Here is a 125,801-nt window from a genome sequence, read left to right on the forward strand (position 1 = left end):
TCTTTTTTTATGAATTCACTAGTTTAGCCATGTTAGCAGCAATTTATAAGCTATGGACTCTTTATTCTAGACAAATGAAGAACCACGACCAATATCTAAACCATGTACCTAAAGTTCAACACTTGATACCAAGGCTAAATATCTGTTCAGGGCCTTTTACCATTTCACATTAAAGACTACACTGTTAGAAAAACAGAAGATTTTACAGAAGAATTTTTTTTTAAGATTTAACAGAAAGAAAACACCAAATCATTCTGTAAGTTGTTATAACAGAAAATATTTTGTATATTTTTTCTACAATTTTACCGAACAGGACTGTTTTAAAAAAGGGGAAAAGAGTTTTATTACAAGAAATTTGAAAGGTTACATACATCAGATACCAATTTTCTGTAATTTTACACAAATGCATGTAAGATTAGACAGTGCAGTTAAATGACAGGTGTTCTCGGGACTCTGCTGCAGGAATTTTTGTTTTTTTTTAAGTAGCGATTGATCAAAACGGCTTATTTTCTTGATCGGTTGTACATTGCGGTAAACGTAAACAATCGTAAAAAAGTCGTTCTACGATCAACTGCTAATCTCTGCGTTACTGGCTCCAGAGATTCTTTTGGATTTAAACAAGAGCTTCTGTTTAATGAATTTTACATTGAAAGACATTAAAAAATTGTAAACATAGTCCATTAAAAAATTCATTTTCATGTAGACTTATGTTTAGGTATTATGTCATGATTATTCATTCTGTCATGAATGATTGATTCATTTTCAGTATAATAATACACTTACAAAATTATGACAATAATGTCCTTGATAAGAAATATACCTACGTGTCACAAAATATCAAAATAATGTTATAAAATAAATATTTATAGAAAATGATGAGCTTATAAATGATAAATAATAATAAGTGCTAATCTCTGTATTTTGCAATGGAATTGCCTGGTATGTTTTACTTACTTTTTTGAAGTTTTGAAGGAAAAAAATGTTTATTATTGTAGTTGTATCCATAATGGAAAACAAATGTCAGGCGGATTTATGACAACATTTAAACATTAATCTCGGTGACACATTTGGCATGAGATCTGACAAATACGTCAGCAGATTGGGAAGAGAAAATAGCGTGAATTAAATGGTATTTCATGGGATCAAATGGCTTGTTCACGAATAGAGTATCTCTCAATAGGCGATGACTTGGCAGTTAAGATGAACACACGGTTTAAATTAAATTATTACAAAAGTAGAATACCGTGTCCTACTTCAGAATAATGCTAGGAAAGGGCATGACTTTTCAATCAAAATGGACTCTCACATGTCTCAGGGTATGAAATATTCAATAGTTTGATTTTGATTTGGCATTCTGGCTTAAAATAGAAAAGAAATATCAAGCTTTAAAATTCGAGAGGAGGCGTATCATTGTTTTTGGAATAGAAGGACTGAAATCAATATGATATAGGAAAGATAACAATATTAAAATTTGTCAGTAGATTTGTCTCTGTTATTGTGATCCTAATTCTTCGAATATTATTTTAAAAAATCCCATCGGTAAGCAAAGACATTTCGAACAGGATTCAACTTAAGAGAAATAAAATCATATAACTTGATCATTCATGAAAATGCCTATATAATTATATTAATCAAAGGAAATTTTACTGAAGGTTAAACCGTCGATAGAAAATTGAAAAGCAGGGTCCTATTTTATTACACTTGGTATAAGAAATTAAATGCAAAGTTTCTATAACAATTTTCTATCAGCCAATTACAGTGAGTTATTTTAATAGCTTAAAACTGTTATTGCTAATATGTTATTATTAAATAGCAAGTTTTATGGAAACTGATCCCAAATGTTGTGAAATTGTATTTAATATTTCTCCCTTTGAAACCTATATCCGCTTTGCCTTTTTCCCGGGCCTTTCTCCCATTGGATCTTACTCTCATTTTTTCTCCCCCTCTCTCATGTCTCTCTGTCTATCTCTCTCTCTTTCTCTCTTACTTTTCTTTATCGGACATTATTGACCCACTGAGACTAGCCTGGGCGTCGAACACTAATATCTTAATCTAATCCAATACTAGAACTCGGAATTATCTTACCCTCGACCGGATATTACAAAACAATTATGTCATTGTTCCATTTTATTCAATTTTGCTTTTGAATAACCCCTCCAAAATAGCTTCTAATGGATTGAATTTCCCTCAATTTGTCTATAAACACATCAGCTGTTGAAATTGTTTTTGTCTTGGCCACTGCAAAGCTAAGAAACAAAATTCACAATTCAATGGTGATGATCCTTCTAAATGAGTCAATAGTCAGTTGAATTCACCATCGCTATTCAAAGTAATAATCCTCTTTGAACAATTGGAAGAACGGTGTTATGTTTTAAATGCCACTAAAGTGGATTATACTCCATTGCAAATATTGATTTTGATATTGATATTCTAAATCTCAAGATGCCATTCACTATAATTATTTTACAAAACCTTTTTTTTTGCTTTGATTTCATCAAGGAGGTAAAGATATGATACATGAATAACTAACTAACATCACTCTCGTCATATTCTAGTTTGTTTCACAATTTGGTGACGTCATGATGGCGTATCAAATCACAGTTAATCGTTCCGATCACGTGCCAATATTTTGAGCCGTTTGCTGAAGGAATGGTATTAAAAGAAAAAAAGCTTTTCGACTTTACAACAAGATTCATACACGACAAGCATGACAAGAAACATCACCATGAACTTAGAATCACGCAAAAATGAATCATATTCCTCGGGGGTTTTATCATGTATTCTGCATGCTCGATGACTTATTCTGTAATCGGAGGCAAAGTCTCCGTGCAGCGTTACACGATGGTGAAATGTTAACTTTGAAGAGAAAAACTGTTATTTTTTCGGTTGAGAATTAACAGATGGGCTTTGTTCCAATGTCAGATGGATTTAAAAGGTGTTAACTGTGTGACAAATTGTCGCCACTTGGTTATCGACAAAAATAAAGATATCGATGCATACTTTTTAACAGTTTTAAAGTTTGGAATATTTTTGGAAATTGTCGTAGGAGGTGATAAGAGTTACGAATGAAAATAAGTCAAGACTTTTTCCTCTCTAACATTTCCTTGTAGGCGACTTGTGGCAACTATACTGTACGTATAAAAAAGTTTACACTTGGAAATGATCCTGTGAAATTAAACATTAGTAATATCTGAAGCTTTTTCCACTTTTAAACATTTTTACAGATCTCTTTAAGCAAATGGCGATTTAACTGTCGAAAAGTCTTTCCGCTTGAGTGAGCACCATTTACTTTTGAAAAGTTCGTAAAACTTATTTGTGCAGAACTGGAAATAGTTATATGTATAAAAGTAGACGTAGATCATGAACAACACATGGACTTTAGCTTGGAATATTGATTTGAAGATACCTTTCACCTTTTTAATTTGTTTCCTTGCCCAAAACACTTCATAGAGCGCAATTGCGCCCAAAATTCCTAGGACTTTTTCAAAGTGTAAACTTTTTATTGATACGCACTGTTTAGATGTCTTTTCCCTTCCAAAGCGTCAGAGGTCCGACAGGGCCGGGGGAAACTGAGTGCTGAAAAACTTTGGTGAAATATTTAATGCAGTAAATATGCGTCGTTTCCATAAAATATGGACTGCTATAGGGATACGGCATTCATGAAGAAATTATGACATTAAAAATGATATTTCTTATCGCTCGTTTTTTTTTTGACACACAAAGAAATTAAGGTTCAAATTTGAACCCTAGAGGTTAAAACAATAGCAGCACTCAAATGGTTGATAGTGAGATAATGAGTGGAATTATGATTTTGTGCACCTTTAAGGGTGAAGTTAGCGACATTAAATACCCTTATAGATAAACCATGTATTAAAGGTGCAAATTTTAGCCTTTCCAAAAGCGAAGTATTATGCACCTTAAAGGTATTTAACTTTGTGAGCAGCCGATTTAAAAAATTCTCAAACCAAGATGAAACATGTGTACAAGTGCATGTATTAGAACTAATAAACCCTGAAAACAACCATTACTGAGAATGAAAAGCTAAAACTACAAGGCAAACCCCGATTTTGTAAATAGGCGTCTTATAGACACCTAAATAGTACACATAAGTGTATGGGATGAAATTAAAATGGTGTTTCCGGTCACTTTAGATTTCAATTTTTGAAGCACTAAATAATTATTTTCGAACGCAATTTTTTCTGGGCTTCATTTTTGTAACATATCACAGACACAGGTGACAAGTGTGACCTTCTAGCTCAGATATATTAAAAGTCAAGCCAATGTTAACCAATCACTTTAAAAGTTGAAAGATTGCACCGTTGTAACACTTTGCAAAATCTACTTGGAGACATCCTTTTGGACGATACTGCTCTAAATAGGGTCTCTTCTACTAAATTTTTAGGTCTCATGATAGACGATAAATTGAAATGGAACATTCATATTCAAAATATATCCAAAACTATATCAAGGAACATTGGTATAATGAATAAAATAAGACACTTTTTTCCAAAATCAACACTTTTTACACTATATTCCTCCCTAATACTTCCCTATCTGAATTATGGAATAATGACATGGGGTAACGCCAACAAATATCTTACAGACAAAATTCTCATCTTACAAAAGAACATTATAAGAATTATACATAATGCTCCTCCTCGTTCTCATACTAACAATTTATTTTACAAGTCCAATATTTTAAAACTTCCAGATCTATTTCTTTTTCAAACAGGGCAATTTATGTACAAATTGAATTCAAACGAACTCCCAAACATATTAATTAACATGTTTACAAAAAATAACGCCATTCACAATTACCCAACATGACAATCACTCCGTTTTCACCTTCCCCGTACCCGCACTCAACTCGCACAAAAAACAATTTCCTTTTACGGTCCTAAATACTGGAATACACTCAGTCACGACATCATTAACTCCGTTAGTCTGAACTGTTTTAAAATCAAGCTAAAAAAGCACATTCTCGAATCTTATAGAGTAAGTCCAAATTGAGCGCTCAGGACCCAACTTCTCTCTTTCTCTCTCTCTTCTTTCCTCTATGTCCTTCCCTTTCATCTGCCATCACCCTTATTCCCCCCCCCCCCTTCATTCTCTTTCATCCACACAGGTGCACCAGTCTTTCTTCTCGGTTATCTATCTTTTCACTTTCATCCATCATTTCCGTACTCCATCCATCACAATAGCTTTCTTACGATTTTTTTTATCGTTCTTGCATTTATACTTATACCTACAAACGTGTCTTTTAACTTATTCTTTGAGGAATCCACACTCAACAAGCCCTGCTTTTTAGTGGATCCCTCCATTTCCTCAACATTTATTTAAATAGTAAAGATGAATAAAATAAATCATATGCAAAACTCTTTAACATGAATAGTCTGCAGCTATCTGCAGATTATCTAGTTCATCGTAAATATCATAATTATTATGATTATATTGTTTCGTGTCTATTGTATATATTTACTTATATATGCCACATTGTCATACTGTATATACTTGCATATTCATTTATATCTTTGTAATGATTTCTTTTGCTGTTAAAATTGATTTGAGTTGAAATGAAATAAACCAAACTGAACTAGGGTACAAACAAGCATTCGTGCGAATAACAATCATGACAATAGGAAGGTGATTCTTTGCACTTTTTTCACGAAGAGTATAAGATTACAATGTTTATCATACTCCCAGTGAAATTTATTTTGATTTTCATTTTGTTACTAATAGGGGATTTCAGCTCATGTTACTGAGATTCCATGACTTTGTTCATAAGAGATGCCGACTTATTGTTACGTCCACTAATGAAGTCAACTCTGTACAGTGCATTTATTTTTATGACACCGTTTTGCTTTGTAAGAGCTAGCCAACCATTAAATAAATATAAAATTAACATTTTCTATCAGATAACAAATTTGTCTCTTTTCTTGTCTCTTCTGATATTATTATTTTTTATTATTCCGGAGCAGTCATGTTTAAGAGTTGACCACATCCTGCCCGATGAGGGCGGCATGAGTCATAATGGCAGGTCTCTGTTCGTCTGTGAATTGTATCCCACTCCTGCCACCATAAAACATGAACATAAGGTACAGGACCTGGGACCTTCTCGATCCATTGATATTTCAATACCTTCTCCGCAAGAATGAAATATGTGGCAACTACGGAGGAATAACTTTTCTCCCAGTTGGAACAGTCTGTTATCAAAATAAGGTATGACATCTTATTTTTTATAGATTCATCAATCTTTAACATAGCGTTGTAACACTCTCTCCGTAGATTATGAATTTATTAACAGACAAGAATCTTTTCTATATTTACATTTCTCTGCTATCTCTAGTTTTATGTCACACACACACACTCACACACCCACCCACACACCCTCACACACACGCCCCACACACAAACTTTCTTTCCATGTCTCACACTCTCTTCTCTACCCCACTCTTTTTGCCTCTCTCCTTTCTCTTACCTCTCTTCTTTCCCTCTTCTCTTTATCTGTCTCTCTCTCACACACACCCTCACACACACTCACACATACCCTCTGCATGAGAAATCGTCTTCCCATCTTTCTCAAAATATGACTGTCATTCCTGTGGGTGATTGAGCTACCTTAGAGATCACTACTGGTTAGCTATAGCTGACAGATCTAATGCGTCAGTCACACCAGGTAAACTGAATCCAAACCGACCGATGATATTCCATTCGAAATAACGTAATAGCTTTTATCGGTCTGGATTTGTTTTCACTGGTGTGACTGCAGCACTGGTGACAATCAGGGTTGACTGGTCTGGTTAACCCGAGGTTCTTCTAGGTCGAGTTGAACGCAAGGACAGATTGCGTTGATAGGCTTCAAAAAAAGGGGGATGTAATATTGCCTCTCAATGTCCACAAAAAATAGTAGAAGCCGATCACTCCACGGCATGTAGCAAAAATTCAAAGTTAATGCCATAACCTGTAAATAGGCCATCATAGGGACGAAATCTGAATTTCACATCTGAAATCACCCTGAGAAGATTTAGATAGTTTGTCATTGATATGAAGCTTGAACCCAGTGAGAATAAAAAAAAAGATTAGATGAGTAAGGAGTCTTCATGTTTTGTCAGCAAAGATATTTTTACTCAAATTCGAAATAGCAGCCCCTGCGAATTTAATTCCATTACTGTAAACTTTATGATGATGATATTAATTTCAGCCATATTTTGCGACTAGGAGTGAGGGTTATCGAAAAACAATCAAGAGGATAAAAATCATATTTAAAAGGAAAATAAATCGTTCATGACATAAAATCAATAATTTTTGCGCATGATTAAATATTTGTCGGAGTTATGCATTTATTCATCTTCCTCAAATAAGAAAGATTCTGTCCTGATCTCAAAACATGACCAACATTCATTTTTGTTTCAATTTTTTATTGCATTCCATTCAAACATAATACAAATTAATATTTATAAATCAGACATAAAGTAAAGGAGTGACATTCTCAATAAAAGCAGTATTATCTAAAAAAATATGCAATTGGAAATATTGTAGAAAGCAGAATGTAAATAAATTGAACAAAAATGAATAATAACGTACGGAGGGGACAATTCTTTCGATATCATTCTCAGGGTCGGTTGTCTGGAATATACGTCCCGATCCAAATGTTCCGAAAAGCCATGTATTAATCATATCAGATGGTTAGAAAGATATAAGACTATAGACATGCAAGAAAACAAAGTATTTTCCTCCACCACCCCCACCCACCTCCGGCCCTACTGCATAAAAGTCCATTGATATATGAATAATGTTAAACCTTACCCTTAAATCATGAGAGGGTGCCTCGTATTATCTGTATTGAATTCTAAATACGCATCACGAGGCTTTATCACCTAGGCGAGGAAAATAAAGCAAGGCTGAAATAGAAATATGTGCCCTTGAAAAACGGGTTAGGGAAAATAATACAGTTCTTTGTCTTTTGGAATCCCCCCCCCCCCCATTTCACCCAACATCTCAAGCACCGCCTTCAAATCGATAAGCCCCTCCCACTAAACTTCACGGGGCGTGTCGCAGAAATATACGCAACTCCCACCAAGGATATATTTTTTTTAACATGATGTGTAAGAAAGCGGGATTCAAGAAAAAGCCCCTCGGGGTTTAATTGACCTTTTACAGGAAAAACAGGCTAAAATTGTAATACTGTGCCTCCTTCCTATTAATAAAAAAACGCTCCTATAAATTCCTCTCATATCTGGCATTGCACTGCGCAAACGGGTTATCCATCTATTTACGTCCTGTTATTGTATTCATCATTCTTGGATTTGATATTTCCCCCTTCACAAGTTCCATAAATTGAATGGTCGGTTTGGGTTTTTTCTTTACATCGAGAAAATAAAGCACACTTAAGATTACGTAATAAAAACGACAAAAGTATATTTGAAATATTGCCTGAACCGAAATGGAAACAATATAGAAATGGTATCATACAATTTAAAGTGTGACGATAAATGTATACAGTTGGATGAGGGACTAGCAATATAAGATCGTCAACCTACTAATATGAATAACTTTCAGTATAATAAATATGAACACAGTTTGTCACTAAAATAGTTACCCAGGTTATTTATAGAAGAAGGACAGGAACAGTTATGATAGGAGGAAGAATGTGAAAACGATACTTTCTTTAATTTCAACTTAGATGTAGACATGGAATAGACTTTCAGGAAATATTTAGCCGAATAAATATAGAAATAACACCAAACAAAAATATATTCACAAAAATAATGATATGGTAACTTCATCTACTATAGATATGTACTCATAATAGAGATGTATCATATTGTCGATACATAGATCTCTACGTAAAATTTATCAGCACTGTTTGTGGGATACCTTTCTTTCTAATTAACTACATTATATCGTGTCGATTCCTAAAAAAACAATATTCTTATCCAAACCTGGCAGCTATCTTTTCAAATCATTTCCACAGTCTGTTGGTTGGATTCTGGTTATGAACCCCTCAAAAAAGTTTGGAAATCTGATGTTGATCGATAATCCCTCCTCGGTTTTAATGAATATCAATGTGTAATTAATGACAATGAATAGAACATTTAATTTTCTTTAAAATGATACCCTACATGATATGATTATGAATCACATGGAGGTGTAGTGCCTTGAAATGTGGGGCAAGGTCAACATTCAAAAGTTGCAAAATGACACAATATTGAAAGTCACTATTCTTTTTCCGTGGTGATTAGTGAGTTTCACAGTGGTTTCTTTTGTTTTCATGCACTTTGACATCAACATTGAACATGGAATCAAACACACCTCTGCACAAGCAAACACATAACAAATAAACAAACATGCATGGGAATGTCAATCCATGTTATCTCACAGAACCATCACCCGGGACATCACTACATAAACCACAACAAAACATATCAAAATTAAGAAGCAGGGGCTTAATTTGAAAGGATTTTCATCTCTATTGACACAGACAAAAGAATCATGTTCTGTATTGACCCTTTATGACTATTTCTGCTCATTTTGCAGCTCTTCGATTCATACCTCATCCAACACTTTTGAATCCTGCTCTTTTCGTGACGGCAATATCATAACAAGCATGGTATCATTTAATGATAATTAAATGCTCTTTTGAATGATATCAAATATGCATTATGTAAAATTGGGAGTTGAGAGAAATTAATGGCCAAACTCAGATTTCCAAACTTTTTTGAGGAGTTTATACATTAAAAAAATCAAGGTTTTATGTATTTCTTTTTTTAAATTCATATTGTCATTTTGTTTTTCCGCATTTCGGGGTTTTACTTTTTTTACAATAATGATTGGCAGCAATATTATTCTTATCATAATCAAGAAAAAAGTTGATGGATTTTAGTCAGGAAAAATCTAAAAATGAAATATTTATGAAATTTGGCTCCAGACACATTTGGTATTGACTTTGTACATAAAATCGCGTTATTTTTTTTCATTGTTGGTCTGACGTGCTTTAATAAAGTGTTGCTTCAATTCTATACAGCGAAAATATTGAGGAAGGCTGAATCGACACCCCCCCCCCCACACACACACCATATTAGGGTTAAAAATAATAGGGTTATACATGAGTATCAGCTTGCTCATGCTCTCTCATATAGCTATGGGCACTAGTCCAAAAGTGCAAGCCCAAAATACTCAACCCTTTGGAAAAGTCAATTATTTCATTTCTCTCTTCCCTTTCCGCGGGCTAAACCAAAGACAGATTGAAGAGGGATGGGAGGGAGGGAGGGAGAGAGACAGATTAGAAGAGGGAGGGAGAGAGAGAGAGAGAGAGAAGAGAGGGAGGGAGATGGGGGAGAGGAAAAGAGAGTATGTGTGGGTGTGTGTGAGATAGAGAGAGAAATAAAGAGAAAGAGGGGAAAGTACAAGAGATTGTATGTATTGATGTGTAAAATGTGCGCAAGGTGTGTGTGTGTGTGTGTGTGTGTGTGAGAGAGAGAGAGAGAGTGTGTGTGTGGGTTGTGTAAGGTAGGTACGTTTAGTGTGTGTATGAAAGAGAGATATCAAATAGAGAGGGAAGAGTGAGAGAAATGGTTGTGTAGGGTGAGGGAGTGGGTGTGTGTTGTGTGTGCGTGTGTGGGTGTGTGTGCGTTCGTGCGTACTTGAAAGAGTGAGGAAGAGAGGGGTCGATATTCTCGTCAAAAATTAATGGCTGATACAGGGAAACGTGGTAGAGAACGAGAGAAAGATAGAAAGAGGGAGAGAGAGGGCAGAGAGGGGGAAGAGAAAAAAGGCGGTATTCTTGTTCAAAATGACCTGCTTTCGAACATCTGAGTTACACAAAGTGAAATGATGTCATTACAATCATAATAAAAACATCCAGGTCACAGGGCTTATTCATAATCACGTTGCTATTTTGAAAATGGAAAATAGCGGCCACGCCTTACCCAATATTTCTCTTTGATGAAGAGGTTTACTAATGCTGATTTGATTTTGTTACAGAGGAAGAAATCAAATCCTCCCCCTTCTTTTCAGTAACCCAACCACCCCCCCCCCTTCCTTCTTATGAGAGTGATAGCCAAACAGAGCCAAAATGAACTCCCTTCCCTCGCGCACCCCCTCGCCCCCATCCTGTCTCCCTTCCCACTCTATCACTCCCTTCTCCCCTCCCCTTTCTCCCCCCCCCCCCCCTCCTGCTTTTTTTCAGTGGATGGCGGAGATCACTTCAAACGAACTGCAATGAATGGATTTATTGTTTTATTACACTATTTTTTCAGTAAAATTTTTTTTAAAGAAATGTAATATTCAGTATAAACCAGTGATTTATCGGATCATATCTGAGGTTCAATGTGAGGGCCATGGCCACGAAAGGGGCGATAAAAACTCTGATAAAAAAACTCCCCATGATGTACTGTTAAGAAATGATTCCATCTCTCTCATCAAACTGCTGGTTAGTAATTATCACCGCGGCAAACTTTCACCGCGTATCGCGTCATCATATCCGGGGCCCGTCAAACAAATCTCAGCAATCATCGTAGCATATTCTTTCTGCGATTGATCGCTTTGACTACAGTGTACAATCAATCATAAAAATCAAGCGTACGATTGATCGCTGACCTTTGTGTTACGGGACCCCGTTTGGTTTATTTCAACCTCAAAACGGAATATTCGCAGCTCTGAACATCCGAAGGATAGAAGGACCAGATTTAGGCTATCGAGTAATCTGATGTTTAGTAGTATATCCCAGAATAGGTATATACATTTTGCTTGAAATATCGTCAAAGTTGCTCTATTTTTAGTATCATGTATACATCTTCCAAATATTCTTGCTTTCTTACTTCAATAATCATTCGAGTGTTTTGTATTTGCATTTTTTCATTTTAGATGATTGCTAATTATATGACAATGTAACACATTTGGTACAAAAACATTACTTTGTCATAACAATCATCATAACAACCCTACCGTGAACTTCGTATTAATTGATCTATACTTGATTTGTAATTATATTTCAATTGAATTTTTAATAGATTTGTAGTTGGGATGGGAATTAAATAAACTTCTTGAATCTTGAATGGGCACTACCATGGAAGTATTGCTTTGCTAACAAGTAACATAGTATAGTCTTTCCCATTATCAAGCTAACGGATTTGAAATTGGATCTGTTGGCCCATAAAGTGAACAAAAATACGAGCATACGTGTATTTCTATTGGCATGGATCGCCCACGATCCCCACTTCCATCCTTAGATCTCAATGGATGCGAGAGGGCAGTATAGCATCACTAACTTTCCACCGATCCCATATGTACCGAGATCCTTTTTGACGACTTGCAGCTTTTCTTTTCAGCCAGTTGCGCAAAGGATCAAATCTTAAGGGACCAGGCATGGTGGATGGAGCAGCGAGCTATAGTTTTGCTTTTTTAATACCCCCCCCCCCCCAGTTATACATTAAAAGTTACTTTTTTCATAAAAAGGTTGTCTGCTCACGTCATTAGGATAACCACATGACAAGTGTATTTTTATCATTAAAAGGTTGAAAACAAAGAATTTCCTGTACACTCTGAATATTTTTGTCAAAAGGCACTCATGTTTTGTAAAGGTAGAAGGAATTCCTCGAATAACTTTCTTCCTGATGGATGAATCAAAACATACTTCAATTTATTTACAAAATTGTTGCAACAAGTTGTGTTTTCTTTTAATAGCAGCTAGTATTGGCACACTGGCCGTTTATAAATCAGTAATCACGATAAATCCTCGTAATAATTACTTTACGTATATTTCTATATTCCTTGTATCTATTTTTGAGGGGTCCACATTCTACAAGCTTTGCTTTTCAGTGGACCCCTCCATTCTTCTTATGATATATAATTGCATTGATTTAATTATATTTAATGACGTTGATTATATTGATTTAAACTCGACATGTATGTTAATTTATATTTAAATCACTTTCAAATATGTATTTCATTTTTTTTTTCAATATAGAATTTTGTTCATGCTATTATTTATTTATCTAAAAAGAATCAATCTATCTTGTACTTATTTGTATTATTTTGAAGAATGAAAATAAATTGAATTGAATTGAATTGAATGAATCAGTATCTGCGAGACTGGAAAATTAATAAAACTTATAATTTCAGGGATAAATAATACTGGTACCAGGTATGTGCAGTTTGTAAGAATATTACAATACTTTCAAACAGATCATTTAAAGGTACCCTTTAATTTTCCAGGCCGTCAAATTTAATTAAATCACAAATGGATGTCACATCACACGAGGGTTGCCTTGCCCGAGGGGGAGCTGTCATATTCATATGAACGCTCAGAATAGTGACTTGCAAAACAAAGTGTCCCATAAAAGATAACTTGATACCCTTTCTTGTTCCCCAGTAATCATTACTCATCACAACCGCGATAAAAAAGAGAAGGTAAAAAGTTAGGCACTTTCGATCTACAAAAGAGGCCTGTTTTATTTTAGAAAACATTTTTACAGAAATTATGGAAGCCCCCCCCCCCTCCAACTATGACTACCTACCTTACCACCGTCAGCACTGAAAGACCGGGCTTAAAAACAATTGTCATCAATTTTACATGCTACTGTGTTAGTAGCTCCATGGTTTAGCCATTAGCTGGTGTTGTTTATCAAATAGAATTGAGTTTTAAGCCGAATATATACGTTTTTAAGAGCTAATTATTTTCTTCTTATAACATCCATCGCCTTATAATACAGGTCAAATGAGGCGATGGGGGTGGGTTACACTGTAGAAAAGCTGTTTAAACAAATTATAAACTTATAAGCAATTGTTTAAACTTGTTTGTTTAAAATTTTAAAACATTTTTTTAACTCATTCGACCTGTGTCATAAGACGGTGAATGTTGCAGAAGAAAATATAACGTAAATATGCTAGAAATATTATTTGAATAAAATTTTACAACTTGTTCAAATATTTTTTAAAGTGCTTAAACAGTGTAGTCCCATATGTAAACACACATATGACACTGTGCTTTTTCTATCAGGGTATATGCATGGTATCATGTTGCCAAAAATATATTGCCAATATAACAATCATTATAATCTCCCTTGTGCGAAAACTGTGTCCTATGAAGGTCTTTGGCTTTTACATCCAGATGTCTACTTTCAAACGTCAAGCCAGACGAGGCGAGTTGAAGTTAAACTTCAACAAATGCAAATATTGGGCGTTGACATATTTTTACCCCCTCCCCTCTATTCGCCGTTTCTCCTTCCGTATTCCCCATATAGACTATATACCCCTGCCATTAACTCAACCCTCCCCCCCCCCCCCTTGTATCCACACTTCTCTCTCGGAATTACGTACTTCCATCGAGGTTGGTTACCATGGAGGTTGCCATGGAAACACCGTTAACCCAATAGGTTAAAGATGCAGACCTGGGTCTTGTTATACATAATGCCGGTCTGAGAGCAGCGAAATAAGGTTCTTTCTTTATTCCTTTACCCCCTTCTTTTTTAAATCCAATAGTATTACAAACATAAATTAAAGGAGAATGAAACCTTTGCAACAAGCTGGCTTGTGTGTAAACAGAAAAATCAAACAGATCAACGAAAGTTTGAGAAATCGGACAAATAATGAGAAAGTTATAAAATTGCGATCACTAATGCTATAGAGATCCTCAAATTGGCAATGTGACAAAGATGTGTGATGTCACTTGTGAACAACTCTCCCCATTACTTTAGTATATAATTTCACTTAAATTGCCTCTTCCGTCGCATCTATCAGTAGACCATGTGTTCTTTCGATAGGAGGGCATGTAATACAGATTTTTAAAGAATACATCATGGATAAAGAGTTTGTGCACCAAAAGAAAGAGCAAAAAGAGACATCTTGAGGGTGTTTTTATAGTTACTCAAAGGGAAAGTTGTTCACATGGGATTTTGTTGCATTGCCAAATGTTTTTCATTTGTGCGTATCGTTTAATTTTTAGCACGGTGTTGCCTACCAATTTAAATACAGATTAAAAACAATGAAAATTCGACAGGATGTGCCCCCCCCCCCCACCAATTATTCATTTAATTAGGCCTATTGGAACGCCAGTACCTAATCTGAAGTTACAAGTTAAAAAACGACAAAGGGCAATATAATATTAACCCTGACATGACGTTAGATGGCGCTCTAAACGTCGACTGGGAGTCGGTCAAAATGGCAGAACGCATGGCGGTTAATTTGGGTAAGATTCGAACTCCTGTCTTTGTGAAAATTGTATTTGCCTTGGTTCCATAACCCTTTAAATAAACTGATTCATTGTGTTCGATGTTGATAGTATGCGTGCTAAGGTGAATCCAGATGATTATTTGCAGTAGATGTATTAGATTTATTTTCATTTCCAGGGGATTATTTGACTGAGCTCAGCGAGTTCGTTTCTTTTCACCGCCGACGCTCTGGCGATGTTGAGTGCCCAGTCTCGGTGGGTGCATTCTGATCTCAGGCGCGCGGCTTGCGGCTCCTGAATCGGGTATTCGGGTAAATTGCCAATTCGTCTACTGCCAACTAACAAAATAAATTTTAACTGGATTTAGATGCTAATTGTGAAATAGGAATTACCATAGCCATGGCTTAAGTAAGGGTAGGCCTTATGTTTTTGGTGTTTGCACTTTGTTTTCAAAAGACAGAAAAAAAAATGAAAACATTTTAAGGGGCCTCGGTCCTAACTTAAGTTAGTAATTTAGGGCGGCCAACGACAATTTCGGAATTCGTTCGGAAATTACGTCCTGCCGCGGCTCTCGCGTTGGACAAAAATTCAATCACGACCAAGTTTGAAATAAATAACTAAAAAAATGATTTAAAATATGAGACAGCAAAATTATGGTCAGTTCCCCCATGTCTGCGCGGTCTCCCAAGTCTGCGCACCCGCGTATCTGCGCGATTCTAGTAAAAGAATATACGCAACGAGCACAAACTTTGCACATTCAATGCATAGACAGCTATTCATAAAAAAATCCGACTCAAAATGGTGGAAAAATAATGAATTCAGGGCATTTCATGTGACGGTCTCAAAATGCAGACTTTTGTCATCAAAATCCTTGAATCGTGTGCAAAGTGAATGAGTGCGCAGACATGGGGTACCATTTTTTTTTCAATCTGAAAATGACTGCCCGAGGTTTTTTCCAAGAAAATCATATATTTCTTTCAAATTTTATGAGATATTTGGCACACTATCTCATTATGATGTAAGGAACATTATCAACTGAAAGATTTTGTGAAATAAGAAGAAATTCATGTTAAATCTTAACTCAAATTGTTAGGTGCGCAGACTTGGGGCCCACCATCATACATAATTAAAACAACAGTCATACTCACATATACTATACTGATCCTGACTATAATCCTTCGTTGTCTAAAAAGTCGCCGATGCCGAAGATTTAAGTGGATTTTATACCCCAATTCCTGCCGAGTTTTCTCTCTGACCCACGGCGAACCAAATGCGGAAGTGACCGTATTTTTTCACATTTTGATCATTAAATTGCTTGGGATTGGCAACTGGTAGGTCTAAGAAAAATGTGGGCTAACTTCAGCGAAAGAGCTTTTGATAGAGATTCTGATGTCAAATGTTCATAGGCCCCGCCCCCTCAATCCAGAAATAATGATGAAAAAACTAAAAAAAAATATGATCCCGTGCATTTTTTAAGCTGCACATTAGATGGTCGTTAGAAAATAGTATTCTAGTGTTATTCCCGTTGGTTTCATGCCAATACCTATCAGGATTTTGGATTCCCAAGCAAAAAACTAAAAATGACGTCATCCAGCGCTGTTGAATATTCACGTTTCCGACGATCTTTTCGATCACGTGGTTACGATTCCTCATGAATATTAATGAATCGGTAGCGTGGCGCGAGGCTTGACTCTTACGTCTAGTCTCAAAAACAGTCCCTTTTTTTAAAATATTTATAGAAATACAGTCGCTGCCATGTAAAGTGAGGAAAATTGATCGAATGAAAAAAATAAAAGACTGGATATTAGTCTAAATTATTCATGAATGGAATTTTCCACAACTTGAATGGGAAGAATGCATGTGAGAGATCAAATGGCACACATGGCATGCATGGCATGGCATGCAGCATTCTGAGAGACCCAGGGAAATTCCCCCGATTTGACACAGGAATTCAAAGCTTGATGGGCTTCCACTTTCTATTTGAAGAAATAAATTCAGAGAGGATGAGAGAGCGTGAGAGAGATAGTGGGGGGGGGAGATCTGGGATTAAATCGCTGATAATGTTAATGATTTAGAGGTAAATTAATGTTGATATAGAGGTAAATTATGATTGTTTTTACTGATAATTTTACCGATGTGTTCAAGTTACCCCCATTAATTAATGAACTTTCTAACTTACAATGAAAACAAGACCCAGCTTGTCCGTCATTTCTCATCATGGATCTCCGCAAGAAGGCTCCCCTCTCTTCAATTTTCAGGAATCATCCAATCAAAGGTGCCATAATTACCAGTTCATCCTATTATATCACCCTCATTAATTGTTATTGTAATCTTTATCATATTCCTCATTTCCACGATTCTTTTTCTTTTGTTCACTTTTGTTTTTTTTGATAATTTCGAAGTAATAATTAATGAAATACAGAGAGGGGGGCCGTGGCACATGTTCGAAAGTGTCATTGGAACTTGCGAAATCTTGAGATTTTAGGTGAGTACATGTACTAAAAATAGTTCCGTGGGAAGCAAGTTTCAGATGTTATTGCTGATGAACTAAAAATGAGGTATAATGAGGCTAATTAGTAATATAAATATTAAAGAAAAAATAAAATGTTTTAAATTTATTTATTTTTTATGGCTGAAACGTTTAAAAAAGGAAAAAAAATATTTATAATTACTACAAATAATATCTTAAAATTGGCAACGGCACGTCATGACTGTGATTGGGAAGCTAGCTATAAGGCCGGTACGTACCATACCGTATACGCAGTGCATGAGTACCGGGTCCGCTGGGCATGGCATGACCGTGGCTATGGAAATAACTTCCACCAAAACATGATCTAGAAGTCAAATATGTCTGGTGATCATCATTTATAGGTACGAAATACGAATCATCGTTTATTTTTAATCGTAAATCGTAAACTTGTATTTATGGCGAGACTTACTTTTTTAGAATGCATTTTTCGTAATAACGCCTTGTGCACAAGCTACCACAGACTACGAGCCGGGCTTGCGCGGCGAATTTAAAATTGAATATTAATTTGCGAGAGGTCGTTCGAAACAAGATGTTCAACGACCACATTTCGTGACAAAATGATCGGGGAAGTTACGGGAGACTGAATCGGGTAGTTTTTCCATGTCGCGGTCGAGTTTTTGAAATACGTTGGACACTTAATTTCTTCACTTTTTGGAAACCTTTGGAACTGGGAGTTGGTATGTTAGATTTTATTGTGTTTTTACTTTCATGTCATTGTAGATTTATATGTGGAGATGTTTAAATAAAAATTCAAAAATTTAAAAATGGGATGCCTATTAGTATGGCAGTGAGTCCAAACTTCGCGCGTGTCCAAACTTCGCGGACGGTCATTATCTCCAAAACTAGCCAATATCCTTAAAATCTGACATCATCAATGTGAAAAGCGACCTAAAATTACCCTTCGCTGAAAGTTTCTTTAGGATTAGTCCAGTATTCATGAAAATATTGGCAAAAGATCGGCAAATTTGTCACCGTTAGCGCCCGTTTTGAAGAAAGCATCACGATATCACCATTTTACAAGCAGAAATCATAAAAAATGTGAGTTAAATGTGGTACTAACCGATTCCATAGCATTTTGCCAGCAATCTGACATAAATATTTCACTTTTTGAGCTTGAGTTTTTGTTTGAATCTCCACAAAAGCTTTGGTGCGCGAAATTAGGTCACACTTTTTCTGAACGGTTTTCCAGCACAGCCCGCATTCGCCAATCGGAATAGAATTTTGAGATCGCGCTAACGGCGAAACCCCTTGACCTACTTTACATTTTCGTCCATGATTTTATAGTTTACGATCTTGCTGTCAGTGTTGTAACTATTTCTTGAATTGGTTTTGTATAAATTATGAATAATTTGTGGACAAAATTAAGCCTGATGAATATTTTTGAAAAGTGCGCGAAGTTTGGACACCCCATCATAAGTATAAAATATTATAGGCCTACTTAAAATTAAAAAAGTCTGAATAGAATAAGAGTTAAGTGCCCAAAGTTTGGTTAATCACTTAATCTTAAGCATAAAAAGTGGACCAAAACAAAAATACACAGTACTACAGTAGAGGCGCTGGTCCAAAAATTGGGATTGTCCCAGAAAACAAGGATATCCTCATAAACCAAGACAAATCATGTCTTGATAAATTTAGACTCCTTGTTTATGGGGACATTTTTTTTTCACTTTCCCCTACGGGACAAAGACAGCAATTACGGAAACTGAGAGTGCTAAACATGCTAAAACAGGGCTCCACACTAACCCATTTTTTCTACTGGTCCAACCTATTCATGTCGGACCAGTAGATACCCAGTTTTTGCAAATTTTTACTGGTCCGAACCTTAAATCTACTGGTCCCCCAAAATAAAGAAAACATTAAAAAAAGGCGCAAGTTTATTTGTCTAGCCTTTCGTTACCCCCCATGAAATGAAGGAATGAAGGACAAAAAGAAAGCAAGACAGAAACGAAGAAGGAAAGGAAGGAAGGAAGGAAGGAAGGAAAAGAAAAAGAATAAGAGAAAGGAAGGAAGGGAGGAAAAGAAAGAAAGAATAAAAAAGGAAGGAATGAAGTCCTGAAGGAAGTAAAAAAAGAAAAGGTAAAGAAAGGATAGATGTGAAGGAAGGAAAAAGTAAGACTGAGAGACAAAGAAAAGAAGAAATAAAAAAGGGTAAATAAATGATGGGTGGAAGGAAGAAAGTAACAAAGAATGAAGGAAAGAAAAGGGTAAAAGGAAGGAAAGAAAGGAAGAAAAGAGATGAATATAGGATGGATGGACTCAAGAATTTAAGAAAGAAAAATATCAAAAAGAAAGAAAGAAAGGAAGAAGGAAGGAAGGAAGAAAGAAAGAAAAGAAAAGAAATAGAGAAAAATATTTTTTAAAAGGATAGAAAGAATGAAAGAACGAATTAAAGAAAAAAAAGGGAAAATAAAAAAGAAAGACAGTAACAAAAAAAAATAGGGAAGAAACAAAGAAAGATTGAAAAGAAAGAAGGAAAGAAAGATAGGAAGAAAGCTAAAACTATCATCATAAATAATTTATCAATTTCTTTTTGGCTCAATTAAAATAGCTACGAAAGAAAGTCAGAAACCAAGTGTATCAACACACACATAAATGCATATGTGGGGCTAACTTGTATTCAGACGATATCACCCGAAACCCGATCTGTTTGAACCAAACAGAAGTGAAAATTTATCCTTTTACTGCTTACAAATGACAGAGTTACTCCAATTTTTAGGAAATATGGACATTATAAGAGCCTTTCATGAGTATGAACCGTGAATTTTGACAGTTCTGTGAGAGATTTCTGCCAGAGTTTAGCCAAGCTTCGTTCGCGCAGCCAGTAAAGAATTTACCACGTGAGTTGTGTGGCTGGCTAGCTACATATGTACACTGTATCTGCTCTAGTAGCAATTACGTGCGATTCATTCTGTGTGTATTCTGTGTGTGAATGACAGAATTTATCGGGGGAATGGTTTGCAGTGAATTTGACCATTTCTTGAAAAGTTATTGGCCCAACAATGGTTTTTATTACTGGTCATGTCGGACCCTTAAAATCTTGCTATTTTTGGAAAAATTACTGGCCCGACAATGATATTTTTTACTGGTCATGTCGGACCAGTAAATCTTCCTATTTCTGAAAATCTACCGGCCCGACGGCGAATTTCTACCGGTCTGGGACCGCCGCTAGTGTCGAGCCCTGGCTAAAAATAGATTCAGTGACCTCAATTCCCCCAGTTCACCGTCTATTTTTCATGACTTACCGTCTTCCAATAATCTAGTTATGAAACCTGATATGTTTACATTGACTAGCACACTTGATTGGTGTCGGCACTCAACAGGTGAATGAACTTTCCTAGATTTCTTGTGTGAAGAAATCCTTATAAACTGAGACAGTCCCTGTAAACCGGGACGATCCCAATTTTCTGACCAGCGCCTCTACTGATACAGTACGTAGTTGAATGAAATGAAAATCATATTTATTTCTGTAGAATAATTCAATAAATGCTGAATATTTATATTAGGCCTATGTCGTAAAAAATAGAATTGATAAAATTATGGACTAGATTCTATGGTAAACGGAAATCATTTACTTTATACCACTACCAGAGGCTTGTTTTTTTGCCCATTAAATCGGACACAGTTTCCAAATATCGCGTATCGGACGCGTAGAGTAATAGATTTTTTTCTAGAAATTGGTAAATAAAGATAATTCAAACATCGGATGGTTCCAAATATCGGACAAATATGACTACAACTCTCCATTTTTTTTTACACAATTTGTCAGATTTTCCCTATTGCCTTTTGAAATTGCATATTGCCTCATTCTGAGCACAACATATGTCATGGGAATATATAATTCACACCACATACACGTATGTCAAGGTCAGAAGATGATGTGAAATAAAGGGGAAAATCTGAAAGTTTGTGAACAAAACAAATTGAGGGTTGTCCACAAAATCAGCGATTTTGAAGCATGTTTGCCAATTTGAGGACCCCATAGAAAGTCCAAGAAGACATCCATAACTTGCCTATTTCATAACCGATTTGATGAAACTTGTTTTAAATTGTTCCTTTTGTTTTACTCTTTCCAATAAGATTGCTTTGTTTCTTGGGTTTTGGTTTCCTTTAAGGAAGGATTGAAGTAGGGTAGTCCTATCAGTGCAGAATTCTATTTTTTTTCATTGAGTATCTCTCTCTTTGTTTTACAGGCTCCAGGATATGGGGTCCATACAAGGAGCTCTACCATACTGTCTCCCTCATCGTCTCCAAGAGATGCCCGGATCCTTACCAGGAGCTTGATGCCATCATCAGAAAACACAAACCAGACTTTGTTGCCCTTCTGAAGAATCCAGTAAGTCATTTGTACATTAACTTCAAGTTCACCTAAACACACTGTGGATTTAAGTAAAGAGGAAAAAGAAATGAGCATTAAACAATAAAATCCTTTTGAAATCAGATACATGTAAAATAAGAAGTTATGCCATTTTACATTTTCGCTTTACTTTTACGAAACGGTTATGCATATATGCACAACACAGTTTTGTGAAATTAAGCAAAAATTTAACATGGCTTAACTTATACTACATGCAATATTATAGAAACTCTCTGTTTGCTAGTTTGACTCTTCTCTTTTCATTTGAATCAACTTTATATTGGAGAACCCTCTTGTAACTTTAGTCACCTAAATGTGATTGAGCGCACACTCGCTGCAGTTACCAATATCATTTTTCCATAATATTTCATTGAAAATCAGTCCCTCCGAAAATCGGTTATAGTACCTTATGAATAACAATACACCTATTAAAAGTTTACTATTGTCTGAAGAGTATGTTCTCTGATCATTTGAATCATTTTGAATACAATCATGTACTCACTCTGCTCTTGTAGTGTTTGTGAAATTTCAATATCCGAACTCTTGTATCGCTAGGCGACCTTCCACAAGTCTAAGTATCACCTATCACTGAAGCAACTAATCACGTAACTTATTTAAGAAATTTCTAGTCAACTGTGTCCAGTCAAACAGATTACTGTTGTTGTAATATATTTCTTTGCGAGTCTGCCCATGATCTTAAAAACGCTGCAAACTATGCAATTGTTTTTTTAAAGTTGTGTAATTCTTCCCAAATGGTTCCATGACATTTGCTCTGGTGACAATTGCTGAGATGGAAAATCTGAATGTGAAGCCAAACATAAAACTTAACCTCCAAAATAAATAAATCCTAATCCTAATATTTACTTTATTCTGAACTAAAAACTCTATTACAATCCCAACTCTAACCCTCTGAGATATTAACTAGAGCAAATTCCGTGTCACCTCCCAATTACCTGTGTGGTATATTGATTTTGTGCATGTCTCTGGTTGTCTTTGTCTCATCTGATTTAATCCTCAAGGCAAAGAATTCGCAACACAGAGAACAGATCAAGAAAGCCGACGTTGAAGGCGTCGTTATTTCAGGACAAGCAAGGAGTCGCGTGCTACCACGGCAACTCATTGAAGAGGCTCTTATCATCAGCGACCTTTTTGATCTGAACGAGTATGCAGCTGTGGAGCTACTTCTGGCAGGTAATTTAGGAACCCTTCCAATACTCTGTGTCATGTCTTCTGTATGTAGACAAGATTTATTATTTTATTTGTTTTCCATATTACGAATTGGAAATTTTACAAAACAATACGCAACTGGCAAAAAACAACATTTTGAGTATTTCCTGCTTATATTGATGACTTCCAAGCTCTAGGACTTATTTATTGCCATGTATTTGGTGTAGCTTTTCACCCATCTGCATTGCATATACATCGCAATGGATATTACACTAAATTGTACTAAATCCTTGTTGTTGTTGTTTGTCATTAGGAGACCAACAACAGCCTCATTTTCCTGGCCTACCGCGTGGCCTGGTCGCTGTCCTACTCTACTACGATGGCCGGTGCAGCCTCATCAACACCCTACAGCTTCTGATCCAGTCACGCCGTGGTCGTACATGGACCTTTGACCTCGACGATGAAGTCGTTGACCTCGTAACGTCATTCACCGATGACCTCGTCTCTGAGGGGCTGGTCAAGAAGGTGCTGGAGTTTCTGAAGAAGATGGATGTCGTCAAGGAGATGAATGACCTGGCTAAGGAGAGGGCCCTTGGAGGGCCAAAGCACCGACATGATGTGAGTTGATATTACAGTCCTTATCATGTAATTTAATCATTGGGAAAGATCGGTTATATAGATATGTAAGACCCCGTTTACAGTGGAGGGCCATGGCGGTACTCTGCCTCCCTATTTTGTGCATTTACAGTGGTGGGCTCGGCCCGGCCTAATGTTTAACCCTTCAATACTTTGTCGTATTTGGGAAAAGGCATTTAAATCACGTGGAGTTTTTGAACAACACAGGTGCCTGTTTTGTGTCTTCGTTCCAAAATGATTAATCTTTTTTCGAGCAAAGTTTTTAAAGCACAAGAACATGAATTGTGAAGCTCATAGCTAGAAGTCATTTCCTATGACGTAATGATCCTTTCACTTCCGGAGTCGTGTTTTGTACCCGCATTTGACCCCGTGTGAGTTTACAGTGAATAAAGGCCGGGCTTGCTCAGCCGAGATGGCCTCCAGAGCTGGACTACTTGCTAAACATCAGAAAAAAGAACTGGTAGGTAATTTGAACTAGTGCAAGTTGGGTGGCATGTTCGGACTTGGTTCGGCAGGGTTCAGCAATTTTTTCTGAACTTTGGTTTAGGGTTCGGCAATGTATGACTAAATAAATTATTTAAATATTTTTTAAAAGCAAAATTAGAATACAGTGGCAAAATACGATTTCACTTGTCACTGAGGTATTAGTAAAATGACTTCTGACATTATTTCATATCATTAAATCAAAATTTCATTTTATATATATTATTGAGAGAAAAGGGGCATGACAGCAAAAAAAAGTTATTTCTTTGACCAAAGGGGCATGTCGGCCAAAATGAAAAGGACAGGTAAATTTATGTCTGTGACAAAGTAACTTTTCTGGAGGGCATCATAGCCAAGGAAAGAGACATCCACGGCCATTGCCGTTGATTTATTGGAGGCCTGATAATACTTACTGAACATATACAACTCTTCTCCTTAAATTGCATTCCCAGGTCCAGGAGTTTATTCGTGGTGTCCGTTCCTCTCTCGCCGACTGCCTCTACTGCTTTGCCTGTCAGACACCCTTTGGGAGAAAGGATACCATTCTTCTTGCCAAGCATCTGATGAACGAGATAGAGTTGAATGCAAACGGTAGTATTGATGAATGCTCCATAGCCCTTCTCATGGCCTTCATGTACAGCATTGATACAGGTGTAATAGAACAGAGACCGGAGGACAGAGAAGGTGAGTAAATCCCGGCACATACTATGCAATTTGTTGCGATCCGATTTTCAAAGAAACTATAACAACATCTGATATGACAGTGTTCCCACAGTCATGGAAAATCCAGGAAAACCCTGGAAAAATTTGTGGTCATGGAAAGTCAGGGAATTTGGAAAATTTGTGTAAATTGCATTTACCTCCGGCCTGTGGCAGCTTTCCAGTCTGTCGTGTGTCGCAACTCTCATACTCTGTTATTATGATTGGTGTTCATGATTTCCATTTTTCCCAGCTTTGTGACATTTCCAATGAAAAAAAAACCCTGCTCTATGGGCCCATTTTATTAAGAATGTGTTTGATTCGATAAATGCCACTATTATTTTTTTATTAAAACAATTTCAAAATAAGTTTATGCAGAATCTAATGAAATGACCACCCAGGGGTCTGATTGCTTCTCAGAGATAAATGATTTAGAAAGATATTTGGTAATTGGTTAGAAACTAGCAAAGTATGCCTGAGCTTTGAGTCAAATATCGGGTACTTTTAATAATACATTGTCCCACATATTCTTATCTGTGTTGCCAATCTACTCGACATGTTATATTTTGTCCCTTACTCTCTTTATATTTCTATCAATTTTATTGCTGAATTTTTCATTTTGGGATACTATTTATTATTTGTAATTGTATATTTGTAGAAGTACTTGTGACTACATGTAGGCCAAAGAATGCATTGGGAATAACAATTTCAAGTCATATTAAAATGATTCTTGCAGAGATGGAGCAGCAGCTACCAATCTTGAAGGATAACCAGTATCTTCCTGCAATCCATGACCTTATGACCTCTGAAGACGAAGGTCAGTGGAAGGTCAAAGGGATCAAGGGGGTCATGCAGCTGGCCTGGGCGTTGACCCTGAGGAATTCTGCTCAGCTACCAGAACTTTCACGTAAGCTATCCTGAAATTTTGCTTTTAATTTCAAAGTGACAATTACATATGCAAGTAATGGAACTCTTCAAACTGTATGCCATAAACGTTTGATAAACAAATGTATGTTACTCAAAAAAATTCCAAGGAATTATAGAGAATGGGTGGCCATTTTATGGATATGAAGGTGTGAAATTTGACATTTTAACAACTTTTGGTGAAGTGCTTTTTTTATTAAAACCCCCACCGGTTAACACTAAACGCCTGTGTATTAATTGCGTATAAACGTTTTTCAAAATATACGTAAGGACTCAGGCATAGTCTATATTACAAGACTGCTCTGCTAATAATGTTACTTTATGAATCTGGCAGATATGAGTATTTAAGGACATGAAGGGGGAGGGGGTGGGGGTATTAAGGCTGCTGGGGGATGTGTTTCACAAAGAGTTAGTATAACTTAGAGTCACACTTAACTCCTTGAATGCTGAATTCTCTAATTTCCATAGACTTTGTACAGGTGCCTCTCGGTTGCCGTAGCCTACGGGTTAATTGCCGACGCGTGAATGATATTCAATGTACAATCTTATTGATTTATATGCAGTAGTGCGTGTCCTCTTGGTATGATCTGACCAGTTGGGTCATGTGTTTTATAACGCACGCAACTAGGCATTTAGTGCGACTTTTGAGTGATAATCAAATCTTTGTGAAATGCCCCCTAGTTTGTATGCGCTCCAAAATACAACCTTCGTAATGTTTACCAATGTTCTTTGTTGTTGGTGTCCACTCCTTTCAGGATTTCAAGATCAGATAGAAGAAGATGAAATCCTGGTTGATAGAGCTCTTCAAACTGATGTCTTCTCGTTCATCAATAAATCTCTCATCGCAAACAAAGTCTTCCATCAAAATGTAAGAGTTCTGCTCTATTAAGGTTTTTCACTAAAAGCAAAAATTAGGGTGCGTTTAGGCGCAGCTTTGTAACGTGAGAGCCATGCCGAATTACGAATGACTTTAGTCAAAATTAAAAGTGAATGTGTTTCAAATCACAAACTCGAAACGTGCAAAAATGGGTGTTTGGAAAGATATTTCTGCAGGATCACATTAGGAAAGGTCCATTGAATATAATAGTGATTTGAATCATGATTATATGGCCTAATTGTGTTGATCTCCCGCTGCCTTTGGTTTCGCTTCACACAGCCATACGCGTATCGAAAGTTAACGTGTATCTTTTGCAATTCCAACCTGCATTAAAATTGAGGTATTCATCCTTGGTCAAACTGCGCACTACGGTGTGCACTGGCTGAGGGAGAAACAGCATTGGAAAATGGGTAGAATAAATCCTGATTCTTGCAGTTACAGTAAGTTATGTTTGTGTTTCGAATCATGTTTGTGATTCTAGCTTATGAGGCTGCATAAACACAGCCTTGTTCTGGAAATGTGATAGTTTGACTATGATTTAATAGAACTTCATTGGGTGACTGTAATTCCTTAAATCATGATTCTATGACCTAATTGTGTTGATCTCCCACTGCAAGTGGTTTCGCTTCACACAGCCATGCGCGTATAGAAAATTAATGTGTATCTTTTGCAATTCCAACCTGCATAAAAGTTGACGTATTCATCCTTGGTCAAACTGCGCACTACGGTGTGCGCTGGCTGAGGGAGAAGCAGCATTGGAAAATGGGTAGAATAAACCCTGATTCTTGCAGTTACAGTGATTTATGTTTGTGTTTCGAATCATGTTTGTGATTCTAGCTTATGAGGCTGCATAAACACAGCCTTGTTCTGGAAATGTAATAGTTTGACTATGATTTAATAGCTACATTCGGTGACTGTAATGATAATGCTATGTATGATGCTCTATTGATGGTGAAAATACAGCTTTTGGATTTTGATGGTCACTTCGATATTGAAGTCATGTGGTTGCAGTTTATTTTTTTAGTACATTATAATCATTAAATATTTATTGTAAGTTTGATGAGCACAGTGATGTTAGTGATATTGATTTTGATTGTGCCGATTTGGACTGTAGAGAATATGCCTTGAAATTCTCTAAACAGAGAAGAATCACTTATTCGTACTCCCTTTTTTGAAAACAGGAATTCTACATCCGTCGAATCCATGGCCTCATAACAGACTTCATCTTTCAGATGCCTCTCAAGGTAATATTATTAGATTATTAATAGGGAAAAAATATAGATACACTACTGTTCCAGAGCTGACAAGTAGCATGGATCTTCTATTTTTCTAATCGAAGCATAAAATAAAAGTGCTTAGAATACATGAATAAGTTTTTCTGTGTTAAAATGTAGACAATGACAATCAGTCCCACAATAACAGAACAGCCTTTTGAAATGGAAATTTGTACTTTTCCAGTCAAAATTGTGAAAATTATGAAATTGTTAGAAATTTGGTTTGCAACCAATGAAAAAAGATAAATCCTTGCTGTAATTGGTCTCTTATACAATTATTTACATGTGGAAAATAGATGTAATCAGTGATCAAACTTTGCTATGGGGGGTGTCAAATTACTAATTTTGGAGAATAAGTATATGGAAAATGCAACATTCTCTTCATGGTTCTATCAGTTTATTAGAATATTATTTGACTCCTCTCATAATGATTATTATACATTTTGTCTGAATTCAAATAGCTGAAGGATAATTAGGGGAAATTTTCCTGCCGCATTCCTCGCAGACGTCTCAAAAAGTCAGTGCTAACCCTATCAACTGCCTAGCGATTACGAGTATACCTCCTCAAGATATTGTAGAATATATTTAATGCACCTGTTTATCGGTTGATGTTTTGCAGGTGAAAGAGATCCGTAACCGTGGCGATGAAGCTGGTCGTCTAATGATGTCATATGAAAGAGAAGGTTTAGAAGTCAACCCAAACTTGCCAAGACATTTTGAAGATTTCTTGCACCTGGTAAGTCTTTCTTTTATATGCTTCCAGTATTTTTATTGATTTATTTACTGATTTGCTTAGTTAGATCAAAATGATCAAAGATTTCAGTTCATGTTACACTCGGTCAACACCATGAAAGTCTTCATGTAGGACAACAATAATGCCAATAGTGTATTCCCACATGAAGACTTTAGTGGTGTTGCCTGAGTTTGACATCACAAAGTGATCTTTCAGAATAAAAAAAAAAGAAGTGAATATTTTTCATCATTTCAATACTTTCTAACAAAATCAAAACAATTTCTAGGAAAATAGATGGTCATTTCATTGATGTAAAGATGCAAAATGTGAAATTTCAGCAACTTTTGAAGGGTTTTTCTTTTTGAGGGGGGGGGGGGGTATTGCCCCTGTCAGATAACCCTAAATGCATGATTGTATTAAAGTTTAAATGATTCATTGCAAAAAAACATCCTGACTTGGGCCTACTTTTACTCTATTCCCATGAAAGCTGATGCCCAACTCACATTGACCTTTCATCTCTGTGATCTTTGTTTCAGTTTGGATATTTTTTTATGTCTTCAGGAAGGCAATATATCTCTATGATCTTTAATTCTTCGTGATCTTTGTTTCAGTTTGGATATTTGTATGAGAAGGATCCTCTTGATCTGGAGCTATCCCTTGATTACTGGAATCCACCCGAGAGGGGTAATAGCCCCGGAGGAGGGGGCGCAAGCTACATCAGTATCTACCATCATAAACAATCACAGCGACAGGTAAGTCCTGTTGTGAATGTTCTTGGCTTTTTCCTTTCTCTTAGGTCAGTCTGTTTACTGTCTCAGAGCTTCCTCTTCAAAGCTTTGTTTCGTTTAAATATAATCTCTCTCTTTTTTTTTATTCTTTTTATGCTCCATGATTTTGTTTTTTTAATGATGTAAATGATATAAATATTGTATTTGTTGATGTTTTTCAGCCCTCTCTACGATCAAACTTATAACCACATTACATTGCTAAGGTCAAGTCCACCCCATTTAAATGTTGATTTGAAAGTTCAAAATTCATTTGTTTTGTAATATATGCACACAAGTTGCAATGGAGCCTGCCTATAGTGACCACCAATGAAAAACATGAACTGTGATCTTTACAGGTAGGTGACTGCTTATAACATGCTCGTTTACACATGCTGTAATTCTAAGTGATTCAGATTTAGTGGTCACTATAAAATTATATATACAGGTGGCTGCTATATAAAAGATCGAGTATTGTTCACTATAATAGAGAGGTGACTGCTAACACAGGTTTGACTGTACCCCTTTCATTGTTAATAATTTGGCAAAATTTGGTAAATCAGCCCTGTGTAGCCAAAATAGTCAAATCACATAGAATTGTGTAAAACCTGCAGTAATAATCACAAGTAAACTAGCAGCATTTTTTTATAATTTGCTTACAAGCAATCATGAAAATTGTGATTCTTTTGATCAGTGTTCCCCTTTATATTATTTTATTGATACACCCTGTATATTTTTTATTGATACACCCTGTATAGGTGAGCCTGTTCAAGTTTGTCCGTATGGCAGGAGATCTCCTTCCCCCATCACTCTACATCCCATATCTACACATGCTACAGGGTGTGTCAAACAGCCACCAGAGTGCCCATCATTGCTTCAACCTACTCAAAGCAAATGGAATGGGAGGAGGTAAGATGATTCTATTAAGAATGCAGACCTCCTAATTATTTGAAATAGATGAAAGAATCTGAACATTTATAGGTTGATGAAAATGACATAGTTTTTAAATAAAGTGCAGCATTTATTGTACTTCTCAAGTTTGTTATTAAAATTTCACATTTTTGAGATTGAGGTTTGTTTTACATGTATCTTTTACACCATTTATATTACAGAACTTTAAGACTTAAAAGAGCAAACAAATAGCAATGTGAATAGATTCTCCATCTTAAGAATACAGTTATTTGATTATTTTGCGAAATTTGATAAAATTTTCATTGGTTTTGACTGAGTAATGGAGGTTTTAACTCATTGTAGTGATCTCATGAGGTCTAAAAAAATGCCTAATTATTTTGAATGCACAATTCTTAAGAACAAGCTCTATAGCAAACAAGCTTATGGACCCATGTTAATTTTCGCATGCTTGGAAAATTCAGGTGCTAAAGTATCTATGTGCAAAGTTTTGTGAAAATGACATGGATTTCATTTTAACTGTGGAACATCCTTGAATCCCAAATGTGCATACCCCTTTTCCAAAATTCTTTACTAGATTGTATGAACTGTGTGCCCTAGTATTTTACTCGGGCACACAGTTCATACAATCTAGTGTTCATTCATTAAGTTTTATTATGAATATTTGTTATCTTTTACTTTGTTTTCTAATTTCAAAGATTATAGCTATGAACTTTTGATAATCGAATGTCATTCAAATCAGTAATCAACATCTGGCGAGCATTAGATTAGTGTAAAAAGTAGTATTTAGTTCCGATTGTCGTTAATGCTTAGATTGTTCCAATTTTACTCCCACACCTAATATTTTGCATTATATTTGATTTCCCTTTTCCTCCTCCAGCTGGTGCAAGTGTGGGCAGTGTATCATGGGATCACTTCTTCTTCTCACTCAATCGCTACTACTCGTCCCTCCGACAAGAGATACGCTCAACCTCCCCTTTTCAGGAAGTGGGCCAGTCCGCCCAGTCATTCAGGCTTGGGGCCAAGGGGATCACTCCACAGGAGATGGAGGGGTTGATCAATGTCCTCAAGCTTGTCCAAGTTGTTGCTAGAGAGGTATGAAAATATGAAACATCTTCTTATTCAAGGCTCTTTTTAAAAATTATTGTAACACCACATGTAGTATTTATTAATTAGAATACATTATAGTCCTAGATATTTAGAAAATGAGCAAATACAAATGGTTATATTACAAACCTGAAGAATATAAAGTTGAAAAATAAGGAAATACATTAGAATTGTTTTTTTAGATATTAAAATATATAAGAATTTATATTGATATTTTGAATAAAAAATTTTGATCAAAATCCTACCGAGTATATTAACAAAATGAAGCAGTTTTAGAGTATTATTCAGGCAATTACATCTTTACCTCTGGTTGTATCTAAAATTTAGCATAATCTAGTTCAATTTTTTTTTTTAATTTGATCAGCTACATAGATTATCTTAGGGGTAACGTGTGTGAATTTTTCCTGTGGTCAGAGGCAGAGATCCAGTTAGCCCCTCAATGTATATCTTGTTAAAGATATACAAATAGCCCATTCTATGTTGGTTTATGGGTATTTCAATGTAAAATACTTAGTACCCAAAACCACTACTGATGATGATAATGACAATGATGATAGTAATGATAATTGTCATAAGAATGAATGTTTTTTTTTCTATTTGATTCTTCTTTTTTTATCAGAACGAGGATGCAAGAATAGCGATGGTAGAAAATCAGTCATGGCTGCCAACGGTTCTTCTGTTTGGTCTGTTAACATGTAGCATCCCTCCACCACTCAAAGCAGAATGCCTTAGAACATTAGCAGTATTTGCTCAATCTCCTGACATAGCAGTAACCCTCTGGCAATCGCTTGAAGTTTCTCAGGTAAGCAGTCACACTATTGGTCTATATCTATTGCACAGTTTCTCACACTAAGCATGGAAGTGATATGGTTTAGTTGTTGAGACCTATTAGTCCCTGTAGTGTTACTCCCTCTGGAAGATTTCAAGACACACACAGGTCAAGAGAGAATAAAATGTTACATGATAGCCCAGATAATACCTACTGTTCCTTGATCTGACATTACTCCCTCTGCATTACTCCAAGACATCTCCAAGACATACACAGATCAATAAAGAATAAAATATTTTGTGTTCATTTCCACCTGATACTGTTTCTCAAGCTGGCATTGCTCCCTCTGGAATACTCAAAGACACACACAGGTCAACAGAGAATAAAATGTTGACATGATCACCCAGATCATACCTACTGTTCCTTGATCTGGCATTACTCCCTCTGTAATACTCCAAGAAACACACAGGTTAATAGAGTGGAAAATGTTATGTGTTCTTTCCACCCAGATACTGTTCCTCAAGCTGAAATTACTACCTCAGGACTACTTCAAGACATACATGTACACAGGTCGATAACGAATCAACTGTTACATGTTTATTACCAACTAGATCATATCTACTGTACCTCAAACTGAAATTACTCTTTCTGGAATTCTCCAAGACATACACAGATCAATCAAATATTTCTCTCTCTTCCAGATCATACCTACTGTTCCTCAAGCTGGTGTTACTCCCTCTGGAATTCTCCTGGAGTTAGAGGAGATAGAGTCCAACAACGAAGAGTATCCTCTGACCCGCGGTTTCCTAGCCTTGGTGGATGCCCTGACTGAGGTCCCTATACCCGTCATGTTAGGAGTTGGTTACAGACCTCCAGGTTTTGATCCTTACCTCAAGTTCCTTAGGGATTCTGTGTTCCTCAAGTTCCGCACCCGGGCTTATCGCAACCCAGCAGAAAAGGTAGGCTATAACTACATTGTTGTGTTTGCTTTGTATCTTGATGAATTGAAAGTTACAGCTAAAGTCCTTTGTAATCATAAATTCCAGCTGTGGTGATAATCACGAGACTAGATATTTGTGCCAAATAATTGTAATTGCAGAGAAGTAAACATGAGCATGGCATTCCAGACAGGTGTACGGTCTTTTTCCGAGGAATAATGCTACATATTCCCACATGTGATGATTTGTGTTGGTGATCTTCCTTGTTCTACATAATTGGCCTTGTGGGGGAGGGGGGTCATCAGATATATTGCCCACAAAAGAATCATTACTGTCCCCTAGTCCTGGAAGAGGGCATATGGTTCTTTTTCAGGTAAGAGTATGTGCCTTTTTCAGCTCCTGAGCATGTGCTGTATTGGAATGACAATAAGGTGAAATATTTTCTCCCTGTACCCTAATGCAGTGGGAAGTGGCAGCCGCTGTGACCAAGATCCTCTGTAAGCTTCTAGCCAGCCATGAGCCTCACCCGGAAGAGTTCCAAGACCACGTCGTAGAGATTCAGGGAGGTGGAACAGCTATCACCAACAAGCCTCCTGGACATCATCTCCTAGTTCACATGCTGAACGATAGTTCCATGCTTCAATTGGTGAGTTATCTTTAGATCCAGTCCCACATGTTCTTTGTTTGTTTCTGTTATGGTAACTCCCGTAGGAACTCGGTAGGACAGCTTTTTTGCTGGTAGAACGCCAAGCTGGTATATAAACAAACACATAGGAAACATGTTTATCGATCACAGTGGCAGACCTTATAGACAACAGAAATTACTCTCGGGTTTTTTAATCAAAGTTGAGACAATGGCAGAGGGGGATTTGAGCTCGCGACCTCACAATCATTAGTCCGATGCTCTAACCACGAGACCCATGACCCACTAATTTTGTTTTGGTGAGACCAGTGTCATATTTTTATTGTGTACTGTGTATTGAATTCCTGCGTCGCATAAAGTTACTGATTTTTTTTTCCTTCTCTATTTTCCGAAACAGATTCTAGGCATCTTAGATGAGAGCATTCGCTTACTCTCGCAGTACCACACGTTCCCAGGCAAGGAAAGCATGACGGAGTGCGCCCTCAACTGCTTGACTATGCTTGACCTGGCCCTGGAGAAACAGGACAAGTTCATTGACCTTTTGAGAGGTCAAGCATCGAGTCTAATGGTCACTCCACTTGACCAGTTACTAATGGGTATCAACCCAAGGTCCGGCCGTGCTGACCATCTCTGTCATGTTGCGAAGTAAGTTTTATGTATTCAATAGGCAGTTTTCGCACAGCGACTCAAACAAATTCAATAATACAGTAAATGTGTTGAAAATGCCTATCGAATAAAAAAAGAACAGTTGGGAGGTCTTTGTCAAAAATTGGTCAACCGAAACAGCAGTTTCATCCTAAGTTTTGAAGCAGACAAAGAATTGCAATTGTGTTGTTTTTTATTCAACAAAACGTCCTGGTTGTTTGTTTCCAGGAAGGATATTTGACAAGAGATTTTCTATGTTTTTCAATCCATTGTGCGTTGTGAAAGCAAAAAGTCCCTAATGTCTTTTGGTAGAGGGCACAGGAGGGGTGGGGAGTGGATGGTATATTATTTTTTTTAGCACAGAAGCCCATGGATTCATATTTTTCTTGACTAATAAATAAGCTCAGTCTGTATTTGAGCCTATGCAGTTATATTATTAAGACCAATCAGTTCTATGATATAGACAATTCAGTCATACCCGAGGAATAGATATCAAAAGACAAAAATAGATTATGTTTACTCTGATGATTTCCTGGTGCCCTTTGGCATCCCACAAGGATCATGATTGGAAGTTAGGAAAGCACCACCCGTCAACAACTTTAACCCTAAAAAGACGGGGGGGGGCTTATATTTTTTGTGATAAATCCGCCGCGCGAATTTTTTTTGACCGCGTTGCTCACTGACTTTTTACGTTCAAGTCTTGCGCAACTTTTGAGACCAAATTTGCGAACCCCGGGTACGCGGTTCCGAAATTACGCAACATTTCGGAAGTGCATGCAGACCCGAAATTGCACAAAAACGTGAATTTGTGTACAAATCCAATGCAAATAGAGTTTTTAGCCAAAATTCATAAATGTATCATTATTTTTCATTTTACTGATTGAAATCAATTAATTTCATCATATTTATGGTCGAAATAAAATCCCTGACAATTTCCATTGGAAAAACAATAGAAAACAGAAAGTCGAAAAACATAGAAATACATAAGAAATTTAGAAAACAATAAAATACGTAAGAAAATAAATGTGATTTTGAAATTTTTTTAAAGTACATTTGATCAGATTCATGTAAAGTGTCTGTGTACCAAAAATAAGCATGTTAGGGGCATTACTTAGTTAATTAAAGCAAAATTTAGATTTTACGCATAAATTAATTAGCAATGACATTTCGCAGAATTTGATCTCGTAGTTTTGTAGATTATGCCATGGGTAACGCGCATGCCAAGTTTCGTCGCGATCGACGGCCGAGATCATAAGGGGGGCTGAATCAGGCCCCCCGTCTTCTTAGGCGTCGAAATAGCCCAGTCTATTTAGGGTTAAATCAAAGCCCAAAACACATCTATTTAATCAGTAACGAGCTTTTAGGATAGCGCAGTAGAATATATACTTAATGGAATAGTTTCTGTGCTCTAGAAATTTATATGTTTTAAGAAGCACATGCGGTTTAGTTTTTAGCCTAGTCATTTTCATTTTTAATCCAAGTTGATTTTACTTTGAAACCATGTAATTCTATATAATTAAGTCAATTTTTTTTTTTGATGTTATAGTTTTGTCATGTCAGTTCTGATTATTTCTATTTTTTAATCCAAGTCAGTTGTATTTTGTTAGCCAGTCATTTTGAATTAGTTTGTTTAATAGCTTGATTTTGATTAGCAGACCAATGAGATAATAAGCTACATGTATGTAATAATTTTGATAAATTGTTATCAGTTCAGTATTGCTAGCTAGTGATAATGGTTATTGTACCTATTGTCTATCTTTCAGGTTTGTGAGTTTCAATGTATCCCTTCCCAAGCATTCGCTAGCAGCGGTCAAGGTTCTCTATCGAATGGTCAAGTCTTCCAATGTCCAACCCGAGATTGTCAATCTCTTCTCCATCAATAAGGTTAGTTCAAACAGGATTCTGGACCTGTTTCACAAAGATTCAATCAAAATAAAGTGTGATTAATCTAGGATTGTGAAGCTCTCTCTTCTTTTTTCTTATCCCTCTGACAACAAAAGGTGTAGAGGTGTTGTGTCTCAGTGGATAAGTCTCCAGACTTTGAACCACAACAACATAGCCATATAACAAATGGCAATATAACAACATTGCCATATAACAAATAGCAATATAACAACATAGCCATATAACAAATGGCAATATAACAACATTGCCATATAACAAATGGCAATATAACAACATTGCCATATAACAAATGGCAATATAACAAATGGCAATATAACAACATAGCCATATAACAAATGGCAATATAACAACATTGCCATATAACAAATGGCAATATAACAACATTGCCATATAACAAATAGCAATATAACAACATAGCCATATAAACTTCAGCAATGTAATTTTATGTACAGGTGTTTAAATTCTCAAATTCCAGAAAATTTTCGTGATTTCTTTACGCATGCAGAGATGCCAACCCTCCCGATTTTATCGGGAGGCTCCCGAAAATTCATCCCAACTCCCGCCCTTACGATTACCATCCTTATCCTCCCGAAATTACGATTTTTTTTGCATTGATCAAATTGGATTGGAAGGACATGTATCGTCTGCTAACTTTAGCATGTAGTAACTCCATTACGTTCGCTGCTACTAAATTCTGTGTGAAAAGTAGACAAATACGGAGCAGCGAAAAGCTGGTGCATGTGATATGCCCGACGGGAATCCACTGTGCACCAGGCCGGTAGGCCCGGCTAGCTTCGCGAGGCGTGTGCGCTCGCGGCCACTGGATTTGTCGAGTCGTGCGGTGGAATATCGTTGTGTGATTTCGGCGTATTGATGGGTTGATATTGACACGAAATGGCGGAAAATCAACAAAAGAAGACCAAGAAATGGTGTGAGAAGTATAAGACTGAATACAGTCTCCAGTACCTGTGTGTTCGGAAGTCGGAAAGAGGAATTTACCATGCATTTTGCGCAATTTGCAGCGTGGACATTTCAGTTTAGCAGGGAGGTCGTGATGATAATTCGGAGGCACTTAACGTTCGGGAGCAAACGGCACAGGCCTACGGACATTGCGATGGCAAGATCTTCGAGCTCCACTAGTACCCTGTTGTCTTTATTTCACCAAGCAAGGGACCAGCGCTGAGCTTTTCTTTACTGGATTTATAGTGGAACATAACCTGCCCATAGCCGATAGTGATAATGCATCCTTATTATTGTTGTTGAACAGGTACTTCTTTTGTTCCCTCATTTTTTATTTACATGTGAAAATGCATATTTGATATTTTTAATGTTAAAAAAGTGGGAACAATGTTTATTTCAAAACATGTGAAATGCCCCAAAATAAGGGTCAGATTGCACCAGAGAGCATCTAGAAACCCAGAGCTTCCAGGGCCCTAAGGCGGGCCCTGGACCCCGGCCACAAGGGTCGAGCGCTCCGCGCTCGAGATGTGCGCTATGCGCACATAATTTGGTGGCGGTTGCAAATCCTCCCTAATTCTGATTTCCAAAAGTTGGCATCTCTGCGCATGTATCAAATATACATCATTTTGATACCCGAACAAATAACCAAATATATATTCCTAAACACAAAAAGATTATCTTTCAACACAACATCCGTTATTCTGGCCCCAAAATATGGAATGATCTTCCAGACTACATAAAAAAATCCTTGTCAGCAACTAGCTTAAAATTTAAGATTAAAAAATCAATTTTATCATCCTATGCTTGAATATCATAATACATGAATAATGTGCAAATGTTGCGGCATTATTATTTTTATCTCTCCCTCTCTCCATCATACATTGTTGTACGCTCTACTTGCTCGGTACTCGGTAACTCATGCCCGCCCGCCTTCCTGCTCACTTCTCCCTCTCTCGTTTTCTTCCCGTTTTCTTTTCTACTTCTCTTCTCCTTTCCTCGCCCTTCTTATCTTTGTATTGTATTTTGTGTATTGTATATATTTGTCCACAGGCGTATCCCGCCACAAGCATTATGCTTCTAGGGACATACGCCTTCCTCTTTACACATAAGTTGTTTATATTTATATTCTTTATAGAAATTGATTTGAAGTGTATTCTTGTGTACAATAATGAATGTAACTTTGTAAAATGGAGGAAAATAAATGTTTATTTGAATTGAATTGAATTGAAAAAAATTGAACAAATGGCAATATAACAACATTGCCATATAACAAATGGCAATATAACAACATTGCCATATAACAAATAGCAATATAACAACATAGCCATATAACAAATGGCAATATAACAACATTGCCATATAACAAATGGCAATATAACAACATTGCCATATAACAAATGTCAATATAACAACATTGCCATATAACAAATGGCAATATAACAACAGCCATATAACAAATGGCAATATAACAACATTGCCATATAACAAATAGCAATATAACAACATAGCCATATAACAAATGGCAATATAACAACATTGCCATATAACAAATGGCAATATAACAACATTGCCATATAACAAATATCAATATAACAAATATCAATATAACAACATAGCCATATAACAAATGGCAATATAACAACATTGCCATATAACAAATGGCAATATAACAACATTGCCATATAACAAATGGCAATATAACAACATTGCCATATAACAAATAGCAATATAACAACATTGCCATATAACAACATTGCCATATAACAAATGGCAATATAACAACATTGCCATATAACAAATGGCAATATAACAACATTGCAATATAACAAATGTCAATATAACAACATTGCCATATAACAAATAGCAATATAACAACATAGCCATATAACAAATGGCAAAATAACAACATTGCCATATAACAAATGGCAATATAACAACATTGCCATATAACAAATAGCAATATAACAACATAGCCATATAACAAATGGCAATATAACAACATTGCCATATAACAAATGGCAATATAACAACATTGCCATATAACAACATTGCCATATAACAAATGTCAATATAACAACATAGCCATATAACAAATAGCAATATAACAACATTGCCATATAACAAATGGCAATATAACAACATTGCCATATAACAAATGGCAATATAACAACATTGCCATATAACAACATAGCCATATAACAAATGGCAATATAACAACATTGCCATATAACAAATAGCAATATAACAACATAGCCATATAACAAATGGCAATATAACAACATTGCCATATAACAAATGGCAATATAACAACATTGCCATATAACAAATAGCAATATAACAACATTGCCATATAACAAATGTCAATATAACAACATAGCCATATAACAACATTACCCTATAACAAATGGCAATATAACAACATTGCCATATAACAAATAGCAATATAACAACATTGCCATATAACAAATGGCAATATAACAACATTGCCATATAACAAATGGCAATATAACAACATTGCCATATAACAAATAGCATTATAACAAATGTCAATATAACAACATTGCCATATAACAAATGCCAATATAACAACATTGCCATATAACAAATAGCATTATAACAAATGGCAATATAACAACATTGCCATATAACAAATGGCAATATAACAACATTGCCATATAACAAATGTCAATATAACAACATTGCCATATAACAAATAGCAATATAACAACATTGCCATATAACAAATGACAATATAACAACAGAGCCATATAACAAATGACAATATAACAACATAGCCATATAACAAATGGCAATATAACAACATTGCCATATAACAAATAGCAATATAACAACATTGCCATATAACAAATGGCAATATAACAACATTGCCATATAACAAATGTCAATATAACAACATTGCAATATAACAAATGTCAATATAACAACATAGCCATATAACAAATGGCAATATAACAACATAGCCATATAACAAATGGCAATATAACAACATTGCCATATAACAAATAGCAATATAACAACATTGCCATATAACAAATGGCAATATAACAACATAGCCATATAACAAATGGCAAAATAACAACATTGCCATATAACAAATGGCAATATAACAACATTGCCCTATAACAAATGGCAATATAACAACATTGCCATATAACAAATAGCATTATAACAAATGTCAATATAACAACATTGCCATATAACAAATAGCAATATAACAACATTGCCATATAACAAATAGCATTATAACAAATGGCAATATAACAACATTGCCATATAACAAATGTCAATATAACAACATTGCCATATAACAAATGGCAATATAACAACATTGCCATATAACAAATGACAATATAACAACATAGCCATATAACAAATGGCAATATAACAACATAGCCATATAACGAATGACAATATAACATCATAGCCATATAACAAATGGCAATATAACAACATAGCCATATAACAAATGGCAATATAACAACATTGCCATATAACAAATGGCAATATAACAACATAGCCATATAACAAATGGCAATATAACAACATAGCCATATAACAAATGGCAATATAACAACATTGCCATATAACAAATGGCAGTATAACAACATTGCCATATAACAAATGGCAATATAACAACATAGCCATATAACAAATGGCAATATAACAACATTGCCATATAACAAATGGCAATATAACAACATAGCCATATAACAAATGGCAATATAACAACATAGCCATATAACAAATGTCAATATAACAACATTGCCATATAACAAATGGCAATATAACAACATTGCCATATAACAAATAGCAATATAACAACATTGCCATATAACAAATGGCAATATAACAACATTGCCATATAACAAATAGCAATATAACAACATTGCCATATAACAAATGGCAGTATAACAACATTGCCATATAACAAATGACAATATAACAACATAGCCATATAACAAATGGCAATATAACAACATAGCCATATAACAAATGGCAATATAACAACATTGCCATATAACAAATGGCAATATAACAACATAGCCATATAACAAATGGCAATATAACAACATAGCAATATAACAAATGTCAATATAACAACATAGCCATATAACAAATGGCAATATAACAACATAGCAATATAACAACATAGCAATATAACAAATGGCCATATAACAGCATAGCCATATAACAAATGGCAATATAACAACATTGCCATATAACAAATGGCAATATAACAACATTGCCATATAACAAATAGCATTATAACAAATGGCAATATAACAACATAGCCATATAACAAATGATAATATAACAACATTGCCATATAACAAATGGCAATATAACAACACAGCAATATAACAAATGGCAATATAACAAATGACAATATAACAAATAGCATTATAACAAATGGCAATATAACAACATTGCCATATAACAAATGGCAATATAACAACACATCAATATAACAAATGGCAATATAACAAATGGCAATATAACAACATAGCCATATAACAAATGGCAATATAACAACATTGCCATATAACAAATGGCAATATAACAACATTGCCATATAACAAATGGCAATATAACAACAGGCAATATAGCAACATAGCAATATAACAAATGGCGATATAACAATATAGCAATATAACAATATAACAAAAATAAAGCAATAACTAGCAATGTGAGCAACTGTTTTTATAAAATGAACAGTTGTCTCTACAACTGTTTCCATTTGCACATATAAAATGCAAATGGAGTAAGAACACACTGATTGCCGGATTTATATATGTTGGAATTAAAAAAAATCCTGCCATGCAGATACTCATTCACCTAACCTGGGTGGAGTGCAACACAGCGTGTTTGCTGAAAGAAGACATACCATGGCTAGGATTCTAACCCTGGACCCTCTGAAAGACGAGAGACAGAACCACTTGACCACGATGATCCCATCATGGGAAAATAAATTGATAACAACAGGATGAGCCACTATTCCTGAGTCTATAGATTGCTTGGAGATGAATCACACCATGACCGGTCTGCACTTTATAGGCAATCAGACAGGAGTGGTAAACAATACCACAAAATCATCTACTTATTGCAAAAATAATATCTGTGAAATAATGCCACATATAAAATGCAAAAATGACAATGCCACTATATGCCACTTTTAACAATCTGTAATAACAATTGGTAATAAACCCGGCGCATGAAATATTCCTGCGTCTATCAATTGCTTGGAGAGATAAATTGCATGTACCACAATGACTGGTCTACAGACAGGAGTGGTAACAATGTTGCAAAATATGAAAAAAAAATTATATTTTGAAGATAACAAACTGCAAAAATAATGCCAAACGGAATAATATATCATGATAACCGCCAATGACCAAAATACATGCAAATATAAACAACAATAGACTTGTCTCCTTTGATTTCTTTCGGTGATTACAAAGAAGTCCCTTATAATATCTAGTGATTTTCTTCATAATAGATATCCTGAGCATGCATCTCCTGGGTCTCATTTCACAATATTTACAATTGATCCGATCAATCGCAACTATGGAAAGCCAACAATACCAAAATCCAGAATGTGTGTACATCTTTTCCAAAGCATTTTCTAAATGTGATGTGCATGTATAGTCTTAATGCAGTTGTGTCTTGACAGATCTTTGTGCTCCTCTTTATGTGCACTTCCTATCTGTATTCTGACAATAATGGATGTAATTTGTTAAGATTGATTGGATCAATCTCAAGTGTTTATGAGATGTGGCCCTGTGTTTATTACTTATGTTATTTGATGATATAATGTTGTTTCAGGAGGAATCAGGTCGTATTCTTCATGGATTTGTCGAGTGTCTTGAGGTAGAAGATCTGGAAGTAACTGAGACCGAAGCTTTTCAAGAAGAAGGTAAATAATCATGCACAACAATACAAATTATTCATAATTTGATAGTATCTGGGTAAATAAACATCAAGTTAAGTGCTTGATGACATTTCCTTGTTTGTGATTGTTTTATTTTGTGCATATAAATCAACTCTTTATTAATTAATCTTTATTAATTAACAAAATGTAATAAAACATACAAACCCAGGTTATCTGGTTTTAGCAAACACCATACTTGTTTAAATATATTGTATATGTATTTTAGGTGACATGACATATGCTCCTGCGACAATTGCTTTGGGCTTTATTTTGTCTAAGATGTAGGTTTAGGGTTTCAATAGGGTTTTATGTTAGGTTTACGGTTAGGTTTAGGATAGGTATAGCATTAAATCCAGGGATGAAGTCTATCATTTCATTAGTGTGTGGAATTTACAGCGGAGCAATTGTCGCCAGAGAAAATGTCATGGCACTGGATTTTCTCCCCTTACTGGATTTAATTGCGCTATAGTTCATGAAAAGTACAAATTATGTGATGTATGCATTTTTCCCCCTTATTTGTTCTTATATTTCTTTGTGTGTCTCTAAGATGCTGACCATGGCAGCGATGAATCCTCTCGACTTCACAGCCAAACACGTCTCTATGCCATGAGACTCCTCTTATTCTCACTCGGTCAACCAGGACCTAACCTCGCACACTTCCTCCTCGGCTATAACACAAGGAAACCGGTTAACAAGACTGAACTACAAGACCCAGGTATTAAGTGATAATAATATTTATTGAGAATGTTGTGGCGACTCTCGGAAGTTTCACCGATATTTCATATTGTGCACATCTCATGCTTGAATTAATCCTGAACTTCAAACCTTGTTTTCTCCCTATTTTTTTTCGAAGTTCTCACAGAATTTTCTCTGCATTCAATCACTTATTTATAAGGGTTTATTAATTTGGACAAGTAATATATAATTTTAAAGATATCTATTATTTAACCCTAAAAAGACTGGGCTATTTTGGAGGCTAGAAAAACTGGGGGGGGGGGCCTTTTGGGCCCCCCCCCTAAGATCTCGGTTGTTGGTCGTCCGATCGCAACCAAATTTGGCACACACATCTTTTGTCATGTCCTCTAAAAGAAAACATAGTCAAAATACTGATATTCATTGTATTTTTTAATATATGCATAATTAATTATGCGAATATGCAAATTTTTATCAAAAAATTGAATTTTTCATACTTTGGTACCTATTGCGGTCCATAAATTCCCGTTTCAAGGTTTTCAGCTGTAAGAAGAGGTTGTTTATCATGGAATTGTGTTGTTTCATGCTTGAATTATTAGATATGCTTATGCAAATTAGTAATTACTAAATATGCAAATAAGTACTCCGCATGCATTATGTAGAGAAATACAATAATTGGCATGTTTTATTGCATTACACTCTCTTGCAATGAGACAAAGCAATCTTGGAAGATACACAAGTGATGTGTTACATGTACACTAGCTGGTGAAAACAAAGCATAGGAGATATCACATAATTTATGCAAATTATATTCATAATTAATTATGCGAATATGCAAATTTTTATCAAAAAATTGAATTTTTCATATTTTGGTACCTATTGCGGTCCATAAATTCCTGTTTGCAAATTCTTGAGTATTCTAGATATATTTTGGGTTTGTGTAATATATAACTTATTCAATATCAATTATAGCATAATCAACTAAAGTGTGACATTACTTGTCTATTCAGTGTTTCCTGCACCCAAAAATATAGTTGTGCAAGCGATTCTGGTATTTTGCACTACTTTTCTTATGTTTTTCTTTTATTTTAATTTCTTATGTATTTCTTTATTTTGCATTTCTTATGTATTTCTTTATTTTTTTATGCAATGTTTTTCATTATTTTCATATCCTAGAACTGCTACTTGAATTCACAAGTGACATAATATAGAAAGAAACAAATAAAAATGTAGTTAGAAAACAATGTGTATAACATTCATTCAAATACCATACACTTTACACACAAACGAATACAAATTTCAATTTCTTACGTGACATGTGATACGAAAATGTTACGTAACTCCGTAACCGCGGCATGGGGGTATACAAATTTGGTATCAAAAGTTGCGCAAAACTCGAGAGAAAAAAGTCATGAAATGGCGGCGCGAATGCTTCATGCGCAAAAAAGTTATCGCGATTTATGTACAGGGGGGGGCCTAAAAGGCCCCCCCAGTCTTTTTAGGGTTAGGGGAAGGCGGGGTAAGTTGAGCATAGGGGCAAGTTGAGCCACCAGCCCCAGGCCAATAATGAATGAGTCAGACATTGTGGTGGTGTCATGTATTGATGACCCATAGCATAACCCCTAACCCCACCACATTGTTTCCAACTTTGAAACAAAAACTAGTTTTTAGAGGGAAAAATATGAATTTCAGCCAAAAAAGTAAAAAAGAGTGTGAAATAGATAAGTGCTTTATAAACACACATGTCTTTAAATATAATACAGACATGATAACAACATTATTAGTCCATGTATGGATCTTCATTCTTGTCATTGTCTTTTATATGATGGATGCATAATAAATGTGTGGATACAAAATTATCGCACTAAGTTCGGACTGGGGTAAGTTGAGCCAAACAGCATGGGGCAAGTAGAGCCATGGTAATTCCTATGGTAATGTATCTTAAAAAATAAACAAACCATAAAAATCAATTGAAATGCAGGCTGAAAGGAGCAAACTTACATGACTGCTCTTTTCCTTTTACAGGATGTTAGTATTTATAGAGAATTAGCAAGTGAAAAGACTTTAAACAAAAAATTGACATGCTGGTTCTCCCCCATACATTTTGTACATAGTTTTTGTGGCTCAACTTACCCCAGAAGGTGGCTCAAACTTACCCCATATATGGGGCAAGTTGAGCCATTTGACATCGTTTTTTTCAAAGGTCACGATGACTTTCAGTGTGGGGATAGAAAATTATATAAAGGTGGAAAATATTTCAGAAGAATTAAATTTCAAGGCAAGGTACTTATTTCGACAAGATTATTAATCATATCAATTCTAACATGCAAAAAGCAAAAACTGTCACAACTTACCCCGCCTTCCCCTACAGATATTTAATATCATATATCATTGTGTGCAGGCATGCAACGATTCGATGACCGGGGTAATTATTGCAATGTAAAGCGCTTAGAAACAAAGTGTAATAAGCGCTATATAAATGTAACTATTATTTTCTTTTAGGTTATGAAGTGCTTAATCAAGCTCAATTTAGATCTCAGTATTCATTTTTGGTGACTTATTGTTTGTTTTGGGGTGGTTGGGTACATCTGTGTATTGTCATTTTACTTTTTGTTTTTCTGATGTCTGTTCATTAAAATGTATTGTGTTTTGTTTATGAAATGGCTGGAGTGGGAAATACTGCCTCAGTAATATATTAGGGAAATGAGTAATAGATGGAAATGCAGGAAAATACTACAAAAACACACTTCTTGAATATTTTCAGGTATTGCCCAGATGTTTCTTAAGCATGTTCTAGCATTTTCCTGTACATCCTTAGTATTTCCAGGCATGTATAAGGTTTTTCCAGTATTTCCCGCCTGAAATTTCCCCCAAATCCAACCCTGTAAAGTTTTTTCTTATTTCCTTGTCTATTAGGTGTGCTTGGCTCCCCACGCACCTGCCTCCACGCGGTCGTCTCGGTCCTAGAGCGCGGCATCACGTCCCACTCTGGCCCGTCGGCTATCCACAACACGCCTCAGCTAGCCGAGCTTGCCTACGAGCTCATATACCGTCTGTGCGCGAACCGTGAGACCAGCGCTCCCACCATGCGCTACCTCCGCACCACTCAAGACTTCTTCTACAAGCATCTCAGGCATGCTCCGTTTACCAACGGCAATGGAGGTAAGGCCTGGCGGCTGTTTCATAAAGCTGTTCATAAGTTATGAGCAACTATACGAACACCTAGTGATACATTCTTGTAAGAAATGATTTCCACCAAATGTTCATTGGTGATTATTTAGTGCCCAGGAAAGGATCACCAGTCATTTGTAAAGTCGTTCGTATCTTACAATCAGCAGTGTGAAACACCAACCTGAAGGTTGAGAGAAAAGCGGGAACTTGAAATTGCAATTTTAAGGGTTACCAGTTAAAACAATTTTGGTAAAGGGTAACTCCATATGTTATATGTGCCCGTATTATATTTTCTTAATCTACTAATGGATATTGCAATTTTTAACCCTATCTAGGCCAGGGTATTTTTGGAGTTCCTATGGCCGGGGGGGGGGGGGCCTCCCAGGCCCCCCCTAAGATCTCGGCCGTCGACCGCGCGATTGCTCCGAAAATTGGCACGCGGGTTGCCTGAGACATAATCTACAAGATTGTATAGAAATGTATTTCATGCAAATCGCTATTAAGTGATTATGCTAATTTATGCATAATTAGTATGCAAAATCATACTTTTTCCTCTAACTCCCTAAATAAAGCTCCAAATGTACTAATTTTTGGTATAGAAACTCTTTGTGGTGTCCTTAGCAAGTGTACATGAAAAAAATTGTGATATCAAATCATTTTCTTATGTATTATATTGTTTTTTGCAATTTCTTATGTATTTCTTTGTTTTTTGGACCTTTTGTTTTTCATTGTTTTTTCAATGAAATTTGTTGGGGACTCTTCTGTGATCATAAAAAGCATAAAATTAATACATTTAGACTAGCAAAACTAAAAATAATCATACATTTATGAATTTTGGTTGGAAACACAATTTGCATTGACTTTGTACACGAAATCACGTTTTTGAGCAATTTTCGGTCTGACATGCACTTACATAATGTTGCGTAATTTCGGAACCATGTACCCGGGTGACGCAAAATTGGTCTCAAAAGTTGCGCAAGACTTGAAAGTAAAAAGTCAGCGAGCGGCACGGTCAAAAAATTTCGCACGGCGAAAATATCGTGCGATTCGTTGAGGGGGGGCCTCCGAGGCCCCCCCCCCCCCCCCCCCCCGGCCTAGATAGGGTTAATTCCTAATCTTATTCCTTCTATTTCCTAAATCACAACAGTTTCTTCTTTAATATTGAATGAACAGTACCCTAGTCAACCTATAATTGTTATTTTGTTATAGAACAGACTGAAGAGCATATCCTTCTGAATCAGCAAGCCTGGCTTCCCAAGTCTGTAGCTATATATAAATGGCCCCAAGATCCCTTTCAATGTCAAAGGAATACTTTCTCATTGATAAAGTTATTTCAGCCATCTTTGTTCCCCCCCCCCACATTTTAAACATTTTGAGATACGAAAATTGTTCCAACAGCAGCTATACAAGATTTTTACAAGTTTTTTTCCCCCCTCTGTGGTTATAGAAGAGACTGAAGAGCGTATCCTATTGAATCAACAAGCCTGGCTTCTCAAGTCTGTAGCCATCGAGCTTAGATTGACGGCTGTCAATCGTCAGAGGTCTCATAGCCAACGTCTTCTGCGTCTCCTACTTGAAGACACAGCCTCGCAGGTCAATGATGATGGTATGTTGGTTCTGTTTTCTAAAATGCAGATTTTATGTGGTTATATGGAAAATAAATCTTGTAATTGATAATGTCATTTAATAATGGTCATTGTTATATCGGTGATCGGATTGATTCAGTCATTCTTGCACACAACGGCCCTTATTCAGTATATGTCTGTAAAGCGCTTAGAGACGTCGTTCCGATGTATTAAGCGCTATATAAATGCGGAATATTATTATTATTATTATTATTCTGAAGTCAGGTTTAACTTAGACCATGGTCTAACTCTGGGCTAAAATTATGGGAAGCCAAAAGTTTCAAAATATGTATTACGTTGCATGTTTCTTATATTTACTGTGCTCTTTCCTGATTCATCGATGGTGAAGACGATCATGTATTTATACTTCCTAGACAATTATGAATGATTTGAGAGCCAAATGAGCTGAAATATGATATCTCTACTGTTAGTGATTTATGTAACAATTGGCTATCCATATTTAAACCACAACTTTAAACCTGAGTTTAAGTTAAACCCGACTTCAGAATACGGGACAACATGTGCACATAGGACCGTGCTGGACATCGGGTTGCAGACCAATGATGAAGGCCCTGTCACATCGCTCCGTGCCAACCTTGCAGGTGAGTTGCTGGTAATTACCCGCAACTCACCCGCAAAAATGTTTGAGCATGTTCAAAGCTTTTCCGCATGCTAATCAGACTTGCATGCACGTTTGCGTTTGAGATGCTTGCGAGATACTGTCAATGTGGGTAGCAAAAATAGTCACCCGTAAGTTACACACAAGGCTTGCACAATAATTTTGTATCTTGTGTATTTTATTGGTTTTCAATGACCTAAATGATTTGGAACTGTTCAAATGAATATAATGATATTTGTTATTGCCTGGTTACAGTGGATGGGTCTGTAGATTGGGACAGAGTTACAATGGAAGCAAGTACACTTGGAACTAGCATGGCACAGACACACGCTGATACTAAAGGGCCAGGTAAGGGATGTATTTGTCTCGGAGATGTGCTTATGCTTCCATTGCGAGGACAGAATCAGCAATTTCAAACGTCGATTCAAAACGCCGATCGTAAACGTGGTTCTGGGAGTGCTGTTTATGCTTAACTTTTCAGAGCAAATCATGATCACCAGCTGGCTTCGCATCGTAAAGCGAGGTCAAATTGAGCGCGCCTCTTTTCGAAAGTTTTTTTTCCGATTGTTGTTATTACGTGGAGATAACATGGAGCAATACGACTGTATTTGCCCGCAGATTTTCATCTCACCGGAAGCATGTACCAAATGACGTCATTTAAACACGTTTACGATCGTGGTTCTGTTTATACTTCCCCAGAAAGCCTGATTCTGGTCAAACGACGTTTACAAACGCACCTTTTTGTGAGTTTACGATCGGCGTTTTGAAACAGCGTTTAAATGAAAGTAAGCATGGACGCAACCGTGTTTTGGACTAATCACGTTTGGAAACGCTGATTCTGGCCTGAAAAGTGGAAGCATAAACACGGCCTTATTTGTACAAGTTATTTTGAGTAATTATGGTAATGCTATTATTTGTTTCAGTTTATTTCCATACATGTTATGCTGTCTGTAGGTGTGATGTAGATAGCTTACCATAGTTATGATGTCACAATTTTTTTTGCATTTCAGCATTTTAGATACCATAGGGTTTCTCAGTAGAGCATAATGAAATTACTCCACAACCTAAATTTGCTGGCGATCGGTCTATAGGTTCCCAAGATATGACCTAATGAATGCATAATTAGCACCATTGAAGTCAGTGTATTGTTGGTCTAATTCACGACATTACTCTGTACCATACACTTATTCATGAAATATATTTGTATGTTTATGTAGGCCTTCAGATGAGAAGACGTATCCTGCAGCTCTTGGACTCCGTGGAGTTCAGCCAAACCTTCCCCGCCCCGCTTCGTCTGGAGTCCTTCGAGCCATCGGGTGTAGAACAGACAATCTTAAACTGCGAAGAGAAGAATGAATATGGTGTCCTGCTGTGCAATCTGAGACTTCTTCATCATATCCTGGTTGACCAACTCAATCGACATGGGGCATCTGGGTCAGTCGTAGGTCAGAGGTCAAGGGTTGAAATGGTAAGTGACCAGTGTTATTTACCAACTCATATCGACTTGAGACACCTTGGTCAATGGTGATTGAACATCTCAACCTCTAGTATAAAATTGAAAATGGAAGAGAAATTATTTACTGGTAATTTTGCATAAAGCAAAAGTATCCCATACCCACTTTACAGAGAGAAATTAATCAATTGATAGGAGATTCGAACATTAATTTAATCAGAATTAAGCAACAGTTTAACTTTACTTTTGCTAATGGGGGGGGGGGGGGCATTTTATGTGATTGATAAAGAAAGCAATCTTTTTTTTGACATGTTTTTATTGAACAAATCAAAACACAGTCACAAGCAATCAAAACATTTACATTTAATCTTTATAACATTTGATGATTATTTGCTTTCAAGTCTAGTACATGGCATGAACCAAACTTGTGACATTCAAGCTTTTGCTTTTGAACTTTGCAATATTTCATACTTCCATACTATTTATCTTGTGCTATACCTGTCACATGGAATTGTTTGGATTCATTCTTCAGGAGATTAGGGAGATTCTGAGAACTGCTGTCTCAAGGAACAGCGTAAGACGTTCATTGGCTGCCAAGCGCCATGGGTTTGATGCCTGGCGTCAGGTTCTTGAGGTGCTGCTGACGTCTTTGCCTCAGGAATCCCTTGCATTGGAGATTAGGCAGAAGGTTACTGTGGATATCCTTCAAGAACTCCTTCAAAAGGTGAGAAATATTTTGTCTTTATTCACTTTTTATCATGAGCCACAATGGCCTAAATTCACAAAGGTGGATTTACCTCGGTTCTTATAGGTCCTTGAAAACTGGGGCCGTAACACAAAGCTTAGCAATGATTGTAGAACAATTTTCTACAAATGATTCCCTAGACTACAATATACAATCAATCGTGAAAATCAAGCGATAAATTGCTAACCTTTATAACCCTCATAATCATATAAAGAGGATATATTTTCCTTGTTAATGATATAAAACTATGAAGTGCAACTTAAATCCATGCCATACACAAGCAGAAAGCATTATTATTAAAACAGTTATTAAGACAAATATTTTTTTAAATTAAGAATAGATTATGTCTATTATACAACCAGGTAAACCAAGAGGACTCTGTTTCCGAGCTGACCTCACCAGTCTCCGGAGCCTTCCTTCTCCTAGCCATGACCCTCCGACAGTGCTCTATCTCAGACAATGCCCAGTCGGTAGCCAATCTCATGTCGTCACAGTATGTCAACGTCCTAGACGGGTCTATGGTGCAGACGTTGGATTCGTCGGTACTGAGTGGAGGGGATACCGATGGAAGAAGAGGAGGAGGGGTACAGATTCCAGTCGTGTCGTTGACAGCGATCCTCAAGGAACTTCTGACTTTCATACTTTCAACAGGTGAGTAGAGTTTGTAGCACCATTGACAGCGATCCTCAAAGTTCTTCTCGCTTTCATACCTTCAGGTGTTGAGGAGAGTTCTGCATTTCAATCTGAATAGTCTTAACTTATGTAGGGTTCCCAGCCCATGAGGGAAAATTATTTTACTTTTCTCCAGTCAAGGAAAAATCAGGAATTTGATTTTTAAAAAAATACCTCAAATCAGGGGAAAATACCTCGAATCAGGGAAAAATACCTCGAATGATGGAAAAATCAGGGAATTTTGATCGGCCCGAAAGTTAAAAGCATGGTAGTCAGTCAGAATTTTGTTGCATGTCAAAACAACATCCATTGAGTGACTGGTTATGGTGGTTTTCTATTGTAGCCTCTTTGACTGTAGTATAAGTACTGGTATCTGTAGCACATGACCTAAGTAAGGCCGCTAATGATTAATTAAGCTTGTGAGAAAGGGTCACCAGCCGTTCAAAAAGTCCCTTCTAAATCATGAACAGCTTTATGAAATGCCCACCTGCTTTGGTAAAGATCCTAAGAATCAATGTAAAATATACTTGGCTAAAAGGCATGCTTTTTACTAAAATGTGGCAGATAATGCACATGGGGCATTGTCAGTCATTTATAGATCAATGAGAAATCATGTTAGAACTTGTGTGTGTTAGCACCTATATGACTTTTAGTCCAACATAGCTGTTTGTAGAACTCCCTGTAATGTGTGCGAGTGAAGCTACATGTATGTCTATCAATATCTCCTTCAGGTGGTGCCCAACAGCGTGTCCGTACCAATCTCTATGGGGCTCTACTCAACTACCTTCAGATCCCACAGAAACCCAAGGAGATCCCCACCCTCCAGGCCTCGACAGCCATGAACTCGGCCATCCTAGAGGAATATCATCGGGTCATGACCGCCAACCTTGCCGTCATCCAGGAGTTTGGAGAGCCATTCTGTGAGCTGGTCTCCAGAGATGCATGTGATGGGCATGAACTGGGAAGGGTAAGGGAAGTTTATCATTATCATCATGATTATTGTCATTGTCATGGTTATCACCGTCATGGTTATCACCATCACCATTATCATCACCATCATCATAATCACCATCACCATCACCATCATCATCATCATCACCATCATCCTCATCACCATCATTATCATCACCATCACCACCATCATCATCTTCAACCACATCACCATTCATCACCATCATCATCCTCATTACTATCATCATTGTTACCATCGTCATCACCGTCACCACCACCATCATTCTCATTACCATCATCATCATCAGTATGATAATGATGATTAAAAATGGCATATATGAAGTGCTGATTATCAAGTTGCGTATTCAATGGTGCATTATATATTACCCTGGCTTCAGCTCCAGCTGCTAAAGGTGTTAAGTGCATTTAAGGAATTAATCTTGATGGGTACCTCTTTAGCGTACCCGGGTTGAGTACAGCATAATGTGGGTGTATTTCCTGCTGAAATAATTTCTGCCATGGCTTGGATTTAAGCCCATTCTCTGATAGACAGAGTCGTAACCACTGGACAGTAATCCCCTCCAAAAGATAGAACCATGTCTTTCCTGCAGGATGCTTCTATGCATCGCTAACACTCGCATTTCATGGTATACATGGCAATTTGGCTGCTGGGAAAGATATGGCAAAGAGTGATTGCAGTAATCTTATTATCATTGTGTTTATATCAAAGTTCTTTACATCAACAGACTTTGGCGTTTTCTGTCATTGATGCCATTAACTCCATTGATAGGCGAGGTCATTGGCTGAGTATTCTGATATCTAAGGGCCACTTGAGTCACTTTATTGAAGAGCTAATTCTTCACTATGTAAATGTAATTATATTCATTATTATATTTATGTTAATGTTCTTTACATCAACAGACATTGCCGTTGTTGATGCCATCAACTCCATTGATAGGCGAGGTCATTGGCTGAGTATCCTGATATCTATTGAAGAGCTACTTCTTCGCTATATAAATGCAATTATTTTTAGTATTATGTTTGTATTTATGTTCTTTACACCAACAGACATTGGCATTGTCCGTCGTTGATGCCATCAACTCCATTGACAGACGAGGCCATTGGCTGAGTATCCTGATATCCAAGGGCTACTTGAGTCACTTTATTGAAGAGCTACTTCGCATGGATCAATCGTTACAGAGCTGTCTACAACCCAACCCAGAACCCATGAAGGCACTCTACATATATGAATCTACTCTGGTAAATGTCTCTCCCTGTATTAAATTAAATTGATTCAACCAACCTCAACTTTTATGGAAATCCATGAATTTCATAGTTTTTCCTGCAGCTACTTTGCACAATGTCCTTTGTAAACAAAGAGAAGCACTGAATTTTTAAAGAAAACTATGAAAGTGTGATATACATCATATCTAGAAGATATTGTGAATAAACATGCATTTCGAGATGTTGACCTTGCTGGCTTTCCATAGTTGTGGTTCATTGTATCAATCGCAACTCTTTGTAAGATGGGGCCCTGATATTCATATTTTTACTCTTATTCTTTTCTGTAATTTCACTTTTATGTAATTATTGAAATTGTATTTCTGTATTTTCATCCTTCAATTTGTATGATTTTGTTGTCAGATAAATATTGAAAAACAATAATATTTTCATTCCTTTTGTATGACATAAGTTTAATCCCAAGAGAATGAAGGGGGTGGGTGCCTGATTTTACCATCTAGTCACTTTCTCATATAATGATTGTAGCACCTCTTGTCACAATGATATTTCCTTGATGATCAGGATCTATCTTTGTACCTTAATAATTATTTTTTGTTTGACTTACAGTCCTTATTGATGAGAGTTGCTGAGAGTGCCAACGGTGCCCAAGCATTACTACAGATGGGTCTGATGGAAAGACTAGGCCAGTGCAGGTTTATAGACCTAAGACCAGAACACCACACAATCAGGTAGCTAACTTTGTGTTTTAAAATAGAGAATTCTAATTAAATCTTATTCCAATGGATCCAATAGGAGGCAAGAGGAGTCCTCAAATAATTCCAAATAAGTCATTATTCGGTCAAGCTCCACTTTACATATCAGAATTGCCCAAACTTAAAACCCATTCACATAGTCGAAGCCTGGATAGTTACACATATCAACCTGGGCCCTGTAACACAAAGATTAGCGGTCAATCGCTCAATGAACTAACCAATTAAGATCAATGTTACATGCACATTTGGTTTAAAATACTAACCAGGAACCAATCAGAAGTGTTCTTTTACATTTTCTATTCATTGCTAATCTCTGTGTTACGGGGTCCTGATCCCCTTTCACAAAACAAGAGTCACACCTGGTGATCGTAAATTTGACAACGGCCTGTGTAATTATTGTAAATTAATTTTCGTTATTGTGTATAAATGAATGTAAAATACTACTATTCATTCATTTCCATAGAATATTAAATTTTATGCCCTACATTGATTATTCTCTATCTAAATGTTTTTTCTTTCTCTCCTCACAGTAGTCACCCAAGGTTAGTTGAAGGCATGGAAGCAATCGCTGTGGATTCTTTCCTTCCTGATGTAATGAGTCGCTATCATCAACTACTCTTCCCAGTTCTAAGGTTATGCACAGCAATTCTCACTTCCCTAGGCAGTCAACACAAGGAGGCTACCAATCAGGTGAGAGTATAGACTATTTGTATGGCTAGACAAGTGAATATTATATTACGTACACATCTTCAGAAGGCAGTTACATATAGATTATACTCTATACAATCCCTCATGTCTGCACATGCAAATCAATTTTCACTCCCTTAGGCAGTCAGCATAAGGAGGCAACCAATCAGGTGAGAGCATACACACTAAGCAAGCCTAGGCAAGTGAACATTATATCATCTGCTTGTCTTTCATGAGGCATTGGACATTGCGAACCTACAACACTGCCATCTTTGCCCCCTTGACCCAAGAATTTGTTGAGTACATTGTTTGCATTATATGGCAGCGATTACACTATTTCACTATATGTGGTAAGTTTATTCACTCAGTAAACCATCCGTTTATTCCATTTCATTCATTCTTTCAAAGGTGCTCCACTTTGTTATAGCTCACGCAGACACCTTCACTGCGATCTTACGGGAGCAGCATCAACGTCCTGAGAGAGAATCGCTTGAGGAACTTTCTCTTGTAACAGGGGTTATATGCACTGTCATGGGCGAAGGTAAGGTGTATGATAATACTTATTATAGTACGGAAGATGTTGATCATCGTGGTAGCTGAATCTGAGTAAAGAAATAATCTGTTGTCTCACGATGCGGCAAACTGAAATTGCAGTTTGCCGCATCGTGAGACAACAGATTATTTTTTTACTCAGAATACTTATTATTTACATAGCACTTTTTCCTTCTTGATATACTCAAGAAAGGAAAAGAAAAATAAACGCAAATAATGTAAAAGAACCTACTAAAATTATTCTTTTTAAAAAGCTGTGGCAATAGTAGGGTTTTTTTTTTGCATTTTAAAGCTAAGGAAAGAAGAAGAAACTGGGCATCGTGGAGTGTGCCTGTAATCCAAATTACATAAGGACATTATACAATGATGCAGAGGTTTGATCCCTTGTAACGTCTTCCCAACGCTAACGTTCAAGGCCCGACCTAAGGGCCTGTTGCATGAAAGTTTTGCCATTAAAAAAAGCTCTGGCAAACGGAAATATCCCATTGACAGTGAGACATTCAAAACTGGCAAAATATTTACCAGAGTTGTTCTTTTATGCAACAGGCCCTAGATACCTCTCTGTAAAAAAAATCAATTACACAATACACACAGTGAAAGACCATGAAGATCTTTATCTTCACTGTTCTTCACCCATCCCAGGTGAGGTAACCAACAAGAATTGATTCCTTGAAATGTTTGTGCACTTTATTAGGACTCCGGGGCAAAAGCCAGAGTAAAAATAGCCTAGTCCTTCGGAAGCGTATAGAGCAGGGGGGGGGGAATACCCAAGGGCACAGGGGATGTCGCCCCTGAGCCTCGAAAATTTGGGAAAAAAAGAGCTCAAGAAAATCCCTGTTCACTGCAATGATTAAGCTTATACAAAGTTGCAGATTTAGGCAGTAGGTTTTGAAAAGTAGCCCCAAAAATAGTGTTTTTCCTGGTATAGATATGTTGCATCATAATGTAATGAATGCTATACAAGAACTGTTTATCATTAATAGTTTTACCATCTTCATTATTATTGTTATTCTTAGTACGGAAGATGTTGATCATCGTGGTAGCTTGAATCTGAGTAAAGAATTAATCTGTTGTCTCACGATGCGGCAAAATGAAATTGCGACGTTTCGACTGCGCCTGCTAGTCTTCGTCAGGCAAGGAAGTGGACACTACGGTGAACACCACGGCGGTTCTGGCACCTACGGTATAAAAGGTGCGCGCAGCGAGTGTCCACTTCATTGCCTGACGAAGACTAGCAGGTGCAGTCGAAACGTCGCAATTTCAGTTTGCCGCATCGTGAGACAACAGATTAATTCTTCATTATTATTGTTATTCATTTCCTTACTTTTTTTTAATCGTGTTTTAGTTGACTACTTTGACCCATCTTTGTTGGAGACGAGCGTCCATGCCCAGATACCGGTCCAGACCCATCTTACCCGGCTCCATCGTCAGATCCTTGCCTTGGTACCCAGATACTGCAGCCTTGACCAGTGGCTCAAGGAGCTGAAGAGTGCTGAGGGATGGCAGAGGGGTGCAGCAGATAGACGGGGTGCGGAGGAAGAGCACAGAGCGGACGCCGAGACGGAAGGCAAAGGGATGAATGCGAGGTTGTTCTACCTCGAGATCGTGAGCCATGTGATTGGATACTGTCGAACTGTGGTCGTTCGTTCAGGTGGGTTGCTTAATGATTATAATCGTACTTGCGTACACGTATGTAGCGCTTAACACTACTTTATCAGAAGTCTCTAAGTGCCCTAACTTTATGCGGCATAATTACCATGGCTAGGAGGTGCCGTGGCCGAGTGGTCTAAGGTGCCTGGCTATACATGGAAAGTCCCGAGTTCGATTTCCGGCCAAGGAACCTATGCTCTTTTATCATGCATTCAGATAAAATGGAATGCTATATGCAAAATTGGTAACTAGGTGTGCATTTGTTTTTGAAAAATTATATTTACCCTGGCTTAGCAGAGTGGCTGTTAGGTGCATTGCATTTCATTGAATGTATTCTTGCTAAGACAGTATGAAGATAAATGACATTTGTTCTCAATGACCTTTTTGCAGGTAATAACGCTGATGAATATCAGGTCATCTTCACTCCTTCCCTTCAAGAGGCTGTAGCACGAGACTACCAAAGACTAGAAGGTAAACACATTACTTACACACATTATTATGATTTTCAGTAATCCTTTCATTCATTTCCATTGAATCTTGATCTTGATATTATTGATGTACAGGTATTGTTGATGCATGGTATGGCTATGCAACAATGCATGACATCCTTAATATCTTAACCCTAAGAAGACTAGAGGGGGCTGATTCAGCCCCCCCCCCAACATTTTTCGTGATATATCCACCGCTTGAAATTATTTTACCGCGCCGCTTTGAGACTTTTTACTTTCACGTCTCGCGCAACTTTTGAGATCAAAATTGTGACCCCCGGGTATGCGGTTCCGAAGTTACGCAACATTTTGTGAGTGCATGCAGACCCAAAATTACTCAAAAACGTGAATTTGTGTACAAATCCAATGCAAATAGTGTTTTTAGCAAAATTCAAAAATGTATCGTTATTTTTCCTTTTACTGCTTAAAATCAATTAAGTTTATCTTTTTTATGGTCAAAATAAAGTCCCCGACAATTTCCATTGAATAAACAATTAAAAAAAAAGTAAAAAAACAAGGAAATACATAAGAAATTTATAAAAAGATATAGAATACATGAAAAATAAATGTGATGTTGAAATTTTTGAAAAATAAAATTGATTAGATGCTTATCTAGAGTATGTGAAACAAAAATTAGCATTTTAGGGGCATTATTTTATTAATTAGAGCGAACTTATGATTTTACGGCTAAATTAGCATAATTAATGAGCAATGAGATTTTTCGCAGAATTTGATATAGTTTTGTATTGAATGCCATGGGTAACACGAGTGCCCACTAAAACATATGAATAGACACCAAAACCAGAGAAAAAGACCACCAAATAAAGAAGTTGTGGCCAAAACTGTGATTTTGGGGGTTTTGGCGGCCATTTTGGATTTTGGCCCGGCACACTTTTTTCTTGGACCCGAGACAAAAAATATTGTCATTTCATGTTGAGATACGGGTCGTGTGGTCCAGTGGTTAGAGCATTGGACTCATAATCGCAAGGTTGGGAGTTCGAATCCCAACTCTGCTATTGTCTCCACTTTGGTAAAAAGGCCCGAGAGTGATATCTGTCGTCTATAACGTCAGCCACGATGACTGATTAACCTAGACGTAAAATGTTTCATTGGTAATTGGTTACATACCAGCTTGGCGTTTACCAGCAAAAGGCTGTCCTGCCGAGTTCCTACGGGAGTTACCATAAACAGGAACAGAAAACATAAACAGATAAGGTAAAAGGAACACAAAAAACTGTTCCCACAGTAAAGCCAAAAATCACTCATTTATAGCCCACTCCTAATTGTAGCCACCCTTGTGGAATCTGAGAGTATATTCCACTAGGGGTTTGCTCTTGGATATAGATACTTCAGGGGAGTATGTATCAAAAAAGAATTATCCGACAGTTACCATAGTAACAGTGCTTCTCAACCAATCAAAATCAAGGAAAGTTGTCAGATCTAAATACCTGTCAGACAAAAATGTTGATGAAACGCTCCTCTGGAAGCACGTCTTATTCGCCCTTATATGGTCGTAAACAGTCTTCTTTGAGTGAATGAGAGGGCGGGCGTGAAGATAAACATATCCAAACAAACCATTCCTTGGAATGGAATATCGGTTTCACCTGTCTTTGGTAATCGCATCGTTCCAGCATAATTTGATGGACAAAAGATATAAGGATATATGATTTATCCATACCAAAATAGCCAAAGTCAGTGAAAGGCGTATTGAGGTCAATCAATTGAGCATCCGATGATGTGGCCTCCGATGGCCTTGAATTGATTCAAGCCCTGAGACCAAATAGTTATTACATGATTTATTGATGATGAAATGGGGTTAGTCCCCTTATATTTCGCCAAAAAAGCATTTAACATTACCATATCCCTATTAAAGAGAGCTTTGAACAATTTAACATTTCATTTGTAAAAAAAAAGCATACAAAATATATTCCCGTTGATTGAGAAGTGTAGTTTGGTCTAAAGACGTTAGTAAAGCATATGATGACAAGGATTGTCATATTGTATCTTGATTTTTTGTATGGTATCCTTTAATTCTCTTTGCCTCCCCCTCTCTCTTTATATCTTTGTCTTTCTTGACGTAGGATGAAGATGAAACAGAGAGGAACAAATAATGTCACAACCCTTTCTCCTAATTAATGTCCCTTTGAAAGAGATTCAATTCAGAGAAAGATTGTCGTATTGTATTTTATCTTTTGTATGGTATCCTTTAATTATATTTGCCTCTCTCTGTATATCTTTTGTCTTACATGATGTAGGGTGTATACTGTGACGATGAAACAGACACAAATATTTTCATCACAACCCTTTCTCCTAATTATTGTCCCTTAGAGATCTAATGTAGAGAAAGAAATGATGCTGAATAATGTCTGTCATCTTTAATTTTTTTCTTTTGTATGGTGTCATAGGTTTCTTACACTCTTCAAACCTTTTTTGTTTTTACGTAGCCTCGGCGATGGCTTCGCTTGATGTCAGCAAACCTCCCGGTCTTGGGGTCATCGTTAGACATCTTCATCAGTCTGCTGCTCAATTCATGGTTGCCATGGAGATGCATCAACAGTCCCTTCACAAGCTTCAGAATATTGCGGATCTGCCAGCAGAGGAATTGAAAGAGGTTTGTATCATATTGGGGGGAGGTTTTTTTTTTTGTGTTTTTCTTTCTTTTTAAGGGCCATGATTATTTTGTAATTATGTGATTAATAGATTACATGTATATCATTGATGTTATAGGGCACTGGGTTTCAAAAGACAGAACTTTGTTATTTTTTTCCTGTAAAAGAGCTCTCATTTTAACCCTATCTAGGCCGGGGTATTTTGGGAGTTCATATGGCATGGGGGCCTCCCAGGCCCCTCCCCCCTTGAGATCTCGGCCGTCGACCGCGCGATTGCGCCGAAAAATTGGCACGCAGGTTGTCTGGGATATAATGTACAAAATTGTAGAGTAATTTTTATTTCATGCGAATCATTATTACGTAATTATGCTAATTTATGCGTAATTAGTATGCAAAATCATACTTTTTCCTCTAACTCCATAAATAAACCTCAAAATGTTCTAATTGTTTAAATAGAAACTCTTTATGATGTTCTTAGCAAGTGTAAATGAAAAAATTGTGACATCAGATCAATTTCTTGTGTATTATATTGTTTTTTGCAATTTCGTATGTATTTATTTGTTTTTTTGACCTTTCGTTTTTCATTGTTTTTTCGATGAAATTCGTTGGGGACTCTTCTAAGGTCATAAACAATATAAAATACATACATTTAGGCCAGCCAAACTAAAAATAATCATACCAGGCATGAGATTTCTCCGCGGATCGGCTGATTTCCGCGGATTTTGAAATTCTAAAAAAAAAAAATTGAAAAAAGCAGGTAACCCAGGGAGCCCAGGGGCTTACATGTACCGTGTATTTGACCATACTCACGGGACTAGCGTGATTTATGGTCTAAATATTTCTCCAAATGAATTGTGAAAATAGAAATTATGCACTTACCATGATTAGGCCAAGTAAAATAAGAAAGTAGTTCATCTCGCGCATCAATTTTGGCCACCGCATGAAATTATTTGCTATTTACTATTTTCTAAAACAACCAAATTGTGTTGTTTCTCGTCCGCGCCCTCTTCCCTTTTTGATTGCAGCATCAATTTTCTTGATATTAACTATTTTTATGGCTGCTGAATAGCGAAAAAATTTCACAAGATTACTCTGGGATCTCTCTCGCAACTTCAAAAACAATTGCAAAGTCCGATATCGCCGTAATTGCAAGAAAGAAAAAAAATCTGATTTGGTTTTTTATTGGAATTTTGAAGATACCATCATAAATTAGCGAGGAAATAAAGTTTGCAAACTCGGATAAGATCACGGATTTCTTCATTTTTAGTGCATTTTCGGGGACCCCGCTTACTGAATCTGAACTAATCCGTCGCGTGCTTTGGAAATATGGCGCAGATAAATCAATTTTAATGACATAATATGTATTTCAGCATGGTTTTTGGGTGAGTGATAACGCCTGTACTTAGATGTGTGTTACGGTGATTGTCTGTGTGCTTGTGACTCTGTTGGGTGAACTGCATGTGTGCTACGATGGTGTGATTGACCGTGCTGGCGTGACGTGAATTTGTGAAATGCATTAAATTTTCTGGCGAGTTTTCTAATGTCAGCAGGCAATGCATCGAATATTCAATGAGGGATTTTATATTCAGTATTAATTGTAAAAATGAATTAAAAGCTCCCTGGGTTATGCAGCTGGCAGCTTTCTGCATGCACGTGTGTATACATTTGTTTACATTGAATACAAGTGATACGGACGTACAGCGTTTTCGAGTTGGATTATCGTGGATTTTACAAGAATTTGTAGGGTGTGTGGTGTAATTTCTTCAACTACAAAATGAAGACTGTTGAGAAGAATGACCCTCGTGTTAGTGATATTGACAAGGATGTCTCCAACAAGTTCAAATGGCAGTGGTTGGACCATGAAGTTGAGCTTGCAAAGTCAGCTACGGTGACTATATTTATCTACAAAATAACCTCTTCAAAACAGTAAAATTTGATTGTAGAATGCATCGAAATGGGGTTTTGCATACCTTAAATTCCAAAATTTTCCCAACGTTGGAAGGGGAACCCCCCTCCCACACAGCGTTCTCGCCAGAAAAAAATTCACCCATGTTGGGGACTTGTGTTACCACTCCTGGGGGGTGGGTGCGGGAGGAGGGGGTTCACCCCTCCCTTGCGGAGCGCGGAAGCGACGGCCTTTTCATCAAATAGAGACGCTAAGGAAGCCCCATTGTGGCGTATTTTTAAGCCCACACAAATGCACAGATACTTGCCGTTCAGTCCAAAGAAAGAGAAGTGCAGCTTTCCAGCTTATGAATTGTAAATATTTTCGAGAAAAAAAAGAGTCGGGGCCCTGGTCGGACCAGACATGAGAAGTCAAAGGGCTTTGTCGTGTTTCTAGATTTAGGCTGGATCTGCAAAACATGTCCGCCGCTCCGTCGATCGTCTATATAGCGCGCGCGTATCGTGCATGCACCTAGTTAGCGATCTGTGCATACATGTACGGTACAGTATACAAAATGCGCATCCAACGAGCGTCGGCGCTAGCTAGGGCCCTGCACTGATTTTCATTTGCAAGTGGTCTTAAGTTGGTGGGACTTCGGCGCAACCCAATAAATGAAGTTGATATCACTAAGATGAGTTCATGGAGTGTATTATTTTTTCGCTGAAATTTTATGCATGGTTCCACTTGGTCTCCATTTCCGCACACATGGTGTTTGAACCATGCGTATTATACACTGGCGAGAACGCTGCTCCCACACCCTCCCCAGGGGGGCCATGAAGTTCCTCTTTTTTTCAAATTTCTCTGTCTCATGCCTGTCATACATTTTTGGTTGAAAACACAATTTACATTGACTTTGTACACGAAATCAAGTTTTTGAGCAATTTTTGGTCTGGCATGCACTTACATAACGCATAACTTCCGAACCGCGTACCCGGGTGATGCAAAATTGGTCTCAAAAGTTGCGCAAGACTTGAAAGTAAAAAGTCAGCGAGCAGCAAAGTCAAAAAATTTTGCGCGGCGAAAATATCGCGCGACACCTTGAGGGGGGGGCCTCCGAGGCCCCCCGTCCTAGATAGGGTTAAGAAGCAGAGGTTAAACTTTGTAGACATGTTATTTTTATTTTGAAATTCAGATACCGCCGCCCACCAAGTGACTTTTGGTTATCCTTTTGTCAAATCGATTTTATTCACTCATGCGTGAATGAGGAATCGTCTACGTCATACCAGATGGAAGTGAAAATTCTAAGCTAAACAATGATAGTTTATTTGTCTATTTGTGATTAAGTTATGATAAATAATTTATAATCCTCTGATGATGTTTGAAGGTTTGCATGGTTGTACAAACAATTGCAGAAGTGGTTTACGGTACCACATGTGTAAATTCCTGGAAGGACTGAGATGAGGACAAGTGGATAGAAATGCAGATACAAATAGACCTGCCTGAAACATCGAGTCTACTCTCCTGCTACTACTCCATTTGCCGCCTCAGCCAGCCTTATGCGATTATAATTCTCTGTTTCTGATTTTTTGTGTGGGATGCACACTGGACATATATATATTTCTTTTTTTTTGAGGGGGGTAGAATGAATTATTGTTATCATTTCTTGTAAAAAGGAAAAAGAGCAAGAGATAGAAGAGAATTTTATTTGACTAGACCCTTTCATAATTATTGAACGCCATAATTCTTTTTTTTTGATTTAGTTGTCACATAGCAACGTAGGCTCACGATCAACCACCCAGCATCGTCTTCAATTAGCGACACGAAGGCTCACTCAAGATGTCCGTACTAGAGTCAAGGAACTCTCAATCCTTTTCTGTATCCTTTACCTGCTTCACCTGCTAATAGTACTTGGCTATAATTCCGATATTATTGAAAAAAATTTGAATATTCAATAATGGTTTTATGATTATGTGGATATATGGCGGTAACATAATATGAGCGAAATGCTGTTCTGTATTACTTTAAACCAACTACGAACTTGGTAAGTTGGAACCTAAATGCTCACTCTTCATGACCGTACTGAATTGAACATGAAAGTTCAAATGAGTAAAACAATCTTATTTGAAGTTTATGATTCTAGGAATTGTGCATTAAAAATTCTGCTATATATTAGTTAAGTCCAAATCAGCTTCAAATAGTGGCAAGACTGCTATGATGAACATAGGATTTAGACTTTGATGTTATTCCTCCAGGGAGGTTTGCCCATCTAGAGTCCTTTCCCTCTTTCTCGCATTCAAATTAAAATCCATTTGATGGATCAACTGCAAACTGGTTCGAGTACTGGTATGCATATTGATGTGAAGATGGTATGAGTAATATTTGTCAAGTTCAAAGGTCTCAGAAGCCATTATATGCCAGAAATATCTTGTTTTGTTTTTGTAACTAAATAATCGCTTGAATTTTCCACTTCAACTCTGCTCATGTATGTATGTGGATGTGACTGATCAAATCAGGTATTATGTCATGGAGTCAAAGTCACACAAGTCATACAAGTATACAAATTTGGTTTCTGTAACTGAATCTGTTCTATTACAATATGTTGGTTATTACACACATTTATTTTTATATTAAACTGGAATCGGGTTAATATTTCCTTTAATTCATACATCCTTTTACTTTGTAAGCATTCCTTAACAACTTTTACGCTGTAGATTCCATAGAATGTGATGTCTTCTTAATCTGGCGCCATCTGGAGTACTATTTCTTGCATTGTCATCCTACTGGGGGTCCCTCAGCACCCTTTTTGCTCTCCTTCGCTCTTCGTCAGCCACCAAGGAATTTAGGAGGTAAGTGGAATTAAAAATTTTCAAATACCATAACCTTATTTTTATCCAACTTGTGTTAAAATTGTCAGTGTTTGTTTTCTTTTTGTCATGTGAACCTGATCTTTAATCATAGAGAAATTCCTTGTTTTGAGCACAAATTAAATGTGTATTATCTAAGAAATTGAACATGTAATAAATTATAATTTTTTTTTTACATAACAATATTATGTTATTTACCCAAATACATGTAATATGCTACATTATTTCTTACAATACAATGCGAATCATATTGTATGTTTGATGTGTTATATGCTATAGATCTGTCAAGTCCATCACTAAACGTCACCCAGGATGAGAGCCAATCCCGTTTCCCGCCAGTCAGTCCTCAAGCTCTAGGTATCACCCAAGATGATCTTAAGCAGCTACGCCTCGATGCCACAAAGTGCCTCAACGATCCGCTCCTGAAGCGTGTCCAGGAGATCGAGTCTCGTTTCCAAGCGCAGCGTCGATCCAAGCATGCCTTTGTCGCGGCGTTGGTTCGGCGTATCCGGCGTCTAGTCACGTTGGATGCACCTAGGTGATTTAGGCTTTCAAGGAAACCCTAGAAGTGATCAAACGATGGATTACATTCCAAGGTCCATACTCTGAAGTCTGGTTTAACATAGATCATGTTCTAACTCTGTTCTAGTATTATGGGAAGCATGTTTGCATTGTATGTTTAATATGTTTACTGACATCTACCTTATTTATCCATTCCAGACAGAAATATTTGACAGTCAAATGAGCTGATAAATTGAACCTCTAAAGTTTACCGTAGGTTTGCTCCGATGAAAGTTTCTCCGAAGCCAAACATAAAGCGTGACCTCCAAAATTAAATAAAGCAAACTTCTATTTTTTACATTATTATGAACCAAAAACTCTATTGAAATCCCAACTCTAACCCTGTGCCCTCTGAGTTATCAAGACCTGAACAAATGTTGCAGGAGTATTATGTCATGTCATCGTTAAAGATTAATGTCAGAATCGGCTCTCCTTAGTTGATCTACAACTTTAGACCAGGAGCCCGTTTCATTAAGGACTTGCAACTGTTGTAGCTTTGCCATTATGGCAACTACCATGGTAACAGGGCTCAGCAACCAATCAAAATCAAGGTTACCATGGTAGTTACCATAATGGCAAAGTTACAACAGTTGCAAGTTCTTTATGAGACAGGCCCTAGGGCTCCGTAACAAATAGGTTTGCAATCAATCACTAAATACCAGTGACCAATCAGAATCACTGTTGCATGCGCTATCTGTTAAAAGTACTGACCGGCAACCAATCACTGCGGTTCTATCATATTTGCAATTCATCGCAAACCTCTGTGTTATGGAGCTCAGAGTTTTAATTAAACCTGTCTTCAGAATACGGGCCCTAATTTTTTCATCTCTAGCTTTCTGTAGTTGTGATTGATCAGATCAATCTCAACTCTTTGAAAGACATGGCCCAGATACGATATTGTCTAACATTAGCTTCTGTTTTTGTAATATATCTTCAGAATAACTGATACAAGTCCATGTAATTTAACAGTTTAGTTGAGTTCTTTTGTAAAGAGTCTGTCTACGATATTGTGTTCTTTGTCATGTATAGATGTTTATATCTGCCAAAAGCCAAGCTTAAAGATTTTTGTAAACAAAAGAAAGTAAAGGATTTTAAATGTCATTTGAATATTGGGTGATGAAAAATGATTGAAATAAAAAGGAGTACAGAATATAAGATTAGTATTGGCAGGGGGGAGGTTCACAAGTAATTTGCCCAGTAAAAGTTATTGTTTTTGTATATTTTGTAAATATGTATCCAGTCTTATTCCATATACAAGCCATGTTGTTTAAGTTGGCGTTATGACCACTACAGAGCTGCATCTATAATTTGTGAAACTAGGACCATTTATTAAACTTGGGGTGTGTTTCACAAAGGGTTAAGTATAATGATAATAATAATAATGCCATATTTTACCCTGGGAAGCCACCTTAGTTCTGAAAATTGTTCTACCAGCGGGCCCTGCTTAACATGATAATGTAATTATTACCCTGACTTTAGCACAGCTAGTATATGGCCATCAGATTCTTTACAAGTATGACTAATACCTTGGTCACATTTGCTCTACGGCGACTTGAAAACAGCCGTTTTATTGATTTTAATTCAAACCACCTATATGTAGTTCGTACAAATGTTGAAACGGCTATTTTCGACTCGCCGTACGGCCGCCGTAGAGCAAATGTGACCATGGTATTAGAGTCATGCGAAAATGCCCATGTGCAATCATTTGCAGCACTTAAAATCATTGCATTATCAAGCGTTATGAATGTTACATATTATTATTACTATTATGTCATTTAACACGTAATTTGATTGATGGATGTGCGATAGTGCACGTCCCGTGCACATGATCTGGACCAATGCGGTGATGAGTTATATCCCAAACCCATGCTCTGCATGAAAATCGTCAAAAATCTGATTTGATTCAAGCATCTCATACGACACCAGATAAGCATTTCATGAAATAATTAATCAGTGATTTTCACCGACTGTACTTTGTAGGGTGCTACTGATTGGAACCTCAAAATAAATGAACTTTGTTTCTCATTTTTAAGAAAAAAGCAAAATGCAATTTCCTCCAGTATCTGATTGTGAACCAGATGAAATGCGCTTTTAGTCAGATTTTTCCAAGGTCAAATAGTGGTGTTTCATGAAAGTTGTCAGCACTGACAATTTCAGTGAAATCCTCAGTTTTGATTGGCTGAGAGGCACTGGCCTCTGACTTTTATTTTGGTAACTGTCAGAGAAAGTCAGCGTGTCAGTGCCGACAACTTTCATGAACCAGTACTCTGATTTCCAGAAGATTCAACTTGGGCAGATTTACCCGTGTGTCCAATAGTCTCCAGTTTGTTGATATTTTGTAAATAATCATGTTTTGTAGAACAATGAAAGAGGAAAGCCTCTCAGTCTCCTTACCTGTCAAAATTATCTCCCTTATTAAGTGTAATGATTTTTTTTTCAAATGGTTATAATTTTTGAATGAAAGATGTTGCATGAAAAGTAATAAAATATGAAGATATTTGTAACACAGCTTGTGAATTGAGAATTATTGTCTGTTGCTCTCTATCTTGTTCAAGTCTAGTCAAGAACAAGATTGTGTTTTTTTCGACAAAATTATTTTAAAAGTATAAAGCGGGGGCAGATAAGTTTAGGAAAAGAGAGAAAATGAAAATGTATATTATACATGTACAGAGATGTGGTATGAGATGGATGGGCCTTTTATTGAGAGATGCTGGACCTGTGAAAAGAGTATGCAATAAGGAAGTGGATGGGTAAAGGCCATTGCACACCTTATGATTGGTCTGCGACTCATTTTCGGATTAAAACGTAGTAGAATTTGACGGTAATATGGAGACATGGAATATCTTACTATGTAATGTTCTAAATCACCATACGAATACCAATATTCAAATCTGTGATGATGCTGTCATCCTTCTAAGAATAAAAGTGAATACAATATCTGGTCATAATGATGTCATAGCAATCGTACGATTGGCTACGATTTCATCATTTGTAACTAATCTGGCCTTTACTCCAATATAAAAGCTTGCAATCATCCAAATGTTTGTATTAATAATCTATCGGTTAGTTTGAACCTCAAATAAAAAGATGCTTTTCATTCACAATTTCCGAAAATGAGCAAATGTGATTTGTTCCAAAATCAGATCGTGGACCAGTGGTAGGTGTGCGGTGGCCTTAAAGGGGAAGTTCACCCTGACAAAAACTTTATTGTAAAAATAGCAGAAAAAATAATAAAAAATATTGCCGAAGGTTTGAGAAAAATTCATCAAATAATTAAAAAGTTAATAGAATTTCAATTATTTGATTTGTGACGTCATATGCGAGCAGCATTCCTACATAGCGAATGGTAAAAAATCAATGAATTGTCATTTTCTAAGAAAATTGAAAATGGTTTTCACTGTACCTTTTGTATATCAATAGACAAATCATTTCACACCCGATCATGAATAGAAAACAAAATTAAGTCATCAGGAACCATGCAATATTTGAAATTCATGCATTTTATATTACATAACACATGGGGCAGCTGCTCGTTTATGACGTCACAAATCCAAAACTTTGAACTCTAATAACTTACTCTTTAACGGATTTTCCTCAAACCTTCACCAATATTTTTTACTATTTTTTCTGCTATTTTTACAACAAAGTTTTCTTCAGGGTGAACTTCCCCTTTAAGAGTAAAGTGAAGACGAAAGATTAGATGGAAAGATATGATGAAGGGAAGCTGTATGGTTGTTCTCACACTTTCTCCTCACTTCTCCCCCACCCCTCTCTACCTTTTGAGTTCTCCCCCAACCTTCTCCATCTTCCTCCACCCCCTCGACCTTTTGAGTTCTCTCCTCTTCACCCCTCTTAATCTTTCTCTTCCCCTCTCCTTCACCCTCTATCTTGCTCCTTTTCCCCCTTCCCTAGTTTCTATCCTTCCCCTCTCCCCACAGCCTGCCCTCTCACCCTGGACGGACCCTCACCATCTTCCTCATTCTCGGCTCTCCTCCACTACCCCCCCCCTTCATTTTTCATTCCCCCTTCTCCCTCTCCACATTTCCACTCTTTTTTTTCTCCTGCCCCTTCCTTATCTTCCATTTAATGTGTTCCTCTTTCCTTTCCCCTTCGACTCCCCCTATCCCGCTCCATCTCTCCCTTCTTCCCCATCCCTACTCTATAGATTCAAGTAGAACCTCAACATAACCGTCAAGTTGGGTATGACTGCAATTTTCATGCTGGAAGTTGTAGTATAGGGTGTCTACTCCAAGAATCCGACGCGTGCCACCTGGGAACCCTTGGGCACTGTCTTATTGACGTCATAGGTTACGCCCACTTTTGCACAAACCTCTTCTATATGATTTTCATATTTTATGGAATTAACATGTCATGTTTGGTATCAAATTAAAGCTAATGAAAAATAAAATAAAAACAGAATTCCCAAGGGTGCCCAGGTGGCACCCATCGGATTTTTAAAGTAGACATTCTATACTACAACTTCCAGCAAAAAATCGCAGTCATACCCAACTTGACGGCTATGCAATAATTTTGATCAGATCTACCAGACAACTATCTCTCTCTTTCTCCTTCCTTAAGAATTCTCAAAAAATAAGCAAAATCGGGTAGAAACCATCTCATTCGCTTAGGTACAAATTTCACAATTTATTACCCCGTATAATTCAACATTTGTCACCAAAAAATCTTAACAATATCATCATAGCCACACACATTTGTTTTTTGTTCAAATTCATACATTGACAAATATATAAACCTTATGCATTCAAATCAAACAACAAATGAAATGATTTCATATAAGCTAGTTCAATAATACCCTTTATAGACTATTCTTAAGTACTTCAAAAACACACAAAACAATGATTTCTATAGAATTGCTATTTTCATGATTGAGTTGCACTCGAAGAAAAAATATAAATATTTCCTTTTTCAATACTTGCAAAGAATGAAGGGATAATTGAAAAGAATCAATTGTGGAGGTTCAATTCTCTCTCTGTTAAACTGCTGATGATAGAATAATTTAATACATTCTCCACTTAATTTCATATTATAATATCATCTTCTATATAAGTCTTCAATAATAATAAAATTAGTTTTGAATTGCTATAGAATACAATAAATTGTTTTATGCCTCATAAATCTCAGTGGCAGGCAAATAAAATGATTGGCAGTTTAATATTAAATTCATATCATGATCAATATGTTTTACTAGTCTTTGCAGCCTCCCTATGAGGATAAAATACAAGTAAATTTGTTTTATGCCTCATGAATTTAATTAGCAGTTAAATCAAGTAATTGGCAGTTTAAAATCAAATTTGTAGATCACGTTCAATATATTTACTTGAGTTTACATATAGCCTCCTTAGAGATTAAAATATACCCAACATCGATGAAGTGATGTGGTGTGGTGTAGCGGATCTTACTGTCGCCTTGTAATCAGAGGGTCAGGGGTTCAAATCCCACCGTGGCCTAGTGTCCTTTGAAAATGTGTCAATCCACACTGCCCAACTCTCCACCCAGGTGGGTGTTTCATAAAGCTGTTTGTAAGTTAAGAGTGACTTTAAGAACGACTGGCGATCCTTTTTTACGTGTTAAAAATAAATAATCACCAATGAACATTTAATGGTGAATATCATTTACCACAAGAAAAGATCACCAGTCATTCTTAACGTCACTTTTACCTTACAAACAGCTTAATGAAATGGCCAACAGGTGTTAAATGGGTACCCGGTAGGATGCAAAAGCCTTATGTAGTATGTCTAGCAACCGACTCTTCAAACTCTTTATTGGAATGCTCCCACGGGAGAGGACAAAATGCATACATTGTGTACAGGCATGCCAGGAAATGATGACCAGGGACCCGTAACACAAACGTTAGCGATTAATCGTACGCTTGATTTCATGATTGATTGTACATTGTAGTCAATTTAATAAATTGTAGAAAAATGCATTACTATCATTGCTAAGCTTTGTGTTACGGGCCCCAGATTATATGAAGTACATGTAAAGTGCTTAGACATGCAAAGTATTATCAAAGTGCTATATAAATGCAGTGATTATTATCATCATTATAATTATACATTATTATAATGTGAGGGCAGTATTAGATACAGGTACACTCTGCCTATAAATTTGAATCTTTGGGGACCATAGAATTCTGTTCGACTTCAGATAAATTGACTATAGAAGAGGTTAATACGTTTTGAATATTCTGATCTAAAAAAAATGATTCGACTGAGGCGATTATTTGACTTCTTGAAGATCAACTTCCGCTTTAATTTGCAAAATTTATATTTGATTTTGGGATTAAAAATTGTCCTACAATCGATTGCAAGGTTCTTGAGAAACCCCCCATAAGTGTGCCATCTCTCCTTATCACGAAAAAAAAATATTTTAACATTATCATCAAATGTGAACATTTGAACTGTATGGTAATTGATAAAAATGCACCATCTGTACAAAGTGCTGCCTTGAAAATACATTTACATAAGATAAGTCAACAGTCACATACAAATGAGGTATCACATAATCACTCTATAAGTAAATTGACATAATTTTTTTTTCATGGAGCCAGCCATTTAAGAAGTGTTTACAAATACCACTAAAACCCAACTTACATATTATACAACAATATGTGATACAAAAATGAGACATTATACACACACTTGTAAATACCAGATTCTTAGAAACTAGAACGTTCTTGCTCGTATATTAAAAGAAAGTTAATTTCTTGAGATTGATTCACATCATACAAAGAAGAAATAGACAATGACATATTATTTGGTACTAGTTGATTTTTGTACATGTATGCATTCAAATAAATGCTTTAAAATTAAACACAACCACTTTCAAAAGATAGACTGTAATATTTGCACCATCAATTTCTTGGACAGAAAGCATGATTTATTTTTTTTTCATGTTTCAGGTTATTTTTCATGGGACTACTGAATGAGAAAGAATTAAAAATGCGTTAAAGTGAGGTATCCAACTCTTGAAAAAAAATCCTAGATTTTCACTGACCGATTATGAGGAAAGCCCACATACTCAAATGATCAAAATTAATATTAAAAAGGGAACATTTCCAGATGGGTGTTTCATGAAGCCATTTGTAATTTACGAGCGACTTTATGAACGACTGGTGATCCTTTCTTACGAGTTAAATCAACACGAATGAAAATTTGTTGCCCATAATTTACCGTATGAAAAAGGTAACTTGTCGTTCCCAAAGTCACTTGTAACTTACGTACAGCTATGAAACATGCCAGGTTAAACAAGTGCACATATGATAACACATCACTGGAGATGTGTTTATGTTATGGGCTTATACAACAGTGGTACATGTGTTGAGATAACTGTATCTGAGCTTCATGTACAAATAATTATTTAAATATATGTGAGGCAATTAATTCACAAATTATATTTGTTGTGTGACAAGTTGTCAATTCTTTTGACTGGTTGAGCACAGCCATAGGACTGTAATTATGGTAAGTATGGGCTTTCATTCTGAAGAATGTTTGGTTCTTCATAACCTGTTCAATAAATATCCTATTGACGTGAATACACAGTTTAAATCACCATTGTGAGGTCAGATATAGAACCCTGGAAAATGTTTCTTGAGATATAGAATCTCAATTGTCCAAATTTATTGCATATGTATTTCAGCCACTTTTCTCCCATCAATAATTTCAGGTTTAAAGGGCCATGTCATATGTGTTGGTCACATAAAATGCATGAACGAATGAAGTTTTCAAAATGATGAAAATTCAAACAGAAATCGGCCTATTCCAAGTTATTTTGTAGTTCTGTGATGAGAACTTTCAGATCATTTCAACAGACTGACATAGTGAAAAATAACCTCTTATGGCAATAACTCGAACGAGTGACCACATTTCATTAGAGGTAAATACAATTAGAACTTTACTTTATTGACAAAGCAGTTTCACTAATATTTACCAATTAAGACATTATAGGTGATACAAAACCATGGTCAATATACATGTATCTTTGGAATGCAGATAATACATTAATTGTACTTAAAGTGACTGAAGTTTATAATATTTATTTAATAGTCTAATCGTATGTGCCACGGGCGAGACAAAAAACGGGGGCCCTAGAGCGGGCTTTTTGTAAAAAGGAAGGTCCTCGGAACGGACATCAGAAGTACAAATGTTTGTGAAAACGGGGGTTCTTGGAGCACGTTGCCTCCATCCCTATGGAACAGGCATACGTGCATGCAGCCAGGCCAGCGGCATGAGCGACTGGTGCGCTACTGCGCTCGCACAGAGGCGATGGTCGAACTGCGCTCTGCGGCCACTTTCCACCGAAATTGCAGCTCATTGTAGCCAATCAATGCGGCCGGAATGGCATAACAAAAAATATGCGAAGCTTTGGAGCAGCATTCTTTGTTCTTTTTCTCAATAAGATGAAAATGCTATGCCTTGGAACGGAAATTTGAGTGTAAAAATGGGGGTCCCCTCCGTGGCACAAACCTACCACGCATTATATACTGAGCCAATCAATGCGGCCGGAATGGCATAACAAAAAATATGCGGAGCTTTGGAGCAGCATTCTTTGTTCTTTTTCTCAATAAGATGAAAATGCTATGCCTTGGAACGGAAATTTGAGTGTAAAAATGGGGGTCCCCTCCGTGGCACATACCCACCACGCATTATATACTGAGTGCCCCCCCCCCCCCCGGTATTAGACAAAATAGGCATAGCCTTACTGGAAATTAGACAAAGAAGGTAAAAGTGGGATAAACGGCTCTCAGACCGAATAGCAAATAGTTTATAATAGACACACTGATTGTAGAAGAACTACATGTAAAGCAGATCAAGTGCTAGTAGACGAAGAGGAAATGTACCAATTTGCATTCAATATTTTACTTGGCTACAACATATCAAGCATTGAAGAAGTAAAGGTGATCTAATGATTTGTACAAGACAGTGCATGTTCATGACATATCAAAACAGTCTAAAGAGTTGAATTCTATTATACTTGCTCCAATTACTAATCCCATATAAAATGTATAAAGCCAGATTCTTTCAAAATCCCATTTTTATTTAGAGGCACTTGGCCATATGTTACTAGGAAATTAAAAAAAATGGATTGAAAATTTAGGCAGGATGATTTCCAAATGAAATCATCGTGTTTTGTTGTCGGTCCATACGTCATGTCGTGTCCTTCGTGTTGAAATATCCGGGTCTCCTTCCACGTGCCTGTGAGAATTCGCGAGCGCTACAGTCTTTTCTATATCTATTCTGGCATAGATATCTGTCTTAGTCCCTGGTATGGCGCTTTCTGTGGGAGTCGATACTGGTGTTTTGGGCGGCGTGGTGCTGGAGCTCATGGACCGGTGAAGGGTTTTTAAATTGTGGACAATGGGTTGATCATTTTCATCAAAGTCTAACTGGATGTAGTTCATTTTGCCTTTAGGTGGAGGCTGCAATTCCATCCAGCCCCCAGCTCCGTTAGGCCCACTGCTGCTTCCTGAAAGACTATGACGCATCGGCTGCACCTCCGGCAACGAGTTCAAATTGGCGTAGTTGTGATCTACGGGTGAACAGCTCCCTCTGTTGAGCTCAAATGTGAATTCGGATCCTGTGCTCCCTTTACTGGACGTGCTGCGAGGGGTACGGAGCTCCGGGTAGAACTGAAAATTTGGTTGCCAGTTGGGTGGGAGCTCACCGGCCGTGTCTAAATTTGCATAGTAGGAAAGCGGTGAGACGCGCTGGCTTGCGTTACTGGATGAATTGGAGCATACGGTGCAGGGGGATATGTTATCGTTGCGACCCATTTCCAGCTTCTGCAGAACGTCCTGGAGCTGTTGTTCTGTTAGATTTGCATAATTGACAAGAATGTTTAACTTGGAATCTGACTCCATGCTGCGATCTTTCAAACGGATGTTGCCATTTGCCACATCCTGTAGTAAAGCCGTAGTTTCCATTTCACTGACCTCTCGCTTTCCATTTTTCTTGACTTTCAACCTGGTATTGTCTTTCCCCTCACTGCCCATGACGTGGCTAACATCGGTCTTTCCATCATCAACTACTTCCTTCTTGGAAGGATCATCATCGTCTTTGAAATCATTGAATGTAGAAGATACTTTGTCCAACTCATCTTTGGTGTTGCCATCCGTATGGTTTATCAAACCATCAGGGACATCTTGTGAGCGATCCTTACTTTGACCCTCATCATCAAGGATTCCAAGCAATGTTCTTTCTGGATTCTCCTTCCCTTCACACACTCCTTCATTCATCTTCTCCTCCTCTGTTTTCTTTGGTTCTTCTGTCTCTCCTTCACCTCCATCCTGTCCCTCGGAGTCAAGATCCACCAGTGGTACCCTGCCTTCACCATTCTTCCCCATGACCCTGTCAATGTCCTTCTCTGCTTTGACCTTCTCATCGTCCTTCTCCCCTCTGGCATTGTCTTTGCCCTCGTCTCCTTTGACCTTGTCATCGTCCTTCTCCCCTCTGACCTTGTCTTTGTCCTTCTCCACCTTGGTTTGGTCTTCATCTGATGGTAGCTTCAATCTTGCATAATTGAGGGCAGGATCACCAAAGCTATCCTGACTTGTGTCTCCCTGACCACCATCAGCCATAAGAGAGTCCTCATGGGTCTATATGATATCAACAGGAAACAAACATTCATTAATTGAATCATTCCTCATCAACAGATTCAAGAATAAACGATGACTAGAATTCAACATGGAGAAAATTCACTACAACAGTGTTTTGGGGCATTGTTTCATATGTTCCTAAAACAATGAACGCAATTTCCAGTTGGCAATCAGATTAACCATCATGTAACCATCATGCTCAATTTAATTCACACTCACTACAGCGTAAATACTATAATCATTTCCAAAGTGAAATTCTTGTTAATAACAAACATTTAAATGCAGTCTAATATGTGTCAAGTTTTATAGGTTTATAGGAAATTCCATCTGATCTAGCAAAAATATATTCAGAGTTCTTTACACTTTCTGAGAAAAAAAACTTTTCTACACCATTCCAGGACTCTCTCTGGATTTAAAATCTAGAAAAATGTAATGAAATCATTATTACTATTTTGGATAAAATATATAGAATTCAGAGTTATTGTCTTGGGGAGCAACTTTTTAATTCCCTATGCTTTTGTTAGAATTCAAAGAATTTTCAGGCCTGCATGCAGTTAAAACAGGAAAATTCCAGGACATTCTAGGTTTTCCACGACTTGTAGGAACCCAAAATTTGATCCAAAGGTGGACTTATATAGTCAAGGGAATCAACTTACCGCTTCAAGAGGAGATTCCGGGATGCAGGTATCACCAAAAGGTATTGTATTAACATACTGCATGGTCGGAGATATAGGGGAAATCCTCGGGCTACAACTACTGTTACTATCAACGTTGAAATACGTGGGACGAGGACTGGTCGGGGGCGCATACGAGATGTCCGAGCTAACGCTGGGATGAGGTGAAACACCACCATTGGAGACACCATGAGCTACACCGTTCATCCCCGAGGCGTTGGAGCTTGCACGACTCATGGTTTGGCCCGGCGGTAAGGCGGTTTCTGTGCTGAGGCTCCGTTGGCGCGATGTCCTCGAGATGGGGTTGTTGTTTGAGCTGGTGTTCTCGTCGGTATGCTGTGCATTCTCCTGGACCAAGCGGAAGATCTCTATAGCGTGTTTACTCTTGAAGGCATAGATACCTGGGTATGAAACAAATTCATTATGAGATAATACATCAAACTAACCAAAAGTAGGTGTAATTCATGTTAAAAACTCAAACCAACAGGTCCAATATGAATGAAAATAACAGTAATATTAAGAAGCATAGATCTATAGCACTTACAACATTTCTAAGCACTGCATACTCTCCATATTTCCCAAGCTTTGCATGGCTACTCTGATCAGGAGCTTGAGCTTTCAAGGAATTTCTTCCTCCTCCCCCCCCCCTCCTCCTCTTCCCCTCCCCCTCTCTCCCTCTCCCTCCTCCTCCCCCTCCTCATCATCATTATTATTATTATTTATTATCAAAATGATCATTATTATTTATTCTGCATTTCTAAGTACATGAATTATACCATACAAATCATATAAACAATATATGTGACATAATACAAAGGACCTGGAATAGAGATGAAGGGGCTGCCTGGGTTTGGAAAAATTACCATGACCCACAGGTCTTCCTTCCCACACCCCTTTACCTCCATCCAAGTGAGTATAAGAATATAAAAAGAAACATATACATGTACATGTAGATTAAAAGTATACAACTGAAACTGGCATCAGTTAATTTGGTGAGACAAATGCAACATGGATCCATCCACTGAGTCACAACACATCTATACCCACAATATTTAAGGTTCAATATCAACAACTAATAATCAACTACATGTACATGAAGCTGTAGGCATACGTCATTCTACAAGACCTTTTATAATATTATAATATTTCTTGAAAACGATCACAAGGCACTGATAAACAAGACACTCACTGGCTAATAATATTTTTTTTTTCACAGGAGTGGGATGTATATATTTGCCATGACAAGAGAATAGTATTACAGATTTAAATTTGCTCATTAATAAGTTTCCATCGACCACAAAAATCTGTTTGACTTAAGTGAATTTGAATAGAAGATGTTATTTACAAATATTTTGCATATTCTGTTCCAAAATAAAACTTCAAATTTGGCTACTATTTGACTAAATGTAAGGTCAATTTATATATTTTGCCAAGTGTCTGTAGAGTATACTGTGCATTATCTATCCAAATGAAGGAATTACCTGGTCCAGTAGCGCATCTCCGCCCGCTCTCAAACGAGAAGAGGTTGGTATCGTGACCATAGCGACGAAGACATCTCAGCGGCCATTTAACAGGATCGGCATTGACGACGTGAAGAATGAGATCAGTCTGTGTCACTTCTAGGTAACCCTTATTGACCACGTGACCCGACTCGTTCACATTGCGGACCTTGAAGCAGTTAGGCTCCAACCCACCGGCCATCCCATTCTTGGGACGCAAGCAGTGGAGGTCGTTACCCATGGCAACTGGTGGGTGTGGTCTGCAGCTTCCTCAACATGTGATTGGTTGATGTTGTTGTCAATCATAAAAGAATATCTGGAGGAGATGAAACATATACATGGAGGATAAGACATCAATTAGGAATTAAAGAGGGATAACTTTAAATCTACTATTTTTTGACACATCGCCCACCTAGCCCAAAACCCACAATCAAAGTTGAATTACAAGTCCCGGTAACTTTGTCAAACAGAAAATAAATCTACTCACAGAATGAAAGATCTATCATTTCTCTTCCTAGGTTACAATTAACATCAACAATACTTAAACTTTGAAGATGATGAGATGGAAGGTGATCTAATACAACAGTGGAAGCAAAATTTATTTTAAACTCATCATGCAAACATTTACTTTATTTTCTTAAATGGGGCTTTACATACAAGCTCTACTTTTCAATAGCCCTCCCTATCCTTCAATTTATTTTTTGTTTTAAAAATGGTTTACTGTGTTATCTATATTGTTTTTTATACTATATTCTTGAAATGAGATTATACAGTAGCTATATATCAAAACTGCACCATCACTGAAAGAATCGAATGTGGAAAATACACCAAATGAATTAAATTGAATAAAATCTAAAGAGGCACATGTGCAGTCATAAATTACGCCTCGGTCAAAAATTTTCAAATAACGACCAGTGACTGCTGGTCTGATGAGCCAAAAGTCTCATTAGATCATCTCCAATATATACAGTACATGAGCCAAGTTTGAAATTGTCAAATTGATCATCCGATCAAAACTCTAATGTTCACATAAACCTTCAAAATTGAAACACTAAACACATGGATTTTACATGTACAGGGTAATCCTCTGCATAAAAAATAATTTTTACCATACTGCTTTTTAGTCTGATGCATATAATTATGTGCATGTATTCTCAGGTTATTCTTTCCTCTCCTATTGCTCTCTCTCTCCCTCTCTATCCATCTCTTTCATCTTGCATCAGTATTAATCTATCCCCTATCCATCATATTTCATATGAATAATTCTCTTCCCTTAATACTCTTTTTGACAATCACTGGCTCCTTTTCTCAAAAGAGATATATTTCCCCCTTTTCCACACATCTGCATGTATTTGTGGATGTGAGACAAGGGACACACTCTTCATGATCCCCCTCCCCCCTTCCTACCTTCCTCATCCCCAATCCCCCTATAAAAGCTAACTTCTCTCCCCTCCTATCTCAAAAGGAAAGAGTGATCTTTTTCCTTTTCTTCACATCCATGTATTTGTAGCTGTGAACCTTCTTCTATTCCTACTAGTACATGTATATGTATATACATGTACCTCCCTCCCCCCATCTCCCCCTCCGCCGCCCCCCCCCCCTCACTCTCTCTCTCCCTCTCCCTCCCCCTGTTAGGAGCATGTAAACAACATGGTCCCTGGGAACCGTAATGACTGTTTACTGCATCTCCATGTCTCACCATCTAGGGGTCATCCAGCAAACAGCTCTATGATAATTTCTCATACTCTCTTCGAGTACGATACACACGTTGTACACACAGCCTGTGATGAAATGTAGGGTAGATACCACTTGTGTTGGATACATTGTACATGTATCAAATCCTTTACCAAATATTCATCAACATTATTATCATCTTTCAAGGAAATTTTGAAATACATGTAATGCTTGCTCTCAAATGCTCTACTGCCCTTTCCGTTTCATTTCACTGTTTTACTATGAATATAGGCCTAATACTGAGTATTCTTGAGGATTCTGACATTTTCTACTTTGTCTACTCTATATCATACGAACATTCAGAATGACTAAAAAATGATAATGATGGACATAAAAAATGATAATAACCACAACAACAACAATAATGATGATGATACTTCTACTACCACTGATTATAACAATAACAAAAAATAGCTTGAAGCAAACAGTAATCGAATCACCTCCATGCAATTCAATGTACATGTACTGTATGCCTATGTTGAGGATGTTCAGGTATTGGCATTCATGTAAAATAATGAAACAGAGAGACAATTTGCCAAATATTATAAAATTAATTCTATAATATGATGTAAAACCATTCAATTTTAAGGTACTGAGCTACAATTCTAACAGTTTCATATCTCACAAAGATGTGTCTAATATAGTTTTCTCGCTCGTGTCAACATGGCCTGAACAGTTGATATCAATCACAAAATTCAAAGTTTCACTTAATTTCACAAAACAGTTATGGACATCCTGATCAGTATGCAAATGAGGAGACTGATGTCGTCATCCACTCACTAATTCTTTTGTATTTTATTGTATGAAATATGAAATAACTTTCTCCTCATCGTCAACTGACAACGAATTCCTCTCTGAACATTTGGAATTAGCATTGTTTCATACTATATTTTTCAGCCAAGTTGGTCCTTATTGTCAAATCTGTAAAAAAAAAATGAAATACTGTATAATTCAAACAATAAAAAACCATAGGAAATAATGACATCATTGTCTGTCTCATTTGCATGTCACTAAGTTGTGCATATCACTGTTATGTGAAAAAAGCAAAACTATAAAATGTAATAACTTTCTTATTTTACATCCAATCTTGAAGGAATTTTCAGCATTATGTTCGTCTGATTTATTCAAATCCACATTTTTCTGGGGTGGACTTGACCTTCATGTCAAATCAAACACACTGTATGCAAAACAGTGTATTGTGACTCAAATCACTCAATCATTTTTTTTTTCTGGGGCTCATTTTTCCAAGGGCCCCTTTAAGCATTAGGGGGAGGGGGGAGTGAAATTGCCCTGAGCCTCCACATATTTTTTTTTATACCTCAATGTGGCCAATGGAATCAATTTGAACGAGCAATTTAACCTACACACTATAGGCCTAGAGGCATATTTCAAGTCGTGAAAATGAAGAGGGATAGACGAGTGAAGACATTTCTAGAAAACGAGGAGTTATAATGGCAAACCTCTAGCTGGCATAAAGAACAATTAATTGCATCTCTGGGAGCCACGTCACAATTTACGTCTCCAAGTGACGTGTGCAGAGTTTATTATTAGCAAGATGACCAAACAGACAATGTATCGCAAGCGTATCCCTCATTTTCTCTGAGAGTTCACTATTCTCTCTCACTTTCCCCCTCTCTCTCTCTCTCTCTCTCTCTTTGTCCCTCTCAGATTGGGCAAGTTCACTTGTGTGAATTGAAAGCAGAAAATCCTTTGATCACAATGCTATGGTGATCCTGCATTTGGCAACACGGCAAGATTCAATTGAACTGAATTAAAATCATAAAATGAATTGAAATGAATTGAATCGAACTGAAATGAAATGAATCAAACTGAAAATAATTGAATTGAACTGAAATCATATGAATTTAATTAAATTGAATTTAATTTGATTTAATTTAATCACATTGAATTGAATTGAAATGAATTGAACTGAATCGAACTTAAATTAAATTTAACTGAATTGAACTGAACTGAATTCAATTGATCTGAACTGAATTGAATTGAACTGAATTGACCAAATTCACTATCAGTTAATACACAAAACATGAAACAGTATCACAATGAACAAAAATATTTGATACTTGGAGCTACCATACAGATAATTTTAGCAAAACTTAATCAAGGTATGCACGTTACACTAGTAAAACTTCTCCCCTCTGGACAATGAAAATAAACCCCAAAACATATTTTTTTTGTTTTATCTTTAGGATTTAATTCATCCTGATAAAATCTTGTGTGAAAAGTACATGTCTTCTCACAAGAAAGGATACCTCATGTGTCAAAAATTTTGAGGGGGCTAGATATGGAAAGATATTGAAGAAAATATGCTTTTAAATGCCTATAATAATAGGCATTTATATAGCGCCATCTATCTAGAAATATTCTATTCCGAGGCGCGTTGTTATTATTATATTATTACCCCGGCTTTAAGCTCGAGCTGCCTTTCAGCACTCATGCATTCAAGGAATAAATCCTGCCGGGTATATAAATGACGAACATCATTGCTAATTTACAACAAATGATACTTTTGTATTATAAAACTTCCCTCTTTTTGCCAAAGTACAGCAGAACACCCCCCCCCCCCCCCGATTTTGATAAAGTATTTGCTCGGTCTTGTTTGCAGATCCTCTCTGATGTAGGTGTGGACTTGGCATTTAAACACAACAGGTAGGTGTTTCATATTGCTGTTCAAATTTAAGAGCGACTGGTGAACCTTTCCAACACGCTAAACCAATGAACATTTAACGGTGAATATCATATACCACAAAAGCGGATCATCAGACGTTCTTAAAGTCATTTGTAACTTACTACAAACAGCTTTATAAAACAATGCACCCCAGATTATTGCCTCATTCAGACGCAGGTTGGAGTAAGTTTGGAGGAAATTTAATTGCAACCCTAATTAAAGAAAAATGCCAGTAGTTGCAGTAAACACTGATTTCATGAGAAAGTCTGTAAAACCAGGCTTAATTGTCAGTATATCGAGGATCTAGATCTGTACAGTTACATCAACTGAACTTTGTGAAATCTTGAAATCTACGCTGAAAAATGTTCACACTGAAGATCACCAACATAGATAGGCACGCGTGGGACAGAGTATTATTATTGCTGGAATAAAGACCCGATGGAAGTGACCGAATCCGCGCTTATTTTGCTTATTTCTCAGCAATTACACAATTTCTTCCAGAATCCTTTTGCACATATCATTTATTTATACAAACAGACACTTGGGTGGTCATTATATTAGATTCTGTAAAAAATCATTTTGAGATCGTTACGAGAACTGGAATTTATCTTTTTGCCACACTTAAATCTTTGTGAAACACCCCCCCCCCGACATGATCATTCCTTGCTCTATCTTGTTTGCATCCTCTCTGATGTGTGGACTTGGCTTTTATAAATTCACATGGTCAGTCACACGATGTATGAACAAACAAAATGAAAGTAATTTAGGAATTAATATGGATCTGCAGAGTGGGAGTTATACAGGTCAAATAGACTTCCTTCTTAACCGTAATAGCCTGATGATTATTAACTCCAAGGTACCTGTTTGTAATTAATGTACGTGTTCAGAACTATTGTTACAAACACAGCAGGTGGGTGTTTTTAGCTGTTCGTAAGTTAAGACTGACTGGTGAACCTATATCTTATACGCTAAATAATGATTATAGTACATACTGTAGCGCTTTATAAATTGTTTCTATGTGTACAACGCTATGAGAAAAGCATGAGATGCGTGTGGTACAGTACATACAGGTTCTGGTTAAATTTAAAAAGCGCTTACAGCATGTAGGCCTGCAGATTTATAGCTCTATGTATTTTTACCCCAGTTGGATTCAATCAGTCATTCCCTATGCATGCACAAAATATTAATACACTTTGAGAAGGGATAGCAATAACATAGGCTACATATACATTGTATGTAGAAGGGCCAACAGGCCTAGACTGGAAAAAGGATTGAGAAATCAAAGTAAAATGGCATCCCTGTATACGTATAGGGTTAATGGTACATTGTAGGATTGCTATGACACATTCACAAATGACTCACCTCGCAAAGGGAGGGGGTTCCAACTTCCAACGCTAAAGGCTAAATCTTTCATTGTGCCACTACTGTTGCACAGCCACAAAAAAAATGTATCCACAACAAGGAGATTTCAATTAAAACCAAGCAAAATGTACCAGGTGAAGAAACGGAAAATCAGGCGGAAAATATAAAGCGAAATATAGTTCTGCGAGATGCACTTCGTACGAGAACCACCACCTGAGGAGGTTACCGGCAGTTTAATTCGAGAGTGAGAGAGAGAAGCATGTTTTATGTTAATGAAACACACATGAGGAGCATCATACTACTTGTGATAATTCCCCGACGACGGTGTATGCACTGCTGCTCGACATGGCTAGCAAGCTGTGAGGTGTGTATAGCAGTGCATTCCTAGCTGAGGCAAGCAATCCCATGCAGTGATGCAATCCTCTGTTACTACGGCGTCGTCCGTCGCAGCAGCATCTACGTTGTACACTGCATGCACCCATGGAGAGATAATTGAGGCGACCTTCTAATACTTGAGGAGGCCTTCGGAGAATGCGTTAATCATCGCTGGTATGCATGTGTAGTAGCAATGGTTAAATGCAAACCACCAGTTAGATTAAGGAGAGATGTCAAGAAAGAATTCAATCAAGCACTGCAAGCGATCAGTCATTTCAGAAATGTTTTGTGGTTAAAGGTGGGGGTTGATCAGTGCCCAGGTCAGTGTCTCTCCATAATCATTCAAAAATACTATACTCTTGATTTATAAATACTTCATGTAGATCTTTTTCTTTTTAAATCACACTATTTTCAGTTGACAAAAATATATATAAATAAAAAATAGCTTTAAATAGCTCGCTATATTTTCTTTTCTATGTAGAATATGCCGGCTACAGGACATGCGTATTGCATAAATTGTGACTTGGATTTTAAAATGTTTTAATACCAGTATGAATAAAGGCCTAAATATGTATCAGAGATGCACATGCAGATTTCAATAGCTGCGTATTAATGTGCCAGCCTGAAAAGATATAAACCAACAGGGTCTGAAATGAAGAATATTTAAAGAGGAATCCCATTGCATTCCTGATATATAGAGTCAGCTACAAAATATGCCAAAGGTCAACTGCACCATCAATCGTAACATACTCCATCTCCAGCAAATCAGTTTGTATTTGGACTTGACTTTTGAGGTGTCAGCATAATTTCAAAGTATATACGTATAGGCCTGCATGCACATGTTCAGTGTATATTTAGAGAGATGTAACATACATGTACACGTAGTCTACATGCCCTCAGATTCCGTGTTTACACATTGACTCGGCTCGGGTGTTGAATCCGCGAGCCGGGTTGAACACTGCGAAGAAGGGATCAGAGATCGCGTTTATACGTACATATAAAAAGGGGAGTTCAACACGGCTCGGCGGATCTCGAACGGAAGAATTATGACGTCGCAAACTAAACGCGGGAAATTCACCGCCGGAATCGAATCTTGTCCGTGCGAACAACAACAATGCCAAATGCTCGCGGGTTGAAACCTACGATTTTGGCGGATCAAAAAAGCCGTGTTCGACACGGCTCGCGGATCACACTGATCGCGTTTACACAGCATAAAATTGCCGTGTTGAGCACGGCTCGCGTGTCGAACCCCCGGGCCGTGTCACTGTGTAAACACCGTAATAGTCTCATCAACAATCATCATCACCATCATCATCATCACCATCATTACCATTACCATCATCATCATCACCATCATCACCATCATCATCATTATCTGACATCATTATCATACTCAAACATCGACCAATACACTTATCAACATCATCATAATCATTCATCATCATCATCAATATCATCACCATGCACGTACATGTACATGTATATATGTACTACCACCATAATCATCTTTAATTATCATCATAATTATCATCATCATGCACATTTCCCACCACCATAATCATCTTTAATCATCATCATCATCATCATCATCAATATCATGATCATCATCATAATGTAGTTAACACATGTACATGTATCTACCGATGGAACATCTGAAAAACAAGTAGACACAATAAATACTCTGAAGAATGTGGACAAGACATTACATGTAAAATGTACATGTCATCATGATGGAGTATCAATAGACTGTACACTCAGTACCCCATATTAAAAAACCCACTCGTGTTGTACAAGTAATACCAGTGATCATGGGAGACCTAAAGATGCAACAAAGAAGAAAAATGGTAGTGGAATTGCTTGAAATCCTCACAGGAAAAGGGCCAACAGGTAATCTTGCCTAAATTCCTCATGAAAAACACAGCGAGTTGCATTCTTCAGCAAATTCAAAGACTATATAAAGGTAAACCCTGATAGAAAGTTCAAAGGAGCACATTAATTCTCTCAAATGACACATGACGCATCCACCACAATAGCACGTCACCCACATCTAAAATCCATCTAGTTTATAAACCATGTGACTTTTGTGTACATGTATAGGCTTCAACCGCACCATATTGTGTTTTACAGATTTCCCAGCCATGATGCTATGACATCAAATAGGAGAACTAGATTCCAATGAACTCTTTTTCAGCTGAATTTATGATGAATTGTCTCTCACCAGACACCTCTGAAAGTACTCCCTCATGCATAATAAGGCAAGACAATCCCTTATTAGATATTCAGGCTTTATTTTAAGAGAATAGATTACCCTTGTGCACCCTAGTATAATTCAGTCTCCCATTAGGTGTGTTAAGACCGTCTCAATCACTGAAGTACCTCTTAACTTTATGAGAACTTTTTATTTATTTATTTAATTAGGAGAACTTGTTGAAGCCTCAAAATAATAGCTTTAACTCAAACAAACCATGGATATGATGTTCTGTAAGTACACGCATGCGCAGTATGGTCTGAGTATTACAGGTGAAGCCATAGCAACCGTGCCCTGCTACTCACTGAGGTTGAGCCTGCTAAAATACCTGCGAGGCTGCGACCTTGAAAAGAATCCCTCCAAAAGCTGTTGCAATATTTGGCCAATTACCAAAGTACTATCTTAAGCGGGAGTTTTCTTTCAGGGACATTACAAGTATTTTGCTTTCACAATGGCAAAAAAAATCTGAACTTTTTATCCAGATAGATCAGGGGAGCGTTTCATCAATTCTTTCATATATCTGACAAGTTGTCCAATCTGACATCTTTCCATGAATTTGATTGGCTGAGAGGCACTGTTCCTAAGGTAACTGTCGGATAAAATGGGACTTGTCGGATAAAACGTCCGACAATTCCTTTCATGAAATGCCGCCCAGGATCCTGTTTCATAAAGACATGATCAACCAATCGGATTGAAGGATTTCAGTAGCTTTTAACTGTTACTGTAAATTTGTTATTACAACAGGTTTTATGAAATGGAACCCAGGACAAATAACTTATCTGAGAGTATACTCCTGGTGGGTGTTTCATAAAGCTGTTCGTAAGTTAAGAGCGACTTTAAGAACGACTGGTGATCCTTTCTTTTGGTAAATGCTATACACCATTGGTGATGGTTTAGCGCGTAAATAAGTTCACCAGTCGTTCTTAAAGTTGCTCTTAACTTACGAGCAGCTTTATGAAACGGCCCCCTGGTATTCTCATAGTTGGAGGCGGTCTGAATACACCCAGTCGCTCGAATGTCTTTCACAGCTCATCGATAAAAAATATTAAACCCCCTCTATAGACTTGTTTTTATCCAATCAGGGGTCAATAATATGAGCATACATCAATCATATTCATACCCAGGAAATCTCTGAAAAATTGTTTTTAAATTTTTTATTCATTTCTACAATATCTAGCACCCTGTGTCAATAATGTAATTATTTCGCACAAGGGACCGTTTGACCAATGTATTGGAATGGAATCAGTATGTATGCACTACATGTGCCACCATCCTGCCAGGGCCATGCAATCCCTGATCCTGCCTTCCATATGTACATGTAGGCCTTGTGTTTTTTTATCAAATTCAGATTGTGGTCAAGTCTCTGAGAGAATGAAAAGGTATTTCAGAGTTAATTACCTCGTGATTTTGCAAATTTAGAAACTTTCTGCTCATTATTTTCTGGACATGTGCATAACTGCATAATCAATTCGAAGTATGACCGAGGTAAAGTTTGGCCATCAATGGAAATACCCGTTTCAGTAATTATTCATTTTCAGGAAATTTGTAAATTTCTATGACCTTTCATCAAAGTTTTGCTAATCATTCTGGAAATTTACGACGACATCTTCACTGTCATCTGTCTCTCCTCCTTCCTCTCTCCTCATTTTCCCGACTTTGAAATGAATGGCTTCAAAAGCCAGAACAGCGAGACTTCATGACTAATCCCCCTTTCATAGAACTATGACCTCTCCCAATAACCGATAGATGACTGCTAAACTTTACAACGAGCGCATATTTTGCTGAAGAAAAAAGCATACCCTACTCTACAAACTGGGGCAACTGTCAATTTCAATATAAAGCTAAACAGTTATGGTAGGTCCATGGCTAAAAATTAGAACCAAACTTGAGCTGAGATTCTACCTTTTTTTCTATGTATGTATTATTAACCAAGACAGGCTGTGCCTAAATTTCCACTCAAATTGTCTTTAAGAAGCCACATAATTTCCTTGACCTAAAATCCTAATCATTACCAAAGTTTTTCCTCCCTGGAAGTGATCAATAGATTGATAGCATCCTGTTTCCTTTCATGTCCCAGGATTGGCTTCAAAGAATCAGATCATTTTACCATTTTTAAAAACCCTGTCACACATTTCCAGGCAAGCCTTGCGATGCCCGCAACTCATCCACAACAAAGTTTGAGCATGTTCAAATTTTTTTTTGCAAGTCAGACTTGCGTGCGCTTCCACAGGCAACTGCGCGTGTGTGCAACCGCAATATACTGTCAGCGCAGGCGACCTGCTGGTAGCAAAAATAGTCACCCGCAACTCACCTGCAAGGCTTGCACGAAACGATGTGACATAGCCTTAAAGGAATCACTATCATAGCATAAAAATCTTAGTTGCAAGATGCGTTGTGGCTCTGTGGATAAGTCTCTGGACTTTGAGTTTGAACCAAAAGGTCCGGGGTTCAGATCCCACCAAAGCACTCACGTCCTTTGACAATGCGTTTATCTACATGTACATTTGGCACTCAGCACCCAGGTGTAGTAAATGGGTAACCTGGTCGTAAAGAATTCCTTGAATATACTCAGGCGTCAGATCAGGGTAGCTGTGCTAAGGCCGGGGTAATAGTATGCAGCAATAAAAGCGCTATAAATGTTGCATATTATTATTGATAAAATCTGGAATAACAGTTAAAAACTACTGAAATCCTTTGATCTGATTGGCTGATGAAACTCGTTACAGAAAATTGTGCATTGGACATTTTATAATGTCTATTTAGGCCTACGTGTATGAAACATGACCCGGACTAGCATTCAATTTTATTTTACACTGTAAGACAAATTTTGAATTATTCATTTAGTTTTCTGCTAAAGTAAAATACTTCATCATCTATTGTACAATAATATGTTTATTTAAAAAAAGGTGTCTTTTCAGTATAAGTATTTGTTAAATCTGCATCAGCCCCTTACATTGATGTAAATGGCGATAGATCTGGCTTTTCTGCAGTTTACAAACGTGCATATACACTGTACAGCATTTATAAATGAAACGTACAGGTATACTGCACGCAGCTGAATATTTGGCTTTGACTTTATAATGCCACAATGATTAAAATTTAGATTGATATTAAAGTAAAACACTTGGAACTGATCCAAACAGGAGTAGATCATCTATGTGTATAGCATTTTGTTTAGCCAAGGAGATATCTCCTTGGTTTAGCCAAGGAAAATGCTACATGTACATGTAAGTATTAATAGTCTTAAAGGGGTGGTCCAGGCTGAAAGTACTTATAGCTTGATAAATAAAGCAGAATTCACTGAGCAATATGCCAAAAAATTTGTCAAAATCGGACAACAAATTGCAAAGTTATTGAATTTTAAACTTTAGTAATATTTTGTAAAAACAGTCGTCATGAATATTCATTAGGTGGGCTGATGATGTCACATCTCCACTTGTTCTTTTGTATTTTATTATATGAAATTAGGTTTATTCAAATTTTTCCTCCAGGAACTAGAAAAATTGGATTGACAACTGATTTAGTGCATTAGATATTTATTGCTGCAACTTATTTCATTATAAGGGAGACATTTTATTCACACAAGTATGAAATAATGGAAAAAATATGATTTTATGTAATAACATAAGAAAACGGAAAGTGGAGATGTGACATCATCAGCTCGCCTAATGAATATTCATGACGACTGTTTTCACAAAATATTGCTAAACTTTAAACTTCAATAACTTTATTATTTGTTTATGTTATCCGATTTTGATGAAATTTTCAGCGTTTTGCTCAGTGAGTTCTACTCTGTGTATTAAGCTATAAATATTTTCAGCCTGGACTACCCCTTTAAATCAGAAGCCTACTCTGAATTGTATTCTGTAGGATGGGGGGTTGGGTGTCCAGACACTTTATATTTTTGAAGCCTTCTTTTTAGTCTTTTGATAACACTGAAAATATGAATTCAATAGTTGGAATCATCTTCTATTTTGATCTCTATGATATTTCCTAACATTTTGTATAAAGAATTGATGAAACTTCGCTTGTAAAATTTTCCAAATGACTATCTAAAATTGATCGTCCGGACACACAACTGGATACCCTGTACTGGCCCGGAGATCTTTAGTTCCATTAAAGGTCAAGTCCACTTCAGAAAAATATTGATTTGAATCAATAGAGAAAAATCAGACAAGCACAATGCTGAAAATTTCATCAAAGTCGGATGTAAATGAAGAAAGTTATGACATTTCAAAGTTTCGCTTATTTTTAACAAAATAGTTATATGAAGGAGCAAGTTACATTCAAATGAGAGAGTCGATGATGTCACTCACTATTTCTTTTGTTTTTTATTGTTTGAATTATACAATATTTCAATTTTTACGACTTTGATGGTTTGGACCTCCTTGCCTGAAGCACAAAATATTAAAATAATGGATTTCCACGTGTTCAGGGTGGAATGAACTTCATTTCACATGACAATGACGAGAAAATCAAAATATTCCATATTTCATATAATAAAATACATGTACAAAAGAAATAGTAAGTGAGCAATGTCATCAGTTCCCTCATTTGCATACCGACCGAGATGTGCATGTAAATGTTTTGTGAAATGAAGCGAAACTTTAAATGTCATAACTTTCTTATTTTACATCCGATTTTGATGAAATTTTCAGTGTTATGCTTGTTGAATTTTTCTCTTTTTATTCAAATCAAGTTTTTGTTGGGGTGGACTTGTCCTTTAAGCCAAATGGCCAATCACTTTTATGTTGGTTTTATTTGTCTTTCAGTTTCAGCCAAAATCATATCACAATCCACAATGTTATCAACAAAGTTCATTCATCCCTTTAAGCCCCAGCAATAAAGTATCATGGCCTCAGTGTGAATAACCTTACTGATTGGTAATATTTCACCACATCCATGCAAACAACAAGATCGATTATCACTCATTGGGTTTAAACATTATTCAACATCAAGGATATCAAAAGATACTGGCATGATGAACCTTTTTTCTTCAGGTATTTAGGCTCTACTGCATAGTTAAATTTTTTTGTCAGGAAGTCATGAAACCCTGTGCAGTGCATTAAAGGCCAACTACACTTTGCTTTTACTTTTAGTTTTGTGGCAAAAAGAAGCTGCTGAAAACTGCTAATCTAAAAAAAGAGCCAATGGAGTAAATAAGAGAGTCAAAAGGGGCCTAAGCTTTCGATCCTAGTAGAATCTTCTTCGGAGGCAAAATGACAAACATATAAAGTGGAACAACCATAATATAGACCACAGACATTCAACAGCAAACACAGACATTCAACAGCAAACCAGGTTTGCTGTTGAATGTCTGTGGTCTTTATATGTTTGTCATTTTGCCTCCGAAGAAGATTCTGCTAGGATCGAAAGCTTAGGCCCCTTTTGACTCTCTTACTTTTAGTTTTAGCATAAAGAAGGAAGACAATTATTGTAAAGATTTTCCTCATAAACAGCCTTGAAGTAAAAATAATTCTAATTGTAAGTTCCTACATGTAACCTAGAGACTTTAGACCATGTTCTAAAAACCCCATTCTGCTATTCATGTATAAAACAAACAAAAAATGGAAATGGATGATTTCATTTTTCACCTCATGATGTATTCTCTCCATTGCTCTCATGAACATTCATTACATGTATGTATTTGTATGTGATAACATTTTTATCTCTTTTCTCTTAGTTGCATTGTGTCAACAGACTGGCCTTCATAAACTGCCATACAATAGATCTCTAATCACTAGAGGGTTGGCCTATATCAACAATAGTATCAACTACATGTTTTCAATGTGTTTTTATGTATTTAGGGCGTGACTCAAAGTTAAACAAAAGAAAATCAGATAACAAACAGCATCTAAACAGAAGGTGAGAGTACAAATAAGTTTAAAAAGCATAAAGACCTCTGTTGACCCCTCTTCATTGGCAATACAGGCATTTTGACATCATTTTTCTGAACGAAAACACACAAAAAAAATCTCGATTGATGGTGTGATCCTCAAGAAGTAATGAAGGGGAACAAAAAACAATGCTCAACTTGATACATAATTTCCCATTGAAATGAAAAACATGTACCAAGTCTGTGCAGGGCACAAATATAACAGGAAAAAAGACAAAGAGAGGAATTAAACAACAAAAGCATGATGCACCTTCTGCATTTCTTTAACTCTCTATATGACTATAAAATCAGGGGACAATAGATTCAGTGAACCAAACCTATAATTGTTCCGTGCTTTTATAGCGGAGGCCTACTGTATTCTGTTTGTGTTGTATTTGTGTCATTTCTATCTTTTTGCTGTTATTCCCTTTTTCACAACTGACTACCCTGGGCTGACCAAACTTTTTTCTGCAGATCTATGTATGTTGTATTACTGTGTTTAAATTCCTTTGAATTTATACATGAAAAATATGTCATTTTCCATGCACGAATATAGTATAGTACACAAACAACAAAAAGACTGAGACATTAAAAGAAAACGAATACAGAGCTCTCAAATTTTTGAAAGTTTTAGAGGTGTAAAGATTCTGTTCACAAAATTATACATTTTGGATTTACATGTAAACCAACTTTTCCAAAAATGAATTGAATAACACACAACTTTATTATATAGGATGAAAGCTACATGCATAAAGATAACTTTTACAGATCAAATTGTAAAGGTACATTTTGCTCCTGCAATGATTGCTCTGGGCTTTTGTTTGTCTAAGATTGTATAGGCCTTAGGGTTGCAATAGGGTTTCAAATTAGGTTTAGGGTACAAATTGTCATTCCTGTCACAAAACCTTCCATGATTTGCTCACACACACACCCACCCACACACGTACATTTCCATTCAAATTGCATAATCTGGTCAAAGTGAAATGGTCAAACGGTAAATAAAATTTAATACTATTAATAGGATTAACTCACCAGGGGGTCAATTTTTCTTCCGACTGGCAAGGATACACTCCCAATGGCTGAAATATAGATATTCTAGTCTTGACCAGCTGTAACTAAGGCAGTTTCAATGGGCTTTGGTGTTGTCCACCCCTAGGTTGGTTGTAAGGCAGCTTCTATGGGCTTTAGTGTTGGCCAGCTGACCAGCAGCAGAGGCAGCTGCTGAACTGTTGTCAGTTAGATCCTTGATAATCCTAGGAATTCTCTCTCAAGGAAATCTTCTACTCAGGTCATCTTGATGGAATCTTTCAAAGTTCAAAGGGAGACAGCGGCGGCTCTGGAAAAGAAAAATAGAAATTATTTTGACATGTACATGTATTCCAATAATAAAGTTGTTTATGAAAAGTTTTAACAAGTTCAAAGTTTATTAAAAAAATGCTCATCTTTATACCGCTTCACCAAAAATACTGGACAAATGTTGTATCAGAAATCGGTTTAGAATTGACTGACAAGTGCTGGATCTACATGTAAGTGTCCTAAGAAACATATAATGCTACATGTAGTTTTTCCAGTGTCGGTTTTTAACCTGATTTTGAAGGTGTCTACTCTACTGTGGGAGGTTCAACTACATGTACCTCAGCTCGGAGAGAGTTCAAATTGTCAAAATTTTTAAACAACTTGTTGTACACTTTGTATGACAGATTTAAATAATATGCTTCAATTTAAATCAGCTCTTTGAATTTGAGGGTTGCTGAGTATTGGGTTCAGGGTGATACATATACAATGTACACCAATAGCTCAACACTGAATAAATGATGCCACCACGTGCATGCCTCCATGAATGTACATACAAGGCCTGCATGTAGGGAGTTTTGGTAACCATTATGCAGACTCTTTCTGGAACAAAGAGAATCTATTCAGTGTCAAAAGTCCCTCATGACAATTAAAGCAGTCTTTGTCGAAAATCAGTGAATCAAAACAGTGTGTGCAAGACCTCTCTCATAATTGTGATATCATTTTCAGTAGATTTAGTATGGTTATAAATTCATCTCATTGTAATTGCAAAAACTTGCTATTATCTAGTGTAGATCCCTGTCTATTAAACACTACAGTCAATTCTAATTTTCAACAGAATAAAATAAACACTGCATGAAATGTATGTTACCTTTAAAGAAGCAAAGTTCAGCAAATCATGACGGAAAAAAGAATGCGTCATTCAGAAGTGGTACACCGCCCGCCCGTCTTAAATGACAGAAGGCTGAGGATAGCTGCGTAGCTGGTTCAGATTGCTTGCACTCCTAGTACAGTATAGGCTGGTACAGAGGTGGTTGACATTATGTTTGTTTGATGACATGACTCACTATACCTGAAAGTATGAAAAGAAATGATTTCATGGATTTGAACAATCTGAATAACTTTAGATTCTCTTCCATCACTACCTTACTCGTTAAAGAGAAATGCCAGTATAGTTGCAGTAAACACTGATTTCATGATATTTTTTTTTATATTTAGTGATATCTTGAAATCTACGCTGAAAAGTGTACACACTGAAGATCACCAACGCAGATAAGCGCACATGGGACAGTTCAATTCAATTCAATTCAATTCAATTCAATTTATTGTTAAACCATCAAATACAAAAACAATACAAACAAATCAACAACCATGAATCAGAAATTACAATGATGGTAAGGTGACCCCGGAGAAGCAAAGCTTATAGAAGGGGCCACCGGATAACATATATCAATAAATAAAAAAAAAAAAACACAATCGTAATAACACACTCATGCAGCAAAAGAAAAAAAAAAAAAAAAAAAAAAAAAAAAAAAAAAAAAAAAAAGAATACATTGGTAATTATTTCAGAAGGTTAAGAGGTTAACATTGCCCTGCACAACTTTTTAAATCTGGTAATAGTGGAGCTGTTTTTAATGTCATTGGGAAGTTTGTTCCATAATTTAGGGAAAGTCATTTTAAATGAATTAGAAACAACAGAAGTTCGAACTTGAGGGAGACGAATGAGATTACATTGACGAGTATTGTAAGCATGAATTGATGAATTTGGAACAAAAATATCTCTCAAGGTAGGAGGTAAAATTTTAGTGTGGAACTTATACATGAAAACAAGAGAATTCAATGATATTAATCCATTCAATGGTAAAATGTTTAATTGGGTAAATAGCGGTTTGGAATGACTATTAAATGCAGCATTAGATATAATTCGGATTGCTTTCTTTTGTAGAATGCATAACTTATCTAAGTGGGTTTTGAATGTGTGACCCCAGACAATATTGCAGTAGTTTAAGTGTGGAAGAATAATACTGTTATATAAAGAAGTCAAAATAGTCTGAGGCATAAAAAGTCTAAGTCTGCAGAGAACCCCTATAGATCTTGATATTTTAGTACAAACTGAGTTGAGATGGGGTTTCCAAGAAAGATATTCATTTATGGATCTCCATCGCAATTAATGAGTCACGCATCATTTGGTTGGATTCTTTCTGCATTCTTGACATTCCGGGGAGGGTCTCGCGTTCTAATGTATCGATTCTCGCCGCCGAATTAGCCGATAATTCCTCAACTTCATGAAGGGAAGATTTGATATTTTTCATTTCATCCCGAACTGATAATAATGTTGACGTTACATTATCAAGTTTTTCTAGAACTTTTGAAGAGAATTTATCAAATTGGTCTCTAAATTCCGATACCGCTTCCTCCGTAGCGTACGTATTAGAAATGGGCGTGTCACTGAGTTTGCCGGTGTACGCAGCAGATTTAGATCTTGTATTCGACATTGTCGACACTTAAGAAGCAACAAAAATCAATAAATGATGCAAATCCAGTCAATCAGATATGATATTACCTTATGATGCTGAGAAGTAGTTCGAAGAAGGTCCGTTGTTGTGGATTTGGAGAGATTTTGTCGGAGCGAAGAAATCCTTCTACATTATCTTCAAAGCGCCCTCATCTCTAAATGATGAGGGCACTAGTGTACTATTGTTGCTTTGAATGTCGGCCCGACGCGTGTCCCAAATCCTGTGCTTATTTGCTAATTTCTCAGCAATTACACCATTTCTTCCAGAATCCTTTGGCACATATTTGTAAATACAAACAAACACTTTGGTGGTCATTTCATTGGATTCTGTACGAAATCATTTTGATATAACTGTCATTTACCTTTAATGTGTAAAACAAGTAAGTACAGTACCGGTATAAACAGGTATATACACTACGTGTAGCAGTCACAATTCATTAACTCACTGTGACACTAATAAAAGTTCACTGAATCTATTGTTCTCTGCTTTTATAGTGTAATAGTGAGCTAATGGAATATTGTAAAATATTTGAAAGGCTTGTTTATAAAAACTATTTTTAAGGAAGAGAAAAGCAATTTCAAGTGCTTGGGCTTATTCAAACAAAGACAAAAAGCAAATGAATATGCCCCTAATTGATTCAGATGCATGAATACACTCCAACACACCTTTGTTAATATTTGTTAGCTTAACTTCCAAAGTAAACATCCTCTTCAAATATTAATCACATTCCACGACGAATATAAACCGAATGTCATTAAGAAAATATATCGATACATATTACATTTCAGATATTTTAAAATATTAGTAATATTTTTTACTGACTTTGAGGGAAATACCCAGACTGTACATGTATTTCCTATAAAAATGGGTTCACATTGCCCATTGAGTGGGCATTGTGGTTTGCGCCTATAATCCAAGCTATGTGGGGAAGATACAAATTGATGCAGAGGTTCAAGGTTCGAGCCCTGGTCACGTTAAAGGTCGGTCCCAGACGTAAATAATCATATCTGATTGAAACACATCTGAAAAAACTCAAATACACACACACACACACACACACTGAGTCTTGCTTGGCGAGGGCAATACGGGTCTACTGAGGTAAATTTGTACATGTCAGGTGTCTCCTAAAGTTTAATGCTAGCAGTCAAACATTTATTACCTGAGCTGAGAAATAGGCATATTGTAATTCAAATGTATTTTATGTCCTACATGTATGTATTGCTTGTCACTACTTTAGATTTCAGGTTATTCGTGAACTTGATGATGGAGTCTCGAATACTAAAATCGTTATCACACTGCATGCGCGCACCATGCTTGACACACACAAATAAATAAATGCCTAGATACTTGCGCTTGAATTTGATAAGTTGGGGACACATGCATTACACTACTGGAAGCATTAAACAGTGTCCCACAGTGTGAGCCACAGTGTGTTCACAGTGTGGAACACAATGTGACATCACTTTCACACTGTTACAATTCCAGCATTTCAACAATGTGAATCACACATATTCGCACAATCGCCCGTGTGAACATGCTGTGAACAGTCACACTGTCAAGGTGTCCACAGGTTGTAAAATATCTCCACACTTTTGAATTTGAGCATTTTAACAGTGTGAATAATATTTCCACTTAGTCCACTATGTGGACACACTGATTGCACTGTGTGATACTGTAATGTTCATTGCGTTATATCTCCACGACTGCTGAACAGTAGCATTTCAACAATGTGAATCTCATATTCACATAGTTGACCGTGTGAACACGATGGAAACAGTCACACTGTCGAGGTGTCCACAGTGTGAAAATTTCTCCACACTTTTGAATTTGAGCATTTTAACAGTGTGAATAATATTTCCACTTAGTCCACTCTGTGAACACACTGTGATTAGCTATTGAGTTTTGGAACTTTTCTTGGAATGCTCCCCAGGGAGTGGAGAAGGTAAAATACATTGCATACAGGCATTCAAGGATCCGATGACTGAAGAAATAATATGCTGTAAAGTGCTTTGGGCCATTTATGGGAAAAGTGCTATACAGTGCGTATCAAAAAAAAGTTTACACTTTGAAAAAATCCTGTAAAATTATACATTTGTAATATCCTGAAGATTTTTCCACTTTTTAACATTGGTACAGATCCATTTAAGCAAATGACGATATAAATATCAAAAAAATATTTCCGCTTGAGTGAGCACCGCTTACTTTTGAAAAGTTAGTGAAATATGATTTGCGCAGAACCTTGAAATAGCTATGCGAATAAAACTAAACCATTATCATAAAGAACACGTAGAATTTAGCAAGTACAATTGATTTGAAGATATCTTTGACCTCTTTTAACTTGTTTCCTTGCCCAATACACTTCGAAGAGTGCATTACGCCTCGCCCCACTCCCCCACACACCAAGGCCATCAAGACGATATTTGATTTACACTGAGCTGTGATTTACATAAAATGAATTAGGATTGATTTTCAATTTGTTAATGATTGTCAAGCTTGGGGAAAGTGTGGAGAAACAAGTATTAAATAAAAAATTAAATGTCAACCCACTTAAAATAATAAAAACTTAGTGAAAAAGTGCTGGAGATGTCTGATGTAAACTTGTGTTCAGATTCAATTATGTCCTCAGATCCAGCTGGCACAAAAAGGATAAAAGTTGTGCTTACTAAGTGTTGAAATTTCAATTTGGGTGGCATATTTGTTCAACAATGCTTGAATGTATCTGTTTTATCTTAATTGACTAAAAGTGCAAGGGAAATGTAGGAAAAATGTATCGCAGGGTAAGTTTGATTTCGCCCTTTCCCCTTGACACTGCGTGAAAACGAGCATTTCTGCGCAAGCAGATTTCTGTGAGCTTTACAAAAATGGACAGTGCTCATTCAAGTGAAACATTCTGTCAAAACCTTTACTTTCATTGGATAGATGAGACCCAAACCCAAGGTTATATGTGAAAAAAATACTCACATAATGTATATTTTTTAATTCCCAGAGCTTTTTCAAAGTGTAAACTTTTTTTTGATACGCACTGTATAAGAAACAGGTAGGCCTATTACTAAATGTTACACCTGTAGCTTGGAAAGTAGCATGTGAAATATATGACTTTTTAGCTCTGCTAAAATGCTTTGTACAGGTCATTGAAATTGAAGTTGAAGCCTCTTCCTATCAAAGATAAAATGAACACAAAGAGTTTTTTCATATTCTACTTCCAGACTTCCTGCACCTTTTCATCTCAACTTCATAATCTCAATACCCCGGGATTAATCTTTCTAAAATTCCACTTCAAAAAAGAATTGCAGGAGTGTCCCGTTTCATAATATAAATTGTATGTGTGCGACAGTTGTTTGAACTTCTTTTCAGGTAGAAGTCATCTAATATTCAGTTCATTACGTGGGAGTATTTGATGCACGTCATAACATCACTATTCAGCCGGCTTTTATTCGCCTATGGGCATATTACAATAAGATTCAGGGTAGATTTTGTTGCATTTTGCTTTCTATTCTTTATCTTCCGGTAGCCAGCACTGTAATGCATTTCCGGGTTATTGATTGCATTGGCATCAAAATAATTCTGAAGGGGGTGAACTCTGGATACTTTGCATGTTTTTGGAAAAATTGAGAAATAGTAGTACTTGAGCAAGCCATAATATTTTCAAAATATATAACAGCAACAAGATTTACACACAAGATGTGCGACAAAGTGAAAGTAACTTTGTGGTCGTGACTGCAGAATTAAAGCAGGGATGTGAGCAATCAAAAATAAAAAGATCTGAAAAAAGCTGAAGAGAGTTGTAAAAGTCTGAAATGGAAAGAGCTCCCACATTATTTTGTATACAGAGGAAAGCCAAAAATAAGCTGAAATTAAGCTGCAAAAAAAATCTGAATTCTCACACCCCTGTAAAAGTTTGTTTTATTAATTTTGTAATGTTTTTCATTATTTTGGGGGGCCACCAAACTTTAATATTGGGCTCGGGTGGCCCGAGTCACAGAGTCAAGGGTTCAAATCCTGCTCCATGCATCACTTTCCTTCAGTAATTTGTGCTGCACTCAACCCAGGAGAGATTAAATGGATACCTGGTATGAATCACAAGTTATAGTGTATGATTTTTTTTCCCTTCTCTATTTTCTTTCTCATCATTTTGTCCTCTGTTGTCTTTTTTTCAATTACAAGCAAGAGTAGGTCAATCCTAATGCTGCCATCCTGAAGCCATGCGCAATGCAACAAGCTTGTAAAAGTTGGATTGAGATTTACATGCCTTATCATGTTGCGACACATCTTGGCAGATTGCACCTTTGTTAACCTCTATCACTAAGTGTGATTTCTTGTTACATGTAACTTTGTTCTTTGAAAGGCTAGGAAAAAATAGCTAGCTTGGCTGGTTTGCACTCCATTATTAAACCAGGTCATTTCATTTTGGCCCTTACGGCTGAACATAAAAATTTACCTGAAACTTTTTTAGCGCAATTAACTTACAAAGCCTTTTAGAACAAGCCCTCATAACTTTATGAACAGCTGTACTTGTGGAACACCTACGTACCATTTTAAATCACCACAGTACATGTAACAATGCAAGCCTAAGAAATCATGCATGGCACATAAATTGTAATACAAAGAGTACAAAATACCTTTGCTATAGTATACATGTACATATGTAACAAAGATAGATAACAAAGAAAATGGGTGCAACCAACCAATTACATATATTGGGTTATGTAAACACAAGAAGAATGGGGAAATTAGGAGTGCCAAAACAGGAGTCTGTATTTTGTACAGTATGCCAGGGTATCCACAGTATAAAATATATATCAAAAGATTGAACTCAAAACTTCTCCCAGAATCTTCAACTGTTAGATTTTGAAGGAAAAAAAGGGGACCACAAATATTAAAAACCTTGATCTAGTGATCATATTTATAATTAAAATAATACATCTATCATTCATACACTTCCTATATAGTTGGGGACAAATAAATGTGGGGAACATGTGCAAAATAGTTGAGCAATCATCATAATCATCATGCTCAATTTCTATTCAATTTCATATGAATTTTTCTACAATTAAAGTTTTGACAATCTATAGACTTTGTAATTTTGTATTTGTCATTCGACTTTTAAGAGGTACATGCACAAGCACATGTAGCCCATTAAGCCTACCTTATGTACAAATATTTACATGCAAATAATGAGAATACTCAATGAACCCAACACTACAATGTACAAGTACATACATGTAGGAATACATGTAATGTAGGCCTACTACTACTACTACTACTACTACTACTACTACTACTACTACTACTACTACTACTACTAATACTGCTGCTGCTGCTGCTACTGTACTACTACTACTACTACTACTACTACTACTACTAAGTACTACTACTACTACTACTCCTACTACTACTCCTACTACTACTACTACCATAGTCTACTACTAATACTACTGCTACTACTACTACAACTACTACTACTGCTGTTCCTACTACTACTATTACTATGACTACTATTACAACTGCTATAGTCTACTTAAGCTACTACTTCTATTTAGGGCCATTTTCGATCTAACGTCTTTATCACTAGTCTTGTTGATAATCACTTGCTTTTTGCCTCTTAGCGATATCGATAACCTTTGTAAAATTTGACTTTTAAGAGGTACATGTACATGTATGTAGCCGATTAAGCCTGCATGTACAAATTAAACGCAAATAATGAGAATACTCAATTAGTGAACGTAATACTACATGTACATGTAGGCATATGTAGGCCTACTACTACTACTACTACCACTACTAACTACTGCTACTACATCCATAGGGCCTACTACGGTCATTTACTACCACTATTGCTAAGTACTACTACTACTACTATTACTATTACTACCACTACTACTACTACTCCTATGTTTATTTACCATTAATGCGTCCTATGAAAGTGTTCTTTCCCAAGGATTGTAGAAATTCCAACTAAAATGATTTTTTTTTTCTCAATCTCAATCTCAGTCTCTACTAATTATTTGACCATGACCTGTCTACAGCTGGCCTGGGAAACCTGACAACAATGATTTGAGATACTCAAACAATTTATCCACTCATCTGAGGATAAATAGCAAGGAAGGTCACTTCAAACTAGAATACAGATTCATATCATTCTTCCCTTTCCCTCTCTCTCTCTCTCTAGCTATAAATGAAATATGTACATGTAGGCCTACCTTTTCAGACTAGGACATTTTACAAAACATATCACATCTGTCAGATGTCAGCCTACATTGTATACATGCACATTATGTGGCCAGGCTACTATTAAAGCAGAATTACAGCTGGCTAATATTGTGGTGCTACATCAGAGCTGTATTGTCTGAAACTATTACATACCAGATTTTTGAATAGGAAAAATGGGACTAAGCAATTAAACAATCAAAAGTTCACATTAAATGTGCTGTGTGCCTTTGTGTGGCAAAATCGTCATGAAGTGTGAATTGCAGTAAATTGTTGTCAGTGGTGTGTTGAGCCAAACTTTTGAGGGGGCCAAACATGGCACACACTACACCACTGCAATCTTTTTTTTCTAAGTTACGAGCGAGCAAATATTTTGAGCTCTTTATATTGAAAATCTGATTTTAAATAATAATATAGGCTTACTGATTTATATAGTGCACAGAAAATATGTCCATATATTCTACTGTGCTGTAATTAAGAGCTTGTTTTGTGATAAATTGATCGATTCAGAAAATAACATATTTGACTCCTTTTCATTTCAACCTATTTTACTAATTGTTTTCAATTCTTTTCTTTTTTTGGGGGGTAGGGTGTCATGCCCCCTCCCCCCCCCCCCCATCTCTATACCCATATCAATTTGTTGTGTACAAAAAACGCTCCTCTTATAAGGCATAGAAATGGGACGTTTAACGCACAGTCACTAATACGCGCCGCTGTCTTCGCATCGTGCAGGCAGTCTACGTGTATAGTGGCGGGCTGCTACATTGCGGTGCAGGGGTGTTCAACTTACATATCGTGAGCGCACTCAGCTGCGTGTTTTCACTTCTTCTCCTTTCTCTCCTTTTCTTGTCATTTTTCCTCGCATTACTTGTTTTCATAAATTTCCCTCTCACTTTCCTCGTTTTCTCACTCCCTTCAGTTTTGTAACTCTTCTTGATCACTTGCATTCATTGGCACACCCCCCGGTCAAAAATGGTACGGTCCTATCCAACATACACTCAAGTCGTCGCTGTACGAATAATGAAAACGTGCAAAATTCTTCACGCGCTGCGTTGCCTAGCTATGCGTGTGTACTGTGTACTATACTGTGTACACACAATGCCATCGGCTGAACCCGCCAAACTATAGTGACCAATTATTGCAAAAGCTTTTGCAAATGTGAAAAGTGACAGAGGTTTTTCTTATCCAATCAAAATCATTCTTAGGTATTCGCAATCTACAGCATTTTCTGCAAAATGTCTTTTTTTGATAGGGTCTATTACTCTATTGTGACGTATATATTTTTTTACAACAATGTGAAGTCGCACCAAACGTTTCGTTTCCTGCACTTGCCCATTGGCTCATGTACAAATGGATTTCCAAAATCATCAAGAAAGGTTCCAAAAACCTCAAAAGTGACAGAACTTAATTTGACTAAAATTAAATGAAAATCATATCATGTTCAAGGTGAGAATCTGCTCTATTCTATTCTGTTTTGATAGATCACCTTGTTGACGCGTTTGGGAGATATCTTAGCAAATCCCTCAAAGACAGCGTATTTTCTATTATTCTCCATAGGGAAATAATTTAACACGCTACACACTGCAAAAAAGGAGCGCAAACAAATTGATATGGTCTCCATATACAAATGATCTCCTACATTATGTGTGTGTAGCTGACATATACAGATCTAGGTATACGCTCAGAATTGGTGAGCTGCTGAGCACTACCAACTAGTGCTGTAGGGACATCGAGGAAAGCTGGATGGCCCAAAAGTGAAGCTGAGGAAACAGTCCTGGGGGGGGGGGCACTCACATATATTGGTGTTACCGGGGACGTGCCGCTTTTATGACCCCCTTTTTTGGACCTAATTTTCAATTCACGATATACTCCGAATGACAAAATTTCCATTCAGAAATCCCCACCCCACTCGCAAAACCGGTTACGAAACATCTCAGCTCCTACATGCACTCATTCAATGAACAAGGTTATAATATAACCTTGTTCTCAGTTATATCTCCATGTGTGGCAAAATAATGGTGGCAATGTTTGGCTTAATTTCTCTTTTTATATGGGACAAATGCTTGTTTTTCTTACACTGTCAGTTTTCATTACAGGCATTCATCATATAACTTGGCTCTTATGTAAATTTAATTCTTGAAATTATTTTTTTCTTAATTAAATATAGAGATTGAAAAATGAAAATTTTCTTGCCATATTACTTTCCACCAATAGAGGGCGTACACAAAAATATGCCCAAAATTCAAGTTTTTGAGCGCTCTGGTGAATACAAAAATTATTCCCAAGTTACTAATGAAAAATAAATTGCAACTGTATGGAAATCAGTAATTTTGGTCACAAAAGTGATATTTTAATGATTTTTCAAAGTGTGTGCTATGTACAGCATTGGCATACCATAGTCCTACCTGTAGATTCCCCACAGGCAGGATGGTTGCAGTGTACAAGTGCCTACATGTAGCCCTGCCAAAATTGTCGAGCATGAGCACCACGTGTGACAGCTGCATGCACGGCTTTACAACTCCCTCCGCTAGCAACTCCATGCGCCGCTAGAGCCAACATAATACATGTACTGCGCTAGCGTGCACCGTACCTACTGTACTGCGATCCTGTTCCTTAGACCGTTTACCCGGGGGGGCCACTTCCATTCACGAGTGGATACCATGCGCGACCATGGGGTCTCGAAAAGCACCCTAAACACGTAATTTTCATATTCTTAAAATGCACCCCTTAACAAGTATTGGTGTGTGAAACCCATCCCTTAACAAGTATTGGAAACAAAACTCTTGGCAAATATTCCCTGAAATGAACCCCTAAACAAGTACAGGAATGTTTTATTGTTTATACGGGTCCTTTGGTCGTCGGCTTTATCCTATTTAGTTTAGTACGACCCCACCGTCTACACCTCGCGCAAATCGGACTCTAAACACGAAGTGTTGAGGCAAAAAGGACATCCTTTATAAAACATTTTAATTTTGTTTTATCATCCCCGCAAATTCGACCCTAAAGGCCTAAACACGTAATTTTCCTGGATAAATAGATACCCTTTTTTTCATTATTTTTGTGTTTTTGACACCCTTATCACGTTACGTACGTAACGTGCCCTATCGTGAAAAAGACATCCTTTTTACGTGTTTTTTTGGTCGCGCATGGTATCCACTCGTCAATGTAAGTGGCCCCCCCGTATGAATACGCCGAAACGGACCGTTTATCACACCACCCGGTACCTCAAATGATGTTCATGCAGGCTCCACGAACATCACTTGAGGAAGTTGAGGTAACCGCCCAGTATGTATTCAGTTTCCAAGACCCTGTATTCACCTTTGTAGTCAGTCAGTTCCTTAGTCTTACACCCCCCATTTCATTTTTTGCAGGGTTTCATGCGGCACACCCCCATCAAAATACAATTTGAGTGCCCCCCCCCCCACAGGAAACAGTATGTCCAAGCATGTACAGGTTGTCAATGAATTCAGTGATAGTCATGAGATATTTGAATGTTGATCTATCAATGATACAGTAACCATTTTGACTATCAATTATCTGCTATTTTGCTAATATAATATTACCACTTCATATTGTTGTCAAATTACCACTTAACCAGCTCATCAAACACTTTAGCCTTGGCTTTGATCCATTTTTTTTTTTACTTTAGCCGTATTATCATGACTATGAGTGCAGGCATGTCGTTAGCAATACTATAGCAGAGCTCAGACTGAGGCACATACCACCGGATTCATCGAACACTCATCTCTGCATCTTGTTTTGGAGAGTCTCACTTCTCACACTGCGGACACAAGTCAAAACCAAAGCAGAACAGAAGAAAAAAAATATACTCACCAAAACAAAACACACCCAATCAGTCTGTAGAATTAAGGAAACAGCAAATCAATATTTGTCCAAAGATCCCGACTCAAGTCTCCTTTTTTATACTTACACGCTGTAAGCAATGTTTATCTGATGCACTAACCTGCTAGTAACCACCAGTACAACAATTAATACACCAGTGCACCAGACGGACGGAGGCCGAATACTCCGAATGTGATCTCTCTGCATAGATGCAGTACATGTCTGTGTACCGTAACTCACCCAGCGCCCGTTACCTTCAACACGTAAAACGTAAAGCTGTAATGAGCCAAAATAGGTCCATGAATGAGCTGAAGAGTTGGAGGAGTTACCATGGAAATCGAAAATAGGTCTGATGGGTTGAAAGTGGCTGGATGCTTGTTTTGTTTGTTTGTCTTTTATTTTGCTCTGTTTGTTTTTGTGTTTTTTTTTCATTTGGCTAGCTTAGATCTATAACTCCGCATATATTTCACTTCATCTCGTTTCATATCGGCGGAAGCCCAAAAAATTAGAGGGGGTCTACCTGAAATTTTTATGGACACAAGTAAACAAATTTGACAAGCGAAAAAAAAAAGGTCATCAACCTAAATTTTAGGGGGGCAAGATACATTTGAGGGGATCCACCAGAATTTAGGGGGCGAAGCAGGAAACAAAATTGACAAGCAAAAAAAAAGGTTATCAACTAAAATTCTAACCCCCCCCCCTCACCTCAATTTTTTGGGGGACCTGTCCCCCCCCCCCCCGCTTCCGCCGCTTATGTCTCGTTTACTTTTTGATGAAAAAGTTGTGCAAGTAATAAAGTAGGACAGTAGAAAGACCCCCCCCCCCCTCTAAAAAAGGAAGGAAGGTCGAGCCAAAGAAAACACAGAAACATTAAGGAGAGAAGGAAGAACAAAAATGATAACAGGAGGTTTGTAAATAAAATAAAAATGGGGAATAGGCCTAATTTGATTTGTTTTTTGTAGAAATAAAAACGCTCAAAATAATGTCCTGTTTTAGGTCCGATCCACACGCGCAGAAAGGGGGGGGGGGGGCTTGGGGCTCTGCACCCCTCCATATATATATATATATATATATATATATAATCATATAATGTTTGGAGAGAAAAATTTAAGGAAAAGGAGAGGGAAAATGGTTACAGTCAGGCGCGGCTCTAAACTAAACGTTTGGGGGTGGACTGCCGGGAAACTGGTTTGTGTTGTTCATCACCAGGCGTCTTTTTTTTCTTTTCTTTTAAGAGCGATATTTAAAAAACTGTGAAAGTTTGAACGTAAAAAGGTATATAGAACATGGCATGAGATGGGGTTTAAATGCAGTGGCGTAACAGGAGGGAGCAGGGTGCAAGCTGCATGCCCCCCCCCCCCCCCTTGGCGTATTTCACCGCGAAAATACAACAAAAAAATATGGGAAAAGGAGAAAAGGGAGAAAGAAAGAAAGAAAGAAAGGAAGGAAGGAAGGAAGGAAGGAAGGAAGGAAAGGAAAGGAAAGGAAAGGAAAGGAAAGGAAAGGAAAGGAAAGGAAAGGAAAGGAAAGGAAAGGAAAGGAAAGGAAAGGAAAGGAAAGGGGGAAGGGAAAGGGTGAAAAGAAAGGGAAAGGAACATAAATAGAGAAAATGGAAGGAAAGTGGGAAAGTACGAAATATCCAGAAATACTAGCATGATAAGCAAGAGAGATATAAAATCAAAAGATAATTATGACTCAATTGCACATGCCAGAATGGCGGGAAAATGGGAGAAAGAGGCAAAAAGAAACGGGAAATAAAGGTAGAGCCAAAAGCTAAATTGAAAAATCAGAATATGAAGAAAAGAGACAAGAACAAAAAAGCTTTTATTAAAACACGACAGGGCTGCCGAGAATTAAAAAATATAAAGAACGGGAAGAAAGGTGGATCGCATATAATAGGCGTGCTAAATTTTATGCAATAATGGTCGCAATTAGGACAAAAGATACTTATTAGCCAAGTTGTATCATGGATCTATCCATGGTTATACAGTGCGTATCAAAAAAAAGTTTACACTTTGAAAAAGCCATGGGAATTAACAATATACAACATGTGGGTAATTTTTTTCACATATAATTATGGGTCTGGGTCTCATATATCCAATGACAGTAAAAATTTTGACAGAATGTTACACTTGAGTGAGCACTGTCCATTTTTGTAAAGCTGGCAGAAATCTGTTTGCGCAGAAATGCTTGTTTTCACGCTGTGTCAAGGGGAAAGGGCGAAATCAAACTTACCCTGCGAAGCATTTCTCATAAATTTCCCTAGCACTTTTAGCCAATTGACATAAAACGGATACATTCAAGCATTTTGTAACAATTTTGCCGCCCAAATTTGAAATTTCAACACTTAGTAAGCACAACCTTTACCCTTTTTGTGCCAGCTGGATCTGAGGACATAACTGAATCTGAACAAAAGTTTATATCAGACATCTCCAGCATTTTCACTAAGTTTTTATCATTTAAAGTTGGTTTACATTTGATTTTTCATTTAATACTTGTTTCTCCACACTTTTCCCAAGCTTGGCAACGCTTCACAAAATGAAAATCAAGCCTAAGCCATGTAAATGGCTAGTGGTGCAAATATTCGAATTTTCTGCTGTCCCGGTCCGCCGGCTTTCGGCGGGAGCCTCGGGGCTCTCCGCAGCGACTCTGGTTGCATTCTCGGAGGAATCGATGCGTTAATGAATTTCGCAAGCGTCCCTGCAGTGAATTTGAGAACTACCCAGATTCTGCATCGCTAACACAATCTTTAATCATTGCAATGTTTTGGGCCTTTTTTTATATTTTGCCTCTAGTTTTTCCACTGACGTATATTTACGCAAAGATTTTTTTTTTGTATGTATATTCATATGAATTTTTCTTGTAGTGCTTCAAGTTCAGCATATGTTTGCTGATATCTTGCTTTAAACTGTTAGTAACTCTGCAATAGGCCTATATTTGTGCCTTATTGAGTATTATGCGGCTTTTTTTCTGGGGGCATAATTTTCCTCACTCGGGCCAACTATTTTTATTTCTTTTAAAATTGGAACATGGGGTATATAGTGTCTGTAACCACTCATGTGTATATTGCGTTCATTCAATGCTGAATTTGTTGCAGATCTGCAAGCATATGTAAGTTATGGGTTCTTTCTCTTCTTTTTAACCATCCGATCTGACTGCAGAATCTTCTTTGCTTTTGTTTTGTATACACATATCACGACATGTATTTGCGGATAGACCACTAGAATGCATTTATCGATCTTTTTTATTCTACACATCACACAGGCTTAAGTCCTGCTTCTTGCTTTGCTTTTTTTAAATTACTACTTAGCTGTCTCCATTTGATATGACCTCGTTTTGTTATTTTTTTGTGTTTTTTTTATATAGATTTCATCAGGAGAGACGGACGCAGTATGATTTTTTTTTCTGTCCTTGCCTTATTTTGCTTACTTGCGTTCTTGTTGATATTTGTTGCTTGTTTGTTTACATTAGGTCTATTTTTAGTAATTCACTAAGGACCAGTTAAGTTTGTTTTGTTTTCATTTTTATTTCTCTTTCTCATCACCTTTATTTCCAACCCCCCACTCCAAATTTTGCACTGCACGAGGTCAATTCCCCTGCTTTATTTCTGTTCTTTTACTCCTCTTCTATTGCCTTTTCACTGACACACATTTTTTCTTCTCTTCTACACATACTCGGGAACAGGCACGTCGCACAGTGTATTGTTTCCTTTAGGTTCCATTTAACCACCATCTCCCCTGCTTATGACGGATTTTTCTAGGTTTCCATTTAGCTCTTTAAATAACGAAGACTTGTTGTCTCTCTCGGCACAACATGGCGTTACTCGCACACTAGATAATCATGATAACTCCAACTATGATGCGCACATACAGAATTTTATGGACAACAATACATCCGATCTTAATTACAACTTGGATGCAAATGATCACTTCGGACAGCTCGCTACATCACATTATTTCACAGAACAACATTTCAAATCATACATTACATCAGATAACACTGGCGAAAGTTTTTTTCTTCTCCATTTTAATATCAGAAGTGCCAGTAAAAACTTTGATAAACTTAGACTTTTTCTAGATAATAACCGGTTTCCGAAAACTTCATTTATTGGTTTAACCGAAACATGGTTCTCTGATAACCCATGTTCCCTCTTCACACTCCCTGATTTTGATTTAATTGTTAACAATAGAACACTAAGACCTGGGGGTGGCGTCGCTCTTTACATACCGCAACAATACGACCATACTCTTATAGCTAACATGACCATATCAAACGACGTTCTAGAAACCTTATTTGTTGAAGTCACAAACCCCAAAGGTAAAAACTTAGTATTTGGTGTTTTTTATAGACCCCCTCAATCTAATATTAATACTTTTTTAGAATCTCTTAATGAAATTTTATCAAATCCTGTTTTGAAAAATAAAGATTGCTTTTTTATGGGTGACTTTAATATTAACTTAGTAGATTGTAATTCAAACAGCACCTCACATGAGTTTCTTGAAATGTTTCTTTCATATTCTTTTTTACCGCTTATCACTAAACCGACAAGAGTGACAGATAACTCGGCCACTTTAATTGATAATATTTTTAGTAATATAACTCAACAAATTCCCAAAGCCGGTATTATCCTTAGTGACATTACTGATCACTTTCCAATTTTTGCTAAATTATCTACAAATAAAATTATCATGAAAGAAACATTCAATACTCCATTTCGTAAGATAACTGATGACAACATTAACAATCTAATTAATACTTTAAATACAACAGACTGGTCAACTGTTTTTGAATCCACAGACGTTGATGACGCATATAACTTTTTTATTTCCAAATTAACCTCTTCTCTAGATACTCACGTTCCTTTTACCACTAACAGAAAATCGAATTATAAAAAGGTTCCACTCCACCCTTGGATTACTAAATCACTTTTGAGATCAATCAACCGAAAGAACAACCTTTACTATAAATACATAACTAAACAAAGTAACGAATCTCGCTTTAAATATACTTCATACAAAAACACACTTACTACTTTATTACGCATTGCAAAAAGAGAATATTATACCTCCCAACTCAATTTGTGCAAAAACGATATGAGGAACACATGGAAAATTATTAATGGAGCATTAAATAAAAACAAAAAAAGTACTTCTATAACAAAAATAAAAGTAAACAATACAATTACCGACGACAACATCTCAATAGCACAAGAATTTAATTCATATTTTTCAAATATTGGTAACAATCTGGCAAGCAAAGTCCCTCAAACTCATAAATCTTTCAACAGTTTTCTTGACAACCCAAATCCAAACTCTATATTTTTTAATCCTACTAACACAAGAGAAATTATTAATATTGTTAATAATGTACAGACCAAGAAAAGCCCAGGTTTCGATGGTATTCCTAATTTCCTACTTAAAAAAATTATTTTAACTATCGTCGATCCTCTGGTCCACATATTTAATGTTTCTATGAACACAGGGAAGGTACCTAACCTAATGAAAATAGCCAAAGTCATCCCCCTTTACAAAAAAGGTGATAATCAGCTTGTTTCTAATTACCGTCCTATTTCATTGCTCACTTCGTTATCTAAAATTCTCGAAAAACTTATACATACTCGTACAACTACGTTCTTTAATAAATACAATACTTTTTCGAACTCGCAATTTGGTTTCCGCGAAAATCATAGCACCTCGCATGCAATTTTGACTTTTATTAATAAAATTACTTCTTCCATAGATAAAGGTTGTCATACTGTTGGTATTTTCCTGGACTTCTCCAAGGCCTTCGATACCATTAACCACGAAATACTTCTTCATAAACTTTCTTTTTATGGTATCAGGGGGAAGGCCTTGGAGTGGTTCAAGAGCTACCTAACAGACAGGTCTCAATTTGTGTCAGTCAACAACGTTGTTTCTTCTACTCTTCCCATTACATGTGGAGTACCACAGGGTAGTTTATTAGGTCCTCTTCTTTTTATTACATATATTAATGACATTAAAAAAAAGTTCTAATTTACTAACATTTGTATTGTTTGCTGACGATTCGAACATTTTCTTTTCTCATGATAACCTAAACCAACTTGTAAGAATTGTAAACTCAGAACTTATACATGTCACTGACTGGATTAAAGCGAATAAACTATCACTTAACTTACAAAAGACGAATTTTATGCTTTTTAGTAACAGAATAAATACAATACCTGATAACATAATTTTTGATAACACTGTTCTTGAAAATGTTTCAGAGACCAGATTTTTGGGGGTTACTATTGATAATAAGCTATCATGGAAACCACACATCAATAATATTTGCAAAACAATTTCAAGAAACATCGGAATTATCAACAAACTCAAATATTTTCTCCCATCTCACACTTTACTTACACTGTATCATACATTAATATTACCATACATTAATTATGGCATTTTGGCATGGGGTTGTGCGACCCAAACACAATTACAAAGAATACTGTTGCTGCAGAAGAAGGCTCTTAGAATAAGTTTTCAAACCCAATTCAGATCACACACAGATATACTATTCTTCCAAAATAATATTCTTAAAGTGAGCGATTTATATCTTTTCCAACTCGCTCAATTTATGTATAAACTAAACAAAGATGATCTCCCAACAATTTTTTCAGATATGTTCTGTAAAAACTCCTCTATACACGATTACCCAACCAGACAACGTAACTGTTATCACCTTCCCCCTACCCGTACTATATTAGCGAAAAACTCTTTTATCTTTTTTGGACCTGTGTACTGGAATTAACTGCCCAACGACTTTAAAGAATCTACAAACCTTAATATTTTCAAACGCAAACTTAAAAAGATGCTCATTTGTCAATACTCCACACCAACAAGTCAAGCTAACACATAACCTAAAACTACATAATAACTTAACCTTTAAAATTTGTCAAACATTACTTATAAAAACAACACTACAACATGATACAATACATTACGACCTGTGCACCTGCCATGTTTCCTCTTTTCATTTGCACTTTTTATTTGCACCTCCCTTATCTCCCTCTTTCTTTCCTTTGCCACTTTACCCTCCCTATTATAATTTTGTAAGTCCTTTTTTGTGTGTTACCAGTCACTGTAATTATTATTATTTGATCTACTTTCTCTTATTTTTTGTCGCTTATTGGTTTTATTTTGACATTTTGTGGATAACTTGTTTTAAGTTTGTCTTCTGCGTCCGTCTCGATTTTTGTATATAGTTGTATATATAGTTTGTTTATAATTAGCATTGAAACTAAGTTTAGGGGCTTGCCTTCTTTACAAGCTTTTGCTTTTCTTGGCAAGTCCCTCCGTTCATTTCTTGTTTCTGTTCATTGATAAAATTACTGCAACAAATTGTAGTTTTGTTTAATTTATATTCAACATTTGTTACGAAATGTCATTGATTTGTCTGTAATATCTATTATATTGAATATGTATTGTTACTTTGATTGTATTTTGAAAAAAAAAAATTGTTGAACGGAAATAAATCTAAATCTAAATCTAAAATCTAAATCACAGCTCAGTGTAAAGCAAATATCGTCACGATGGACTCGGTGTGTGGGGGAGTGGGGTGGGGCGCAATGCACTCTTCGAAGTGTTTGGGCAAGGAAATAAGTTTAAAAAGGTAAAAGATATCTTCAAATCAATTTTACTAACTAATTTCCACGTGTTCTTCATGATTAAGGTCTACTTTTATTCGCATAACTATTTCAAATTTCTGCGCAAATCATTTTTCACCAACTTTTCAAAAGTAAGTGGTGCTCGCTCAAGCGGAAATATTTTTCGACAGTTATATCGTCATTTGCTTAAATGGATCTGTACCAATGCTAAAATGTGGGAAAATCGTCAGGATATTACAAATATATAATTTTACAGGATTTTTTTCTAAGTGTAAACTTTTTTTTGATACGCACTGTATATCCCTCTATGTCGACCATAACCTGCTAACGTACAAAAAGCCTCTTCATGTTTACTTTGGCTAAATTTTCAAAGCTATTATTACATAATTAGAATTTAATTTCAAAATCTTTTTTATAAAAGGCCAATTTTTTCTGGCTCGCTTCGCTTTCTGGCGACTTTTTACAAACTTTACCACAATTGCTATGTTGCGCTGCTTCAAAATATTTCGTTTATTATCCGCAACTGCTTTGAAGTCATTGCGTTGTGTATGTACCCGCAGATTGATAATAAAGTGGCCATCTGCAACGGTTTGAAAATATTATAACGAGGTTTCGGGGGCTCCACTCCGGACCAGTGACGTCACCAAGAGCCGAGGGAGAACCGGAAGGCATTTGACCCAATAAGTTTGGTCCCCACTTCCCACCCCCCTTCCGAAATTTTGAAAAATAAAAAAAAGATGTGTAGTTAATGTTGTCATAAGCATCCTACTAAATCTGCAAAGTTCTCCAAAATAGCTGTTCGTTCTTTAAATTTTGAAATTTTTATCATCCATTCACTTGTAGCTCCCAACAATATAGTGTCAAAATAAATCTTTCATAAGCAGGCCATTATAAACAAATTAAAATGTCGCTCGTAGTAACAGTACTGTTGACTGAGATAATGAATTATCTTTTCACATGGGGCATCAAAATCCATTGTTCAATATGCCTCTCGCGAACAGAGTTTTCATTTATTCGTTTTAAGCGTATTCATAATTTCCATAAATCAATTATTTTCAGCTCGCGCTACGCGTTCGCATCAATTGTTTAGCTAGATAGCCATCCAGTTCATGATAACAAAAAGGGCTTATCTCAGGATATCAAACATTTTCAGCTCGCGCTTCGCGCTCGCATTATTCATTTGGTGAATCTTCATGATCCAATACAAACAGCTAGTCCTTAAGTCAGTAGTGCCTACATTGAAAAAATAGCTCAAGCTTCTCGCTCGAATTTGTGAAATAGGCACCTCCCCCAATGTTCTTTTGCCTTCCCCTAGGTTTAAAATCCTCCTGCCGCCACTGTCCCGGAACTAATTCGCAAAGCACTGAACAAGTACATAAAATAAAAGTTAAAAGGAAATGAAGATGTATAAGATGTGATGTTATTTTCGGAATGCCTTGTGCAGTGATCCAGCCAAATTTTTATCTCCATCGATATTGTGCCCCTCAATCCCTCAATTATCATCTTTAGATATGATAATATATCTAAATATATATTTATATATATATATATATATATATATTTAGATATATGTTCATATCTAAAGATGATATATATATATATATATATATATATATATGTGGGTGGATGTGTGTGTGAGAGTGTTTGTGTGTGTATTTGGCTGGAACATTACACCGCATGCTATGGGACTTCAAACGTTTTTTTTTTTCATTTTATGGTGCATGGGTGATTAAAAAAACGAATTTAATGACACGTAAAAATAATAAAGAAGTGCTACCTTATTGTCCTAAAGTTTTATTTCCGTCATACTAATCAATACATTTGATTTGAAAATAATCCTACCTATAATTTACACTAATGGATGCAATAAATAAACATGCACGTCACAAGTACATACTTAAAGCTCTGACACCTTCAACGAAGTGAAAAGGAGAAAAGAAAAACAGAAGAACATAAATATCGAGGTTATTAGACTACCAGCATCATTACCATCGACACGTTATTCCAATGGAAGAGCCGAGTATCATGATATCATTCTCTAACGCTGTTTGCTGGCACCATGCATTTCAAGTTCGTACTGCTGCATATACTATCATTAGGTTAGAACCTGGCAGCTTAGAGGTTAACAAAGAATTACTCTGGCAAGACGCTCATATAATATGTATTATTATGAGGCCCACGTCGATTCTCAATGGTTCTTCTCGTTCCCTCCTGGGAAAACAAATTATTTTGGCATTTCGCTGCCGTCGTCATTCTCATCTATTTAGATAAGGGGATATTGGATGTAGTTGACTTCAACCGCCTCACTTCTGAAGTGATCTATTGAGGTGCCGCAACAGAGATTATAGTCGAGAATATATGGCGTATTAATTGGACCGAAATATCAACAGCTAGAAGCTGCGTAATACGGTGCAGGATAATAACACCTAGAGTTTTATGAATTGCGTTCAGATGACATTTGATAAAGATGCAGGATCATAATTTTACCGATGATGTATTCGATGAAAATCATGGAGCTTCTCCTCTTCGCTACATATTGGTCACCGTCTTCTATATACCTTGTATGATCATAACTTTCATCGGGAATATATTCGTCCTAATGGCATATGGAAGGGATAGGAGAATTCGAGAAAGCATAACCCATGCCTATATCCTCAACCTGGCTTTTGCAGATCTCCTGGTTGGTATCGTTTTGTTGATCAACGCAGAAATATTTTACACAAGAACATGGAGTTTGGGCGGTTGGATGTGCATTTTAGCGTGGGTCTTGGACTACTCTGCAACGACTGTCTCGATGTTGACGATCATTGCTATAAGCGTCGACAGGTGTCTTATGGTACAGAACCCACTACGGCATCGTTCAAGACAAACCTTCAAAAAGGTAGCCATCATTTGCAGTATTCTGTGGATAATCTGCATAGCTTCACATGCAACCCTTGCCCTAACATTCTCTTCCGGAACTGGCTTCCTCCACGACGAAGAAAGAATCGCCTCCTGTGACCTTGGCTATGGGAACAATGTTGCCATTATCTCGGTGATGTTCGTGATAGGGTACTTACTGCCCGGCCTCAGCGTCTTTTGTCTCAATCTGAAAGTCTACTCCAAACTAAAGAGACGCTCAAGTACCTTCCAGACTACGCTAACTCTTGACCCGCTGGGTTCCAGAGAACTGCCTATAGGCGGTCGTCAACACCGCCGGACCAGCTCGGTTAGATATAATGACATGCGGATACACAGGAGCAGCACAACAAGTCAAGCACAACATCAAAAGTTCGCAAGGTTCCTGACACTTCTCCTGATAGTCTTTGTGTTATGTTGGTCTCCATTCTACATCTACCATTGCTATATATTTGTGACTTCAGCAGGAAACTACAGCGCAGTGGTAGATAATGTCGCCGCTCTTATTCTTTGGTCGAATTCCGCCATCAATCCATTCCTTTATGCTTTCACCAATGTCTTATTCAAGGAGAATTTCATGAATTTTCTGAGATGCAAGTAAGGTGATTCTCATAAGGAGCAAGTGATTTTATCCAGATGAATTATTTTTATTGTGGAATCGAAGAATTGATTTTTATTTGATTTTATTGTTTTCTTCTGCATTTATATCATTCGTATAATGCATTTTTCCATAACATAAAATAACTAAATTTCATTCGTAGATTTGGAGATAAGTTTTGACGTAGAATACTGTAATTATGTTTTAATGCATTTGCTTTGTTATGACTGTATATTGTCCTTCATGAATTTTTGTAAATTGACCCTTCCAGCTTGTGCTGCTGGTTATTTTTATGTGCATACCAATAAATAAATAAATAAAATATTGAAGAAGTGTTTTGGGCATGAATAATAGAGAAAATATAGCTACAAGTACCAAATTATGACAAACAAACATTATTGCAGATCAGGAGAAGGATTTTCATCATAGATTGCTTGAAAGAAAGCAATGTGGAGCGTTGTGGCCCAGTGGATAAGTCTTCTGACTTTGAAACAGAGGGTCGTAGGTTCGAATCCCAGCCATGGCGTAGTTTCCTTCAGCAAGAAATTTATCCACACTGTGCTGCACTCGACCCAGGTGAGGTGAATGGGTACCCGGCAGGATTAATTCCTTGAATGCATGAGCGCTGAGAGGCAGCTCAAGCTAAAGCCGGGGTAATAATAATAACAACGCGCCTCGGAATAGAATATTTCTAGATAGATGGCGCTATATAAATGCCTATTATTATTATTAAGAAAGATGACACCCCCAGATTTAAAACTCATATTGATAATACCTTTATACAGCAGAAACGTTCTAACTATGCCAGTGTTTTTTTTTTCGTCTTAGGCATATCGTATGCTGTGATTGAGATATTTCAACTTGAAGCAATTCTTGAATGCACCCCCAGAAGTTTTTATCAACCTATTGGTTAGTCTATGGACCTACCAAATTATTGTTCGTCAACAGATATCCATATATGTTTTCCATCGTGCTTAACATCATCTGCTTGTATGTAGTAGGTTGGGGCCCGTTTCGTAAAACTTGTTATAATAACAAATTTGCAATAACATATGCAGTTTAGAGCTGTACTAAATCATCGTGCGTTTTGTATTATAATTCTATACAAAACGGATCCTAGACTAATATTTCTTTTCATTCAACTTGCACAATATTGTACAGTCATACATTTATGACAGTTTGTCCCAGAAAACTTAGAGAACCCGTTTTCATTTTAGACAAAGATATCACATGGTTTTAATTACAAATCTGATTAATAAGGGAAATCTTTTCTCTGATCAAAACCTGTCAGATACGATTTGCACAGAAACTCATCTACAATTTCTTTTTATCAATCTCATTTAGAAGTACAATAAAGGAAGCAGAACACAAGAGAAATGTCAGTGAACAATTCCTTTAACGCAAGATCGTCATAATTTATCCTTGACGAATGTTTTTTAAATCTTTCTTTTTTGTGCTACGCAAATCTTACATTTCAATTTCAGAGTCATCTGCCACGTGTTTTTAACTCTACGATGGTGTCAATAATCCATTTATCTAAAACAGTCTAAGTTGTAAAAACAAATGTATGGGTCTCGTGGTCTTTTTCAATGGAATGTAGTGTGTAAGCAAAAGTACGTTTTGAGACATTGTGTGCGCGCTTCATAAACTGTAACAAATTTTTTGGAATCATATCGATTTATTGAAGGTCAAGTCCACCCCAGAAAAATGTCAATTTGAATCAATTGAGAAGAATCAAACAAGCATAACACTGAAAATAAGAAAGTTATGACAATTTTAAAGTGTTGCCTATTTTTCACGAAACAGTTATGCACAACCCAAAGACATGCAAATGAGGGAGTTGATGATGTCCCTCACTCACTATTTCATTTGCTTTTGTCGTTTGAAATTTCAATTTTTTACAGATTTGACAATAAGGACCAACTTGACTGAACCATAAAAATGTTAAGACAATGGTTATTCCACGTGTTCAGGAGGTAATGAAACTAAATGAAATTTTGTTTCACAGGACAATTTTGAATATTTGAATATTTTATATTTCACATAATGAAATTCAAAATAAATACATGTAGTGGGTGAGTGATGTCATCAGTCCCCTCATTTGCATACAGACCAGGATGTGCATATAACTGTCTTGTGAAATTAAGCGAAACTTAAAAATGTCATAACTTTCGTATTTTACATTCGATTTTGATGAAATTTTCAGTGCTATGCTTGTGGATTTGTCCTTTAATTGTGGTTAAATATATCACTTTGTATTCAATACGGGTTGTTACATTATTTTGTGTGTGGCCTATGACGGTATAATGATAATTTGTTATCAAAATATCCCCTCATTTTGGGGGGGGGGCTACTAAGCAGAGGCCGAGGAGTGGTTTTGAAAATGTGTGGGTGTGGGGTGGGTGTGTGTGTTTGTTTTGGGCTGACCGTGCAAAGCACAATCATAACTAATGATGATAATTTTGTGTGTGTGTTTTTGTCATTGAAGAAAGCCCCCCCCCCCCCCCTCTCTCTCTCTCTCCCCGACTTTCGTGGTCTCTGCTAAGACATGTAAGAGGCGAGTGTATAGATCTGCCCCATATTATGCCTTGCTTCTGCCCATTCAATGAAATATTAAGACCTTATCCACCCGCTCTGGGTATGTATTCGTGTGTTCATTCATATTTTATGGGTGACTTCCTTTCAAGATGAAGTAAAAATTTACATCAAACAAGAATTGAGGTACTTGCACTCTTGGCAAATATTACCGCCATATTAAATTTACTCAACTTACAGGAAAGGTGTAATATGCAATGATGGGTTTTTTCTCTTCTAATTCGTCGGGACAGATGACTTGCAGGTAGAATGTGACATTTCAATGTCAAAGGCTGTAATTTACCACCACCACTAATACTACCGCTACTATACTACTACTACTACTACTACTACTTCTACTACTACTACTACTACTACTACTACTACTACTACTACTACTACTCCTCCTCCTCCTCCTCCTCCTCCTACTACTACTACTACTACTACTACTACTACTACTACTACTACTACTACTACTACTACTACTACTACTACTCCTGCCACTACTATACTTCTACTACTATATACTATACTAGTACTAGTACTACTACTACTACTACTACTACTACTACTACTACTACTACTACTACTACTACTACTACTACTATACTACTACTGCTGCCACTACTATACTTCTACTACTATATACTATACTATACTATACTACTACTACTACTACTACTACTACTACTACTACTACTACTACTACTACTACTACTACTACTATACTACTACTGCTGCCACTACTATACTACTATACTACTACTACTACAACTACTACCACTACTACCATTATACTACTACTACTACTACTACTACTACTACTACTACTACTTCTACTATATATCCCTACTACTACTACTACTACTACTCCTCCTCCTACTACTACTACTATACTACTGCCACTACTATACTTCTACTATATAGAATACTATACTACTGCTGCTACTACTATTACTATTACTACTACTACTACTACTACTACTACTACTACTACTATACTACTACTACTACTCCTCCTCCTCCTACTACACTACTACTACTACTACTACTACTACTGCTACTACTACTAGGCCTACTATGCAAGGGTATTCATAATTATGTAAAAACTTCAATTTGGTTAATCAGATATTTTCACCATGCGATTGTCATCAGCGTGAAGTAGGTGCATGTGTGTTTTGGAGCACTTAAGTTGAGCACAGCCTTTTTGAGGTGATTTCAGATTGATAAGATATACACTCAGACAGGCTTTATTTTCTCACGCAAGAGAGCGTATATAGCCAGAGAGCCTTTTGGAAAAAAAAAATCAAATATGAAATTATAAAACTTTTTTTGTCAACCATGTATTTTTTCAAACTTAAAAAAGGTATTTCATATTGAAAAGGGGCACATTTCATTTTACTTGGAAATGCTCCCTTACCCCTCCCCCCTCCCGGTTCTGCGACCCATGCCTATACTCCCTACTCTACTAATTAACTTTTTTGTTTAATTTAGTGAATATTTGCATATTATTCCAGTAATGTACTTATTTCGTTCTCAATATTCCAGCTTTGAACAAGCATGGCTTCTTAGCTGGGCTTTTTTAAAAAAAGATTTTTTAAGCATAAATTCAAATATTCTTACTTTTAATAATGTTCAAATTTTGTTTTAGAATAAAAAGTAGATCTAGGAGTGTATTGTATTTTGTGTATTTAGATAGTATATCTATTTGCTAATGTGAGTACATTATGTTTGTTGATTTTGCTCATAATTTATTTTTATTTATGTATTGTTTATTTGTATGTTGAAAATGGATAAAGAAAGGAAACAAGCTATAATAAAGAAATAAACCATTTAATTCCTACTCCTAGTGTAAATTCTATAACTCATATTACCCTACAACTACTACTGCCGGTTGCCGTGGAACGGATTTTGGAAATGGAGGGGCATAAGCCGAAAGAGGAGGGGGGGGGGGGCTGACTAGAACTCACAATCGGGGTACCGTAACACAATGATTAGCAATTAATCGTACACTTGATTTTCACGATTGATTGTACATTGTAGTCAATGCAATCAATCGCAGAAACACGTTCTACGATCATTGCTAAGATTTGTGTTACGGGACCCTGATTGTCATTTTACGTTTTTGTAGACGTCAGGTTTATTGAAAAAAAGTGTGTGGGGGGGGGGGGCTATAATCCCCAGCCTTCGGTTCCAGGGCCCCTGATTTCTATACTATACTTCTACTCCGACTACTATGACTACTACAACTACTACTACTACTATACTACTACGACTACCTAGACTACTACAACAACAACTACTACAACAACAACTACTACTACTACTACTACTACTACTACTACTACTACTACTACTACTACTACTACTGCTACTACTATACTACTACTACTACTACTACTACTTCTACTACTACTACTACTACTACTACTACTACTACTACTACTACTACTACTACTACTACTACTACTACTACTACTACTACTACTACTACTACTACTACTACTTCTACTACTACTACTACTACTACCACATGAAGTGAGACACGAATTTCATGTCCTTTTCAAATGAGTAAGCTGGCTGCAATATGGTTGTCTAGTAAGAGCTGATAAATAGGAGAAGCGTGAAAATGTATGTGATCAAGGTCGAAGGAATAAAATACAACAACAATGAATTGGCCTAATTCTACTATTATTCTGTTTAATGCATAATCTTATACTGTCTTGATGGCAAGAAAGACACTTGCCCAAGAGGTAGGAAAACAGAAAAGGTGAGGGAGAAATGCAACATTGTTAATTTCCCGAGCGAACCGCGGAAACCAAATACTTTTCTCAAATTAAAGTGAGTGAGAGAGGGAGAGAGAGAGAGGGGGGGGGGGGGTGATATGTTTCGTTTAGGTTGGCATTCTTTGAAAAAAAGGAATAAGAAAATAAAAACCAACAAAACTAAACTGCTTTCCCTTTACTCCTTTCAATCTTTCCCCTTCTATTTTTCTTTATTTTTGGGGACATTTTTAAGGGGGGGGGGGTGGTGCCAAATCTGTCCTCCACACATGATCCTTGATTCGTATGGCAAGCAATACAGCCCGACAATATAAGGCAGGCTTTGTCATGATATAAAAGTCCAGTGATAAAAAGGGGGGCTTGGAGGCTTTTGCCTCCCCCCCCCAAAAAAAAATCACGACCCATCCCCCAAAATGGAGAGAGATAAATAAACTGAAAGCAAAGAGTATGGTAAGCCTATAAATGTCTGTATATTTTCTAAAAATCTATCGCAAAATTGGATTTTGATAATAAACTTGTCCAGATTTTTGCTTGCTAGCTCGCTCCGCTCGCTTGCAATACGCCATTATCTGGTCCCTCAAAATTCTGGGCTCATTACACAACTGCTCACTAGTTCCGATAATCACTATCTAGGTAATTTCTTTTGTTCTCTTCTCACCTTCAACCAGGGAGCGAATGATTTTTCACTGAACAAACTCTAGCCTGTTTAGTCCTCGTTTGCTGCTTGAATTATTTTCCCCTTTCTTCTAAAGTTTAAGTTCTTGATATTTATCATTTACCATCCTCTGTTACAACCTTTTCAAGACTCGCTCACTACGCTCACTCGATGCATTTCTGCAATAATTACAGACCCCTTGAAACACAATTTTGGTCATCGTTCTGTTTTTCAAAAATGACTATTGAAAATTTGATTACTCGCTTCACTCGCTCTCATATTGATATTTTCTGTAGTTAATCAATCACTTTATATACCTACAAATCATTTCTCCATCGCAAAAAAATCTTGATTAGCCTTTAACTGACAGATGGTAGTATTATGTCCTTAATTATTTAGAGTATATACCTAGGTATGGCCATGATGCTAATTACACACCATTTGAACTTTTACACCATCCTGTATATATTTTTGTTGATATTTATACTTTGATATCATCTGCAATGTATCATTTTATATCACAACGAATCCATTGCAATACAGCCAGCCCCCCCCCCCAAAAAAAAAAACAACCCCGCCTGAATGACGGTAGTGCTATATGTACACGGTTATATACCCCTCTTATAACACTTGGATTTTCCCGTCAATATATTGCTATCTACCCCCTCCTCCCTTCTCCCCGCCCCCACTGCTCGGACAAGATTTGACCCACAGAACCCCTATCCATAATTTTACAAAATAAATGAGAATAAATAAATCTATCGCTTGAAATATTTGTTTGGTTGTATTGTAATGAATTGTAAAGCATTTATTTTCTGTAAATTAAAAATTATAACGATGATATACATTTACACTAAAAATATTCAGTAAAAAGAAGGACTTGCCTCACATAGCGTTGAACGTACCAACGCTGTTTTACAGAGGGTTCCCTAGTTTTCATAGTTTTAGATAAAGTTCAGCATAGGCATAGCTTCACTTTCTAAGAAAATATAAAACATAGGCTTATACTTCTAATATACTAATATACTTCTAATACTTTACATGTTGTATAATACTCTTATTCTACCTTATGTGTCATATT

General features: G+C 36.7%; 3 protein-coding genes across 5 annotated transcripts; 2 read left to right on the forward strand and 1 right to left on the reverse strand.

Moving 5' to 3' along the window:
- The first annotated feature begins 15,109 nt into the window (after positions 1 to 15,109).
- LOC121406152 (nuclear pore complex protein Nup205-like) lies at positions 15,110 to 68,214 on the forward strand. Its single transcript, XM_041597168.1, has 36 exons — positions 15,110 to 15,187; positions 21,890 to 22,032; positions 23,073 to 23,244; positions 23,534 to 23,838; positions 24,792 to 25,023; positions 25,775 to 25,945; positions 26,718 to 26,830; positions 28,021 to 28,083; positions 28,733 to 28,849; positions 29,458 to 29,598; positions 30,369 to 30,519; positions 31,400 to 31,614; positions 32,246 to 32,428; positions 33,097 to 33,354; positions 33,797 to 33,979; positions 34,374 to 34,621; positions 36,385 to 36,505; positions 43,331 to 43,421; positions 43,984 to 44,151; positions 47,046 to 47,291; positions 48,748 to 48,906; positions 49,800 to 49,892; positions 50,762 to 51,012; positions 51,530 to 51,721; positions 52,105 to 52,393; positions 53,146 to 53,381; positions 54,434 to 54,625; positions 55,214 to 55,335; positions 55,890 to 56,049; positions 56,455 to 56,587; positions 57,944 to 58,249; positions 58,639 to 58,719; positions 61,181 to 61,347; positions 64,991 to 65,105; positions 65,942 to 66,076; positions 66,374 to 68,214. The coding sequence occupies exons 1-36, from the start codon at positions 15,115 to 15,117 to the stop codon at positions 66,634 to 66,636; spliced, it is 6,288 nt and encodes a 2,095-aa protein (XP_041453102.1). The 5' UTR covers positions 15,110 to 15,114; the 3' UTR covers positions 66,637 to 68,214.
- A 5,948-nt stretch (positions 68,215 to 74,162) lies between these two features.
- On the reverse strand, positions 74,163 to 107,737 carry LOC121405735. 3 transcript variants are annotated; one of them, XM_041596679.1, is made up of 7 exons: positions 107,574 to 107,737; positions 95,888 to 96,088; positions 94,756 to 95,059; positions 79,426 to 79,759; positions 77,927 to 78,345; positions 75,311 to 77,270; positions 74,163 to 75,141 (listed from the first exon to the last, which is right to left on the reverse strand). In XM_041596679.1, exons 4-6 carry the CDS (start codon positions 79,682 to 79,684, stop codon positions 75,795 to 75,797), a joined length of 2,154 nt encoding a protein of 717 aa, XP_041452613.1. In that variant the 5' UTR covers positions 79,685 to 79,759; positions 94,756 to 95,059; positions 95,888 to 96,088; positions 107,574 to 107,737; the 3' UTR covers positions 74,163 to 75,141; positions 75,311 to 75,794. The 3 variants fall into 3 exon arrangements, with proteins under 3 accessions (XP_041452613.1, XP_041452614.1, XP_041452615.1); XM_041596680.1 differs by lacking the exon at positions 107,574 to 107,737 and adding an exon at positions 107,462 to 107,518; XM_041596681.1 differs by lacking the exons at positions 94,756 to 95,059; positions 95,888 to 96,088; positions 107,574 to 107,737 and adding an exon at positions 85,226 to 85,659.
- A 9,517-nt stretch (positions 107,738 to 117,254) lies between these two features.
- Positions 117,255 to 119,222, forward strand: LOC121405945 (octopamine receptor beta-2R-like). Its single transcript, XM_041596935.1, has one exon. The coding sequence runs from the start codon at positions 117,680 to 117,682 to the stop codon at positions 118,709 to 118,711; it is 1,032 nt and encodes a 343-aa protein (XP_041452869.1). The 5' UTR covers positions 117,255 to 117,679; the 3' UTR covers positions 118,712 to 119,222.
- The last annotated feature ends 6,579 nt before the right edge of the window (positions 119,223 to 125,801 follow it).

This window comes from Lytechinus variegatus, chromosome 19 (assembly GCF_018143015.1).
Source record: "Lytechinus variegatus isolate NC3 chromosome 19, Lvar_3.0, whole genome shotgun sequence".
NCBI lineage: Eukaryota > Metazoa > Echinodermata > Echinoidea > Temnopleuroida > Toxopneustidae > Lytechinus > Lytechinus variegatus.

What these genes read in the sequence shown, in the direction of transcription:
- LOC121406152 (XM_041597168.1), top strand. Translation starts at nt 15,115, where the DNA reads ATGACGTTAGATGGCGCTCTAAACGTCGACTGGGAGTCGGTCAAAATG. An exon ending in ACGCATGGCGGTTAATTTGG is followed by an intron (nt 15,188 to 21,889) that starts GTAAGATTCGAA and finishes TTTGTTTTACAG; the next exon opens with GCTCCAGGATATGGGGTCCA. An exon ending in AATCGCTTGAAGTTTCTCAG is followed by an intron (nt 32,429 to 33,096) that starts GTAAGCAGTCAC and finishes TCTCTCTTCCAG; the next exon opens with ATCATACCTACTGTTCCTCA.
- LOC121405735 (XM_041596679.1), bottom strand. Translation starts at nt 79,684, where the DNA reads ATGGGTAACGACCTCCACTGCTTGCGTCCCAAGAATGGGATGGCCGGT. An exon ending in GAGATGCGCTACTGGACCAG is followed by an intron (nt 78,346 to 79,425) that starts GTAATTCCTTCA and finishes TTTCATACCCAG; the next exon opens with GTATCTATGCCTTCAAGAGT. An exon ending in CGGAATCTCCTCTTGAAGCG is followed by an intron (nt 77,271 to 77,926) that starts GTAAGTTGATTC and finishes GATATCATATAG; the next exon opens with ACCCATGAGGACTCTCTTAT.
- LOC121405945 (XM_041596935.1), top strand. Translation starts at nt 117,680, where the DNA reads ATGCAGGATCATAATTTTACCGATGATGTATTCGATGAAAATCATGGA.